The 119,485-nt window shown below is 38.8% G+C and overlaps 12 protein-coding genes across 22 annotated transcripts; 5 read left to right on the top strand and 7 right to left on the bottom strand.

Moving 5' to 3' along the window:
• The first annotated feature begins 13,682 nt into the window (after positions 1-13,682).
• On the top strand, positions 13,683-19,486 carry LOC147332684 (immunoglobulin lambda-1 light chain-like). 4 transcript variants are annotated; one of them, XM_086290651.1, is made up of 4 exons: positions 13,683-13,722; positions 13,815-14,136; positions 18,255-18,289; positions 18,991-19,486. In XM_086290651.1, the coding sequence occupies exons 1-4, from the start codon at positions 13,683-13,685 to the stop codon at positions 19,311-19,313; spliced, it is 720 nt and encodes a 239-aa protein (XP_086146777.1). In that variant the 3' UTR covers positions 19,314-19,486. The 4 variants fall into 4 exon arrangements, with proteins under 4 accessions (XP_086146777.1, XP_086146778.1, XP_086146779.1 ...); XM_086290652.1 differs by lacking the exons at positions 13,683-13,722; positions 13,815-14,136 and adding exons at positions 14,962-15,001; positions 15,079-15,396 and having other exon boundaries at positions 18,251-18,289; XM_086290653.1 differs by lacking the exons at positions 13,683-13,722; positions 13,815-14,136 and adding exons at positions 14,962-15,001; positions 15,079-15,401 and having other exon boundaries at positions 18,256-18,289.
• Positions 19,487-23,039: 3,553 nt separating this feature from the next.
• On the bottom strand, positions 23,040-28,548 carry LOC147332683 (immunoglobulin lambda-1 light chain-like). 5 transcript variants are annotated; one of them, XM_086290649.1, is made up of 4 exons: positions 28,509-28,548; positions 27,476-27,798; positions 24,365-24,398; positions 23,040-23,490 (listed from the first exon to the last, which is right to left on the bottom strand). In XM_086290649.1, exons 1-4 carry the CDS (start codon positions 28,546-28,548, stop codon positions 23,168-23,170), a joined length of 720 nt encoding a protein of 239 aa, XP_086146775.1. In that variant the 3' UTR covers positions 23,040-23,167. The 5 variants fall into 5 exon arrangements, with proteins under 5 accessions (XP_086146775.1, XP_086146772.1, XP_086146774.1 ...); XM_086290646.1 differs by lacking the exon at positions 27,476-27,798 and adding an exon at positions 25,986-26,311; XM_086290648.1 differs by lacking the exons at positions 27,476-27,798; positions 28,509-28,548 and adding exons at positions 25,986-26,311; positions 27,882-27,921.
• A 5,011-nt stretch (positions 28,549-33,559) lies between these two features.
• LOC147332682 (immunoglobulin lambda-1 light chain-like) lies at positions 33,560-38,746 on the bottom strand. The gene is made up of 5 exons (XM_086289362.1): positions 38,275-38,746; positions 37,818-37,999; positions 36,327-36,649; positions 34,779-34,812; positions 33,560-34,010 (listed from the first exon to the last, which is right to left on the bottom strand). The coding sequence occupies exons 2-5, from the start codon at positions 37,864-37,866 to the stop codon at positions 33,688-33,690; spliced, it is 729 nt and encodes a 242-aa protein (XP_086145488.1). The 5' UTR covers positions 37,867-37,999; positions 38,275-38,746; the 3' UTR covers positions 33,560-33,687.
• Positions 38,747-40,850: 2,104 nt separating this feature from the next.
• On the bottom strand, positions 40,851-44,866 carry LOC147332681 (uncharacterized). 3 transcript variants are annotated; one of them, XM_086289359.1, is made up of 5 exons: positions 44,776-44,866; positions 44,438-44,540; positions 44,200-44,329; positions 43,189-43,472; positions 40,851-40,979 (listed from the first exon to the last, which is right to left on the bottom strand). In XM_086289359.1, the coding sequence occupies exons 2-4, from the start codon at positions 44,538-44,540 to the stop codon at positions 43,193-43,195; spliced, it is 513 nt and encodes a 170-aa protein (XP_086145485.1). In that variant the 5' UTR covers positions 44,776-44,866; the 3' UTR covers positions 40,851-40,979; positions 43,189-43,192. The 3 variants fall into 3 exon arrangements, with proteins under 3 accessions (XP_086145485.1, XP_086145484.1, XP_086145487.1); XM_086289358.1 differs by lacking the exon at positions 40,851-40,979 and having other exon boundaries at positions 42,793-43,472; XM_086289361.1 differs by lacking the exon at positions 40,851-40,979 and having other exon boundaries at positions 42,793-43,472; positions 44,200-44,326.
• A 3,806-nt stretch (positions 44,867-48,672) lies between these two features.
• Positions 48,673-51,177, top strand: tspan10 (tetraspanin 10). The gene is made up of 3 exons (XM_086289355.1): positions 48,673-48,853; positions 48,961-49,550; positions 49,687-51,177. Exons 1-3 carry the CDS (start codon positions 48,764-48,766, stop codon positions 49,985-49,987), a joined length of 981 nt encoding a protein of 326 aa, XP_086145481.1. The 5' UTR covers positions 48,673-48,763; the 3' UTR covers positions 49,988-51,177.
• On the bottom strand, positions 51,045-52,997 carry LOC147332679 (retinal cone rhodopsin-sensitive cGMP 3',5'-cyclic phosphodiesterase subunit gamma-like). The gene is made up of 4 exons (XM_086289357.1): positions 52,839-52,997; positions 51,744-51,914; positions 51,616-51,656; positions 51,045-51,466 (listed from the first exon to the last, which is right to left on the bottom strand). Exons 2-4 carry the CDS (start codon positions 51,896-51,898, stop codon positions 51,390-51,392), a joined length of 273 nt encoding a protein of 90 aa, XP_086145483.1. The 5' UTR covers positions 51,899-51,914; positions 52,839-52,997; the 3' UTR covers positions 51,045-51,389.
• Positions 52,998-54,614: 1,617 nt separating this feature from the next.
• On the top strand, positions 54,615-60,978 carry ccdc137 (coiled-coil domain containing 137). Its single transcript, XM_086289356.1, has 6 exons — positions 54,615-54,775; positions 54,978-55,123; positions 55,219-55,426; positions 56,631-56,713; positions 57,881-57,960; positions 58,057-60,978. Exons 1-6 carry the CDS (start codon positions 54,705-54,707, stop codon positions 58,255-58,257), a joined length of 789 nt encoding a protein of 262 aa, XP_086145482.1. The 5' UTR covers positions 54,615-54,704; the 3' UTR covers positions 58,258-60,978.
• A 158-nt stretch (positions 60,979-61,136) lies between these two features.
• LOC147332677 (G protein-coupled receptor family C group 5 member C-like) lies at positions 61,137-66,467 on the bottom strand. 2 transcript variants are annotated; one of them, XM_086289354.1, is made up of 4 exons: positions 65,022-66,467; positions 63,082-64,058; positions 61,588-61,691; positions 61,137-61,507 (listed from the first exon to the last, which is right to left on the bottom strand). In XM_086289354.1, the coding sequence occupies exons 2-4, from the start codon at positions 64,049-64,051 to the stop codon at positions 61,439-61,441; spliced, it is 1,143 nt and encodes a 380-aa protein (XP_086145480.1). In that variant the 5' UTR covers positions 64,052-64,058; positions 65,022-66,467; the 3' UTR covers positions 61,137-61,438. The 2 variants fall into 2 exon arrangements, with proteins under 2 accessions (XP_086145480.1, XP_086145479.1); XM_086289353.1 differs by having other exon boundaries at positions 61,137-61,691.
• Positions 66,468-69,905: 3,438 nt separating this feature from the next.
• On the top strand, positions 69,906-74,145 carry btbd17b (BTB (POZ) domain containing 17b). The gene is made up of 3 exons (XM_086289351.1): positions 69,906-70,191; positions 71,493-71,778; positions 72,079-74,145. Exons 1-3 carry the CDS (start codon positions 70,104-70,106, stop codon positions 73,151-73,153), a joined length of 1,449 nt encoding a protein of 482 aa, XP_086145477.1. The 5' UTR covers positions 69,906-70,103; the 3' UTR covers positions 73,154-74,145.
• Positions 74,146-74,257: 112 nt separating this feature from the next.
• On the top strand, positions 74,258-87,169 carry LOC147332675 (dual specificity mitogen-activated protein kinase kinase 6-like). The gene is made up of 12 exons (XM_086289352.1): positions 74,258-74,599; positions 78,089-78,158; positions 78,292-78,340; positions 78,438-78,551; positions 80,954-81,073; positions 81,172-81,288; positions 82,303-82,354; positions 82,450-82,577; positions 82,840-82,917; positions 84,525-84,664; positions 84,907-84,952; positions 85,218-87,169. The coding sequence occupies exons 1-12, from the start codon at positions 74,581-74,583 to the stop codon at positions 85,293-85,295; spliced, it is 1,011 nt and encodes a 336-aa protein (XP_086145478.1). The 5' UTR covers positions 74,258-74,580; the 3' UTR covers positions 85,296-87,169.
• Positions 87,170-106,138: 18,969 nt separating this feature from the next.
• LOC147332674 (inward rectifier potassium channel 2-like) lies at positions 106,139-111,626 on the bottom strand. Its single transcript, XM_086289350.1, has 2 exons — positions 111,471-111,626; positions 106,139-109,594 (listed from the first exon to the last, which is right to left on the bottom strand). Exon 2 carries the CDS (start codon positions 109,344-109,346, stop codon positions 108,030-108,032), a length of 1,317 nt encoding a protein of 438 aa, XP_086145476.1. The 5' UTR covers positions 109,347-109,594; positions 111,471-111,626; the 3' UTR covers positions 106,139-108,029.
• A 594-nt stretch (positions 111,627-112,220) lies between these two features.
• Positions 112,221-113,619, bottom strand: LOC147332673 (inward rectifier potassium channel 16-like). Its single transcript, XM_086290643.1, has one exon. The coding sequence runs from the start codon at positions 113,503-113,505 to the stop codon at positions 112,366-112,368; it is 1,140 nt and encodes a 379-aa protein (XP_086146769.1). The 5' UTR covers positions 113,506-113,619; the 3' UTR covers positions 112,221-112,365.
• Positions 113,620-119,485: the final 5,866 nt, after the last annotated feature.

Genomic DNA, 119,485 nt, shown 5'->3' with positions numbered 1-119,485 from the left:
CACAACACAATTAAATATAAATTAAAATATGAAAACAAAAAGAAGATGCATATTCTCTGTCATATGGACCTGCATGAATAAACTTTCTGAATCCTTTATCATCTGCAACTGAAAATACTTGTGGATGATTACTATACCTTTCTAATGTGACGTTGTTGTCCCTGCCTCTCTTTCTCTCTCTCCCTCCTGCTCTGTTCCTGTGCTACTGAGTGTAACTACCGCCCCTCCCCCCTCTGCCCAGTGCAAAGCACAAGGCTCGCGTGTGGAGTGAAGTGGAAAAAAATTGCGAGAGAGAGGGTGAGAGAAAGAAAAACAAACCCACGGCTCGCGATAAGGAGCCGGCTCGCGTCGTTCACGTCAAAGACCCGGCTCTAAGAGCCATTTCGTTCGCGACCGACACATCACTAGTAGCGAGCATCAAGATGGGCATGGTCAAAACAACAAACAAAACACTCTAGAAATGAAACAGAACTGACCTACCTATAACGAGAAACCCAAAAGAAAATACTGGCCTCTTACCTGTCTCCCTAACCTAAACAGGAGAAAAAGGTTTTGTCAGGTCACAAATTTTGAAGCCAATATGATAACCTTATCCCACCAACGCTGTGGACGTCTAGCTTTTGAATCCAATTAAAATCAAATCACTCATACTGATTCTCTGGAAAAGAGCAGAACAGACTTAGAACAGAGTTTATTAAACATTGTCATATGAACAGCAGAACAGTGCATTTACAGCAAAAATAACACATAGCAATCAACACAAACAAAAGCAAAGCAACCCCGGGGTGTAGAGCCTTAAAGCACAAACACAAACACATCCAATATTTAGGGACAGTGATCCCCCCCCTCCCATCGTTTGGTATTCTTTCTTCCTTTTTTATTTCTCTTCATCTTCTTTTTGACACTCTTCCACATCCTGATAACAGAGAGATCAAGCAAACTCAGTATAAACCCACCAAGATAAAGTGGTGGGTTTACATTATCTGCAACACATTATGCAGATAATATTTTGTAGTTTTTCTCTGTCAATTTTTGCAAATTTCTCAAAGCAGAATCATCATAACACTTATTATGCAGTTCTGACAAGCAGTTAGGGCATTTTTATGACACAGACCCTGTGCACAGGACACCCCAACAATTAAAACAACAACAACCTTTTCACATTCGCCAAAACATGAATAGTAAGTCAGTCACTTCAATTCTGGGATGAATGAATGTAAATTTTTCACCACCCTATAAAGACAGAGTGATTGAAATATGACTAATATCTAATAATATAATATCTAATATCTAGCAACTCAAAGCTAGCAACTTGTGCTTTTTTTGGTCCAGAGTCTCACACAATTAGTTTATAAACATTGTTCTGTTATTTTTATTGATTGTATTTTTATTTTCATTTAAATTTTCACTTTAAATAAAGAAAGCCCCAGAATACACACACATTATTCATACACAAAGCCTCACATCATCAGCTTTTATTATTATTGTACTGTAGCATATGTCTGATCAAAAACTGTGAAGGTTCTCAGTCATCCAGGTCATCTTCTTTCCAAGCTTCTTAGAATTTGATCAAAAACATGCTAATTGTGAATATGATTTCAAGCCACAGTAAGACAAAATTGAAAAAAAATGAGACTACACAAATTCATTTGGCATTACAGTTCAGTAATTTCACTAACTCGTGCTTAACTAAAATTCAGTCAAAATAAAACAAGACTGCATCAAACTCAGAGTTATGTTCACTGTATGAAATTATCAGTAATTTATATCACTTAATTTAGTTTCTATAAATAAAAGCTGTTTTGCTGAATCTCCTCCTCTTTTACTTCTGCTCCTCTGTGTCTTTATAAGCTTCAGTATCTCTTCTCTTCTCACTACAGCACCTCTCATCTTTCAGCTGGACAGTTTCACCACCTAATATCATCATGTTGGGAACCCTCTGTGCTCTCATCACTGCTCTAACGTGTAAGATTTTCTTCTCATTTATATAACAGTTTGTATATTTTGAGGTAAATCTTTCACTCATTTATTTCTGTGTTTCCTGGCAGATGGTGATGCAGTGATAGTTTTGACCCAGACACCTGCTGTCCACACAGTTTCTCCAGGTCAAGAAGTTGTTCTCAACTGCAACATAGAGAGATATGACAGGAATTATATTAACTGGTATAAGCAAGTTCCTGGAGGGGTTCCTTAGTATGTTCTAAGATTTCTTCATTCTAGCAGCTCACTCAGCTTTGGAACAGGATTCTCCTCAGACAGATTCAACTCTAAATCCTCATCAAACATTGATTACCAGTTCATTATCAAGCGAACAGAGACAGGAGACTCTGCAGTGTATTACTGTCAGACGTGGGATGACTCTGCTTCCGCACCCGTATCACAGTGATTCAGGCTGTGACAAAAACCTCCTCATTATTACTTCGGCTTCTGCTTTCCCTTACAGATTATAGATTCATCAAGAAAATTCTAAAGAAAACGTATGGTGTTATTTTTGTGCCACTATTCTGAGCGCACGTAAATAAAAACGCACCACCTTCAGATAATGTGTTTTTAAATACTGGATTGCTAGTTTTTCCTTCTTAAGTTAAAAGTATCAAAAGGAAAACAATGAAACACATTCACACATTATCAGATAAATCAAAATTCAATTTCTCTCAATCAATTTGGTGCAATTCTCACAGCAGAAAGGTCATTCTGACCAGTCTACATGCTTTGCTCAAAACAGTTAGGGCATTTTTCATAACTCACACTCAACCGTGCAAAAGACAATGTAACTATTTTATATTTGTCAAAACATGAATAGACTGTCAGTCACCTCATCTCTGTGATAAATGATCATTTCCCCAGCCTGAAGACCAATTCATTAAAATGTTTAGTTTTTTGTTTAGTTTTGAGATAGAATAGAATAAACCTTTATTATCCCACAAATGAGAAATGAGGTTTAAATATTTCTGTAAGGAATAGGAACACCTTTTTAGACAGCGCATCTTGAAACTAGAGAATTTACACTCGTTCCATTGGCAGATCTTTTCACTTGTTCCAAGCTTTTGTTCTCTTCCAGACTGACAGAAGCGAGGCTGCCATATTGCGCCATCGGCCCCTCTGGCCAACACCAGTAGGCTGTAGGGTATAGTGTCTTGCCCAAGGACACAGCGACCAGGACAGAGAGCCCAGGGATCGAACCGGCGAACCGGCCTGCACACAGCCTAAACATGACACTTTGAAATATAATTTAAAATAGCCAAATTTAAATATAACCAATCAGAATTTTTTTTATTTATTACTTTTTATTTAGCAAGTTTTAATTTTGATTAAACTGTTTGTTCGTAACAATGAAGGAGATAGCATCTCCGTCAGCTGTCATGATGCAACTGCTGTGACAAATTTTGAGATAATTATATAATTTTTATTTTGCTGCTGAATCTTAATAGTTTATCACAGGGTGGGAATTTCAAGCTGCAAACTGTTTCTGTTTTTAAAAAACTGTTTTTATACATCACATTTTAAACAGGCCCATCTTACTTACAGATATTTAGTTGTTTAATTAGATGATCCCACTGTTGTGCAAAGTTTGACATGTGAGAGAATAACTTACTGTGAAAATGATTTTTTTACAGAGCTAAAGCTGAAATGGCAAACTTTATGTTGCTTCAGAATATGCTAATCTAATTATAGTTTTTAAATACAATACAAGTTAAAAGTATAAAATATAACCAACCATGGAAAAAGAATGGCTATTAACCATTCCAAAATAATAATAAAAAAAACTATATATACAAGACATATTTATTATTGTTATTAATATTAATAACACAGGCAAGCGGAAAAAAGAAAACTCCAAAGCTCCTCCTCCTGTTAGTTGTATTAAATAGTTCCTCCACCATCGCCTCTCCACTCAGTTCTCAGCCCACTCAGACAACATGCTGGTGACTCTCTGTGCTCTCATCACTGCTCTAACATGTAAAGTCTAAAATATATTGAAGAATAGACTTCATGTTACAGTTAAATGTCAGTGTGTTTCTCTTGACTCCATGTCTTTTTGTTGTTTGCAGGTGTGAGTGGTGTGACGGTGCTCACACAGAAACCTCCTGTTTTATCAGTGAGGAAAGGAGAGACAGCCACCATGGACTGTAACCTGGGGACTGTTGATAACTATCCTGCTTATTGGTATAAACAGATTCCAGGAGGAGTTCCTCAGTTTGTGCTGTATTTTCATCATAGCTATAGTTCTCCAACCTATGGCTCTGGGTTCTCTGCTCCAAAATTCACATCCACTCATCAGTCAACAACAGATTATCGTTTGATCATCAACAATGTGGAGGAGGGAGACTCTGCAGTCTATTACTGTAAGACATGGGATGACTCTGCTACCAGTGGGGTATCACAGTGATTCACACTGTGACAAAAACCTCCTCACAGATACTTCTGCTTTTTGATGCTCTTTCACATGCTGAAAAAAAGACACATCCGAGAAACACACTGAAATCCCACCACCTCCAAATACTGTGTTATTTGTTTTGTTTTGTTTTTTTAATTAATTTTAATATTCATCATTGAAAATATGAATAAAGCAAGCAGAGGAATATAGAGATATTATTCAGCCAAAACATGTCAGAAGAGGACTAATACTGTATATAACTAAAAGTTATAAGTAATAGAAATTTAGTAAACACCAGTCTCAGCTCTTAAATAGTGATAACTATACATCAGGCAGAAATAAATATAAGACGAGAAGAAAACGTGTGATGTGTGAGGATAAGGGCATTTGCATTTAAACTACAACTGTTCTGAATTTGTTGAGACTTGTTCTACCTCATGTTCTTAAAAACGTTACTGTTTATTCTTTTCACATAAGTCCTGCTCACATTTCAGCTAGAAAGAGATTGGTGTTAACACCTAAAACTGTCAATAATCAGTTATATAATATTTATTCCCTTTACAACAATAGTTTCGTGAGCAATATGTCATGACAGCCATAAGTGTGTCGGTTGAACATGAGCCAGAAACATTTAATTGATGTTATTTGCATTATAAATGATTTTTTATTCTATGAATGAAAATCATTGTGTTGAATCTCCTCCTCCTTTGGTTTGCCTCTCCTCTGTGTCTTTAAGTGTCAGTATCGCTTCACTTCTCACTACAATCCCACTCACATCTCAGCTGAACAGTAAAGATCATTTACACCTCACACTGACAGCATGCTGTGGATCCTGTGCACTCTCATCACTGCTCTAACATGTAAGATCTTCTGTTTTAGGGTGTATATTTTTGGAGGTAAACTTTTCATTCATGTTTTTGTGTGTGTTTCCTGGCAGATGTTGATGCAGTGATCGTGTTGACCCAAACACCTGCTGTTCACACAGTTTCTCCAGGTCAAGAAGTTGTTCTCAACTGCAACATAGAGAGATATGATGGGAATTATGTTAGATGGTATAAACAAGTTCCTGGAGAGGCTCCTCAGTATGTTCTAAGATTTCTTCATTCTACCAGCTCACTTGAATTTGGAACAGGATTCTCCTCAGACAGATTCAACTCTAAATCCTCATCAAACATTGATTACCAGTTCATTATCAAGCGAGCAGAGACAGGAGACTCTGCAGTGTATTACTGTCAGACATATGACTCTGCTTCTGCGTACGTATCACAGTGATTCAGGCGGTGACAAAAACCTCCTCATTATTACTTCTGCTTTTAGAAACGCTTTCATATGCAGATAATATATATATCCAATGAACTAAGTGTAACCCACTATCTTTAGACTGTGTTTTTAAACACTGGAATGTTGTTGGTGTTTTTTTATTCATTTTAACCTTGATTATTAAAAGTATAAAAAGAAAAGTACTGAAAAATACATCTCATTCACTAACATTGGCCCAAATTATAATATGTAAAAACACATAAACCAAACTATCCAACATACGGTAGTTTATGTTTTTGCAAGTTAATTTTAAATAATAAAAAAATTATAGACTTCTCTCAGCTCTTTCGTGGTTGTAATTGTTTAATTGTTATATTCCAGCTGCAGTAAATGTGACAGTAACCAGATTCTATCTGTCAGAAAGAACGAATCAATAGAAATATACACTGGATTCATCAAAAACACATTTTTAAATGGAGAAGCAAATTCTCATTTTATTTAGAGATGTGTTTATGATGTTTGTCTTAATTGTACACACATTTATATTTAATGTGTACATGTTCTGATTTTGACATGGTTACATATATAAATGTTGATGTTTTTGCTTTTGAAACTGTAATAACAATTCTTTTTAACCTTTCTAGTTGGTTTTCCCTCATTTCCCTCATTAACAAGAAACTTGTGTTGCTGAAGTGTGCCAAGAACAAAGGTGCTGCTAAGAAAGATATCCATCTCTATCTGGGTGTTTAAAATAGTTTAGACAGATTTAGTACCATATAATGAACCTTCATGTTAGACGTTTATAAGCCAGAAAGAAAATCTAGAAAATTGAAGAAAAGAACACTAGAGATTTCATTCTTTTACCTTTTTTCAATAACATTATTTATGTAAGTCAGGTCTTTAAAATATGACCATGAACTAGTAACACTAAGAGTGTGATTTACTACACTAAGTGTAAATACAGTTGAGATTGAAATAACTCCATTATGGATACAGAGAGACTTCACTAAAACATAATTAGGTCATGCATTATTATAATTACACATTAGTAAGCATTAGTAAGGTACTGGTAAAAATATTAGTCATTTACCAGTCAAAAGTTTTAGAACACCCCAATTTTTCCAGGTATTTATTGCAATTTAAGTCACTCAACTCCACTGAATTGCTTGAAATGGTAGTGGTGAACTGCCAGAGGTTAAAAAAAAAAGGTAAGGTTACATCTTATGCCATCAGCTTGCCCTAGGTCACGGTTTCCTTCCACATATAGCTTTGCAAAAATTGCATAAAAAGCGCTTGCAGGAACAAAAACATAATATTCCAGAAACACACTTTGCCGATCCGATCAGCTGTTCGTAACACTTCCTACATTGAAATAAGAACTATCACATGTCCGCCATTACCTGCCTGAAACTGGAAGTGACATCATTTTTGCGGAAAATGTAGTTTTTTACTTGTAGGCCTTATAAGCATATACTGGTGTTTTTAAAAGTCATGTTTGACTTTGCCTCCTTTGTCACTGATTCTGTTCATAATTTTTATGGACAGGATTTCTAGGCGCAGCCAAGTGGCGGAGGGCTTTCACTTCGGTGGCCTTAGAATCTCATCTCTGCTTTTCGTGGATGATGTGGTCCTGTTGGCTTCATCGGGTGAGGGCCTCCAGCTCGCACTGGAACAGTTCGCAGCCGAGTGTGAACCAGCGAGAATGAGGATCAGCACCTCCAAATCTGAGGCCATGGTTCTCAACCGGAAAAGAATGGAGTGCCCACTCCGGGTCGGGGATGAGTTCCTGCCCCAAGTGGAGGAGTTCAAGTATCTCGGGGTCTTGTTAGCGAGTGATGGGAGAAGGGAGCCGGAGATCGACAGATGGATTGGTGCTGCAGCCACAGTGATGCGGTCACTGCACCGGTCCGTCGTGGTGAAGAGGGAGCTGAGTGTAAAAGCGAAGCTCTCAATTTACCGGTCGATCGTCCCTACCCTCACCTATGGCCACGAGCTGTGGGTAGTGACCGAAAGAACGAGATATTTTCAAATCCGATCTGGGTCACTTTCGTATGTGGTACTGAATCCGATACATATCCGATGTTTTAGAAAGCGACTGCTGTTTGAACGGTCAAGTCGCATTAAATCCGCCTTTTACGTCACCGACACAAGACTGAAGCCAATTATCAGCGCCCGAGAATCCAGTGTAGATGTCAGTGAAACTGTTGGGAAGACAACGTAAACATTTTATTTGTACTGTATAATCTGCAGATTCTGACAGAAATCTGCAGCCATCCTTTGAAGCACCGCTCCTCTCTTAAACAGCAATAAGGATCATTATTAGGTTATTTACATTATTATGTAAATAACAAAATAACTTAAAGCAAAAATTGGGAAACGTAAAGTCCGAAGTCTTTATATTAACAGCCATCAGTCAAACAATACTGTTTGTTCTTGGTCTAAACAGAGCGCGTTGTGTGTGACATCTTCTTTTGCGCATGCGGGCCGCTTTGAGCGTTCACACTAGAGCGCGTTTGCTGTCGCATTTTATTTGTAGTGTGAACGAGGAGACAAAAAAAAATCGGATTTGATCAAAAAAAATCGGAATTGAGCATTAAGACCTGCAGTGTGAACGTAGCCTAAGTCACTGTCTTGTTCGATTCCTTCCAGATGCTCACTAATTTGTCCCATCATTTCCCGCAGAATATCTGGAAAATCCCTGCCGCTGCAGCGTGCAAGTTGCTTGAGCTCGCCGAGGTAATCTGCAGGGGTCCTGACTCCTCCTGTGGCTGTGCATTCTGCGGCAAGCGATCTTACACAAAAAGTCAAAGCCGAGTGATTCTTTGACTGATGAGTATATGGGAAAACCGTATTAAGAGCAGTTAACGCAGAACTATCACAATATTCAACGATCAGGTTTTTGTAAAAAACACTATTTGCGTCATCCACGAAAATAACCGTTTTTATACGACCGTATTGTTTCAAATAATCAAGAATTTCCTCATCTTTCTCAGTGTTCGTGGCACCAGAAACAATGACAGAATGTGCAACATTGACCCCACTTTCCTGAATAAACTTCATTTTTTCTTGTCGCGGACCTTATCAAAACCACAGAAAATACTGAATATCAAATTACATCAAATAACACAAAAAAACCCCACTCATTCACCCATCAGGCTCCTGGCTAGCTCGCCACGTGTAACGCTAAGTTATTTAAGGACTAGTTTATGTCAATGGATGAATTTACTGACTGACGCGCAGAAGAAATAGTTCTTTATGGAGCCCAGATGGTGTGAATGATGAGACCAAAAACTGCAATGTCTTGTACCAAAAATATATTGAATAAATAGGGGAAAGGGGAAATGGAACAAAATAATTAACACAACACACAACGTAAATGTCCACAATTAAATAATAAATCAGTGCTGTGATTTTTCTGTGCAAGAGTCCTTTTGCTAAGAGTCCTTTTTTTGGTCCTTTTCTTTTTAAAGTTCACTTTTAAGGTATTCCTCCTTAGGGTCCAGCTTCATACAAGGGGGAAATATGTCCGTAATCCAAAGACGGCTAAGTGGGGGAAAAGAAAGAATGGTCCTACCGGCTCGCCACTTCAATATGAAGAAGATCAATTCAAAGAGGGAAAAAAAAACCTGACCTGTAGGTCAGAAAAATGTCCATTAGCACATCAAGTTCAATTCAGTTTACCGGTAAAAAAAATATGCTCTTCTGCAAGTCTAGGTAACAATGCAAATCATAAATCATCATCAATCAATGTAAAACAGTTAAATCATTAATCATCTTGGCTACGTAGCTTAATCTATACATTCCAGTAGCGTTCGCTACAAACAATACAAAAACAACAATAAAGAAAAACAACTGTCTAACAGACAGCATAGCCGAATTCAAGGCAACACATAACAATAATCTTTCAATCGCACTTTGTTTCAAAGTAAGCCCATTAACATGCTTAAGTAAATAAAAGTGTTCAAAAACAGCGGTTTTTGAACCGGAGTTCTGCTTGCGGTGGGAGCGCTGCCGCACAAAGTCATTTTTTAATCGCGAAAACGATCGGCTGGTTACTGACAACCAAAGGTTGAAAGATATTAAGGACACTTACCGCTGAGTTTAAAGTTTAAAGATGAATTGAGGGGAGAAAACGCTTTGTTTTCCAACACCGTTCTAAATGACATAAGCTCACAGCCACAGCAGGAGTCGAACCCGGAAGTATCCCTCCACAGCCGGTTTTCAGAGTTGCCGCGACGTGGGAGGAGCCAATCAGAAGAGGGACCTCAAATCAGCTGACGTGGGTCATGTGACAGGGAGTAGTTTATATGGGTTACATAAACATAACTTTATTTACTGCCATGGAACACTAAATAGAGTCCAGTTATGAAATGAAATGTGTTACACCCCAAAACACATAAAAAAGGAAAGATAATGCCCCTGCTCTAATTTCCCAAAGAAAGACCAATGCTGCCACAGGGTTGCGCTTTCACAACAACCAGATATTTTGTTAATTTCAAAAGGTAGCAAGCATCAAGATGGGCATGGTCAAAACAACAAGCAAAACACTCTAGAAATGAAACAGAACTGACCTACCTATAACGAGAAACCCAAAAGAAAATACTGGCCTCTTACCTGTCTCCCTAACCTAAACTGGAGAAAAAGGTTTTGTCAGGTTACAAATTTGGAAGCTTTTGAATCCAATTAAAATCAAATCACTCATGCTTATTTTCTGGAAAAGAGCAGAACAGACTTAGAACAGAGTTTATTAAACATTGTCATATGAACAGCAGAACAGTGCATTTACAGCAAAAATAACACATATCAATCAACACAAACAAAAGCAAAGCAACCCCGGGGTGTAGAGCCTTAAAGCACAAACACAAACACATCCAAAAGACAGACAGGAAAGAAGCAGCAGACAAAAGCTACCCAATGCATATTTCACTCATGTTATTTAGGGACAGTGATCCCCCCCTCCCATCGTTGGGTATCCTTTCTTCCTTTTTTATTTTTCTTCATCTTCTTTTTGACACTCTTCCACATCCTGATCACAGAGAGATCAAGCAAACTCAGTATAAACCCACCAAGATAAAGTGGTGGGTTTACATTATCTGCAACACATTATGCAGATAATATTTTGTAGTTTTTCTCTGTCAATTGTTGCAAATTTCTCAAAGCAGAATCATCATAACACTCATTATGCAGTTCTGACAAACAGTTAGGGCATTTTTTATGACACAGACCTGTGCACAGGACACCCCAACAATTAAAAAAAACAACAACAACAACAACAACCTTTTCACATCAGCCAAAACACGAATAGTAAGTCAGTCACTTCAATTCTGGGATGAATGAATGTAAATTTTTCACCACCCTATAAAGACAGAGTCATTGAAATATGACTAATATCTAATAATATAATATCTAACATCTAGCAACTCAAAGCTAGCAACTTATGCTTTTTTTTTGGTCCAGAGTCTCACACAATTAGTTTTTAAACATTGTTCTGTTATTTTTATTGATTGTATTTTTATTTTCATTTAAATTTTCACTTTAAATAAACAAAGCCCCAGAATACACACACATTATTCACACACAAAGCCTCACATCATCAGCTTTTATTATTATTGTACTGTAGCATATGTCTGATCAAAAACTGTGAAGGTTCTCAGTCATCCAGGTCATCTTCTTTCCAAGCTTCTTAGAATTTGATCAAAAACATGCTAATTGTGAATATGATTTCAAGCCACAGTAAGACAAAATTGAAAAAAAATGAGACTACACAAATTCATTTGACATTACAGTTCAGTAATTTCACTAACTCGTGCTTAACTAAAATTCAGTCAAAATAAAACAAGACTGCATCAAACTCAGAGTTATGTTCACTGTATGAAATTATCAGTAATTTATATCACTTAATTTAGTTTCTATAAATAAAAGCTGTTTTGCTGAATCTCCTCCTCTTTTACTTCTGCTCCTCTGTGTCTTTATAAGCTTCAGTATCTCTTCTCTTCTCACTACAGCACCTCTCATCTTTCAGCTGGACAGTTTCACCACCTAATATCATCATGTTGGGAACCCTCTGTGCTCTCATCACTGCTCTAACGTGTAAGATTTTCTTCTCATTTATATAACAGTTTGTATATTTTGAGGTAAATCTTTCACTCATTTATTTCTGTGTTTCCTGGCAGATGTTGATGCAGTGATAGTTTTGACCCAAACACCTGCTGTCCACACAGTTTCTCCAAGTCAAGAAGTTGTTCTCAACTGCAACATAGAGAGATATGACAGGAATTATATTAACTGGTATAAGCAAGTTCCTGGAGGGGTTCCTTAGTATGTTCTAAGATTTCTTCATTCTAGCAGCTCACTCAGCTTTGGAACAGGATTCTCCTCAGACAAATTCAACTCTAAATCCTCATCAAACATTGATTACCAGTTCATTATCAAGCGAACAGAGACAGGAGACTCTGCAGTGTATTACTGTCAGACGTGGGATGACTCTGCTTCCGCACCCGTATCACAGTGATTCAGGCTGTGACAAAAACCTCCTCATTATTACTTCGGCTTCTGCTTTCCCTTACAGATTATAGATTCATCAAGAAAATTCTAAAGAAAACGTATGGTGTTATTTTTGTGCCACTATTCTGAGCGCACGTAAATAAAAACGCACCACCTTCAGATAATGTGTTTTTAAATACTGGATTGCTAGTTTTTCCTTCTTAAGTTAAAAGTATCAAAAGGAAAACAATGAAACACATTCACACATTATCAGATAAATCAAAATTCAATTTCTCTCAATCAATTTGGTGCAATTCTCACAGCAGAAAGGTCATTCTGACCAGTCTACATGCTTTGCTCAAAACAGTTAGGGCATTTTTCATAACTCACACTCAACCGTGCAAAAGACAATGTAACTATTTTATATTTGTCAAAACGTGAATAGTCTGTCAGTCACCTCATCTCTGTGATAAATGATCATTTCCCCAGCCTGAAGACCAATTCATTAAAATGTTTAGTTTTTTGTTTAGTTTTGAGATAGAATAGAATAAACCTTTATTATCCCACAAATGAGAAATGAGGTTTAAATATTTCTGTAAGGAATAGGAACACCTTTTTAGACAGCGCATCTTGAAACTAGAGAATTTACACTCGTTCCATTGGCAGATCTTTTCACTTGTTCCAAGCTTTTGTTCTCTTCCAGACTGACAGAAGCGAGGCTGCCATATTGCGCCATCGGCCCCTCTGGCCAACACCAGTAGGCGGTAGGGTATAGTGTCTTGCCCAAGGACACAGCGACCAGGACAGAGAGCCCAGGGATCGAACCGGCGAACCGGCCTGCACACAGCCTAAACATGACACTTTGAAATATAATTTAAAATAGCCAAATTTAAATATAACCAATCAGAATATTTTTTATTTATTACTTTTTATTTAGCAAGTTTTAATTTTGATTAAACTGTTTGTTCGTAACAATGAAGGAGATAGCATCTCCGTCAGCTGTCATGATGCAACTGCTGTGACAAATTTTGAGATAATTATATAATTTTTATTTTGCTGCTGAATCTTAATAGTTTATCACAGGGTGGGAATTTCAAGCTGCAAACTGTTTCTGTTTTTAAAAAACTGTTTTTATACATCACATTTTAAACAGGCCCATCTTACTTACAGATATTTAGTTGTTTAATTAGATGATCCCACTGTTGTGCAAAGTTTGACATGTGAGAGAATAACTTACTGTGAAAATGATTTTTTTACAGAGCTAAAGCTGAAATTGTAAACTTTATGTTGCTTCAGAATATGCTAATCTAATTATAGTTTTTAAATACAATACAAGTTAAAAGTATAAAATATAACCAACCATGAAAAAAGAATGGCTATTAACCATTCCAAAATAATAATAAAAAAACTATATATACAAGACATATTTATTATTGTTATTAATATTAATAACACAGGCAAGCGGAAAAAAGAAAACTCCAAAGCTCCTCCTCCTGTTAGTTGTATTAAATAGTTCCTCCACCATCGCCTCTCCACTCAGTTCTCAGCCCACACTGACAACATGCTGGTGACTCTCTGTGCTCTCATCACTGCTCTAACATGTAAAGTCTAAAATATATTGAAGAATAGACTTCATGTTACAGTTAAATGTCAGTGTGTTTCTCTTGACTCCATGTCTTTTTGTTGTTTGCAGGTGTGAGTGGTGTGACGGTGCTCACACAGAAACCTCCTGTTTTATCAGTGAGGAAAGGAGAGACAGCCACCATGGACTGTAACCTGGGGACTGTTGATAACACTGTCTATTGGTATAAACAGATTCCAGGAGGAGTTCCTCAGTTTGTGCTGTATTTTCATCATAGCTATAGTTCTCCAACCTATGGCTCTGGGTTCTCTGCTCCAAAATTCACATCCACTCATCAGTCAACAACAGATTATCGTTTGATCATCAACAATGTGGAGGAGGGAGACTCTGCAGTCTATTACTGTCAGACATGGGACGGCTCTGCTAACAGTGGGGTATCACAGTGATTCACACTGTGACAAAAACCTCCTCACAGATACTTCTGCTTTTTGATGCTCTTTCACATGCTGAAAAAAAGACACATCCGAGAAACACACTGAAATCCCACCACCTCCAAATACTGTGTTATTTGTTTTGTTTTGTTTTTTTAATTAATTTTAATATTCATCATTGAAAATATGAATAAAGCAAGCAGAGGAATATAGAGATATTATTCAGCCAAAACATGTCAGAAGAGGACTAATACTGTATATAACTAAAAGTTATCTATAAGTAATAGAAATTTAGTAAACACCAGTCTCAGCTCTTAAATAGTGATAACTATACATCAGGCAGAAATAAATATAAGACGAGAAGAAAACGTGTGATGTGTGAGGATAAGGGCATTTGCATTTAAACTACAACTGTTCTGAATTTGTTGAGACTTGTTCTACCTCATGTTCTTAAAAACGTTACTGTTTATTCTTTTCACATAAGTCCTGCTCACATTTCAGCTAGAAAGAGATTGGTGTTAACACCTAAAACTGTCAATAATCAGTTATATAATATTTATTCCCTTTACAACAATAGTTTCGTGAGCAATATGTCATGACAGCCATAAGTGTGTCGGTTGAACATGAGCCAGAAACATTTAATTGATGTTATTTGCATTATAAATGATTTTTTATTCTATGAATGAAAATCATTGTGTTGAATCTCCTCCTCCTTTGGTTTGCCTCTCCTCTGTGTCTTTAAGTGTCAGTATCGCTTCACTTCTCACTACAATCCCACTCACATCTCAGCTGAACAGTAAAGATCATTTACACCTCACACTGACAGCATGCTGTGGATCCTGTGCACTCTCATCACTGCTCTAACATGTAAGATCTTCTGTTTTAGGGTGTATATTGTTGGAGGTAAACTTTTCATTCATGTTTTTGTGTGTGTTTCCTGGCAGATGTTGATGCAGTGATCGTGTTGACCCAAACACCTGCTGTTCACACAGTTTCTCCAGGTCAAGAAGTTGTTCTCAACTGCAACATAGAGAGATATGATGGGAATTATGTTAGATGGTATAAACAAGTTCCTGGAGAGGCTCCTCAGTATGTTCTAAGATTTCTTCATTCTACCAGCTCACTTGAATTTGGAACAGGATTCTCCTCAGACAGATTCAACTCTAAATCCTCATCAAACATTGATTACCAGTTCATTATCAAGCGAGCAGAGACAGGAGACTCTGCAGTGTATTACTGTCAGACATATGACTCTGCTTCTGCGTACGTATCACAGTGATTCAGGCTGTGACAAAAACCTCCTCATTATTACTTCTGCTTTTAGAAACGCTTTCATATGCAGATAATATATATATCCAATGAACTAAGTGTAACCCACTATCTTTAGACTGTGTTTTTAAACACTGGAATGTTGTTGGTGTTTTTTTATTCATTTTAACCTTGATTATTAAAAGTATAAAAAGAAAAGTACTGAAAAATACATCTCATTCACTAACATTGGCCCAAATTATAATATGTAAAAACACATAAACCAAACTATCCAACATACGGTAGTTTATGTTTTTGCAAGTTAATTTTAAATAATAAAAAAATTATAGACTTCTCTCAGCTCTTTCGTGGTTGTAATTGTTTAATTGTTATATTCCAGCTGCAGTAAATGTGACAGTAACCAGATTCTATCTGTCAGAAAGAACGAATCAATAGAAATATACACTGGATTCATCAAAAACACATTTTTAAATGGAAAAGCAAATTCTCATTTTATTTAGAGATGTGTTTATGATGTTTGTCTTAATTGTACACACATTTATATTTAATGTGTACATGTTCTGATTTTGACATGGTTACATATATAAATGTTGATGTTTTTGCTTTTGAAACTGTAATAACAATTCTTTTTAACCTTTCTAGTTGGTTTTCCCTCATTTCCCTCATTAACAAGAAACTTGTGTTGCTGAAGTGTGCCAAGAACAAAGGTGCTGCTAAGAAAGATATCCATCTCTATCTGGGTGTTTAAAATAGTTTAGACAGATTTAGTACCATATAATGAACCTTCATGTTAGACGTTTATAAGCCAGAAAGAAAATCTAGAAAATTGAAGAAAAGAACACTAGAGATTTCATTCTTTTACCTTTTTTCAATAACATTATTTATGTAAGTCAGGTCTTTAAAATATGACCATGAACTAGTAACACTAAGAGTGTGATTTACTACACTAAGTGTAAATACAGTTGAGATTGAAATAACTCCATTATGGATACAGAGAGACTTCACTAAAACATAATTAGGTCATGCATTATTATAATTACACATTAGTAAGCATTAGTAAGGTACTGGTAAAAATATTAGTCATTTACCAGTCAAAAGTTTTAGAACACCCCAATTTTTCCAGGTATTTATTGCAATTTAAGTCACTCAACTCCACTGAATTGCTTGAAATGGTAGTGGTGAACTGCCAGAGGTTAAAAAAAAAGGTAAGGTTACATCTTATGCCATCAGCTTGCCCTAGGTCACGGTTTCCTTCCACATATAGCTTTGCAAAAATTGCATAAAAAGCGCTTGCAGGAACAAAAACATAATATTCCAGAAACACACTTTGCCGATCCGATCAGCTGTTCGTAACACTTCCTACATTGAAATAAGAACTATCACATGTCCGCCATTACCTGCCTGAAACTGGAAGTGACATCATTTTTGCGGAAAATGTAGTTTTTTACTTGTAGGCCTTATAAGCATATACTGGTGTTTTTAAAAGTCATGTTTGACTTTGCCTCCTTTGTCACTGATTCTGTTCATAATTTTTATGGACAGGATTTCTAGGCGCAGCCAAGTGGCGGAGGGCTTTCACTTCGGTGGCCTTAGAATCTCATCTCTGCTTTTCGTGGATGATGTGGTCCTGTTGGCTTCATCGGGTGAGGGCCTCCAGCTCGCACTGGAACAGTTCGCAGCCGAGTGTGAACCAGCGAGAATGAGGATCAGCACCTCCAAATCTGAGGCCATGGTTCTCAACCGGAAAAGAATGGAGTGCCTGCCCCAAGTGGAGGAGTTCAAGTATCTCGGGGGTCTTGTTAGCGAGTGATGGGAGAAGGGAGCCGGAGATCGACAGATGGATTGGTGCTGCAGCCACAGTGATGCGGTCACTGCACCGGTCCGTCGTGGTGAAGAGGGAGCTGAGTGTAAAAGCGAAGCTCTCAATTTACCGGTCGATCGTCCCTACCCTCACCTATGGCCACGAGCTGTGGGTAGTGACCGAAAGAACGAGATCGCGGATACAAGCGGCAGAAATGAGCTTCCTCCGAAGGGTGGCTGGCCTCTTCCTTAGAGATAGGGTGAGAATTTCAGCCATCCGGGAGGGGCTCAGAGTAGAGCCGCTGCTCCTCCACATCGAAAGGAGCCAGCTGAGGTGGTTCGGGCATCTGACAAGGATGCCTCCTGGGTGCCTCCTGGGGTTGGTGTTCCGGGCATGTCCCACCGGGAGGAGGCTGGAGAGATTATATCTCTCGGCTGGCCAGGGAACGCCTTGGTGTTCCCCCAGATAAGCTGGAGGAGGTGGCTGGGGAGAGGGAGGTTTGGGCTTCTCTGCTGCCCCCACGACCCGACCCCGGATAAAGCGGAAGAAGAGGGATGGATGGATGTTTAACTTCATGCTTTTCTGAATAGTTTCTGGGATGCTTCGAACTCAAATTGCACTGCTGGAAATAGGTTATTTTGATGCATATGCTGTTTTCTTTGCAAATTTGCATTATAGAATTGTTTTTCGTTTTTTCTGCAGTATATAAAAATTGGTGTATCTCAAAAATAAAACTATGGGCTATAACAGTTGTGTTGATGTATAGCAACTTGAAATGCTCCCAAAAATGGCACTACAGCATGTAAAAATATAAAGTAAGCTCTGGCAGACTTGGTTCTATGGTAGGTCTTAAAGGGTTAAGGAATTTTTAATCATTAAAAAGTATATTGGAAAACATTATATCATTGTTGTGAAATATAAGCAGACTGATGAGGCGCATGATATGTTGACAGTGAAAGTTGGCCTAAACAGGATGTTTCAGTTCCTCTCCCCTCATCAGTGACAGTCAGGAGGTTTTTGTACAGCCATGTATACAAACTGAATCACTGTGGTATTCGGACAAGGCACCAAGCTGATTGTGACAAGTAAGTGCTGTTTAAATTGATCCTGAAACATTAGAAGATTTCTGATAGTTTACTGAAAAGTTCTTAATTTAATATTTTTTATTGTTCATAATCCTTTTTTTATATATTTATAGTATCTGATGCAGAGCCAACTCGTATTTTATACGTTAGAAATGATTATGAGTTGTATTAAAATCAAGAAATGTTTTCAATCAATTTAAAAAAAATGTTGTTTACTGAAAAAGTGAAAGATTTTGTCATTCAATCTTGTTATTTTCAAAGCATTTTCATTTTTAAAGAATGCATAAGTCTATGTTGTCTTTTCTCATTAAGAGTTTTACCTAATTTAAACATTAATGTAAAGTACAAAATTTTAAAATATCTAGGTTTAAACCTGTCACCTTTGAAATTGAAAGGAATGACTTGCATTGTATAGCATATGATTGTTGACATATCCTCCAGAATTAAATTAAATTCTCTTTAATGTAAAATTAGGGCTTAATTTAGTTTTGTTTTATTTTTTGACAGTTTTTAAAACCAGTTGGAAATGTGTGATTACCTGTTTATTTATTTGTTTTTTTTACAGAAAAACTGTTTATATTGTTTGATTTTTATGGGATTTATCTTTATTCTGTATTAAATCTTGTTGATTTCACCACTTCTACTTTTATTACTTCAGTTCTATTTTTCCTTAACATCTTTCATCTTTCATATATTTTCAGGCTCCAGCCTCTCTCCTCCTGTCCTGACAGTCTTCCCTCCGTCCAGTGCTGAGCTCCAGTCCGACACAGCTTCTCTGGTCTGTCTGTCCAGTCAGTCTGTGCATTTTGCAGATGTGAGCTGGTTGGCTGGTGGGAGTCCAGTGAGCAGTGGGATCTCTACCAGCACTGCTGTTCAGAGACCAGACCAGACTTACCAAATCAGCAGCTCTCTGACCATCCAGACATCAGACTGGAACATGGATAAGGTTTATACATGTAAAGTGTCTTTGGGCTCACAGACTTCAGAGAAAACCATCAAGAAGTCAGAATGTTCCACTGAATAGTCGAGGATCAGAATTTTAATGCATTTAAATTCAGCTTTTTCACTGTTTGTGCTGTTTGCTTATTGCAAAGCTGATATTTTAGAAATCAGAATAAAGCAAAAGGTTCACATCATTTGTTCATTTGCATTTTCATAAACAGATATTTGCAGTTGTTATGCATTAAATCAATAAAAGCATCGGTTTAAAAATCACTGTTTCCTTGTTCTAAAATAAAAAAAATATTTCACCGTTTCACTGAGGGGCACACAGAGGAAAACGATCCATTTATAAGCACATCATTTTTTTAATGTTTTTCGTTATAAATAAAACATAAAGACATTCTGAAATGCATGCTGTGAGGCATTTGTACACTAGAGAGCATCACTTCATAATTTTACCTGAGTACAGAGAGAAAAAGTGTCACTGGTTTGAAATGTTGGTTCGAGAATTACAGATAAATCTTCACACTCAGTTAGTGATGCGTCAACTCTCAACTCCTCCCTCTCTTCCTGCCTTGTATGCACCTGCAGGTCTCAGCATTTTATTTATAACTACACATGCAAATTAAGATGTACCAGCTCTCTGTCAAATAAAATGGAAGCTGCTTACTGGAAATGTTTTATTACTAAAATTTGGTTATTCAGAAACAGTCAGCTGAATACTCTTTCATTGGTACAAACTTACCTTTATGTATTGATTAAAAAGACTAAAGAAAGTCCATTGCTGTGCTTTTTCTTATCACTTTTTCTTCCTGACCTTTGTGCTGCTGTAACAAGTCAATCTCCCCAGTGTAGTAATAATAAAGCCCATGTCTATTTATATCTGTCTGATTTAACCTATATAACCTGACCCACTGCCATATGCAGGTTTGCTTTGGAAGTTTTTTGACTTTTGACATTTTTGTCATTATTATATGTATTTTTTCAGGACTTTTATGGTTTCTTTTTACTGTTGCATCTTATTGCTTTTCTCTATGTGGGCAATTCAAACACAAAGCTGTTTATTATTTCCTTTTCTTTTAAAAGTCACCATCAACTGTCTTTTAGACGGCACATTAATCCCTTTGGGGGTTTTGTGAGTAAGGACATCCAGCATCAAAGTCTGCCAAGTCTAACGAGCAGAGCTCATTGCTAGGCCACACCTTGTGATTTCAGTAGCAGCCAAAAGCACTGCTGATTTAAAAACAACAAATGCATTCTTTATTTTCTGACATTTGATTTGCTGCATGTCACCAAATGGTTTGGCAATTAAAAAATAAAAGTAAGAAAAGTGCCCCAAAAGTTCTCATTAACTTTAATATCCAAGAATAATCTACAGAAAGCTGAAGCTGAATTTCTGCACTTGTGACATCTCTTGTTAATGAACTTCACAATGCTTGTCAGGGTCCTCGAGCAGTTATGAATTATATTGTGTTATGTATATGTATTTGTTATTCTATGCTTCTGTTCGGTGTTCCACTTATTGTATGTGTCAAGCACCTGCAGGCCTGATGGGTGTGGTCCTGCTAGAGGATTGGCCACACCTGAAGCCCCACACACACCTGCTGCTGATCAGGCTCGTCGGGGGAGCTATTTAAGAGACTGATGGAGCGCTCACTGATGCTGGACCATTGCATGAGACTCCACGTTAGTCATACAGTTTCGGTTTAGTCCTTGAGTGCATGCCTGCTATAGTATTGTGTCCTGCCTCTATTGTTTCCCCCAGAAGAGGTGTGGAGCACCAGACAGCAGCCAGCACGGGGAGTGCTGAGACACGGGAGCGGAGAGCACTAAGACACGGACTTTTCACGGAGGACGCGACACGGGAGTCAGGGGAGAGCACGGGGATTTATTGTTGTTTTTTCCATACACTGTAAATAAACGCACTGTTGCACACAGAGCTCCGCGCCTGGGTCCTCCTTCCCACATCCCCCACAGTCTGCCACACTGTCCGTGACAATGCTTTTTTTTATCTGAAATTTTCTCCTTTGTTTTCTTTTTTTTAACTTTCATTTTCTTTAAACATCATGAGGGAGGACATGGCAAAGAAGTAAGACAAATAGAGGAAATAAATACACAAGCCTATGTATGTGTCGCCCACTTAAAATGCCAATCATCCTCAGCTGTTTTAATCGACTTTGTGTTATAACCTTTTTGTTTCTGAAGGCCTTGGTATAATTTACAGATAATTTTTCCATTAATCAGTTTGCTTCAATCAAACTGTAAGCATTTTGTCTCGTTTTGTTTTCATAGTTTTTAATCATGTTTACCTATAGTTCAAACAGAAGCACCAGAACAAACACACATTATTCACACATTAAACCTCACATCATCACCTTTTAATTCAATTCAGTTTTCATAAAGACTAGAACTTTAAATATAGCACAAGCAGAAAACAATCGAGAGAACTAAAACCATGACTGACACTAAATTAAGGAATATTAACAAAACTCAAAAACACATGAGCACTGTGTTAAAGACCCAGTGCCATGACACTTTTAAAACGAAGAAACCTCCAACAGAACCAGGGTCAGTGAGGGGTGGCCATCTGCTACGACCAGTTGGGGTGAGAGGAGGCAGACAGCAAAAAAGATCAAATTCAATGTGGCGTATAAACACAGAGAGTAAAAAAAGGGGAATGAAGAAAGACATCATAGGAAGCCCTCAGCAACTTAGGTCTATTGAAGCATAACTATTGGAGAATTCAGGGTCACCTGGTCCAGCCCTGATCTTATGCTTTATTGCTTTATCAAAAACAGTTAGCGTGGGTGTCTGTGAATCCAATTTGGAAGCTGGTTCAACAGAAGAGGGGCGTGAAAGCTGAAGGCTCTGCCTCACATTCTACTTTTAAATACACTAGGAACCACAAGTAAGCCTGTAAGCTGTGAGGTCTTTAAAAAAACAGGACTTGAATTGTTTGGACCTTGTATGCAAGTAGAAGTATTTTAAATTTGATTGTGGATTTAACAGGTAAAGCAATATATGAGAAATATGCTCTCTCTCGCTAGCCCTTATCAATACTAATAAATCCATTTTGGATCAGCTGAGGGATTTTCAGGGAGCTTTCAGGGCTGCCTGATAATAATGAATTACAGTAGTCCTTCATAGAAGTAATAAATGCATGAACTGGTTTTTCAGCATCATTCAGACGGCTTCTAATTGTGGAGAAATTGTGTTAATGCAAGAAGGCAGTCCTAAATATTTGTTAGACATACACAACAATGTCTCCTATAGGAAGTAGATCAGGTCAGCTACTAATCAGAAGATTGGTGGTTTGATCCCTGTCTGCTCCAGTCTTAATGCCAAATATCCTTGGGCAAGATACTACTGCCGGCTTTATTTTTGTGTATTAGCCCGGCTTAAAGTCAACAAAAAACATTTTCACAGTATGAGGCCTGTCAAGCAGCGTTTTTATATGAAAATAAATTTACATTTGAGAATGTTTTCAGTCGGAGACAGTCCCCTCTTACTTGACACTTAGAATCTCACCACTTGATTTGCATAAAATTCTAAATACAGACAAGAAGCCTGCAGGTGCATCCTGGAAATAGAGAGAAGGAGGTGTAAAATAGATGATGCCTCACTGACAGTCAAAGAAAATTCAGTTTAATTTAATACTCATCTTTTTTCAAACCTCTTTACTATTGCAGGTAAGTTAAACTAGAACAAGAAATATGACAAAAAGAGGAAATGCAGGATACACATCAATCATTTTGTTACAATATTTTTTTATTATTATTTTGCTGAATAAACATATAGCAAAGGCCAGTAGAGCACATAAATCAAACAGTCACAACAGTAACTGCTCGTATTTTATAACATGAAAATGAACACTAAACAAATGCCAGGAGCATTAAAGAGCCAGATAGATGTTAAATGCTGATTCTGACCCTTCTACTACTCAGTGGGACATTCTGACTTCTTGATGGTTTTCTCTGAAGTCTGTGAGCCCAAAGACACTTTACATGTATAAACCTTATCCATGTTCCAGTCTGATGTCTGGATGGTCAGAGAGCTGCTGATTTGGTAAGTCTGGTCTGGTCTCTGAACAGCAGTGCTGGTAGAGATCCCACTGCTCACTGGACTCCCAGCTGCCAACCAGCTCACATCTGCAAAAGGCACAGACTGACTGGACAGACAGACCAGAGAAGCTGTGTCGGACTGGAGCTCAGCACTGGACGGAGGGAAGACTGTCAGGACAGGAGGAGGGAGGCTGGAGCCTGAAAATACATGAAAGACATTCAGAAACATTGAAATAAATCAATTAAATACTAGAAAAGTTTTTAAGAAAAGAACTGTGTAAGAGACAGCAGTGGATGAATATAATCTATCTGTTATTATAAATGATAACTTATTGTAGCCATGAAAAATATCGCATCTGCTAAATTAGAACTAGTCCTCTATAGCAGCTGAGATTTCATGTACAAACACACAAACAAGAGAACCATTTCAGGTTATGTCCTACAACATCATCATGAAGCAATTTACTATAAAATATAACTAATATCTTCCAGTAAAACTATAAATAAATAGTATCTAAAGCAGTAGAAATGTTACATTTCAAACACATAATAAACATTTACATCAGTCAGTATTTTTTAGTCTGAAACTCTTTAGTGTGAAATGAAACAATACCATCTATGATAAATGTTAAACAGAATACAGTTAGCTCTAAAACTGAACCAGATTAAGGTCAGAATGTTAACTTTAATTTAGTGTTTTGCCTTTTTGAGATTTGACTTTTAGATTAGTTACTACTAATCAAGACTGAATTATTCTCACATTTTGTCTTTAAACAATGTCTCATCAAAGTTCAATAATACTATTGCTTCATAGGAATGACAGAGATAAATATCTGCCTCTAATCACGAAGTTAAAGAATTACATTCAACAGCATTCAAGCATTTCAAGCCTCATCTAAGAGGCTTTTTCAGTTCTGAAGAAACGAATTGAAGAAGAATCTTGTATTTGAAGGCTCATTTAGAATATTAATAATTAATGATTAAAAATCTGAAACATAAGATATCAAAACATAAACACTGAATAATATTAAGAAAATCTCTCCCACTTTATAATCAGTTTCAAAGTACTTACTTGTCACAATCAGCTTGGTGCCTTGTCCGAATACCACAGTGATTCAGTTTGTATACATGGCTGTACAAAAACCTCCTGACTGTCACTGATGAGGGGAGAGGAACTGAAACATCCTGCTGAGGCCAACTTTCACTGTCATCATTATTTTCCCCTCATCAGTCTGCTTATATTTCATAACACATTGAATGACTGAGCTGTTACTTTACTGTCACATTCAAGTTTGTTTTTCTTTTTCCTTTTTATAAGTCCAAATCAGATTGAGATGTGCGCAACGCTGTTTTTGTCATATCTTTAGCCACATCTGCATCACACAGTACATTTGTAACTTGTTATTCATAAGACTACGCTGAAGCAGTGGATAAGATTTATTATCTCACACTTTAACTTTCTGATTTCATTCAGATATAAAATCAATCATGGTTAGATTTTAAAGCTGAAAGTATCATGCTACTGGGTCTGGAAGCCAGCGTGTTGTGTTTTTGATTAGTTTGATTAGTTATACAATTACATAATTTCCCTAGGGATTAATAAAGTATGCTGATTCTGATTAGTTATGTTTTGATTTGTTGGTTTTCATGGTTTTATTCCCATTATTGTTTTCTGCTTATGTTACATTCTTAGTTATAGTCCTTGGGTTTCTGTTACCTTCCCTTCCCCGTGTTCCACCTTTCATGTTTAGTTACTCTTCTCTCTGTGCTCCATGTTCACTTTTCCCTGTCAGCCATGTCTCCTTATCTGTCTGTAAGTCTCCGTGCCTTATTTGTATTTCCTGTTTTACTTTGGCGGTCTTATGTCCTGCGTTCAGTGTTTTCAGTCTTGCTTCCTCCCCGTCTTGTTATGTCAGATTAGTCCACCTGTGTTTCCCTCCTGTTTCCCATTCCCTTGTTACCCCCTGTTATATTTAAACCCTGTGTTGTTGTTGTTGTTTTTTATTGCAGTTGTTGTATCATTACCCTATGTGCTCCCTGTACATTCATTGGTTTCTTGTGATTCATTAATTTGGATCCTTCATTCTGCCTGCCACACAGCCACACATGACAGAAAGGTTCTCAGTGTGTGCCAGTCAAGTAATTTCAGCCATCCTTTATTATTTTGGAATTCTAAGGTAAAAAGAAGATTTGTCAAAACCGTGTAGTGACATCTCATAACTGACTAAATATCACAAAAAAACCCCAAAAGAAACCAAAGAAAAACAAGAATGAATGGTTGTTTGCAAATATGATAACTTAGAAACTGTTGACAGTGAGTATAAAAAGCAAGAGAAATATATAAGTGTTTCCACCTTCAAATTTGAGCATTATAATGTCAGTCACATTATATTACTAGTTTATTCAGATGAGTCTTCAAAACAATAACTATAACTCATATCATCAGTGTTTCTGGTTCATAATCATTTTTCCATGTCTGACATAAAAAATGTTCATATAAAATATATTAGTTAATCATATGGTGGAACATCATTAGTGCAGTCTGATGTTTGTCAATAAAAATAACATTTATTTAATCATACTTTCTTTAGGTGGTGAGTATACACTGTCTTAGTCATCAGTATGTGTAAAAATCTCAAAAAGGAGAAGTAACAGTGAGGAGGTTTTTGTCATGATGTAAATCACTGTGATACGAACTCATCAACAGAGTTGTCATGTGTCTTACAGTGATAGACTGCAGAGTCTCCCTCCTCCACATTGCTGATGATCAAATGATAATCTGTTATTGACTGATGAGTGGATGTAAATTTTGGAGCAGAGAACCCAGAGCCATAGGTTGGAGAACCCCAGCTATGATAAAACCTCAGCACAAGCTGAGGAACCTCTCCTGGAATCTGTTTATACCACCGAGCATTACTGCCAGTAACAGTCCCCAGGTTACAGTCCATGGTGGCTGTCTCTCCTGTCCTCACTGATAGAACAGGAGGTTTCTGTGTCAGCACTGTCACACCACTCACACCTACAAACAACAAGAAGACATGAAGTCAAGAGAAACAAACAGACTAATAAATCTTTCTTGAGGTCTGATTGGACGCATAAGTCCTCTTTACATGTTAATGCAGTGATCAGAGTACAGAGAGTCAGCAGCATGTTGTCGATGTGAGCTGAGAATTGACAATAAAATGTGAAGAAAATGTGCTGGTTGAGCCATTTAATATAACCAGGAGAAGGAGGAGCAGGGAATCTCTCTCTCTCTCTCTCTCTCTCTCTCTCTCTCTCTCTCTCTCTCTCTCTCTCTCTCCCTCTTTCTCTCTCTCTATCTCTTTCTTTCTGGATTGTTTCCTTTATTAAATTCTAATAAATTATCTATCATTTCTGATTTAACTACATATCTTTTTACCACTGCCACTAGATTGAGCCTTCACATTTATCATTCAATGAAATCAAGTAGAGATTTCAGCTTTTGTTTAGTGTGGACCATTCTTTTGTAAAGTTTATATATCTGAAATAAAAGGAAGCTGGTAAAACTCATATAAAAAAGTAATACTGCTATTACTGTGACTATGACTAATGGTAACATTGAAACAGGAGTTTCAGGTGCACTGGAAGACTTTAAACATTGGGGGCTCAGTACAGCGCTGAAATCTTTTGGAGTTTCTCTTAATAACAGCACATTTTTAATTAAAAGGTAATTTATCATATTTTATTGTCAAATTAATATAATTATAGATATATAAAATATCAACCAATATGTACTGCCTAGAGCTTGATGTCACAGAATGATACTGAAATGAACAAACAGTGAAATTTGATTTCTTCTTGTTTGTTACTATTTGTCATTTTAAGCAACAGGAGTAAAACCTTCAGAAAAACAAGTGAAAATGTTGATGAAGTATTCATATGTGAGACAGTATGCTGACAGTACTTAATTCAATTCTTAAATTTTCTGATTCATCAAAACTAATATAAGAGCAATATATGACTGACTTTTTTGTGTGTATTAGTGAATCATATCGTGAAACAACATTATTGTTTTCTGATGTTTGTTAATAAAAACTGATTTCTGTGGGTGGTGAGTGTACACTGAGCTTTCACTTATGTCTTTGTTATCAGTATGTGTAAATCTCAAAAAGCAGAAGTAACAGTGAGGAGGTTTTTGTCATGATGTAAATCACTGTGATACATGCTCTTTGGCAGAGCCGTCCCATGTATGGCAGTAATAGACTGCAGAGTCTCCCTCCTCCACATTGCTGATGATCAAACGATAATCTTTTGTTGACTGATGAGTGGATGTGAATTTTGGAGCAGAGAACCCAGATCCATATTCTGGAGAACTCCAGCTATGATACATCCTCAGCACAAACTGAGGAACTTCTCCTGGAATCTGTTTATACCAACGAGCATCATTAGTACCAGTCCCCAGGTTACAGTTCATGGTGGCTGTCTCTCCTTTCCTCACTGATAGAACAGGAGGTTTCTGTGTCAGCACCGTCACACCACTCACACCTGCAAACGACAAGAAGACATGAAGTCAAGAGAAACACTTTGAAATTAGTATATATGTGTGCAATATAAGTCAAAGTGTTTACATGTTAGAGCAGCGATGAGAGCACAGAGAGTCACCAACATGTTCTCACTGTTTGATGAAAGATAGAATTGCAGCTGTGAAACGGACTGTACTGCTTTTGTTGGATGAAGAGGGGAGGTGCTGGAGGAGCAATTTTATAAAACAACTAACAAGAGGAGGAGCTTCAAAAATGTATATGCAACATTTTTTTGTCTTTACTATATTTATGTCTATTTGTGTTGGTCTCCCGCCTATCAACCCATTACAACATTATTCTTTTTTCTTTCTTTCTTTTTTTAATGACCTTTTTGTTTCCTTTTGTTCATACTCACTCTGACTATATCTATCTGCATGCATCTCTCTGCTTTAGATTAGACATAAAACTTTCCTTTTTGCTAAAGCATATAGTTAGGAGTGGATCAGGTGACCCTGAATACTGCCCTTTTTTATAGTGCAATATATCAAGGCAGCTGGGGGATTCCTATGATTCACTGAGTGTTTCTTCTTCAGTCACCTTTCTCCCTCACTATGTGTCTATACATATATACATGGTGCCAATATGTTTCCAAACAACAAGAAGACACGGAGTCAAGAGAAACACACTGACTGATAATTCTTGCTGTATAATTTGGTGTATAAGACTCTTTACATGTTAGAGCAGTGATCAGAGTACAGAGAGTCACCAGCATGTTGTCAATGTCAGCTGAGATTTTACGGTAAGATAAGAAGAGGAGGTACTGGAGTAGCCATTTAATACAACGAGGAGGAGGAGCTATGGCGCTCTCTCTCTGAATTGTTTCCTTTGTTAAATTCTCTTAAATTTTCTATATTTTCTGATAAATAATGTCAAGTGCTTTTAATATGTATCTTTTTACCACTGCCACTGGTTTGAGTCTTCACATTTATCATCAAATAATATACTGACACTACTACTGATTAATTATACCTGGTGGTAATATTAGTGGTAGCAACACTGGGCTCATCTAACAAACTGAGGTGTAATGTTGTTAAAGGTGAAGGTAATTTAAAAAAAAAGAAGTTCATTCATTATCAGTATTTTTTCACTCCTTATGGAATGACTGGAAATATTTAATGTTTTTCAGAATTCATGAAAGCTGTAGTGTCTAATTCACGTTTTCCTTGTAATATTGAATTACTGTGCTTTATTTACCGAGTCACCCTATCCCAAAGTCTTTCTGTGGAGATTGCTGTTCTAAAGATGAGGAATTTCCCAGAATATACAGAAGAGACAAACTGATGTGCAGCAAAAACCTTTAATTTAAATTATTTCCAAATTATTTCTGCTGATCTACTAGTATTTTCCCGCACAGTCATCTCTGGGGTTTACATAGTCATATGGGCCCAAAAAAAGTAAATATCCAGTAAGTGTCAGTTCTCTGGAATAAAAATGCCTTGTTGATGCCAGAAGTCAAAGGAGACTGCTTCAAGCTGATAGGAAGGTAACAGTAACTCTGTCAACAACTTTTTACAGACAAGATATTCAGAAGAGCATCACTGAAAAGACACACATCAAACCTTGAAGCAAATGAGATACAGCAGCAGGCACTGATCTGGTGTCACTCCTGTCAGTTAACAACAGGAAACTGTGTCTACATCTCACACAGATGATTCATCTGATTCATATTTCCTCTAATAAGCCTCCACAGATCAAAATATAATGAAGCTTTAAGTTAATTTGAAGCAAAACCACAATGCAGTAGTTCACAGTGATTCCTTTATATCAACTACTTATTACCTCAATGCTTTTAAATAAAATCACACTCTTCAGTGGCTGAGACTGATTGGACAATGCCTCCCCCTTGTGGGGAAAATATATTCATTAGTGTGAATGCTTGAAAAGCATTCACAGTATTGTTATTCGAATCTTTATTATTATTAGTGTGAATGCTTGAAAAGCATTCACAGTATTGTTATTCTAATCTTTATTATTATTATTATTATATTTTATTCTGTATTCCGTACGTTTTTTGTAATCCTACTCCTTCAAAACCGTTCAACTTAGAAAAACCATTCAAACACCGTTAGATTCCTATTCTTTTGGACAACACTGCTTCTATTTTTCATATTTTTAACATTTATATTTTTAATTTTATTCAACTTTATTCAACAAAAATTTATAATGTATTTCAATGGGGAGACCCTTCAAATCCTCATTCAACTTACTCATTTTTAAACTCTTACTACTTCCACATACATTGACATAGAGCCACCATTCAAACTTTAAAACGAAGACAAGACATTCAACTATTCAACTTGTATTTATCTTTTCAATATCTATTATACTTTTTCTTCAGTTCCAGTTTAAGTTTCATGATGTTTTTTCACCCGTTTCAGAGTTTATAATGGGTGTGTATGGGACGGAATGTTGGGGCTAGAGTGAGGCAGCTCAACTGCTAGAGTGAGAGGAGCAAAAAAATTAATCTTAAAATCTTTTTTAAAACTGCTGCTGTGTCCGCAGCGTTTGCTCTACAGGTATGATTTTACCCTCAAAACGTAGCCATGGCTGTCCTCTTTCATCCAATGTGTTTACTATTGTCCTAGGTGTTATGGTTCTTTCATAAATGTCACCAATGCACAGCCTCCTCCCTCCAACTCTTCCATAGACTCTAATGTTAAAATGGCTCAGAAGGTTCGTTTGAAAATCAGAAGAGCATGGTGTCTTTCCACTGTCACCACGTCCATATAATAAGCTCCACAGGCATGAAAACTGAGAATTAGGTAGACTAGACATGGCTGTCGCTCACGGTGAAAGAATTTTGTCAGTACGACATGTACTTTTCATTTGGGAACGATTTGTTTCGGCCTGACTTTTCTGTTCATTTTAAGCAGCAAAAGTGAGGTGCATGTCTGTGTCGTGTGTATGGAGCCATTGGGTGCGGTCACTATAGCAACCAGGCTCACACCTGCCTGCTTAACGAGCTCTGCCTGCCACTCTGCCAAGATTAATCTTAAACACTTCTCTTTCAACTGCTGCTGTGTCCACAGTGTTAAAGCCATCATTTTACCCTCAAAACGTCGCCATCGTTGTTCTCTTTCCAACATCTTGTCTTTCAAAGCTCAGACATTTAAACTTTTTAAACTGTGTGGATCCAAGTGGAGGGATCACATTTTAGTCATTCAGTGATTCAAAGAATATGACCTTTTAATATTCTTTCAGATGTTTTCTGACTCTAAATGTTCTTTTCTCATTTCTTAGGTTTTTCTAATTTACAATTAAAACATTTTCAGCTTTTTTCCAACTTCTTCTTCTGTGTAACCTTCAGCTTTTAGCAGTTCAGCACTTTTGTTTTCAGGTTAAATTCGGGTTTTTTTTTAATCTCATTCAAAATTTTTAACTTAAATTCAGTAATTATTTCATTTCAATGCATACATTCAGATTCAAGCATTCACACTGCAGTTTCTTCAGAAAATGCACTTTCTAGTTCTATTTTATTATTATCTATTCCGTACGTTTTTTGAAAGCCTACTCCTTCAAAACCGTTCAACTTAGAAAAACCATTCAAACACCGTTAGATTCCTATTCTTTTGGACAACACTGCTTCTATTTTTCATATTTTTAACATTTATATTTTTAATTTTATTCAACTTTATTCAACAAAAATTTATAATGTATTTCAATGGGGAGACCCTTCAAATCCTCATTCAACTTACTCATTTTTAAACTCTTACTACTTCCACATACATTGACATAGAGCCACCATTCAAACTTTAAAACGAAGACAAGACATTCAACTATTCAACTTGTATTTATCTTTTCAATATCTATTATACTTTTTCTTCAGTTCCAGTTTAAGTTTCATGATGTTTTTTCACCCGTTTCAGAGTTTATAATGGGTGTGTATGGGACGGAATGTTGGGGCTAGAGTGAGGCAGCTCAACTGCTAGAGTGAGAGGAGCAAAAAAATTAATCTTAAAATATTTTTTAAAACTGCTGCTGTGTCCGCAGCGTTTGCTCTACAGGTATGATTTTACCCTCAAAACGTAGCCATCGCTGTCCTCTTTCATCCAATGTGTTTACTATTGTCCTAGGTGTTATGGTTCTTTCGTAAATGTCACCAATGCACAGCCTCCTCCCTCCAACTCTTCCATAGACTCTAATGTTAAAATGGCTCAGAAGGTTCGTTTGAAAATCAGAAGAGCATGGTGTCTTTCCACTGTCACCACGTCCATATAATAAACTCCACAGGCATGAAAACTGAGAATTAGGTAGACTAGACATTGCTGTCACTCACGGTGAAAGAATTTTGTCAATACGACTTTTACTTTTCATTTGGGAACGATTTGTTTCGGCCTGACTTTTCTGTTCATTTTAAGCAGCAAAAGTGAGGCGCATGTCTGTGTACGTGTGTATGGAGCCATTGGGTGCGGTCACTATAGCAACCAGGCTCACACCTGCCTGCTTAACGAGCTCTGCCTGCCACTGTACCAAGATTCATCTTAAACACTTCTCTTTCAACTGCTGCTGTGTCCACAGTGTTACAGCCATCATTTTACCCTCAAATTGTCGCCATTATTGTTCTCTTTCCAACACCGTATATTTCAAAGCTCAGGCATTTAAACTTTTTAAACTGTGTGGATCAAAGTGGAGGGATCACATTTGAGTCATTCAGTGATTCAAAGAATATGACCTTTTAATATTCATTCAGATGTTTTCTGACTCTAAATGTTCTTTTCTCATTTCTTAGGGTTTTCTAATTTACATTTAAAACATTTTCAGTTTTTTTCCAACTCCTTCTTCTGTGTAACCTTCAGCTTTTAGCAGTTCAGCACCTTTGTTTTCAGGTTAAATTCGTTTTTTTTTTTGTTTTTTTTTAATCTCATTCAATATTTTTAACTCAAAATTCAGCAATTAATTCATTTCAGTGCATACATTCAGATTCAAGCATTCACACTGCAGTTTCTTCAGAAAATGCACTTTCTAGTTTTACAATGCTATTTATTTTTTACACATTTACTTTCTTTCTTATTTACTTACCAACTTATTTATTTGACTTTCAGCATCAGTGACTTTAACTTTTGACTCTTATATTATCTGAAAAGTTATTTACCATTTAACATCTTTGAGCCTTTGAGCCTTCACACTGACAAAAAAAAAAAAAAAAATTTATATATATATATTATATAATATATATGGTCTATTATTTTATCATCACAAAGGATTTCTCCTTTTTTGGTAGATGAGCCAGGTTTAAAAGCAACAATGGTTATTTGTAAAATAATGAAAAGGTTTCACGTTTTGTTTTTTTTTCCCAGTCAGGGACAGTCCCCTCTCACTTAGGACTTGATTTGCATAATACTCTAAATTCAGAGAAGAAGCCTCCAGGTGCATCCTGGAAGACAGAGGGGGAGGTGTAGATAGTTTCAGTTACTACTCATTTTGGAGGGGGGGGGGGTTCTTTTCAAACCACTTTTATTGCAGGAAACTTAAACCAGAATGTAAAATATTTATTATCTTTTCAGGCACTCCAATTCTCTATATATGATCAGAGAATTTTTTTACTTTTGTTTTTTGAGGTGGAAGTTTGGAGACTAACATGAAGCTATGATAACCTCCCCACAAGTAAAGAACTTATGGACATGCACACACTAGCACATGGACATACAGAAGAGTTGAGGAAATTCAAACTGGCAGAAGAAGAAAATGCTACATTGCCTCCAATGTTCACTTGCAATATTTTTTATTAACATTTTGCAGAATAAATGCATAGCAAACATTAACTGCTAGTATTTTCTTACATGTACACAGGCACAAAAAAATACCAAAAGGATTGAAGAGCAGACTTTAAATGCTGATTCTGACCCGTCTGCTAGTCAGTGCTACAGGTTGATTTGCTGATGGTTTTCTCTGAAGTCTGTGAGCCCAAAGACACTTTACATGTATAAATCTTATCCATGTTCCAGTCTGATGTCTGGATGGTCAGAGAGCTGCTGATTTGGTAAGTCTGGTCTGGTCTCTGAACAGCAGTGCTGGTAGAGATCCCACTGCTCACTGGACTCCCAGCAGCCAACCAGCTCACATCTGCAAAAGGCACAGACTGACTGGACAGACAGACCAGAGAAGCTGTGTCGGACTGGAGCTCAGCACTGGACGGAGGGAAGACTGTCAGGACAGGAGGAGGGAGGCTGGAGCCTGAAAATACATGAAAACCATTTTAAAAACAACAACAACAACAACAACAACAACAACAATAAAATGAATAAATAAAAACTGGATCAATATAAAGTAATGTATGAAAAAATACTATACTTTAACTCCCAAAATAGCTAAAATAACTTCTCCAAAATACATAAAAGCTATGTCTTACAACATCATCATCAGGCCTGAGATATTGGATGAAGATGATATTTATCCTAAAATAAACAACTCGCATAAAAGACAATGACATCTGCAAAGAAGAAGGAATAGTCATCTAAAGCAGAACAAAAAAATAGATTTTTTTTTAAATCAGAAAATTGTTTTTTTTTCACACAGATGAAAAAATAATACCAGCTATGACAAACTGCAGACAAAATGGGTTTAATTCTAAAACCAAGCAACACTAAGGTTAAGGTCAGATTGTTCAATTATAGTCAGTTTTCCACCTTTGGTCAAATGTTTGTTACTACTGAGAGAACATGGAATAATTTCCAGAAAATATTATTTAAAAAATGTTTTCTGAGAGGCAGATAATACAAACCTTTTTTTAAGAATAATCAAGTTCAATATCTGTGTCTGTGCACTAATGAAGAACTTAAGTCACATTACAAGGTATGATCAACTCTGTAGCTTGCAGACTGCATGAAACAGCAAAAAAAAAGTCTAAAGAAAAATCTAAGTATATGAGAAATGAGAAAATTAGAGAATCTAAGCATAAACACAAAATACCTACTGTTTCATGATCAGTTTAAAAGCACTTACTTGTCACAATCAGCTTGGTGCCTTGTCCGAATACCACAGTGATTCAGTTTGTATACATGGCTGTACAAAAACCTCCTGACTGTCACTGATGAGGGGAGAGGAACTGAAACATCCAATTGAGACCAACTTTCACTGTCAGTGTCACTTCCCCATATATTGTTGATCAAAATGCTAATCTGATGTTGACGGATGAGTACATGTGAATATTGGAGAGGAGAAGCCAAACCCATAAAGAAAAATATAGCTATAATAAAAATACAGCACAAAGTAGGGATGGGACTTGATAAGAATTTAGTGATTTAGTGATTATCAATATTATTTATCAATTCGATTCTTTATTGAGTCTCACTGAATTCTCACTGGCTTTGCTTCTAGAGTCGCCAACATCACTGAAAAGCATATTAAACACATTACATTCATGAAAATTATTTGCACGCTGTGTGGTCAAACATTTGAACTTGTTAGAGGTATTTCCCCTCTTTGCTGTGATCATTGTTGGGTTATTACTCAAAAAAAGTAATGTTTTATACATTACTCATTACTATTCTTAAAGATAATGCACAAATAATGCACATGACTGAATTATTCCCAGTATAAAGTAATTCTCTACACTAGTTACATTACTTTTGCGTTTCTCCATGAAATGGCCTGAAATTCATTGTCTCATAATGGCTAGTGAACAATATAAACCTGAGGCTAGACTGTAGTCCCATACACCAACAGAAATCCATATCCTAAGGAGAACACACACATGATTTTTCTCTTAGTGTTTAGGTGTGAACTCAAAGCCATCAGCATTCGTCACTGTGATTCTAGTTTAGAAACATGAACAGGTAGAAAAGGAGGCTGCAGTCTGACTGCTCATCACTGCTTTTATTACCTGTTGAAGTTTAGAGTCTGGCTGCTGGGCTGGGGTCAGCATTTACACAGCTTTAACCTCAATATTTTAAATGCACAGTACAACAACAAATTAACAAAAAAAAAGTCAAAGTCAAAAAAATGTAATGATTTCAAATGGTTAGAATTTATTTTTAAAATCTGTAGAGTCTCTCAGAATCAGAATCAGAATACTTTATTGATCCCTGGGGGAAATTATTTAACTCTCATTTAGTTTTTTGTCACAGTGTTGATATTCTTCCTTTAAAACAACACATGATATAAAGAGGTGTTCCTAAAAACACACACAACGGAAATATTTGCTTCTATTTTATTTATGTCTGTATGTCTTAATCAGAGCCATCCCATGTCTGACAGAAATACCAAGCATCAGCATTTATGGCTGATGCTTGGCTCTGGGTTCTCTCTGGGGAGAACGTCAACAGAATGTATGCTGTCAAAGTCATGTGGTAATAGAAGGTTAGATAGTTAATCGAATTGAGAGTCCCTTGATTAAAATAAAGTAATTTATTGTTTATTAACACATTATCTGTCGTTAGTGAGTTGGTTTCAAAAAGTTTCAAAAGTGTATTTGTTATCAGGATGTGTGAATCTCAAAAAGCAGAAGTAACAGTGAGGAGGTTTTTGTCATGATGTAAATCACTGTGATACATGCTCTTCGGCAGAGTCATCCCATGTCCGACAGTAATACACTGCAGAGTCTCCCTCCTCCACATTGCTGATGATCAAACGATAATCTGATGTTGACTGATGAGTGGATGTGAATTTTGGAGAGGAGAACCCAGAGCCATAGGTTGGAGATGTATTTCCATGATAAAACCGCAGCACATACTGAGGAACTCCTCCTGGAATCTGTTTATACCACCGAGCAGCACTGTTAGTAACAGTCCCCAGGTTACAGTCCATGGTGGCTGTCTCTCCTTTGCTCACTGATAGCACAGTTTTCTGTGTAACCACTGTCACACCACTCACACCTGCAAACAACAAGAAGACACGGAGTCAAGAGAAACACACTGACATTAGTATATATGTGTGCAATATAAGTCAAAGTGTTTACATGTTAGAGCAGTGATGAGAGCACAGAGAGTCACCAGCATGTTATCGGTGTGAGCTGAGAATGCACTTCTAATTTGTAACTTTAAAGTGGCTGTACTGCTTCTGTAGGATGAAGGGAGGAGGTGCTGAAGGAGCCTTTTAATACGACTAACAGGAGGAGGAGCTTAAACATACATATGTATATTTCTCATCTTGACTTGACTTGGTAATGTGAAGTCTCTTTTTTTTTTAATTTTTACAATCTTTTCATGTCCTTCATGATGATTTTGCAGTGTTTTAACTTGATCCCTTTTCAGAATTTAAAGATAGATTTAAGTTTCTCAACAAGTGATATCAAGTAGATAATTTAAACAAAAATTAAACAGTACCTTAAACAAAAAGTGAGGATTACTTAGTGTAATACTTATAAAAGCTGAAAATAGTTTGATGTTTTTCAGATCTCATGAAAGTTGTTGTGTATCTCAGGTTTTTGTCACAGTATGAGTCACTGTTCATCTTAACTTACAGAGTCATCCCATTTCTGACAGAAATACTTAGCAGAAAGTAGAAATGCCATCTGCCTCCAACCACTAATGTAATCCCATTACATGTTTTGTTCGAGATTTAATGATTTGAGATGAGTAATGTTGGATTTTTTTTAAACTGTAATGTCTCTAATTTAGGGGTTTTTTTCACAGCCTCAATCAATGTGATTCAGCTTCATCAGCACAGCCACCAAATAGCAAACAGAGTCTCCTGCCTCTGCTTGCTTGGTAATAAAGTTGAATAGAGGTGAATCAGTCCAAGGAGAATCTTGTTGTAAAGCTGGATGAGCCGTCAGAATGGTCACATCTCAGAACAAGTGAGGACTCACATCTCCAACTGTGTGCAGCTGGTGAGTTTGTTTGACAGCTCTGTGATCAGTACAAAGTATGAACAAGCAGAAGTATCTGTGAAAAGGTTTATGTCACTGTGTAAATTAGTGAAGCAGCATCCCTTGTGAAGCTGTCCCCTGACAGTAATAGATTGTAGAGTTTCCCTCCTCCACACTGATGATGATAATCTGATTTTGACTGATGAGTTGATGTGAATTTTGAGAGGAGAAACCTGAACAATATTTTTTGAGAACTCCAGTCATGACGAAACTGCAGTACATGCTGATTGTCTCCTCCTGGAATATGTTTATGTCAACGAGCAGACTGGTCAGTTGCAGTCCTCTGGTTGCAGTCCGAGCTGGCTGTCTCTCCTTTTCACACTGATACAACAGGAGGTTTCTGTGTCACTCACACCTGCAAACAACAAGAAGACCTAGAGTCAAGAGAAACAGACAGTTACATCTGTGCATAAGTCTGCAGTGGACATCAGATTCTTTACATGCTAGAACTTTGATGAGAGTGCAGAGAATCACCAGCCAGTTGTCAGTGTTTTCATAGGCTAAAGAGAGAATGAGCTTGAGGTGTCATTTAAGATTACCAAAAGGTGGAGGAGCTGTGGGTAAAGATGATTTTACTCTCTTTTCATCTTGTCTAGCTTTATAAGTAATTGTATCAGCTATATTACCTACTTGCACAGGCATCTACTATTCATTGGGACATTATGACTTCTTGATGGTTCTCACAAGGACACTTCACCCAGTCTGATGTTTGGATGGTCAGACAGACCAGAGAGGCTTTGTTGGACTGGAGCTCAGCACTGCATGGAGGGAAGACTGTCAGGACAGGAAGAGGGAGGCTGAAGTCTGAAAATAGGTCATAATCCAAAAACATACAGAATCAATTCAGTAAAAAACTTAAATATACAGCATAAGACTGAGTCAGTACAGAAATTTATTTCTGAAAAAAAAAAAACAAAGGCTATCCCTGAATATAATTAAAATGTGTACAGATACAATAATGTCATATAATCTCAACAACTTATAGAGGATGGACGTGTCTGATGATTTGTGTTTTTATTGGCAGCTGCTGACAAACAGTCTAAATGACACGTCAAAGAATCTGAAAGCAGAAGTACTTTGTACAGAGGTTTTTGTCACAGTGTAAATCACTGTGATACGCTCTCCTTAGCAGAGTCATCCCATGTGCTACAGTAATACACAGCAGAGTCTCCTGCTTCTGCTCGCTTAATGATAAACTGATAATCAATGTTTGATGAGGCTTTAGAGTTAAATCGGTCTGAGGAGAATCCTGTTCCAAAGTAGGGTGAACTGTGCTCATGATAAAATCTCAGAATATACTGAGGAGTAGAACCAGGGACCTGTTTGTACCAGCTGACATAATAGTTTTCAGGTCTCTGAATGTTGCATTTGAGCAGAACCTCCTGTCCTGGAGAAACTGTGTGGACAGGTGGTGTCTGGGTCAACACTTTTGCAGCATCCACACCTGTCAGAGAAAAAAATTGCAGTAAGTCTGTTTTTAACTCTCAAAGTGCAGTCTATAAAATAAACCAGAAGATTATCTTACATGCTAAAGCAACAATAATAGTAGAGATGGTCCCCAGCATGTTGAAAGTACGGTGTATTCTCTTTGCTGTCCAGCTGAGAGGAAAACTGAGCAATGAAGAGAGGCTGAGACGTTTAATAACTAAGGAGTGGAGGAGGAGGAGTTTCAATACTGAAAACTGTACTATTACAACTCAACTAGAAATTAGGGTTTTACACCAAACTCAAAATTATTTTAAATATCATAAATGTTTACTTTTAGGATAAGTCTACTAAATATGTTTTCAGTTTACAGCAATGTTATTTTTATTTATGAATATATTTAAATGCAGGACATATTTTGTTGGGATTAATCTCCTGTTAAGTTAAATAACAAAGTGTGTGTAGTCAGGTGAATCTATACATTCTATCTGGTTGTTTTATTTGCAAATAAGAAAGTTTTTGTAAGTTTTTGCCACTTCTATTTTCACATAATCTTTGGATCTGTTTAAAAAGCAGGAATACAAAACTGATTTATTGTTGAACATAAACGTTACGTAAAAATAGCTACAACAGCTTAATCCAAGGATCTATATTAGGAGATGTTTTATAGTTATCTAAATTCAGATCAGCCACAAAAAAAATTCTGCTGCTAACTGGATTCTTTAACATTAAAATGCACCTTAAACAGTCATTTCATAGCAGCTCGGACTTTTATGTGTACTAGCCATTTAAAAATTAGGATTAAGTATTAATGGCAACTAAATGTTAAAAAATCAACATTTTTCATATCAAATGTTTGTATGACAACAACAGAGCTGCAAAAGTTATACAGCTGGACATTGTTTACTGCTTCTTATATAATAAATAAAGTTATTCTTGGACAAAACCAAAGCAGTATTCAGTTAATTCCCTGAATTACCAAAGTATAGTGAAATACAACATTTCCAGTCAGGGGCAGTTACATCTCCTTTTAGAAAGACCATAACTCTCTTTTACAACTTTCCTGACGTTATAAATTAGATGCTCAGACCTGCAGGTGCATTCTGGGAAAAAGAGAAGGAGGAGTAGAGAGGTGATGCTTTACTAACAGAGTGTGAAGGTTGCAGGTTTAAAATAAGCATTTTAAACCAGTGACACTCATGCCTTTAACTGTCCCAGGTCTACAAATGTGACACAGCACAACATTTTATTTATTCTAACTACAGTAAAGTTAAATGTCCAGTTAAAGTCATTGAACCCTTTTGTTTTATTTTAACATGTTTGGTAATCAGTAAACAGCAAAATCAATGTGCAAGAAGATTTTAAATACTCATTTTGGTCCTCTGTTATTGAGGAGGATATTCTGATATTCTTGATATTTTTCTCTGAAGTCTGCAAGCCCAAAGACACTTCATATATGTTAACCTTATCTATGATCCAGTTGGATGTCTAGCAGACACATAGTCATTGTTAACAAAATGTCAAAGCCTCTGAAAGCAGAAGTATTCTGTACAGAGGTTTTTGTCACAGTGTAAATCACTGTGATACGTATTCATTAGCAGAGCTGTCCCATGTGCTACAGTAATACACAGCAGAGTCTCCTGCTTCTGCCCGATTAATGATAAACTGATAATCAATGTTTGATGAGGCTTTAGAATTAAATCGGTCTGAGGAGAATCCTGTTCCAAAGTCGGGTGAACTGTGGCTATGATAAAATTTCAGAATATACTGAGGAGTAGAACCAGGGACCTGTTTGTACCAGCTGACATAGCTTTCATCTCTCTGAACATTGCATTTGAGCAGAACCTCGTCTCCTGGAGAAACTGTGTGGACAGGTGGTGTCTGGGTCAACACTTTTGCAGCATCCACACCTGTCAGAGAAAAAAAGAATGTTTAAATTAATTAATATTTAAATAAAGTTTTATGTTTCTAAATACAGACTATAAAATGAACCAGTAGCCGCTCTTACATGCTAGAGCAATAAGAGTACAGAAGGTTCTCAGCATGTTGAAAGTACAGCGTATTCTTTTTACTGTCCAGGTGAGAGGTGAGCTGAACTGAATAATGAAAAGAGACTGAGGACTATATAGAGTAAGCAGAGGAGGAGGGGCTTCAATACTAAAAACTTTTTGATCACAACTCAACTCTAAGAATTTGCATATTTAGATCAAAATCTAACTTATTTCAAATATTGTAAATGTTTGAGTTTTTTTTTACAATAAATCTAAATGTGTTTTCATTTTAGACCTGTTTTATTTTATATATGTATATATTTGAATTCAGGATATGCTGTTGATCCAATTTGTTGGAATTAAGATTCTGTTAACAGCACAATTCTGTCATTGCTATTATTTGTTCTGCTAATCAAGGTGAATACCAAAGGTTGGGTGAATGAAAAACAGTCAAGATGTTTCAGCAGGCAATAAGCAGACATATGTACATCGTTATATAATATCATTAATCACATGGGCAGGGTTTTGAAAGCTAGCATCCTGCTCATATTGCAGGGTATATTCACTGGGCAGCACGGTGGCACAGTGGTTAGCACTGTTGCCATACAGCAAGTTTGCGTGGGTGCTCTGATATCCTCGTGTTGGTGTTGTTCCCAGACCATCATGAAAATGTTGTTCCAGGATCAACATTACAAGTGACCAATCAGAATGTTGTGACGTCATACTTTTGCGACTTCGGGAAAAACCGGCATAAAACAAAAAACTGTACTTAAGCTGCGTGAAACCGCCTCTGTCCGCCGATCAACAGACCCTGACCCTAACCCTAACCGTAACCCTTTAATAAACAGTAAGCAGAATTGATATTGTCCTTGCAACATTGGAATTTCATAAATGCACGAATGGCTTGCCACGCAAAAGAATAACGTCACAACAATGTGATTGGTCACTTGCAATGTTGAACCTGGAACAACATTTTCATGATGGTCTGGGAACAACACCAACACGAGGATATCAGATCATCCGCTCCCACTTCCTCCCACCGTCCAAAGACATGCAGTTAGTGTGAATATGCAAGTGGTTGTCTGTGTCTCTATGTGTTAGCCCTGTGACAGACTGGCCTGTCTAGGGTGTACCCTGCCTCTTGCCCTATGACAGCTGGGATAGGCTCCAGCGACAAGAAAGGAGAAATGGATGGATAGTCACTGTTTTTCTTTTCTTTTTGAACCCCTTTGATAAACATGCTCCTTTGAATATCTGCCCAGTAGTTTATTGGTCAGTCAAATACCACCAGACTTGTGTAAGAGGACGTATGACCACCGATGCGTCTGGCTGTTAGAATTTTGGGGGTATGAACGACCTGTGAATAAGCAAGAACTTTTGACAGGAAACTAAGCTGAGCAGTGTTTGTTGTAGGCCTGTAACTTTTTTTGTATATTTTGCCTCCAGAGTTTGAACATTGTGATCTTCATCTTTATTTTATTGTTTAACAAGTAGTTCTTTGAAGTAATCCTGTAGCTCTGCAGTTCTGTTCTTTCCTGGTTGAAGTGATCAGTGGTTCATAAGTTCTTCTCCGAACGTAGTTACTCCACCTGAAAGTTTCCGTGTTTCAAGAGGTGCCGTATTTTGCATAGCAGCACTGCTACTGTTGCTGTGATTATGAACGATAACACATTGTAAAATACTATCTGTAAAGAAAAATGCTCCAAGTACACTCAAGGAGTTGCACTGAATCTATAATTTAATAAGTATTTGGATAAACAAATCAAATACAAACCAATGGCTTGCAATGCTAATTAAAGTAATAAAAAAATCATAATGAGGTAATATATAACACTCCTTAACTACATGTTTAGCCATTTATTTGACTTTAAGTCCAGCCCGTTGATGCATCCAAAAAACAGCATATAGTGAGGATAATTTGATAAATGCTGCCACCTTGTGGTTTATTGTGATTTTTTAACAGCAGGTGGCTATAGTTTGCTTTAATAAAGTTTAATTAAAGCCATTTTATTTAGCTTTTTTGACCATACTCATCAAAGAAATAGTATAAAACAATCCTCTTCTTCTGAAAAATATATAAACATTTATTTTCAACAAATCTGCATTTATACCAAACAAAAAAGCCCACATGTTTAAGATCTCTGCGGTCCTCTCCTCCTTGCCCTTCTCAGTGTTGGGCTAGTGATTATCCTCCTTTCAGGACCCCTCATCTGTGCACGCAGAGGAGACCTAAGTCCAAAGCTCGGTTGGAGCCTATGTACGGGCCGCTGAGGCAGGGCGTATCTGCCGTCCTTGAGCTCATCCACGAAAGCCTCCATTCTGTCGAGCTTTGTGGTAAACTTTCCCAGCTCATCCTTTAAAGTGTTAAACTGCCGGTAGAGGTCTCCCAGAGCATCTGAAAGAGGTTGGATCCTGGACATAAAAGAGGACATGTGGAAAAGTAAATGGTTTCAGTATCAGAATGACCATTCAAAGAACTTTGGCACTGTAAGTTCATGAAACAGGAACCTTGTTTATTGGCAAAACATAACTAAGAAGAGAACCAAGTCTAATTGGCAGCATAAACAGGAAAGTCACGACATGCTGTTAAGTGGAAACAGCCTCACTGTCGACGGAAAACATCAGGATAGCAGACGTAAAGGTCGGAAGTCCCCTGAAAAAAATGAAAGTGCAAAACATAGCAGAGCTTTGGCCCAGTAGAGATGGGCTGACCTTAGATGTTTACTGGGAAAAGTTCTGGTGAACTGTGATCCTAAGTGTTGCAATCACAGTTCAGAATCTAATCACCAGATGAAATGTTCACTGACTTGGAGTAATGTCTGCCAGAGCATGATGAAACACTCACTATTGTATTTTGGCACAGTAAGTACACTGAGGTCATTTACAAAGCAGAGCTGGCCTCATGTGAACAACAGCAATCATTGATCGCTTTACTGGCACTGACAATTCATGTGCAGCACAGAGCAGATTACATAAGTCTTTATTTCAACAAACCCTGAGGACGAGTCAAATGTTCACTGACATCACCGAGCGTTGTTTTTCCTGGACGTTTGACGTTACTCTTACTTAACATTTAGACTCGTCTGTCTGCTATCATTGCTGTGTACATCCAGTTTAATCAGAAGCTGATATAACTCACCTGTTATATTCAGGAAGGACTGAAGCGTGGTCATTGATCAGCAAGTCTTTCACTTGGGTCAGAATAGCAAATTTCCAGTTGTCCAGCACCTGAGTCAGGTTTGAGCAAGTCTTGGCACTAGTCTGTACTGCTGAACACAGAGTTTAACCGTATAAACAAACAAGTCATTATTCACTCCAAGTTTTAGAAACACAACCTCAGTGGTCAAAGGTCACATTACTAAAAATCATTTTCAGACCTTTAGGTTCCCAGCGTGATGTCTCCTGTTTCGATTTCTGAGCTCCACACGCTGAGATCATGCACAGCATAATGAGAGCCAACTTCATCCTCGTCGTTCTCATCTAACAAACACAATAATATAGGCTGTGGGTGCTGCTGAGGAGCAAGCTCACCGAAAAGTGCTGCCAAGCCACGTTACAAAAATACTAAACAGTCTTTCGGTTGAAGAAAAGCTGATGAGAAATTAGTTCAGTCATAAGTTCATCTTTTCTTCACCTTTTTTAAGCTATAAAAAATTGTTTAGTTTTGTTCCAAAATGAGCAAGAAAGTAAATTTAAATTTGGGTTTTTACGCTACCTTTTTTGCAAAGAAGTGCCAGGGGTCTTCTCAGATCAGAGTACCAGAACAAACTCTCTGTACTGTATGATCCTACAGCAGTGACACACTGAGAAAACATGAGTTGTGCAGAACTCTCTTATAACTCTTTCCCCAAACTCCCGGAGCAATTTCCCCACCTGATCCCATCCACGTCACTGATTCAGGGCGGTGACATCCTCAGTTCTTTTAGCATGTGTGCACACTGCAGCATTCACGTGCACAAAAAACAAAATCTCCCTAAACCCACTCGCACACATATGCGTCCCACTCTTGCATCATCTCTCATATCTTATAGACTGTGCATCTTCTAAAATAACCATAATAGGAGGTCCTGATCATTTCTGATGCCCCATCTCTGCTCCACATGTCTTTTAGGTTGTGTGGGTGGCATGTGACAACTGTGCTCCCCGTAGGCTCCAATCCAGAGAAGGTGTTTGATGTAGAAGTATGGCTCCAGGATAACATTCTTATTGCCTACTGTAATACAATCTGCTCAACATCTGGGCTACGACAAATCCAGCCAGCAACACTTTAACCGTCAAGGGTGATCAAAACCTGGTGAGCTGCACTCACTTAATGCAAATGGGACAATAAAAAACACACATTCAACCATATTAATAGAAAAAAGGAGAATATCCAAAACCATCTCAGAATTAGAAAATGGGTTAGAGTCCCAGATTAACTTTAAAATAGCAATTAAAGAGAAAATTATGCAGCCCTGAAGATATTTCTTAACACCTCAGCTGCCTTAATTTCTAACTTTACTAAGCTACTGTGTGATTTACTGCATTAGTTCACTCAGTCTGATGTGAGCCAACCTTAATAAATCTACATAACTGTGGAAGTGGGTTTAGATTTGATGTGCAGTGATGCAACACATGACATGTAGTTTCATGGCTAAGACGGATTTCATACTCTGGATAGTTTTCCACAGGCAAGTGCACCCAGTCTATAACCTATATAGTCTTCAAACAGCTATTTATCTTTCTACTTCTTCTTCTTCTACTCAAAAACCAGCAGCTTCAGGTCATATGAAAATATTGGACAACATTAGTGCTTTTTTCCTGTCCCAGATTTTTTAAATAAAATTCCAGCTTTGATTTATTTCAGATCAGAGTTCCTCATTCAGTTTGAAAGATGTGCCGCTGGGTATGCTGATGTCTGCAGATGTCTGCAGATAGTTGTGCTGATATATGAGCGGAGGTGCACCCATCACTGCTGAAAAGGAATGTAACAGGGCAGCGCTCCCTGCCATCTGCAACACCTTTACAGACAGTATACAAAACTGTATATGCAGTAGGTGGGATGAACATCACGTCACACGGACCATACATCTTCAGCGCTGACAGGCAGGAACTAAATACTTTTTAAATCTCCATCCTCCCAAAAGATTTAAAAGGAAACAGGAAGATTTGTTTAATAATGACTAGATGACATCCAACTTTTTTTTTCTGCCAACAATCAGTCACGATAAATATATTTTCTTATTTGAACGTAGGCTCATAATTTATAACTAAATGAAAAACCATTTTTTGATAGTGGTTATTTGTCTGCTGACCCTAACAAGCTGGAGTTCATTTTCCCCAGTGAGATTTTCCATGACCTGAGAAACCACAGGGCCAACAGTGAAAGTTGCCTAATGTGCAACGAGGGAAAAACTATTCAGATCTTTTATTTCTTTCTTCATTTTTAAAGTAGGTTTTATGGGATTTAAATTATAGAAATAAAAGTATATAAGACAATATTCTGCTTTTTTTCATCTTTTTGTGCAGCGTCATCAACTATTCAGCAGTGGTACACCTGCTAAATATACATAGCAGCATTAAAATAGTTACCTGTGAAAAAAAAATCGGATTAAAAGGTATCATAAAATGAAAGTAATTAGTTTTAAAATTACTTAATTATTTGCCACCAGTCATCCATCCCAGTAAAAAACTAAAACCTTATCTGATAAATTCCCACAACTTACCCACAAATAATTCTCTAGCAAGTATAAGTGAGCATGTCTATGTTTTGTTTTGTTTTTTATTAATCATATGGATATGGAATCAAATTTATGGAAGGACTAAAGCCAAGCCTTACAAGCCTGGAGTCCATCATCAGTCAGTGCCTGCAGCAGTGCGCAGATCTTCCTTCCATTTCCCTGCAGCTCAGTTCGGCACAGCCAGAGGAAAGAATGAGCACAGTGGACCAGCAGAGCCAGAGAGTGAGATAACCAGGCCTCGCTTTCTCCCTCTGCTTTTTCACTCAGTGTCACATCTGCTCTCTCATGTGCTGCTTGTTATTGACTTTCAGTAGCACATCACTTCATAACGACTTTATCAGAACAACAGAGGATTTTTACTGTGAAATATATCAGGTGTTAAATACAAACAGAAGCTCCACAATGAGAACTGCTGCATTTCTTCGTATTTGTTATAGAAGGTAATCTATGACCATTTCATCTGTGTTTGGGTGGTGTTTCATCTCATTTGACTGATAGCAAAAACCCTGATAAGTCTGAGAGGCAGGGAGTTAATTCGAGGGATTATTTTCAAGGAATAATTTGTAAGCTTTTTAGGTTAACACATTTTAAATTTAACTAAAACTGAATTGACACTTCTACATTTCTTTCACTTTATGTAAAACATGCTCCTGTAATTTCCTCCATTGATTTCATCATATTTTGAAGGCTGATTTTAGCATTCTAGCTGTGGTCATGTTGGTATTTTGGAGCCACGGGTTACTATATTAGGAAGAAAATGTGGAGCACTAAGTAATTTGCTAATGTTGGGATGTTAGAAGCTGTCTTTATACACCTTTTAAGTATAAAGTTCAAACATACATATTTGCTTTTTTAAGTAAGTAAGCACAATCTTCCACAGTGGATTCATATTTCAACCATACAATAGCTACAATAACCTGCCAAAATAATTACACATTTCAAAGACTTTACTCATTTGATGTGTTTTGTGGACTTAAAGAGGTATGTGCATCATTACTAGAGACTGACTTGTTTTTTTTGTGCAGTGTGTGCAACATGATATCATATAGAAATTAACCTGAACACAACTAAGGTCATTCACAAAGGAATGCAAGATGCTGTTTCTGATTAAAAACTGACGAAACATTTTACTCAGTCTTCTAAGAAGTTCTGAATTCCTCTTGGTTAGTAAAGTGTGTTTTATTTTTAATAAATATGACAATTCATTTGCTTTTCTGTTCTTTGTCTGGGATTATTCATGCCATACGTTAGAAGAGTCTCGGTTTTCTGAACTTTTTGTAAACGTTAGAAGAAACTGTCTTGTGCATGATACCTGACTGCATGGCCAACCAGCTCTAACTAGTGACAGATATATTGACAGATATGATATGATTAGTCTCTGTTAATCCCGTGATAAATGTTAAGTTGCATACACAGCAGGAAACCAAATGCACCTGGAAAATCCTCATTATATAAGCACAAAAGCTGGGAATCTATGTAGATTCTGAAACTTAAAACTGGTTTTAGTGGTTGCCCAGCTGCTACAATGTTGTTTCTTTTTTGAGGCCTAAAACATATTTTCCAGGTTTCTGGAAAATTAAAGCAAGGATTTTAAAATATGTCTTCTACTTTCTTCCTTTTGTGGTAATCACCATCAGGAGACATTTTTGTGAGTCTTTGACCCATGGGTCCCACTGTAGGGCAATATATTATCCTTTGCAGGTCCTGCTTTATTGCACATGAGTAGAGTTGAATAAAAAGTAGCTACTTCTATTCGGATGCCCACTTTTGTGTGAGTGTGTGTCTCCGACACGCTGCGATACCCTTTTAATCCCCTCACTGTGACTCTCACATGATGAAGAAATCCCACCCCCGAGGCTAAGCACAGCAATGGTTACTCCAGCTCAGCTCACATGCTTTTCTGTATTGTAGCAAATGATTGCCCTGTGTTACATTTTATCCTGTGTCATTCTGACCAGCTGATGTTTCCCAGTGGTTGACAAGATGAGGAGATTTTTGCCTAGAAAAAGATTCCCTTGGCCATGGCTGAGACGAGATGCTACTCCGAATGAGACCAGTCCACTCTTACCAAAGGTAGGTGTGTCACTGGGTTAGTTTGAGAATACTGTGTTCCTCTGTTCACCTGTAGTTACATTTCTGGGGTGGCTTTAATTTTTTGTGGCATTCTTGTGTGTCTAAAGGCAGGATCTACAAACAATGCTGAGGAGCTTGCCTTGGTCACTACTGATTTTCAAGCAGGGACAAACAGCGGACAGCAACACAACAGTCCCACAGATGCCAGGATAGATCCCTGTTACGGTTATTCTTTCATGGACTATTTCCTAAAATACTTTCTTATCATATGCAATCTGTTGTTCACAGTTCTGGGCCTGTTGCTTCTTGCTCTGGGGGTTTGGGGTCTCATTAGCAAGGAATCCTTTGCTCAGGAGAAGATCAGCAGTATTGGCACTGACCCAATGCTGGTAGTTCTGAGCGTGGGCTTTCTGCTCACTGTGCTGTGCCTGTCAGGCTGCGTGGGTGCCCTAAGAGAGAATCGCTGCTTGCTGAAGCTGTTCTCAGCCACAGTGCTGGTGCTCATCACAGCTCAAGTCATCATCGCCATTGTGGCCCATACTCTACAAGATCAGATTGAAGGTAACTTGCGATCCGGGATGTTAGTTGCCATCGCACGGTACCAAGATGATCTGGATCTGAGGTTCATCACAGACGAGATTCAGTCAAATCTGCAGTGCTGTGGGGCGGACAACTACAGAGACTGGGAGATTAACATGTGAGCAACTTGGAAATCTTTTTTTTTTTACTTTTTTGAAAGTAAATCAAAGCCAGTTGGTCACGATGTAGGAATGTGTTGAAGAAGTTAATGAGCTGTGAAGTTTTTTTATTGGGTTATTTTTCCCTTTCTTCAGATATTACAACTGCTCAGCTCCAGGAGTGCTGGCCTGCGGTGTCCCTGCAACATGCTGCGTGGATCCTCTGGAGAACGGCACCGTGTGGAACTCTCAGTGTGGTGTCGGAGCCCAATTACTGGATGAGTTTACTGCTCAGAGTGTGATCTTCCTGGGAGGTTGTCTGGGGGAAATCTCTCGATGGATCAAGCAGCACGAGGGCCTGATAGGAATAATTGTGACTGTCGTGTTTGGGGTCCAGATTCTGATATTATTTATTACCATACGACTGCTGGAACGCATTAATCGTCATAAAGTATAGCTATAACACGAAGTGACGAATACAGCAATATGCTGGTTGGGGTTTAATGAGTTCTGGCTGTGCTTAAATTCTGGCTTCATTTGTCAATCATTTAAAACAACCTAACCTTAAACACACAGACTGAACTTTTGCAAATGGAAATGAGACATAATTTAAACGAGGAAAGCAAATTCCAACACAAATTATCCACTGAAAATGTTTTACATTTTAAAAATGCTTGAGAGTTTAAGAAAAAAAGAATTTCAGTTAAAAGTTAACTGCAGCTTCGCGATAGCTATCACCTCTTTTGTGTTTAAAAAAAAAACTCCACTTTTCAAGAACATGTACTCACTGGCCACTTCATTAGGTACACTTGTTGAACTGCTCATTAACTGAAATATCGAATCAGTCTGAATATGGAAATGGATTTGAAAGATTTTAACTTCACCAATGTGGGTCAGACCAAGGAAAGTCTTGAAACTGTATCTGTGTGTGTGTTTATGGGACGGTAGTGACACTATCACCAAAATGTTTTCACCACATGTGCCCAAATCCTTCAAAGACACACACCTCCTGATATTTGAAGGATTCTTGAAGGATCTCAAAATGGTGAAACAGTTCAACAGCATAGGAGTGGTTGTAAATGGGTCACCTGGAGAGTAGAGGTCCTGCAGATCAGATCTGCATCTTCATCACAAGCACCTACAATGTAACAAAATAATCAATGAACAAAAATGGAATTCATTTATTCTGAGCTGAGATCAGAATAAATGGAACAGCTCAGAAGAATGATTAGAGTAAGATTGTAAAAGCACCTTTCAGCGACTGACGGTGGACAACCTGCTGCAAATATGTGAAACACATGTGCACGTCCCACACATGCAAGGTTTCCTGCGCTGTTTTGAATGAACTGAACTGAGTTTGCTAAAAGCAAGTTTTGTGTTCTGAGTGTTAACAAATATTGAATAAATAATGATGATTACAGATGGTATTTATGATGGGAATGATGTAATCTCTCATGCGCAGTGTGGGTCAGTAAATAACCGTCAAATAAAAGGACAAAATCAAATGACTGAAATTGTGTTAAAAATGTCAACATTTATTCGAGAGTTTGATTAAATATGATAAAGACAGTGCTGACGATTGTGCAGAAACCAAGCTAACAGAGTTCTAGCTAAAACCACAGACTCAAGCAATGACACGAGAACACATTCGAGATACACGTTTTGTGAACATGGCAGCTTGAGATCGTTATGAAATTAGGTTTACAATATAAAATATATAAGACAAAGAACAGGATTCACAGCATGCAGACGTATAAAGACACCTTTTCAGCCAGTATTAATGATCCAGATTATTGAAACTAAATACTGAAATTCAAAATTTGCCACATTTATTTAAAACAACTTCACAGCGGAGATAATCAGATGATGCCATACTGGGCAAGCTCATGTAGCTCTAGATGGCTGTATGCCTCCCACGGGCAGATTACAGTGATGTCTAAAATGAAAAAAACAAAGAGAAGAAAACAAATCATGAGTTGTTGTTTTTTTTTTTGTTTTTTTGTTTTTGTTTTTTAAAGGAAGAAAAGGTCATGTCATGTGCATGTTTTGGTTATGTAGCCATCTGACTTTTATTTTTTTACTTACCAGTTCCAAGACCTTCCATTCCTGGGATCTCCTCTCCAAAGCTGGTAAAGAAAGAAAATAACAAGCTTTACTGGAGGATATCTGACAAACTTAGATGACTCGTGCGAGGTTATCAGAAAGAGACATACCCAATCACTCCTCTTTTGGGAGGCTTGCTCTTGAACTGCCGCGTGTTCCTCTGTTTGAACTTGGGTGCAGACTTGCGTGGGGAGCCGGGGGCCGTGGCTCTGAGGGGAGCTTTGTTGCCAGTCTTTCCTTCGGATTTGGCCACCTCCAAATTCATGCTTCTGTTGTTTCAACTGTAAAAGTCACTGTCTCATTAAAATGCCCAACAATGAATGAAACAGTTATAAAAATCTTGTGACGTAATTATCCTCATATAAAGACAAGCCATGTGCTCATGTTACTAATCAAATGCTGCGATACCTTCAAGCTTGAAAGCGCCTTCATAATCAGATTACTGTGAGGATGTGCTGAAGTGGCCTCTAGGTTTACACTGACAATAGCTTGAAATGTTTATTTATTTATTTTCACAGTTAAAAAATGGAAAAATAGCAATGCAATTTGTATGTAAATGTGCATAGATGTAACCACATATTTTTAAAAAAACAAAAAACAGATGCAAAGCCGAAAGAGTCCAATAAATATAATGTGCAAATAATGTACAAAACATGACTACATAAACAATAAGTTCTGCTTTTGCCCTGAAAGGTTACACAAATACACACAATGACAACTCTAATCAACAATTTCATAAGTTCAGCTTTTTAATCATTCTTAGAAATTCAGGTCATAGTTAAAGGCGGTCATATATTGTTCGGCGACTCTCATTTGTTGTCCTTCCATTATGCAAAAAAAAAGGTGTGACAGAAAATTAAAAACAATTAAAAAGCACCTCAATGCTTCTTATAATGTCCCTGATATAATCTAGTCTTCCATATGACTGAATTAACACCTCATTAACTGTATTAAAAATATATATTAGGCTGGAAAGACTGAATTTCTATTCTGATTAATTTTACATTGCATATTATTTATTAAATATCTACGTTTTAATTAATAATCTAATACTACATGCCTGGATGGATACAGAAACATACTACCAGGTAAAGTCCAAATAAAGATGGAAACTTTTATATAACAATAATAAACTGCATGTGTTAAAATAAGTCCAAAAAGAGAAAGCGTGTTCAAAAAAGATTTAACCTGTTGTTTCAACTCACCGCTTGTGGTGCTTCTCTTGGTAGTTGATTATGATGGTAGTGTCCAAGAGGTCTGAGTGGCTGTTAAATGCTGTTGCATTAAGTTGCATTAGTGCAGTCCTTTTATACACCACAGACTTAGAGACGATTATGACGCCACCTGCCAACAAACTGATGATTCTATCATCACTTGTACCCAAGCAGATCATTGATGAGGGATTGGCCGACTGGCATTCAGCAGGAGGGGGCAGCAGTTTCCTGTTCCTGAGACTGTCCTGAAGACACACATGCTGATGATTCTGAACGGGAATTATTTGAGTATTTTATCCATAACCTCTTCAGATATGGTCAAATGTAAGCACTGAGTTCTGGAGTTTTCTCAGGATATAGCTAATTATTATCACTGTTTTTCTGTTATGACCAAATATTATGTAACACCTGAAGCCGAGAACTTACTGGCATGAACCGTGACATTCTCCTTTCATCAGCAGTCTCGCAGATTGAGCTGCATTATAGCTGCTAATCCAGCCCAGCCTCCTTCCATCACACAGGTGAACACACCTGCTCCATTCATGTGAAGATTTACTACAGCGTCGTTCTGCAATCTGTACTGCTGATGCATGCTGTTCAGGCACATGTATGGACACTAACTCCTCATGTCACCTGTACAAAAAAGATTCAAATGTCTGAGATTAGTGGATATATTCAATAGAGCAAACCTGTCTAGCTACAGTACACTAAGGAGCCAGCTGTGGTATTTTAATTGAAGGTTGTTTCATTGAAGCTTGTTTATTATGTTCATTATAAGAAACACATGACTTTTTTCCTTTGTATTTTTGTATTTTGTCTAGCTGATCAATCAAATGGTATTTATTTCTGATGAAGAAATGTAGAGTTTACTCTTCACATTGTTTACTGGACAGAGCCACTTATTGATCCGCGTGACTGTTACATGTTATGTGACTGCTGTACAAATGATATGCACGACTTTGTAGATTCAAACCATAAATGATAAAGAGCTTGGTCTAGATCAGGGGTGGGCAGTTAATTTCCCCAAGGGCCCACATTCATCACCTAATTGTAACATCTACTCTTACCAGAGGCAGTTTAATTACAGGACAGTCTGGGTAATGAGCTACCAGAACAATTTTTTAAATTTATTTTTTTTGTAATTTTACACATTTATCGGTTTATTTATATTAATTTAAGCCCAAAAACGTCATGCTGGCAGATTTTTCTTTTATCAAAAGTAGCTACATCTTCATGATGTAGAAAAACTAAGACTAATTGTAGAAATCTCACTTATTTTTCTTATACTGAGATATTGCAGGGATTAAATTTCCATTTAAACTTCTTTACACTGAGAGAGAGGGATATTCACCATTCCCGCCTATTTAAAGACAAAGCGAATTGTCTGAACGACTTTAAATTATTTTGACCTATGTTTTCTACAGTTACTGGATGATGCCCTCTAGCGGTGGCAGGAAGCAGAGTCGTTGAATGGAGTGACCAACGACTGGCTCTGACAGGAAGCGTCTCTTGAGCCAATCAGGTTTGACCAAAGATCGTCTTATGTCTCATGTGTGTCACTCTGCAATAAAATTACTGTACGTCTCATTGATTACAGCGATTTAAAAAATTGACAATACATATTTAATTTGATTAAATCAGTTTGGTTTTTTTTACAAAGCAAGAGTTTCATCACGAATCTCTCAATCTGTTTCAATACGCCAAACTTGCAAATCATGTTTTGGTACCTGAAAAAGAAATGGAGTGAGATGTCTGTGCTCTACTACGTGCCACCGGTAGAGTTTCGGTTGAAGTCTGAGCATAGTGCTCCACGTGTGTTGTTTTGCTTTGTTATGCATTCATGTTAATTATTGTAGCATGGTGAAGAATAAGAAAAATAAAGTGCCCGATTCGGGGAAACAAGCGGGAAAACCTGGACAACGTCAAAGGTACCATAAGGAAGCTAATACGTAATGGAAAATGTGCTAGTTAAGCTAGTTAGCAACAGAAGCTAGCTGATACGGGCTCCAACCCAAGTTGTGAGCGATCAGATTAAACCGGACTTGTTAAAGTTTTAAGTGGGGACTTGTGTCTGCAACTAAACATGTTTGCTTTTTGTTTTTTCCTGTCTGTATTGTGTCCAAATTTCAGTAATGCCAAGCTCCAGAGAGATGGTAAACCCAAGAAAGCCAAAGAGGTGGACCACATTCAACACATCCCCTTCAAACTACGAGAAATAATGAAGGCTAAGGACAGAATGAAAACTGGGTCCCTAAAAGTCAAAAAGCCGAAAAAGGGTATAAAAAAAGTTTATAAATATTCATTTTAGTGTCATGACTGTCGTGTATAACTAATAAAGACTGTGTTGTGTCTTTACCCATCTCACCTGAAGATAAATCAGAGTATTTTCTAGATGGAGACATACCTGTTCCACATTTCAAGAGGGGCAAACGGGAAAGCGTGAAAGCTTACGTGCAGCGGATGGAGCGTGAGACAAAACATGTCATGTTCCTCTCCAAAAACCAAGTAGACAGGAAGCCCGAAATGGATGCAAGCGAACAAGAGAGGCCTGCACACTGCAAATCTGATAAAAAGAAGGAGTGAGTACACTTTACACTACACTTTACACTAAACCCCATCCTTATCTAGTAGGTTTCATGGCATAGCTTGTCTTCACTTATTCTGATTTGTGGCTGGGTTTCTTTTTTAGTGTTGTGGCACTGATATTTTTATATGCGTGACATGGACTGAATAACAGTAAAGTATTGAAATAATGTGTAAATCTCTTATCAAAGTTCTTGATCCACAAACTAATGACATGACGAAAAGCAAACTTTGTAGCTGCTCCATCCATCACCATTTGTGTTGTACAGCAAAAAATCTGCAGTAATCCTCCAGAAGTTTTATTAAAACATGCAGATGAACTGTTAACTTTGCCTGATACCGTGTTTAAATTATACAGCTTACAGAATGCTATATAAAAGGTTATATGAAATGGGCAGCTGTCCTATTTTACAAAGAAGAAATAACTGCACCAAACAGGGGTGAGTTTAAGGCAGGGGTGGGCAACTCCAGGCCTTGAGGGCTGTTCTCCTGCAGGTTTTAGATATCACTTTGAATCAGCTGTGTTGGATCAAGGACACATCTAAAACCTGCAGGACACTGGCCCTCGAGGCCTGGAGTTGCCCACCTATAACACCGTTATAACATCTGTTTTCAGCAGCACAGAAACTTTGCGTGAATGCAGAGGGCAAACTTCAGAATGCTGATTTACCTGATGCTCTTCATTGCAGCAACCACATTCTCCTTTAAAGCCTTACAGACACAAACTCGCTCTTCGCTTGACTTCTTCATACTTAAACAGGCAGACACACGTGCACAAAAACTCATAAACATGAACTACCTCATCCCAGAAATAAAGCTTTGCCAGAGAGTGCTTTAGAGTCTTTACATATTTTTGCATTTAAGAAAATGTTGTTGTTTTTTCCAAAAAATTAAATTTGATCTGACATGTAAATACAGTCAGTGGGTTTATGTTTGTTGTTTTTCTGACAGGTGTTGTGTGCAGCTAAACTTTAAAACACTGCAAGTTCTAAAATGGAAACCAATGAACAGTTCATTTTGAAAGACCTGTGTTTTTTCTCTTTTGAATATTTATTATTGCTCATTAATAAGACAAAAGTATTTCTTATCCAATTAATCGATTGAACAATCAATAGATTACTCGATTACTAAAATAATCGATAACTGCAGCCCGACTGTCAAGTGTTACATTTTTAATGCCTACTGATTTTCTATTGGCAGGTATGGTAAAATGAAGCTACAGAAGCTACAGCAGAAAAAGGTGAACAAACAAGAGGACAAGATGGAAGAACAGATGTTTATAGGTAAGAATGAAGGTTTTACAAGGACATGTGGTGCATTGTTCTTTAGATGGGATCTGTCTTTGACTGTCACTCGGTTTGGTACTAATAGCAAGAGGTAGCATTTACCAGATATTATTTTCAACATTTCTTTGAAAGTCTGGGTCTTTTTGACATATTTAAAACACTAAAGGTCTTCGACACAGCACTTGCTTCAGTAGCATTTCTTTTTTCGTAGTACACCATCTACTAGGTAAACAAGGGTGCAGATGGAGGACATGCTGTGAGATATTCTTTCAGTAAAGCATTTTTTTTTTTTTTTGCAGTACTGTCCTGATCACTTCCCTCTGAGGAAATTTCAAACCTCTATCTGAAGTAATCCCAGATTCAGCTGTTAGAACAAAACAAACATTAAAAATTTGTCAGTCTGAGCCAGAGTAAAACCAAATGACGCAGAACCAAATCACCTCAGTTGTAGTTCCCCGTGAAATTAAAGTAAGGACCCAATTCAAGTATATTAGATGATGTGTTCCTGGTGTAAGCCACAATGGATGCAGTGTTTAATGCCTTCAGTTGACATAAAAATCAACCACAAAGTTACTGTTTATGCTCATCTTTTCTGTTTGTGCCCTTATAAATCTACACTGTTTCCTACACAGAAAGTGGGAAGAGCATTTGCATCTCTGGGGTTTACAGAGACTGGTCGAAAAACAAATATTAGTGTGTGTAGATAGATGGATAGCCTACCTATGTATAATCACATTCTACGCATCCTATGATCGCTCACAAAGCTCTCAAACCGGTTTCTTGAATATGACAATGAGTTCACTGTATTCGCATGGCCTCCACAGTCCTCATAACTCATAATAGACTCATAATGGAACGGGAAATGTTATGGATGTGCAGTCCACAAATCTTCACCAATTGCGCGATGCTGTGATGTTAGTACGCACCAAATTCTCTGTGCCATAAATTAAGGAAGTGCTGAAAGCAAAACGAGTTTAAGCCGTTATTAGGACAGTGTAGCTAATAAAGTGACCAGTGTATAAATCAGGTGTTATGGTTAAAAGTTGTTGGGCTATACAAACATGGAAAATGGCAAGAAGTATTTAATTAAGGCAGCTTAACATGGCAACGGTGAGTGGTCATTAAAAAAATCCCTGTAGTTAAATGATGGCTTTTGTTTCGTAGATGATGTTCCTTTTGGTGAGGTTACAATGGCCCCTCCCTCTTTGAGTGCCAAACCAAGGAAAGCTGAAGTCAAATCTCAGGTAATCACACCGTGCATTGATCACATGATCTCTCATCGAACCATGCAGATGGTTCATAAAATCCTATTTCCTTTTTTTCCCCATTTCATTGTGCAGAAAGCATCAAAGGAGCTGCTCCTAAACTCTCTTCTTGGCCATACTGCAGTCTCCACTACAAAGCCCTCCATGGCCAAACAGAGAATCATGGAGGAGGAGCGGGAACGAGCAGTAGAGGCATACCGTCAGCTGAAGAAACAGAAACAGCAGCAGTATGAAGCTAGGACTGCAAGCATGAGAAAACTCAAAAGCCTTCATTAATGTCGCTTTTCACTCAGCTCATCTGCAGTCAGTGTTCCTGGCAGCAGCAGGGCTGAGCAGTGATCTGTAGAAACTGTCTAAATAAGATGGAGAGCTAGCCACATTTGAGATTAATATCTGGAGGAACTTTATGCATCCATAGGCCACTGTTGGAGGCTCCTGTAGCTCAACAGGTACAGCAGGCTGTTTGCTTTTCATGAAACTGGCAACATACCACTCCCCCACCCACGCTGTCTAAAAGAGGGGGAAAATGTGTAGTATTCAAATGTCTGTGTGTGCAAGGGTGGATGTGGCTCCTTGTGTAAAGCGGTTGGTTGGGAAAACTTTAAGGGCACTGTATAATTCCATTTTATCTTTAGGTACACTAAACAACACTGCCGCTTTCACAACGTTGTTAATTTAAAAGAGTGAACGGCTTTCAAAGTGCTTTGTAACACTGCAGAGTCATTTCCCAAGTCCGATGGAAAATACATGGAGATATTTTGCCTATGCTCATTTATCACCCTTGGAACGCTTGCGTATTTCATCATTTGTATTTACAGTTTTTTCACATTTGCATGTTCAGATAACCAAATTCTGAGGTCGTCCGTCATGTGATGGACAGTAAAATCCATCCATCAGGTTATTTCAAAGTAAAGATGATCCTCTGATTGTTTTTAGTGGTCCCACTAGATGGCACTCCTCTTGTACACAGCCGACATAACTTGCTCATTGTTGGTGCCACATTATATATTGAAGTATTTTATATTGTTGTTAAATGGTTGAGTGGTAATGACTGCATTTTATATAGAAAATGTAAATAACATGTTGAGAGAAACCATGAGGTCATTTATTATTAGATGTTTTTGATTTTTTCCATGCTCCTCAGCAGATGTTTGCTGTTTGTTGTCATATTCCCTGTTTTTTTCCAGAGCATTTGGATAAATCTGGAATTGTCATCCACACTGATGTTCAGAAACACCAGCTGAAAAAACAAATATCCTCATGAGACCTTTTTAGCTGTTCTTGGGTTTTAAAGTCCTTTGCAGCTGCTGTTTTTTGTTTGTACGTCTGTGATAGCCTCTGTCTTGGGATAAATGAGCCATTAGCCTTTTTAAATGTGCAGCATTTATTAGAGCCTGGCACAGCTATTTATATTTGTAATCCTTCGAAGGCTTTACACTCATGAACGAAGCCATTGTTTAAATATTTGCATATGAGACAGACTGCGCATATTCAAATCTTTGTTCAAAAACTTTCAAAGCATGCTATCTAAGGAAAAAAAACCACATTGATAATATAATGCAATAGTGATCAACTGAATAATATGACCAGATGGTGTCAATACTGAATTCTTCTTATCTGGTTCGTGGGTCCAATCACTGCTATTTAATCAGCTTGACTGGTGAAACCCTCAGTCCATGTTTGTCCTCTGATGGTTGTCACAGTGACACGGAAATGTATTAAGTGGGGACAGCTGCTGGTGATTGGGTGCACCGACTCCCTTGAGCTGAGCACATTTGCCATTGGTTATATTCCACCTGTGTGCAGGACAGCTGTTCACATTATCAGAGCTTTACAGCTGTTTTTCACTTAGGATGTTAAGATACTGGGTTTTTTTTACCTTCTTCTTCTTCTTTTAGTTGAATTTACTGACCCCGGAGTTACGTAATATACAAAGCTTCAATCGTGTTAGCGTATTTATATAGTCAAATATTTCAAGTGCAATGTGGCACATTGTGAGTTCTCTGTATTAAATGTTTTACCAACCATCCAAAGGTCCGCTGGGAAGCACGAAATCTAACCAGACTTGAGCAGTTTCATTGGAAATATTCTGCTCTGTTTATGTCCACATGCAGTGTTTCATTTTGGATATCATGCAACGCTTGTTTTTTTCAGCCAGATCAAGAAGGTGATACTGAAGGTTATTACAGAGGAAAACATCATTTGCTTATGTGTTCTGTTGTTCAGTGCTGTCTGATTTCCTGTTAGTGAGCAATTTATCTTCCGATCAAGTACCCATGGCTGCTGACAGTACAGGATGGGAAAGAGTAATTGGGAGAGAGACATTTAAGCCTGCTGCTAGGCAGCCACTGCTGACTGAAGCTTTTAAAGACGTGTGAGTGTGTGTGAGCGAGATAAATTATATTAAAATAATTGTGCTTGTCATGTAGAGAAGACAGACTACCTCTTGTGAGTCAGAGCAGTTGTAGATGAAAATTTTCGCAGCAATACGTACGCAATATTAATCTGTTACCACAGCGATTGATGATTGGATTCAGCAGCATTACAACAACATCAGCTTGACTATCACAGCGGTCTCTCTTGCTGAACTACAAACTCAGGCATCACAGAGCCAACCCCTGGATGTCGTGCTAGGTGCCAGGCCAGGCTTATCAAGCAAACATATGTAAATATTTGAAGCAGTAAACTTAGCAATCCTGCTGACATGATGACACTTCCTCTTTTACCATCCAGTACCTTTCGTTATTAGTTGATTCTTTCTGCAATCCAAAACGCCAGAGAATTTAACTGAAATTTGTAGGGCGACACCTTAGAATTTACACCTTCACATTTATTTCATTCATGGCTAAAAGCCACATTTTTGCATATGATTACATTATTATAGTTACACAAATTTACAACTAAGTATGTTATACTGTGGTGATCATGAACAAATTCTAACGCATACACACACACACATATATGTGAACGTGTTAGAATTTGTTTATATATATGTGTGTATATATATCACCTGTCATATATATATATATATATATATATATATATATATATATATATATATATATATATATATATATATATATACACACAGATGATATATATATACACACAGATGATATATATATATACACAGATGATATATATATATACACATATCTTGTATTTGTTGTATTTCACTATATAATCTTTCCTCTGTAAGCCCAGTGTGGTTTGCATCATTATAATAATGTGTGGTTTTGATGTACATAGAGCAAGCATTGCATAAGCATTAATGGAAACTAAGCAGTCATATACTGAATATTACTGGACTTTCACTCTGTTATTGCTTAAGAGAAAACAGAGATATAAAATATCTGATTCTTGGAGCTCTGAGATGGAAAAGCTCAGTGCAATGTGCTCGGCTTGGGCTGCTAACTTATGATAGTCCTGAAGATGTTTAGGAATCCACTGAGCACGACTAGGAGCTGCAGCTCCCCATATTCAAAGGGCCAGGTGTGGTTCGAAGTATCATTGAGTCTTGGTCCTTCTGTGAAAATACACATATGGATTATTTTCACATGTGATGTCATAAAGACGGGATGTTTCGTGATTAAAAATAGCACTCACCCTTGTCAGACCTTTGGCAATCAAGGCTATTTCAGTGGGCTGGTATAAACAACTTCGTGCCTGACCATTGTAAACCCCATATGGAGACGTTGGATTTGTGGATTCTGTCATAAAAAATGTTATTTTACAGTCATTACTGGATTCATTTTGTTGTCTGTGTGCAATCTGTTGCAAAAACCTAGAGCCACTCCCAATTTTTTAAAATTATTGCGCTTCCAAGGAGCTGCACTTTCTTAAAATTGTCCAAGTGATGTTGAGCATCAGTTGTCCATTCTTTCTGAAGTTTTGTTTTTTTTTAAAAAATAAACAAATTGATGCCCAAAGTGCCTTTAGCCAGAGGTTTTGCATATCTCAGCATGGTATAAGCATATATGTGTATGTGCTTGTATGTAACGAAATTTGCTACATTCAAACTGGCATTGACGTGGATAGAAAAATACAGAATGGGACATTATATATTTCAGTAATATTGTGGTCTGAGCCTCAACATTACTGAAGCAGTTTGGGTTTGGGCCAGAAAAACATTCAAACAAGGTACAAATAAGGTACAGCCACACAGCACTGTTGACAGAACACTGTCCAAGACTGCGGCAAAAGTAAATCCAGTCAGAGTTCGAGAAGTATTTCTGAAGTCTACTTAAAGAAATGACAAGAACGTTTGCCTAAGAGAATCCAGCCTTTGTTAAAGAATAAAGATGGTGATCCAAAACATTCTCCTTCAAACTCGTTAGAACTTTGCTACTTGGCTAACATACTGTCTTGGCATGTATGTTTGTACAGTCATATGAGGTGGCTCAAGACTTAAACCTAAAAACCATTATTAAACCATTATTAACAACTGAAATGGCACAATTTAATACATCTGCTGTTTGAAATTGTACAGTGAAGAGAAGAATCAATATATTCCGCATTACTTGGGAAAATTAGGCACCACACACACCCTAGATATTTCCTAACATTGAAGCAATCTGTACTATGTGCCACATACTTTAAATGATAACAGTATAATGTATCCTGTATTGGTATCGGCTGATACCAGTTGGGGTCCAACAGTTAAACCTGATCATTGATCTCAATATTTAGTGTGTTGAGAATGTAAGGTTTGCGAGCAACAGACTTCATATTGCAATGCAGTGATTCTTCGCAATGGCAATATGCTTTGTGCTGATAATGTGGGTTGTGGATAAATAGGAAAGTGGTATACAAAAACAGCAATTTTCAAAATTACAAAACAGTAAACTGGAGAAGGTGTACTGTAGCCAGTGTGGGTCTTCATTTGCTACACTGATGCATTATGTAATATACCACGCAGTGCTTGTTATCAGTTTGGAATAATCCAAACGTGTCTCAATAAAATTTAGAAATTAATTCCTATTGATTACTTAATTACTACTTAATAAAATGTATTAATTCTAATGATTCTGTACCCACCTAAACAGTATTAAACTGCTGAACTGTGAAGTTAATGGCTGACCATAATGTGTTATGCTGTACCTGGTTCATCCATAGAAAAGGCTTTATTTTCTACGTAGACATGCTGCGGGGTGGGCTGTGGCTCCTTCAGAATGTTGTCGTAAACCAGGCTTCTAGCAGGATAGACTTCTTCCCCATCGGGTTGTTCCTTGTTTGGGTCCTCCTGGGTCAATAAACAGATTTCTGGAATTGCATAGAACAAGAGGAACACCCAGGCATTTGACACCACGGCTATAGCCATAGTCGGATCGTCCCAGCTGGAATTATCAACTGCTCGGTTCCCATAGATGTACATGACAATCCAAGCTATCCAAAGTGCCAAAGTGAGGACTCCTGTGACCAGGATAAAGGCTCCATCTCGGCGCCAGTGCTTTTGCTTGTGTGTTAGTGAGGGCACAGACGTTAGCACCACAGCTGCTATCAGAACTATTACATATATAAGAGCCATCACAAAGTCCCGGCTGACAAAGCTGCAGGCCAGGTCAGGAACACCGAGACCTCTGAGTGGGCTCCTGGCCACAGTAATGACAAGCCACTCGGTGTTGATGATCACCTCGACAAGCCAGAGAGCCAGGGCTCCCAGCCATAACATCCAGCTCCTGGGCCCCTGGCCTCCCCTTTGCAGCAGGGCAAGCCACAGCCCATGCATCACCAGGCAGGCCAGACAGCCTGAGAACAGTACTCCAAACAGGTACCTCCGTGCAGCACAGGTAGTAGAATACTGCTCCACAATAAAGGCAAAACTAAGTCCAAACAGACCCAGTGTGAAAACTAAAATGCTGGCCTGCAGGCCCACCATACCCTTTCTCTTCTTGTCTGTCACAAACGGTAAGCTAGCCATGAGAATGACGAACAAGATAAAGGCAGTCAGCACACCAACAGCAGCAACAGCTTCCACTACGATGCCCCATACTGCTGTCAGGTCACACAGATTATAATATATGGAGCTCACATCACCACCACATCCTTTTGGAGCACTAGTTGGGTCCATCGCTTCACTGCAAAAAAAAGAAACAAAAATAATTTGATTACTTCAACATACATGTTAATGTTGTAGTTACAGATTTCATTAATAACATCCCTGATTATTACAAAACAAACTATTGGTTTAAATTGCAAGTAATATTACTGTAATAGTTTAATATTGCTCACACAGTAATATTACTGTGTGAGCAAGTTAAATGGTGCCATGCATATACAGCTGTGCCATTCCACTGGAGTTTCAATATGAAAATGACCTCATTTCTATTTTATGGAGTTTTAATGTGCCATACTAATTACTGTAAATTCAAATATTCATTCAGGTCTCTAAAGAATCCTGGAATTATGTACTGCATTCCCTGGCTGTAATTACAAAACTGAGTCATTCTACACAGAGCTTTAGTCACCGCTCACTCTATAGCCTCCTAAGACCAGCTAATTAGGAAAAGCAGCATTTCAGCATTTCAGCATTTTACCATGACACCTAATGAGTATTTCCACACAGTATCCCTGTTCCAGTACGCACACAGGTGTCATTCAGGAATCATATGTATTTTAATAGCAGAATGTATAGTTGTAGGTGTACATTTTAAACCAGTTATAATTGAACGGCAACTTAATTATTGTTTATTCTCTTCTTCTGACTGTAACTGTAATATAATAATTAAAGGACACGACATTCAAAAATGAATATGCTTTTTATGCGAACTTTCTGACTGTGAAGATTTCAGATAAAGGTGCCTGTGTGGGATGAGAACATCGTCCTGCTGCTTATTTAATAATTATATTACACCCAGTGAGTTAGCTTAGTTAACTAACCACAAAAACAGGACATGCTGTTTAAAGGACAACAAGTTGTTTATGATTATTTATATAACAGAATCGGAGAGACTTAGAGGGGGAGACAGTTATGATGTTATAAAAATAAAAGACAAACAGGTTCAATCAGGAGTCTTTGCGTAATAACACGAGTCTCTTACCAGGATTGCAATGAGAGCTGTTCCGCTAGCCTCTCCAACAGGTAACAGGTAGATTCAGTCCGATAAAGATTACTGACCTCCGAAAAGGAACTTCCCTTGCACGAACGAGTTGATTTTTTATTGGTGGTAGTAGTTCATCTCCATTTTTACAACACTTCTTGATGATTCGACCAATAATTTCTGTGCGTCAGGTGTTGACTTTTGTTTTGTTTTTTTTCGGGCGGGATCAGAAACGGACCTCCATCGGCCACTCCTCTTTTATTCAGGCATCTTATAGTGACCTCACAGGTAGTCCCAACGAAGTAGTTGCTTCTTTTAGTTGTTATTAATATTCTGTAAAAGTTCTCTAACGACTAACCTCAAACCACCCTGCTCCTTCCCCAGCCTCTGGTATCTACAGCTTCGCATATTCTTTGAGATTAGCACCCGGCCTACTTATTTATTTCAGGCAGCTTACATCCAAACAAAGGGAGCACTCATGTATACAGGCTATGCGAAGTGGTATGACCCATGCAAACACGCCGATCATCGATGACTTTAACAGGTTTTGTAATTAGGTCAATTTTGAGATTGGCCTTGAAATACTCAGCTCCTGCGCATACAGCAGCGTTTACAGTTGCCTATTTTGCGCTCCTATTGTGGAATATAATGACTCACATTCGTATTTTGGTTCAGATGATTAAATCCAATACTGCATATCAAATTTCTGAAATATAGCATTATTATTGCCCAAATGTCTAGGCTACTTTAGAGCAGTTACAGTTACAGGAGGGACTGTATGGTAAGCAGAGCCACCTGGTGGCATCAAGGCTGGGCTGAGTCCTGTGTTTTTCAAACAAATTGGATTACACAACAAAATAGATCTTTCTATTGATCCGTTGTACAGTAGGACATGTCAGTTAAAAAACCATAAGATAAATAAGCACATTAGTGAAGGAATTGATTTTAAGCTTTTAGACTGTCAGTTTTTCAAAAAGCTCTGCTTTATTTTATCTTCCATCAGTAACTTTTCCCCCCATTCCTGAAAGTTATTCAGTGGTGTTTTATGCCATAGTCTGTGTTTTCAAGTGGTTGCAGATCTGACAATTTATAAAACATAAACATGATTTTGGGTCAGGGGGTTAAACATGTTTTCAATGTTGTGTTTCTCTTTGCACTCTTTTTTTAAAAGCAGTCTCTTTCTCCTCTAATTTTAATAAACTACAAAAAAATTTTTTAAAAAGTAATAAAGTTTTTGTTTTTTAATTCAGTGTAATATAAGAGTAAGCGTCTCCTCACTGGCTTCACTGGCAAGTACCAAGGTGGACCTATTGAAGACAAACTATGGAGGACGTAATCGGCTACAATAATCAAAGCAGGAGAAAACTGAAGTCTGCAATAAATGTTCACAATTATTGGTTGACAGTAGAGGTGTGAAGATTTTCAGATAAAAGAAACACAACTGGATGAGCTGTGAAATAAGAAATTAGAATCAGAATACTTTATTAATCCCAAAGGAAATTATATAGTTACAGTAAGTACAGAACAGACTGAACTAAATTAAATAATAAAATACATTTCAAAGTTAAATATAAGAAATAGCTCTAATATATACAAATAGCTCAATTAGAAATATCCAGAATATTATCAAGATTAAATATATATGATTGACATTTTACCCTAAACTGAAAACTATAAAACTTTGCAACTATTGTACTGTGTACTGTGCATTAGATGGAGGAGTTGTACAGGGATGAGTGATTTCTTGTGTTCTTCAGTCTTGCATTTGGGTAATCTCAGCCTCTCACTGAACCTGCTCCTTTGCAAGCATGTCATGGAGTGGATGGGAGGTATTGTCAAGCATTGTCCTTATCTTGGACAACATCCGCCTTTCCGAAATCACCTTAAGGGAGTCCAGCTGTATCTCCACAAAATTCCTGGCCTTGCAGATCAGATTTATTGAGTCAACCTGCCACCTCAGAGAAAATCATGACAAATGTTAAAATACCTCAGCCGCTTCAGAAAATAGAGGTGACTCCATTCCTGTAGAGTGCACTGGCACTTTAACCCTGTCTAGTTTATTATCTATGTGTACTCTGAGGTATTTACAGCCCTCCACACTGTCCACATCGACCCCCTGGATTGAAACAGGGGGTCACAGGTTTCCTGGTCCTCCTAAAGTCCACAATCAATTTTTTTGGTATTGTCACGTTGAACTGCAGATGATTCTGCTCGAACCACATGACAAAAAGGAGTCCACCACAGCCCGGTACTCCATCACATCACCCTGACTAATGCATCCAACCACCGCAGAGTCATCAGAAAACTTCTAAAGATGGCAGGTCTCTATGGTGGCTGAAGTCTCAACAATCCAGGACACAAGGGAGGCATTTATTGCATCGCTGTCAGCTGATCACCCAGGAGGGTTGGCCTGATACTATTGAATGCACTGGAAAAATCGAAAGAGATGATCCTCACAGTACTCACCGGCTCGTCCAGATGGGCATAGACACAATTGGTAGATGATAGTGTCCTCAGTTCCGAGGTGGGGCTGGTAAGCGAACAGAAGCAGATCCTGATATGGTCTGACAATAGGTGGGAGCTGCTCAAGGATAAGTCTTTCCAGGGTTTTCACGACATGGGAAGTCAGTGCCACGGGTCTGTAATGGGGGCCACTGAGACGTGGCATCTTTGGTACAGGAACAGAGCATGACGTCTTCTACAGTAATGGGACCCTCTGCAGACTCAGACTCATCATGAACAGTTTATAAAAGACTGCACAGGCCTTGAGGACATGGGGACTCACCCCATCTGGTCCAGCAGACGTGCCTGAGTGGAGTCATCTCATTTGTCTCTGAATTTGTCTCTATCTGCTTAGACGTAATTCATATTCTTGCTCAGAAATAGTCAACTTTTGTGCATTAAAGCATCTGAAAGTTTTATGCATTTACATTCATTTAACTTTTTTTTTTTTTTGAAAATTCATGACTGTCTTGTTTGAAACCCTGGCTAACTGATGCTTTCCCTCCCTGTTTAGAACAAGGGTAAGGTCATCCAGGGCACCTTGTTAAAGCCGGCTCTGGCATCCAGCCTGTACTTAACTTATTGTTTATACTGCGTGATGGAGCCCCCCATGGTGCATTGATCTCTCAATGGATCTTGTCCCCAGGGGTGCTCTCACAAATCCAGCAGTTTGTCAATCCATCCTTTTGCATTTTGGTCCGCTCAGATTCTTAATAGGAGGTTAGATCGAAGGAGAAAGCAATGTGACCTAAATGAAGGACATGCACTTTTCAGAGCTTTAGGCCTACTTTACTGTGAATTCTGCTTGCATATACCAAGTTCCTGAACTGGTAAACCAAGCGAAACCCAGTTAATACATAAAAATATTCATAATATTTACATGCAACAAAACAGGCTGAGTAGTTGACATAAGTCTCAGTGTGATGTCTATATTTTCTGTCTAAAGCTAAAACAGACTGAGATGATGAGATGCTACCATATATAATCCTGTACCCTGTCTGTATTGTCTTGTCCAGTTTGTTGCAGCAGACCTCATTAGGACACCTCAGCTGCACTGCTCTCCTTTGAGAACATGTCAGGTTATTCATAGAAGTGGCTCAGGTTTGGGTCTCACAGGACATCTCTTCTCCTGCATTTTTATTGCAGCCTGGCAGCCCTCAGCACTTCACCACAACCCAGTTCCATCTGAAATGGCCTCTCTCCTCGTCTTTCCCAAAGTAGGTAGATGGGCATAATTTTTAAAAACACTCATCACATTGTTCTATTTCACTGAATATCGCAACTAATGATCTTGCAATGATCAAAAAACACCCAATCTATATATTTCAAGAATAGTTTAGCAGAGATCTCAGTATTGAAAGACCCATCACTGACAAGCAGTTCAGTACTAGCTGAGTGTTAAATAAAGGTTAATTTAGATGAGAATGCAAACATCTCTTTGAACCCAGGGGACATGATTGAAGGAATTATGTATTGTTGTCATGGTTGCTATCTTACATCAGAACCTACTGAATATAGGTGTACCCCACCTACTCTGTGTTTTTTGTAATTCTCTACTGTCACGTGGTTAGCTCACTTTTGAATCATTATAGCATTTAATATTGATTTTTATAGATGGGAGGTTAGTATGTTCCCTGCAAGCAGCAAACCATTACCTCCATATCTAGCTGGTATTTATACTAGATACTCTCAATAAGTACGCCACACTTTGTGGTGCACTGAGTGCACCTGAAAAGGAAGAAAAGGGAAAAGGTTTTACAAGTACTTAATGATGCACTGGGAAGTCTCATAAAAGCTTATTTTACATGCTCTTTGACGAAGAGCAGAAATTCCAAAGCACATGCAAAAAAAGTCCTGATTGGCACTTGAGTTTGATAGACAAAGCTTGCCTCAAATTGATGCGCAGACCCAGCACCAATGAAATTATCCTCACATTAGTATGATTAACATGCCATCAAAGAAATAATTGCACTCAGCTGAAAAATGGTCTAATAAATGGATTACGAAATTTGATTAACTGCAGTTGGTCACACACATTAGAAACTCAATTACTTTTGACAGATAGTCTCAATGCAACCTGCAGTAATTAACTGATAAATTACACAGCTCTGATTATACTGAACTTAGGTACCATAAAAGAACATTTTCAGCCCAGAGATCTGCTGCAGTTTAAGTGCCATTAAAATGTGAAACTGTGTTGTTATTGATTCTTAATAGTGGCTAACCCCCACTGACTTTAAACTAAAAAACATTAAGCTGAGTCCTTGGCTGGCCCGGTGTTGCAGATCAATGCCATGTAACATCCAAAAGGGAGAAATTCAAAATCAAAGCTGTCGCTATAGCAACGCCCCTGCCAGATTCCACCAATCAATGGAGTCCGTGGGGTTGTGAGATGCGCCGGGGAAAGGCCAGCGTCCTACATAAAGAGTCCAGGACAGGGAACCGGGCATCACACAGGGCAACACACCTTTCTGCACACACATACGACAAAGGCAAAGCAGTGAGAAGAAGAAGGGTTAGGAAGAACGGAAGAGTGGAGAAAAGGACAAAGGAAGAGAAGGAGGGAATAACTAAGAAGATATGGTACGCTCATGTGAACAAGAGATTCCTGCCTGGGTCTGTGTGGGCACCCTGCTACTCTTGATCCACTCTGTCACAGTTAGCGGAGGTAAGATAGCAAATTAAAATCAGTAGTTTGAATTTTGCTACTAAAGAGTCTTCTTGCCTTTACATCTTTTTTTTCCCCACATCCTACACTCTAAGGGAAGCTGTATTGTTCTATTTCAGTCTAGCTTCCCCCATACAGTCATGGGTAGTAGGGCACATCATGAATGTGTGGCTCGTGCCCAGCCTCAGGGCAAAGGAGGGGTATTTATCTGTTCCACTCATCCTGTCCTCATCTGTTTGTGTGCCGGGTGCAGTGAAAGACGGGCAAGTCCATTTGCCACTAGGCTTTGTGCCAGCACAGTAGTACAGCAGAGTACAAGTGCTGAGAGGGAAATCTCCTCTACTCCTTAAAAGAAGGGCTGATTGTGACAAAAGTTATCGAAGGCCACATTATGCTGCTGTTTGATGTGTGTACACAGACTCATTTAATTCTTATTTATTAATGTGTATAAACCAATTCATGTTGATAGCTTTTTTCAAGCTTTAGTAGAAGAGGCACTACTTTTTAAGTTGTCTACTTTTAACTGAATTTCACATTTGTTATTCTTTTTCTAAAGAAATTCTGCAAAAAGATGTAACAGCCATTGTGGGTCTTGGGATTTATATTTTTTAATTGATCACACCATGCCAGAATCATTTGTCAATACACACTCCCATATACTCAGCTGGATCACAGTGCTGGCTGGCTAATTGGAAAAATGTTACTTTGAAGTGGGAGCTCTTGATTGCAGTGGAGAAATAAAGACTGTGATGCATCCCGGGAAGCCAAGTGTGCTCCCCCTTGTGTCTCATTAAACCCCCAGTTAACAGGCCAAGAAGGCTGCTGATGGCTGTGGCAGAGCAGAATGGAATCAGCGACTTCTCATGCTGAGTCTTTCATGTATGATTCTCCAGTATGTGCCACTTGTATTTATGCTCAAGAGGACCCATAGAAGAATCCATCTGCAATGGGGCTGCAAACTCAGGATTCATTTTGGTGCACCTGGTATCTGATGTTGTCTGAGTCAGCCACCTGGCTTGTTGCTCTCGCTCCCTATTAATTGAGAAGAGAGGTAGAGAAGGATGTGCAAGTCTGCTTTTCCCCCCGGCGCATTTTGCCAGTTGTGGTTTAGTCGAAAGAGGTGTGCTATTCCAGTTCTAGATGTGTCAGATATGATTTAACTTGTAAGAAAAAGATAGAGAAAGAATCAATCTGTAATCAGAGATGAATAATACATTTTCTTTAAAAAAAAAAAAAAAAGCTCAAGTGATTGTTGAGTTTCTGAGAAGTGGAAATCATCTTGCACTATTTTTTCCCCACAGCTGCCCTGAAGCATGATGTGGCATTGGATAGTGGAGCCACAGTGCTAAATCATACTATGAATTTAGTGCATCGTATGGAGACCCTGCTGGCCCTGGGAAACGGCAGTGATGTCACTCTCCGTGTGGAGACCATCAACACGGACGAAGTGAAGGTGATCCAGGCACACAGCCTGGTTCTTACCCTGCAGAGTGATGTGTTTGAGGAGCTGCTGCTCAGCCGCAACACCAGCTCTGTGGTTCTGAGGGAGACGCCTGACTGTGCAGCCATCTTTGAGAAGTTTGTCAGGTGAGTGGGACTGTCAGATGCCACGATTTATTGAGACTGATTTGTTACTGGGTCATATCGTTGATGACTAAAAAGATAGACACGTTTCCTATTTTTCCTTTCTTTTCAGATAAGTAAAATGCTCCATCTCCATCTCTATTCTAAAATTACACTTGCTCTTTGAGGCTTGCAGTCTAAAATCAGAGAGTGTGGGCTTTTTTCAGTGACTCAGATGCGTGCAGAAAAAAAGATTCAAAATATAGTATGCCCCACAGAAATGTTCCTTTCTTTTAACAATGCTTTCAAAAAATCTCTTTGCAGGTATCTGTACTGTGGTGATATTTCTCTGCGGCTAGATCAGGCTATTTCTCTACATAAGTTGGCAAGCAAGTACCATGTGTGGGGCTTGCAGGAGGGTTTGACCCAATATATGACTCAACATCTCTCCAGTGATTCACCCACAGGCCACGTGGTTGGTTGGTACAACTATGCTCTACAAATTGGGGACATAACCCTGCGGGACAGCTGTCTGCAGTACCTGTCCTGGAACCTGTCTTCTGTGCTGCAGAGCAGAGAATGGGGCTTCATCAGTGAAGATCTTCTCCTCTCCTTGCTCCAGCGTTCTGACCTCATTCTGCAGAGTGAGCTGGAACTCTACGAGGCACTGGAGGGATGGATTAACCAGAACCAGCCTGTTCGTATGACAGTGGAGAGTGCCCTGAGGGCCGTTCGATATGGCATGATCCACCCTCAGCATCTCTTCCGTCTTCAGAAACATTCCCCCCTCATGGTGAAGTATTATGAGTCAATCCGTGATCTCCTCTATCTAGCTTTCCAATTTCACTCTGCCTCGCCTATCCAGCTTGCCAAGTACTTTGATGTCAACTGCAGTATTTTTACTCCCCGTAACTACCTGTCCTCTGCCTGGGGATCACCTTGGATCATAAACAACCCCACCCGTGATGACCGGAGCTTCAGCTTCCAGACCCAGCTTGGACCCAGTGGCCATGACTCCAGTAAGAGAGTGACATGGAACGCCCTGTTCTCACCTCGGTGGCTCCCGCTCAGTGCCAGGTCAACTTATACCGAACTGGGTGCTATGCAGCCCACCCGCACGGAGGGAGGTCGACCTCGCATCATTGTAACACCAGCCACTTCAAGCCCTGACTTTGCCGGCGTGAGTTTCCAGAAGACGGTGATTGTAATGACAAAGCAGCAGGGAAAAGTGGTGGTCAAGCATGTCTACAACTTCCACCAAAGCACAGAGGAAGCTGGGGATTTTCTGCTGGATGCTGATCTGCAGCGGCGTGCATCCGAATACCTGATTGACAGCTCCCTCTATCTGCACATTGTAATAAAACCTCTCTACCATACCCTTCTTGTTGCCAGGAAGTAAAAACAGGAATTCACTGAGGCCTCATCATCAGTGATCCACCCACACAATCACATGCACATATTCCAAAGTACACTCATATCACAATACATGTGTATGTGTCAGATCTGTGACAATTCCAGTGTTGATTAGTTTGTGCATTTTCTTGTCTTCCAACTAGTAAGAAAAAGATTTGTCTCATAAAATAAAGGACTCAAAATAACAGCTCATAAACTGCTCAGCAGTGATTATTACAGTAATGATGATGGGTTTTTCATGTTTTCATCCATATTGAGAAACAGTGTTACTGTACTGTATTTATCTGTTTTTGTGTGGCAGTTTTCCCCTTAAATGTATTCAATCTATGTGATCTAGTAAGAGAAGCAAGGCTGACATGGTTAGAACAGAGTGATAGTGGCTTCATCAGGGTGTTTAATATGGAGCTACCAGAGAGAAGGAAAATATTAAACCACAGAGAAGATTTCTAGATGTAGTGAAGGACATGCAGAGGGTTGGTGTGGTAGAGGAGGATGCTAGGGAGAAGATGAGATGGAGGTGGATGATCTGCTGTAGTGAGCCCTAACGGGAAAAGGTAAAAGAAAAAGAATACGAAGAATATGTTTTTTAATAGGCCAGTAGACGTTTTCCTTTAAAATAAAAATGTTATTGAGCTTACTTTTATGCATTTTCTCATCCAGTACTCTGTAATGAAACATTTACTACATGGCACCCAATTCCTGTGATATGCTCCTGTTTGGATCTTGCATGCCAAACAGTGGAAACTGAAGTGAAATCCCATTATGAGTGTTCCTTAGAATAATATAGTTGACTTGCAAGACTGTAGAGACTTCTTCTTTTTATTGTTACACTTGAATGTTGCCTATCTTTTAAAGAAAGTCCCTGTGTGATTCTCCTGGAACAAATAAAAAAATCTGTATGAGAAAACACAATTAGAAAAGAAATGTATGTGGTGACTAGTAAGGATTTCCAAAATAAACTTTGATAAACTAAAATTAAGGTAATCTTTTCGTGTGGTTTTTTTTTCCTTGGGGGGAGGGGGGGGTCTTAGATTACCGGGAAATTGCCTGGAAACTACAGTCCTCGTGATGCTTTGCGCGCGGCCGGACGTACGTCATCGGAACCTTCAGCTGTCAGACTTTGGCCACCCTGCAGGTTTTGTTAGCAAACTAACGCGAACTCTGCGACTTTATTTAAAGTTGTGCATTCGTCTGCTAACCGATTTTGGATCTTAAAAGCTGGCGATTGAAGCGCAAAGCTTGCACGAAGACGAGGCGACTCGTTTTTAATCGCTGCTAGCTCTTGCAACACAAGCCAGCGATATACTGAGCGGGTGTAAGAGTAAATGCAGGGAGGGAGGGAGTAAAAAAAAAAAAAAAAAGAAAGGCAAAAGTCTTTGTGCTTCCCTTCCCCCTCATCAAAGCGAAGGGGAAATGTCTCTGTCCAAAGGAGGTAAGTGTCTTTGTTTTGCTCTCTTTAAAAAAATACTTAAGTAAATAAATAGCCGTGCATTTATTGGAAACGCCGACGGGCAGTTTGTGGGGAAGTATTTTAGCTAGCTTTGTATAGGAAATGTAACCTTACCAGGTGGAGAGCTGCATGTATGAGAAGAGGGAAAAGAAGCTAGCCAGCAGGTCTCTTCTTCAGCTTCCTATCGTTATACCCACTCCTGACATCCTGGTATCTCGTGGTAGCGTATTCATCACTAACATATTGAAGGCGCTTCCACTCTATACTTTATGTGATTAGTATTATGGCTAAAAGAATACCACCGCGTCGCTTCGTTTAACTTCCCGTGTTGTGGTTAGCTAACAGCATTTTTTTAAAACAAAAAAGGACTTTCGCCAAACTTGCCTCTCAGCTGGAAATCACAACGCTGCGCTTACCTCCCGTGTTTCTGTAAAGTAGAGCACACTGGGATTACAGGTGTTTATATTTTTAGTACCCCCCTCCTCTCTCCTGACTTATGAATCATCTATTTTTCGTCTCCTTTTGTTTTGGTCAGTCTGTTAGCGCAAAAGGTATTTTTAGCCTCGCGTCCGTGAAAATACCTTTTGTATTTTTTTGTGCGTGTGTTTGTGGAGTTTTCCCCCCTCGCTGTGGAAATTCTTTTCTTTTTAAAGCAGGCGGCGAGGCTAAGCATCCAGGGCCAGTATCACAAACAAAAAAAACACACACCTTGGGAAAAAAAAAGTCAAGGTTCTTCCTCTGCGTCACACAGTGCGTGATGATGATCATACCGATGATGTCAATTTACATCTCAAGTTGACCGCTTGTGTTATTACACTATCGCGTTAGCGTTACCAAGACTGGGAGTGCTCGGTGTTTTTGAGACGGCCGGGTTAGATTGGCTGGGTGCTATTCAGACAGTCTCAGCCTTTGGCCTACTATAGCATGTTTTGACTTGCAGCAGTCTGTTGACAGTTCATTTGCTGCAAGCAGATAGCTGCTACACAGGTTCTGTACTCTTATTACTGCGTGCAAAGCGGGTTGTGGAAGGATTTTTTTCCTTTCTTTTGGCCACTACAAGGAGTTGTACTTTCCCCGGTCAGTGGCGGTGTGGGTCTAAGAGCACTGCATGGCATTGTGGAGGCATGTTTGGAGATTGGGTTCTCTCTAACACACTGATAGGGTTGTGTGGAAGATTATCTGGGCATGAGTCATCATTGTCTTTATATGGACCCACTCTAAGGCTGGAACTTCCTGATGGTGACTCGCTGCACAGCTATTGGCACTTTGATCCCATGCACAATCCAGAAATTCTTGTTCACATTATGTATAGCATTGCTGTTCTCTGGGTATTTTCCACTGAACATCACTGGATTTCTAAGAATTCAATATACTGTTTGTAGTGGTTGACCTGAATGAACATCTTCCTGTGTATGAACAAAAAAAAATAATGCAGAATACGTCTAATAATTGCTTATAAAGCAAGTCTTTAGTGCAGACACTGGCATGGTTCCTTTTATGGTTTACTTCTGAAAAAGGCACAAGTTTCTGGGTAAGCACTAGGATTTTTTCCTCCCTAGAAACACTCTCTATTCAGAGCATTTCTGAGAAAATGTCTGTTTCCATAATTTTTTTTTTTTTTTAATTCCACGTGCAGCTTGATATACTTTGACTGTGTTTATTGTCATGGCACTATTGTGTCCTCTGAGGCTCAGTTTGCAACAGGGACAACAAGCGAGCCAACTGAAATGACCTCATATTTCCCAAAGGGTCCTGACAGTTTTTGAGTGTTTAAGCGGATGTGTCCCGTCTGACTGGCTGTGACTCATATCCCACTGCCCTATGGTTGCTACAGGGTCACACCGCACACCACATGCTGTGTCCCCAAACAGGACGACTACCTGACAGGAGATTATATTCCAAAGCCACTGAAACGTCACTGCACATAACTCCCACATAACTCAAACTACAACATGCACATATATCTTATTGCTTAGGTAGTTTTTCGCCTGCTGCAGGAGGTCATTGTTAAATGCATTCGAAAGCTTAAAATCAGCTTTGGTATTTGAGATCTGTCAGTAATGTTGCCCTAATTTTGTTGCATGGGGACAGGCTTGTCTTATTTGTCAGGTCATCAGAAGACTGTGAGTGCTCGCGCTTTATCCCACGCAGAGGAAATGCAAAATCTATTTTTGACCGAGCATGTGTGAGTAAATCACACTCAATCTCTCCCTACCACATGAGACTACTGTAGTCTGTCCAGACACTGCAGGCTTATTTTAGGGTTGCAGCACAAAATGGATGTGTCTAGGTTTCATTGGTTGGCTATAGAATCGTTGTAGAAAGTTCACTTCCCTTCCAGCTTGAGCTACCAAAGGAGGGGTTTACCCAAACATACTTCCTCCACACTGTAGTGGTGTGACTCAGTCAGCGAAAGCAAGTAACAACGACAGCTAAAAAATCAAAGTTTTCGCCCAATTGTTGCTGTTTTTCCTTTCTAAAACTGAAGGTGACTTACTTGCACATTGAACTAGTTTCTCTGAACTATGGTTAGAACAATTACGTCACATCCTAGTGGGCGAAACTATGGCCTCGCAGTCCCAGCGCACGCAGATAAAAGTAAACAAGGTCTTCTGTTTCTCCTCTCAAGCCTGGAACAAGAGCGAGCATGCTCGACACAAGTGTCAAGAGGAGTCGAAAGCTATTTTCCTGCCCTTGTTGTTCCTCGTAAGCTCGGTAGCTGTGTCATTCTGGCAGAGACTCGCAGCCTCTTGTGGGAAGTCTCAGAGGCTGCTGGTAAACTGTGTTTATGAATGGGTGGCTGTCAGGGAACTAGAAGAGGAACCTCCCACAGCTGCAGAGTTTGGACCATAGTTTGCTCTCCACACAACAAAAAAATGTACAAAGAACTTGAATTTGTTTTTGTAAAGAAAAAAAGGAATGATTGTATTGGTTAAACACGCAAAACACGCCAGGAAGGAAGGCTTGATTCCACTGTACCCCTCACTCCCCCGCTTCATTTGAGTCATCATACCAGTGCTGATTAGTCATTTAGTCCACCTTCTCTCTATGGAAGGGCCTTAGCTTTGGGCACACCTAATCTCCAGTTAGATAACAGGTCATTTGCTTTAGTTTGCGTAAGCGGAAGGCTACAGCAAAGTGATTGACTTTTAAAGTGCTCTTTACTATGAGAACAGAAAAGGAATTAAAAAAAAAACATATCAATAAGCAAATGTGGATTATTAATAAAAAGGCAGTAGTTGAAACGAAGTATTCTGAACCTCAATTTTCATATTTTGTTGTGCAGACGATGGCAGCTTTACACTCAGTGCCAAATAGCCTTTTAAGTTTTGCAAGAAGAGATGAATAATTGCTCCACTGGAAGGACTGCTAATTATACAACTTGTGGTTTCTACTGCATACAGTTTTCTTGATCACCACGTACTGAGATGGCAATGTTTTATTCATTTGTTTTAATGGTTTTGCTTTAAGGGAGGAAGAAAAGCCATGGGCTGAAGCTGGCCAAAGAAGTTTTTGCAACGCCACCACCAGAAGTAACAGCGTAAGGCTATTTTTTAATATTGAGATAGTGAGCCATGCTTCTCAAAGTTGGCTCAAATAGATTGATAAATCTCAGTTACATTACAACTGAGCATAGAATTGCTGTTGCTTATTTATTTCCTGTTTTCCTGCAGGCCCCCTCGAGCTCTTGACTCTATAACTTGTGTCAAAATTGGAGATAAGGTAAAGCTGGCTCTGTGTTCCTCAGAAACATGCAATTCTATTGATTTTTCCTGAGCTAAATACATGCAATGTCACAACTTTTCACTTCTTGGTCTAGAACTTTGTCGTGAAGGCAGATGACTTGGAGCAGATTGAAGAGCTGGGGAGGGGAGCATATGGTGTGGTGGACAAGATGAAACATGTGCCCAGTGGTGTTATCATGGCTGTCAAGGTAGGCTGCAAAGCTACTACTCTGGCTACCTGATTTATCATCTCTGTAAATGCACTGTGTTTTTAAAATGCTAATATAAGTGATAGATGTATCCGGTATATGACCTCAGCTTGTAAACACTTGGAGCCTTCCAACTCAGTGACTCAATGTTTGAGGGGCAATGTAGATATAAGGAGCGCCATGGACAATTTGATTTAAGCTATACCTGCCCGAGTTCATGCATTTATTACAGATTTCTCCCATATTGGCTTCCCTTCATTGGCTCCTTGTTAAATCAAGAATTGAATTTGATATCCTTTTCCTTAGGTCTTGAATAATCAGGCCGTGTCATATCTTAAAGACCTCATAGTATCATGTTACCCCAACAGAGCACTTTGCTTTGAGACTGCAGGCTTACTTTTCTAAAAGTAGAATGGGAGGCAGAGCTTTCAGCTATCTGGCCCCTCTCCTATGGATCCAGCTCCCAGTTTGGATTCGGGAGATGGACACGCTCTCTATTTTTAAGGTTGGAGTTAAAACTTTCCTTTTTGATAAAGCTTATAATTAGGTCTTGATCAAGTGACCCTTAACCACCCCTTATGTATGCTGCTATAGAGTCAGCCTGCTGCAGGACTTCATGTGATGTACTGAGCACTTCTCCACTTACCTGTGTTTATGCACCATTGCAGCATGCCATTGCAGTTTTGTCTTCTGGCTCCCTGAGTTTGGGTTTTGTCCCATCTCTTTTTCCCTCATCCTCCAACCAGTCACAGTCAATGGCTACCCCTCCCTGTGCCTGGTTCTTCTGAAGGTTTCATCCTGTTAAAAGGGACATTTTCCTTATCACCATTTCAGAGTGCTTGCTTGTAGCGAGTCTTGTTGGGATTTTCTGTCAGACACTGTTGGGTCTGTACCTTAATGTAGAGATGGACCGATCCGATATTACGTATCGGTATCGGTCCGATACTGACCTAAATTACTGGATCGGATATTGGAGAAAAATAAAAAATTTAATCCGATCCATTAAATATCACGAAAGCACCTCACAAAACTTGCAACACGCCGTAACTCACCTCAGAACGTTAGCACGTCGGAGCAGTATGCATCACGTGATAGAGCGGCTGTGGCATGCGGGACCTGTCGTGGTCTGGATAGCATGTGGAGCTTCGCTAGCAACCCGGCATTTCATCTCCGACAAAGTTATCCCCGAGAGAAGTAAAGCAAGTGTGTAAGTCCATCTCTGAATGTTTGTAAAGCATTCCTGCGTTAAGCTTACCAAACGATATATGGAGCGACTGCTTCTTCTGGCTGCTACTTCAATCATGAAACTGCTTAACGATCAGCTGATCGGCTTTTCTGTCGCGAGTCCGTCTCTCTGGTTTGTTTTTGGCCCACTTTGCACCAGAAAGAGGAAACCATCGGCTGAACAACAGCAGCACGTTTAAGCTTGATAAGCTGTTGTTAGAATTTATTTATTATTACTTTCTACTCGAGGATCTTTTTCTACGTAGCTGACGGCTGGTAACTGTGCAGGGGCGGATCTAGCAAAGTTTAGCCGGGGGGGCCGATAGGGCATGAACAGGGAAAAGGGGGCACAAAGACATACTTTTCTTTCTTATTCTCATTTAAAATGTCTAGCTTTTAATAAATAATTATCTGACACCCAAAGTTTTAATTTGATGTAAAATGAATAGAAGTCCATTACTGTATATAGTGACTATTAAGTCTAATATATATACCCTAGTAAGCTATAGTACTTTTTCCTTTGGGAAGGTACCATCTGTGCAGTCTGCAATTTTGTTGAAGAAAGATGTTGAATCTATTTAATATTTCTTGAAAAATAATTGATTTCTGTGCATTTTTTTTCACACTGCAACAAATTAAGGTTGATTACGTTGATTAAGCATCATGAGGTGGAGTGTGAGGGGTGGTTCCCTATTTTTTATTTATTTATTTTTGTTGTTGCTGGGAGTTGGAACCCTATTAGTTAGGTTGCTTAATATTTACGCTAAGTACTCTTTAAAATACCAGAATAGGGAGGATGGTGTAGGTTTAAGTTTATTAGATTGATCAGTATTGCTGAACTATGAAATATTTTTTTTTGCATATAGGTATAACAGAATAGCTTTAGGGTAGTTGTTGTTTTAAACTTGAGTATGAACTTATACAAAATGCAGCAAGATATTTAAAAAAAAAAAACAGTTTTGTTGATTAAAAAACATTATATCGGATTCATATCGGTATCGGCAGATATCCAAATTTATGATATCGGTATCGGTATCGGACATAAAAAAGTGGTATCGTGCCATCTCTACCTTAATGTAAAGCACCTTTAGGTGACTGTTGTGGAGCCTTGGCACTATGTAAATAAAGCTAAATTGAATGGTGCTGAAACTGCAAATCTATGATATTTGTGTCACCAGAGGATCCGTGCCACAGTCAACACTCTGGAGCAGAAGAGGCTGCTGATGGACCTGGACATTTCCATGAGGACCGTGGACTGCTTCTTCACTGTGACTTTCTATGGCGCCCTATTCAGAGAGGTGAAGCTAGTGTTTAAACGTCATTCGTGTATGACTGTGCTGTGCACTGTGTGTTTCTCACCTTATTAATGGTCGATCATCTTCTTGGGTTTTTTTAGGGTGATGTTTGGATCTGCATGGAACTGATGGACACATCTTTGGATAAGTTCTATAAGAAAGTTATTGAGAAGGGCAGAACTATTCCCGAGGACATCTTGGGCAAGATCACGGTAGCAGTAAGTCACGTCCTCGACATTTTAAAGCCAGTATCACTAAGATTAGGTGGATGCACATGTGCATGCAAATACTCTAAAGGAGTAGCTCACTTTCCTTTTCTCTAGAACAAATGCTTACTTTCTTTTTAAGAGGAAGATAAGTAGAATGACAGTTTGTGGTTTTGCTGGTGAACAGCAGCTGGGCGTAGAGACTTTCTAGAATCTTGCCACACGTTGAGGTCGCCAGTCAGGCAGAGCTACAGTTTGACATGCTCAGTATGGATGCTCTGATAAGCGTTTGTCAGAACATTCTCACAAGTCCCTCCAGTTCTGCAAACATTTTACATTTCTGCATGTGTACAATTTGGAAAAAAATCGTAACTTTGATGTGTGCAAAACCCCAAAAATACAACAGTAAGAAAATGGTTTAAACAGCAAATTTGAATTTGTGTTTTTTGCAGAGCATAAGCCTCGTTTGATTGCTGTGAAGCCTTTAAAAAAAAAAAAAAAACCGAGAAGTTTAAGAGTGATAAAGTTTATGCAAAGCACAGTGTTGCATTGAAAATAGATATGATTATGTGGTGGAAATCACTGCACGGGCTATGCAAGACTTCAGGAAGCTTTTAAAAAGACTCATGAGAAACTTTGTTGAATTATGAAAACAAACACAATAAACGTGGCACTGAACTGTTACATTATTGTGACATTATTGTTTTTAGAACTACACAATTTGGTCTCTTTGTTTCCACAACACACACACACACACAGACCAAACACTACCATTAAAAGTTATGCAGCACAGTGGGAGAATGCACAACTTTTTTTCAAACTTGTTTGCATCAAATTGTAAATGAGCATAACGCAACCTCCTGTTTGTAAATTTTCCATATCAGATATGTTTTATGTTCAAATAAATGTTAGGTATGAATCATTTGAAAATCACCATATCCTTTTGCCCTAGCATAACACATAATATATATATATATATATATATATATATATTCTTTTTCTGAAATTTTGTTATTTATTCTACAGATTGTAAAGGCATTAGAACATCTGCACCGTAACCTGTCAGTGATACACAGAGGTAATCAAAAGATCAAATCACAAATGTACAGATTTTTCTCATCATTTTTAGTCTTGTATGTGCTCTCTTACACTCTTAACTATGTTTCTCACCAGATGTAAAGCCCTCCAATGTTTTGATCAACACCTTGGGCCAAGTGAAGATGTGCGACTTTGGCATTAGTGGCCACCTGGTGGATTCAGTGGCTAAAACGATGGATGCAGGCTGCAAGCCCTACATGGCGGTGAGTGAGGACTGTCAGAGCCTCTGCTGCCCAACAGTCTAAGCTTTCAGACATCCTCCCTGAAATGTCAGCTCACAAAACCAGAGCATTATTTGAAATAGTCTTGAAAGTTTTCCTATTTTGGATACTTCAGAATGTTCAATGATTCTAATTCATGTCTGACTTTGAGATTCATTTTTTAAATTCGTTTATTAAAAAAAAATAGAAAAGTAATGATCAAATATTTGTACCACTTATCTGTTCTTAATGTTTTCTTTTTCAGCCTGAGCGGATCAACCCTGACCTCAACCAGAAAGGCTACAGTGTCAAGTCGGACATATGGAGCCTCGGTATCACAATGGTGAGCGGAGCTGTACATGGAAATTTGAATCTTTTCTACCTGCACGCAAAGAAATGTTTTCAAAAAGTAGTGCTGCCTCGTAGCATCCACTGACTTACCTTTTTACTCGCATGCGGATAAAACCACTTTTAAAGGTTGCAAACCGTCCTTTTTCTGTTAGATGATGAATGCTTTTATGTGCTCTGCTGCTTCGACTTTATTTTGGATCCACACCAGTCACACAGATGGCAACCACCACACTCACAATGTTGGTTCAGTTTTATGTAATCATCTGTCCATTGTCCTGTCAATCAGAGCAGTTAATATGTCACAAAAATAAAATGATAAACTCAATTTTCTTGTCAGAAATCATGAGAACGAATATGCAAACAATGGCAGGCTTCCTCGGGTTGATTTGTGTAACTAACCATTTGGTGAGATACAATGCTACCAGCTAATGCTAAGTCATGGTGACCGTTACGCTTTTGATAACCGAGCCACATGGATTCCATTTCATTCGGCTGATAATAGTAGTTCATGGTGGTTTCAATTAATATATAAAATGGCTTACAGATTGCTAGAACTTTTATTAACTCGTTTTTACTTTCACTCCTAAATCTGATTGCTCTGACATGAAGGATGCATCTCAGGCTTCTCAGTAAAAATTGGTCTAATTCAAGACAAATGCTGATTAAATTTTTTTTAAATCAATTTTTTATGTTGCATGAAACCATTTTTTAATTTTTCAGCAAAGTGCTGGAAACATTCCTCTGAGAATTTTGTTCGTCTTGACATGTTGGCGTCACAGTTATTGCAGATTTGCCAGCTCTGCATCCTTGAAATGAATCTCCCGTTCCGCCACGCACCAAACATGCTCTGTTGGATTGAGACTCGGTGACTGTGGAAGCCATTTGTCCTGTTCAACCACCAACTTGAGATGGTTTTAGCTTTGTGACATGTCAAGTTATTCTGCTGGAAGAAGCATCAGAAGATCATAACAGGATAAAAATGGTCAGCAGCAATACTCTGGTGGTTTGTGGCATTTTAATGCTGCTCAGTTGATTCAAAGGGATCCAGTGCAACACTTTTAGGATCCTCCAAATTCTGACCCTACCATCGAATGATGAAGTAGAAATCTTCTATTGCTCAATTTTGGTGTGCCTGTGTGAATTGTACCCTAAGTTCCCTGTTCTTAACTGACAGGAGTGGCCTCCACTATGGTCTTATGCTTGCTGGATTTTTTTTTTTTTTTTTTTTTTTTTTTGTTCCATAGATCGGGAGTGTTTTCTTAAATACTCAAACCAGCCTGTCTGGCACCAACAGCCATGTCCATCCAGTTCTGATGCTTGGTTTGAAGTGTTTACGTGCCTGAATGCACCGATGCCATGTGATTGGCTGATTAGATATTTGTATTGGTGAGCAATTGAACAGGTGTACATAATGAAGTGGCCAGTGAGCGTAATAAAAGTTTCCAATTGTGCAAAATTCAAATTCTGTAGAAAGACATTTTGCAAAATGTGCTGAGTTTCTGCAAACATGAAAGTAAACCAGTACATGTAACATGTAATCATGAAGTTGAGCTGTAATGAGTACAGTATTTGTTGAATTCTCCTTTCTTTTCTTCCTAGATTGAACTGGCCATTTTGAAATTTCCCTACGAGTCATGGGGAACTCCCTTCCAACAGCTCAAACAGGTGGTGGATGAACCTTCTCCACAGTTGCCTGCTGACCGTTTCTCCCCAGAGTTTGTAGATTTCATCTCTCAGTGGTGAGTTTCACCTTAGATGGCAATCATTACCTTGTGCTTTAAAAAAAAAAAAACAGGAAGTAAACACTGAGATCCAGCAGGGGTCAGTGTTTGCCGTTTGTTTAATGAAAGAGGTGGAGGAGAGTGTTTCTGTGTGTAACAGGACATGAGACCATGCTCACACATTTTAGTGCTTCTTTTGTATAGTTTTTGTATAAAATTGTTATTATTTTTCTCACTTTTGCATTTCTTTTGTTTTACAGCTTAAGAAAGAAGCCCAATGAACGACCGGCTTATACAGAATTGATGGTTAGTTGTTTGTAAATATTTGATCACTTTCTCAAAAATTCTAAACACCTGTCATGTAACAAGCAGTTTTGCCGCCATTAGCATTCCTGCCATGAAGATCAGTGTCTCATTCTTTTTTTTGTCCACAAGAGGGCAGCCTTGTTCTTTTAACCCAACAAACCTGTTAAATTATGTGCATTTAACATGTAAATAACAAGAGAGCTGTAAGTAGAATGTTTTCCTGCCATTCTGAAACATTATGTATTTTCTATTTATATGTATGCAGAAACATCCATTTTTCACCCTGCATGACTCCAAAGAGACAGACGTGGCCAGTTTCGTCAAGGTCATCCTGGATGACTGATGTGGTCACTCCAGGCTCCGCCTCATCGGGGATAGGCGGGACCTCTCAGCAAACGAACCTATGGCCTACCTTTTTGTGAAAACTCACTGGAATGACAGACTCATGCACCCACACACAACAAAGGGGGTGACCCAAAGACTGACAGCAGCCCAACAGCACTGGAGTTGGACAGCAGTGGTGATATGAACTTGTACGGTCAACTGGAGAGGTTTTAATTCACTCTTCCCAAGCTTCCTGTGTGAGCAGTTATGCAGTACGACAAATATGAACTCACCCCAATTTGTTGTTCTTATCTTGTTCAGTCCCCCTCCAAAAAATCCTTATTTTAACTCTTTCTCTAAAGCAGACAGAGCCAGCCTTTATTTGTTTGTGACATATTTTATGCATACTTTCAATTATATCTGCAAAACCATCAGTTAATGTGTATGCTGTTCTTGTACTGAAAGCTATATTTGCATATCCGTTTGTATCCGTTTCAATACTGTAGCTCATTGAAAAGTGTGAATTTTACCACACTAGGGCCTTACTGGTCAGCTCGGATCAGGTCTGACCTGGTTGCTGCCCACGTGTGATTGATCAGTGCAGGGGCTCCAGTTGTTGCGGGCCAGGCTGTGTGGGAGGCTCCGGAGCTGAGACAAAACGCAAGAAATGTCAAAGGTCATATTCTGGATAAGTCGAGTCGCACAGATCTGATCCATGCAGTGGGCCCCTCCCCGCATTGTGTTTTTTTTTTTGGGTATTACAGAGTTGGCTCCTGTGCTGCCATTGTTACTGCCTGGTGGTGTTCAGGGGTTTGCCTAATCAAGCTCACAGCTTCGTCTTCTATGTGCCATTTTGCAAATCGTTCTCATGACTTATTGCATTAAATAATTTGTGTTCTTTTTTGCATTTGTTCTTTCCTGTGTTTTGTTTTGTTCCCCCCCCCCCTCAACCACCCTTTTAACCCCACCCCCTCCTCGTCTCAGTTCCTTCTTATCTTATTGATTCTGGTTGTTTTTGTTTTAGAGATCTTTTTATGCCTTACACAGGCAGTATGTTAGGGAAATAATTTATGTTTGGAAGATGTAAATATCTTTGCTTTGTTTTTTCTTTATAAATGTAAGATGACACTGTCCCAACCTGTCCCGGTGTAGATGAATGGTAGAGTGGTTGGATTAGTTTGTTTTAATGCAGTGTGACACGCATGCACACAAAACTCACAGGGCAAGCTGACTGGGCCAGGACTGATGTGCTCCACCATTCAGGTTTCTGCGCTCTCCTATCAGTACTCAAAGATGACACCCCCCCCTTGTTCCCCCCTCCCCCTGGTCATCTTCATGAGTACTGGACCAAGATCCTAATTTTTTTATTATTTTTTTTAAGTCCATGGTGGGCAGCCATCATTGTTTCTCTCAGACCATCCTATGCAGAGCTCCATGTGCACACAGCAAGAGGCCCTTGTTATGTGGCAGTTTCCCCACCCCCAAGTGTTAAGAGACTGAGATGGTGATGGTATTGATGGTGGCGATAACTGCCGGGCCTCAGTTCATGGCTAGTACTCGCTGCCCCTCTGGTTTACACTGTAGTGCTACCTTTTAAGTCAGTGAATTAGGAGTATTTATGATTGTGAATAAGGGAAAAGCTAGCAACACCACAAAGAAGCTGCTGTGGGGTTTTTTTTTTCTTCTTTCGTTTTTTTTTTTCGGCCTTCTTTGCATGGCCATTCCCTTGGTGTGTAAAAGTGAGCTTTTACGCTGATCACAATGAGAATGGAACACTTGCTCTACCTCTTATTCCTTCACTCTATTTGCCACCTCTTCACTGGGTGGGAATGACAAACTTGAACTACGGACAGACAAAAAAAATTAATAAATAAATGCTTTATTGTTCAGTAACTAACTTTCATGTCATTATTCCTGCATGTGTACCAATAAAACCTTCCAAGGGTAATGCAGGCATTACGGTACAGCTCTGAAGTTTAAAGTTAGAAAGTTGTTTGGAGTGACATTTAATCAAACAGTGTGTCAAAGATGGACACGGACTACAACTTTTTGCCTTAAACTTAAATTCCATACAATTGCCATCAGTGAGCGACTGGTTTACAAAACACAAGATTCTTTATCTACAAGGAAAATGCTGCTCACTTGATTGGCGATGTCAAGCATTTAACGAGTTTAAGGTTTCACTCGGTAATTTAAAGTAATGGAAAAGCAAAAGTTGTCCATTTGTAAATTTGGTCTTGGCTAAAGTCAAGGCTTCAAAAAGAGTCCAGTCAAGAGTTTTGTTGGGTTTTTGTTTGTTTTCCAGTATTGTCTCTTTGTAGATCTGTCTTCCAGTACACTGTACACTTTAATTGGCCTGTATGATCCACAAGCATCTAAATTTTTACTTGCATGTTAGTAAGAATTCCACTTTAGACACTTGTTTGTGCAGCCATGCACTCTTGCATGAATAAAGAAGCCGACTGATGCAATTGTCACCAAGACGTCCGTCCTGCACTTTATGCTGTAAAGTGCAGGATATAATTTAATTGAGGCGAGAGACACAACTGCATACATCTATTGTTAAGTGTTGCTCAGAGGAAAAAATTGCCTGTGGCAGTAACACCACAGTTACTGCTTGTGTAAACGTCCTTATGTAATTACACTGATGTGAATGCACATTTTTGGGAAGGCAGTGACCCTTAATGGGTGCGTGATGAACAGGATTCCTTCATTTTGTAGACTCTTTCTGATTGCTTTAAAAGAAAAAAAACACGAGTGTCAACAGTGCAGTTCAACAAAAGCTTACTTTGAGCAGCCTATTCTGCCTCTAGTGTGTCAGGCAGAGGCCTATGATTTCACGCCAGGACGAGAAAACTCAATGCCAGTAGACTGCAGGCAGTGGTCCAGTGTTGTGCAGTAGAGGGGGATTGTCAGCCAAGCTAAAGACGCGCTTTTTAAGAAAGTACTCTTTTGATGATGGCTTACATAATGCTACACAAAAGATTGTCGTGTGAAGGGGGAAAACAGCTAACATCTGCTTGAATTGGTGTCCGAGCTCAGCCTAAAGTGCACTGTGATGGAGAAGTTAAGATGCCAAAACAGGTTATGACATAATCCTAACTTATAGGCATTAATTAGGAAAAAGCTATGGTTTTTATTTTTAATAGTCCACCTCATTCTGGATATTTCTGCTGTGGTTTCAAGTGACTATCGCATATTTCTGACTATCTTAGCACGTCATCAATCAGCAGGCAGATGTTGGGGTCTGTGTTGATATTCTTTTTTCTGTTCAACCTTTACTATCTCATTTCAAATTCTCAGATAGGTCTCATTTAACAAATAAGCACTAGTGGATTAAACTTATGCCTATTTTTTGCCTGGTGTAGTAAAGTTTGGGAACTCTTGCTGTTGCCCCAAGGGTCCCGCAGATGGACAGAAGAGTGCCAGACAAGACAAAGTATGTGCACTCCATTTTGGAACTGTTTTCTTAATCTTATGCCAGATCTCACGATCTCCTGACCTGCCTGCATCCTTCAGATCGAAGTTCGAGTGGAATGTTTTTTTTCCAAGCCATTAAACAACTCATTAGTGTGTCTCACGTACGCATACTCTTACACATACAATCACGGCATCCACTGATAACTCTGTTTGCTAATTATCATAATTAGTCGGTGTAATGAAAACTGTGAGAAAGCTCGGCGTCGAGCCACTCTGAATCGGTAGCCTTCTCTTTCTCTACTCCTTGCCAGGGAAAATGTGGCCATTATCGTGCCCTTTGAGGGCAGATGCACAAGAAGCAGATGACATGGTGTATGTTTCCCTTTGACGGGCATAACACAGCGTGGCCTGTGGTGGGAAGTTAGAATAGGGTCATTTTACTGAGACTGGTGAAAGAACTTTTATGGAACTAGATCTTCCTAAGCCCTGGGCTGACATCACAATCTTATGCAATGTTTTGTACTGTAGATGCATACAACTCACACTGAGAGTCTGGGAGGTGTAAAGAATGGGTTACAAAGTGGTGACTGTTGACATCAAAGAGGAACATGGCCAGTTAACTTGCCTCAGGAAATACAAATATATACATATATATATGTATATGTGTATATATATATGTATATATTTGTAGGTATAACCTCCATGAGAGACATACCAGATGCCATCTTTGAAATGAGCCAAACATTACATCACAAAGCAGTTGGCAACCTTTTTTCATGTAGAAAGAAACTTTTTATATCGTAAGAAAGAGTCCGCTCGCTGAAAAACCTTTTGTTGCACATTAGCTTTTTTAAATCTCCAAAGTTCAGATGGAAATTGTTTTCTCAGTCCTTTAATCCTTAAGGCTTACTGGAAAACATACCTAAAAGAGTAGGTACTCATTGAGAAAACAAACACGGGTCTGTCAGTGTTACATTTTGTATTGAATATAATACAGTTTATGCAATAATAAGAAGCCATGCAACAAATGTTACTCAACTGATATCTGCTGGATGCTTCATTTCCATACTGCAAATCTTTTCTGTGAACTCCGGATTATACTAGTAAAAAATATATGAACGAATACAGTTTAAAAAGTAACGTTTTCCTTTATAAATGTAACACAGTGAAAGTATAAAACAGAATAAAATATAAAAGTAAAAAAAAAGGATTACAGTATTTTACCTTAGTAAAACATTCAAGAAGCTTATTTTCACCACTGAAAAGTATATGAAAGTTATAGATCATTTAAGCATGACGAGAGGGCTGAAACAACTCCTGCAAAATAATCACCATGTTTACATGCAAACATGTTGGTGTGCAGCGCCACATTGCTGGATGTAAACTGTCTCCTTTCTGTTAAAAGCCTTGAGGGGAGTTCTGTGCTCTCTGGTTTCAAAGGATTGGGTGACAAAGCAGACGCTAGGCCATAAATAAATCTTCTGCAGAAAAATGTCTCAGAGGGCATTGCACAGGACGAGGCAATTACATAATTACACTTTGGTGAGATCTTTTGGGACCAAAAACAGCCAGTGGCTTGGGAATGTCTGCTGCTGTACCTTTTTTTTTTTTCCAGCTTTTCAGGCTTGCATGATTACAGAAGCAGCATGGCCCGATTACCCTCCCACCTGGCCTTTTTGACACTCATGATACGAGTTGGTTTCATTATTTCCCCAATCAATGTTGTTATTTTGCATTAAAAGTGCCAAAAAATAACTGCTAGCAGCTGTGAATGTAATGATACTCACCACTTTTGCTATTGTCTTTTGAGTTAATAATAGCTGTTATTTCCCATTTTTTGTGTTAATTACTCGCACTTTTCAATAAATCACAGCTTTGTAGTGGATGTACAATATTTGTCAGCAACATCGGTTTAGTTGTTCAAGCCAGCCATTTACTTGGGAGAAGCTTAATCCATTAAGGCATGTAGACGAGGTCAAGGGTACCTGAATGGGGAAAAAAGGTTATTTTAAGCTACAATGATGATGAAGGGTGAGCCCTTTCAGAAACTACTGATCTACTGGGATTTCAGTGCGCAATCATCTGTGGGATTTTCAGAAAACTGCCCAAATAGAAAAACAAAAATGCGGTTAGCGGTGGTTCTGTGATCTGATGAGCATAAACAATCCGGTCATTAAGTGATGACTTGACGAATCCTACTTCCGGGCCTAAAGTAGTCTGCGTTTAATATGGCTTTTGTGTTGTTAACATGTTTAATGTTTTGTATTTTCTTCTATTTAATCTCAAAAAGCTCTAAGACAGTCAGTGATCACTGTTGACCTCCCTCGGCTTTTATTACCGCTAATCATTTATTTAAGCTCAGTTTTTAAAACCTTAGGATGTAACTACAGCCCAGCCCATGCAGCAGTATATGAATGACTAACCTCGTATTGTGGATGGATTATCTTAGTTGTTCTCCTGGCTGAAGTTTGGTCCTTTTACAGCATCCTGCCATGCGATTACATTTGTTCCTGACCACCGAGAACACTCACGTTAACTTTTATCGAGTGAAAAAAAAGTTAGCTTGTTTATATTATGCTAACATAGCTGTGTCGCTAGCGGTCACGTAGCACATCGTTATATACCAGCTAGCCCAACTTCAGTAACCCTACAAACGTCACTGCTGTTTAGTTTTCTGTCTATATTTATGTTGAAAGTGATAACAGAGCTGTACGTTTTAATTTGTTTCCAAAACCCTGCAGTCATGACATGCTATATTGTATTTAGATAGAAGCTAGCGAGCTAACTTCCTGCTAACTTCTGACTCCGTTAAATATCATAAATTCCGTTTTCATGGATGCCTGGATGTTAAGCTCAATTGTTACACCTGGTAGAGCAGAACGCTGATCATTTTATTAAAGATGAAAGACTTTAGACAGTTTTTCAACTCTCAGTAATGCCATAGTGATCATTTGATATATGGACCTGCAGCGGAGTTTAGACCCAGACACAGCTAGTGACGTCAGACTTAACGACCGGATTGGAAAATTCAATTCAATTCAATTCAATTTTATTTATATAGCGCCAAATCACAACATAAGTCGCCTCAAGGCGCTTCATAGATACAGAGAAAAACCCAACAATCATATGACCCCCTATGAGCAAGCACTTTGGCAACAGTGGGAAGGAAAAACTCCCTTTTAACAGGAAGAAACCTCCGGCAGAACCAGGCTCAGGGAGGGGCGGCCATCTGCTGCGACTGGTTGGGGTGAGAGAAGGAAGACAGGATAAAAGACATGCTGTGGAAGAGAGACAGAGGTTAATAACAGATATGATTCAATGCAGAGAGGTCTGTTAATACATAGTGAGTGAGAAAGGTGACTGGAAAGGAAAAACTCAATGCATCATGGGAATCCCCCGGCAGCCTATGTCTATTGCAGCATAACTAAGGGAGGATTCAGGGTCACCTGGTCCAGCCCTAACTATATGCTTTAGCAAAAAGGAAAGTTTTAAGCCTAATCTTGAAAGTAGAGATAGTGTTTGTCTCCTGAATCTAAACTGGAAGCTGGTTCCACAGAAGAGGGGCCTGAAAACTGAAGGCTCTCCCTCCCATTCTACTTTTAAATACTCTAGGAACAACAAGTAGGCCTGCAGAGCGAGAGCGAAGTGCTCTAATAGGGTGATATGGTACTACAAGGTCATTAAGATAAGATGGGGCCTGATTATTTAAGACCTTGTATGTGAGCAGCAGGATTTTGAATTCAATTCTGGATTTAACAGGAAGCCAATGAAGGGAAGCCAAAACAGGAGAAATATGCTCTCTCTTTCTAGTCCCTGTCAGTACTCTTGCTGTAGCATTTTGGATTAGCTGAAGGCTTTTCAGTGAGTTTTTTGGACATCCTGATAATAATGAATTACAGTAGTCCAGCCTGGAAGTAATAAATGCATGAACTAGTTTTTCAGCGTCACTCTGAGACAGGATATTTCTAATTTTAGAGATGTTGCGCAAATGGAAGAACGCAGTCTTACATATTTGTTTAATATGTGCATTGAAGGACATGTTCTGGTCAAAAATGACTCCAAGGTTCCTCACAGCGTTACTGGAGGCCAAGGTAATGCCATCCAGAGTAAGAATCTTGTTAGATACCATATTTCTAGGCTTTTCAGGGCCGAGTACAATAACCTCAGTTTTATCTGAATTAAGAAGCAGAAAGTTAGCGGCCATCCAGGTCTTTATGTCTTTAAGACAGTCCTGCAGTTTAACTAATTGGTGTGTGTTATCTGGCTTCATGGACAGATAGAGCTGGGTGTCATCTGCATAGCAGTGAAAATGTATGCTATGTCTTCTAATGATACTGCCTAAGGGAAGCATGTATAATGTAAACAGAATTGGTCCTAGCACTGAGGACTGAGAATCCGTCCTGCAACCATCAACAATGCCAACAACTACTGTATCAGAAATTCAAGCTGATGCTGCTGGTGCAGTGGTGTGGGTTTTTTTGGCACACTTCGTCATCAGCTGAGCATCATTTAAATTCCACAGTATTGATGTTAACCATGTCTAACCTTGACCAAAGTGTCATCTTTTATTGGCGACCCTGAGTAGGATAACATGCCATGTCACACAGCTCATTTTATCTCGGCCTGTTTTCTTGACGACAGAACGAGATCACTTTACTCACTTGGCCTCCACAACCAAAGATGTGATGTTGTTAGGGTACCTTCGGGTGGTGTTCAAATCAAATCAAATCAAATCACTTTTTATTGTCACATCACATGTGCAGGCACACTGGCACAGCACATGCGAGTGAAATTCTTGTGTGCGAGCCCCACAAGCGATATTTAGCAAACCTCGTGGGCCTTTGCGTGGTTGGTAATCCATCCTCGGATACAGCTTTAGCATGCTATCAGGTGCAAGGTCATGGTGCTGCATATCAAATGTAAGGGCTAATTGAATTAAACATTGAATAGAAGCATTACACTATGAACAGCAACTGTGTTAGAGAGATTTTCTCGACCTCTTGACAGAATGATTTGCTTCAAATGGATATCCCGAAAAAAAACTTCAGAGTTGTTCCAAGCTAAACCCACTGGAAATCAACTATCTAGTATTACACTACATTAACAAGCAGCTTAACCTTACTTTGTCCCAAAACATACTTCAGGTGCATGTTAGTACTTCTGTCTTGTGCTGAAGGTGATACCTCAACAGATTAGCGATTTGATAGTGGGGCCTGGATTAAAGCATGTTGTAATTAAACGCTGATGCACCGATGGCAAGCATCCATCCTAAACAACATGGCCAAAGCAAAGTCTGAGAGGAGATGTGTGTGTCTCGGTGCTGCTTCCTGTGTGCAGAATGAAGTGCGTGTGTAAATAAGCAGAGCGCATATTAAAGCAAATATTTGTCATCAGTACTCCTCATGAAAAAGAGATGACAGTGTATTTAATCAAACTGGCAAATGGGTTCTGTGTACTTTCAGATGCCCATCTAATGAGTGGTAAAGGTTTCTACAATCAAATTTCAGCTCCAATGTTTGTGCTAGTTTATGGTTTCAGTAAAATGGATCCACTGCAAAGACCCAAAGCAGGTGAGTGTGACGTACGAGTTTCGATTGCTTAGAATTCTAACCCTCGCTCAGTTATGTTTAGTCAAGTCATCATGCAATGATTCCTCCACCATATAAAGTATGAAACATTAGTAGAGACCATAATTATATCAGTAATAGCCCTTTGCTAAGATGATGGATTGCACTGCTGAGGGAACCAGGAGGGTGTGTTGTTTACTGCATGATTGGGAACATTTGGACTATTTTAAAACTCGGGACAGCAGAAGAAGGTGAAATTTAATATCTTCACAATCACTGCTGGAGCAGAAGTGCTGTGAACTGATGTCAACAAGTTGAACAGCTGCAGCGAGACAAGGCAGCCTCTCCTGTCAAACCACAGCTGAAGGCAGAGCCCTCACCATCCAAATCTGGAATAATAACCTCACTGATGAATATTTATTCCAGCCCAGGTCAATTAATTTGTTGCTTGCACGCTGCAACTTCAGCCAGACCTAAAGGAGGAGACAAGGGCTTTTTTGACCCCTCATCACCCATTTGCCTGATTACGTAAATGCGTTTCAATGTTTCCATTGATGACCTCCAGCATTACTGACAAGCAACTATTGATCTACCAGTTGTGTTTTGGTAGGCATCTGCGCAAATGAGCAGAATGGTAACACCCATCAAACTGCTAGAATATTCCTGAATGAAATGAAGAATGCTTACGAGTTTTCTGTGCCAAGCCTGTTACCTGCAAACACACACGCACACAAACCGGCACACGTAACTCAACAGTTACGTGTGCCGGCTTGTGTGGTCCTAGTATTGTGGTCCTGTGCAGTGTCTCATACGTGGTCCATCCATACAGATTTACAGTGTTTGCATAATATAAAATGTACTTTTAACAGGTCTGTAAAGATAAACTCCCATTCTGGAAAACAAAAGCAGTAAAAACTGGATCTAGTGATTCGCAAATATCATAAAGTATTTAAAGTGAGACATTTTCAGTATTTCATGAAAATTGTTAGCTCATTTTGAATTTGGTAGCAGCAACATATTTCAAAAGATCTGGGACAAAGCCCATGTTTAGCACTGTGTAGCATCCACTGTTCTTTTAATAACAGTCAGTAAAGATTTAGGAACTGAGGAGACCAGTTGCTGGACTTTGGGGAGGAAATGCTCTCCCATTCTCATCTGGTATAAGATTCTATAGATTCTAGCTTGGCCTTTCCTGAAAAAGACCGTCCCTCTTTTCTTTAGCCTGGAGGATGTTGTGTCATTGTTTTTCCAATAGGAAACAATAAAACTGGAACTCATGTGCAGTGTCTAATATTGACACAATGTGATTCTAAAACACCACTTAAGCACCTAAAAACTCCTCAAGCATCTCCCCCACATCCTCGATCTCTTCCTGGAACCTTTAAATAGTGTTCTGGCCCAGGGGAGGACAAAGGAGAAAACAGGCGAGTGTGTACGTGTGCTACACCCAGGAATTGACTTTGCACTAAAATTAGTGCACAGATACATTTACACACACTAAATGACCACATGGTGACCCATTGCATTCCTGTTGCTAATCCTTATCTTACAGGATCTGTCAACTATACACTAAATAGCTGCTCAAGCTGGGAGACAGGTCCAAAGTGGTAGCTAAAGAGAAAAAGTGCCTAGAAAAATGTATATTATCTAAAACAGAATACATTCCCAGTGCATCAGTGCCATTGCACCAATATACCAAGATTAGTCAGTAACTGATTCATAAATAGTACAGTGATTAACTGAGATTATCTGCAGATTCGTTTCTACTTATTCAGTGTTGCCAGTCTAGTTTGAATGAAAACATATTCTGAGTCACCATCTCTTCTTTGACTGGCAACCTTTAAGCACTGAGAAGTGAGGGAACCAGCAGCTAAAGTTTTGAAAGCCAAACATTTTTCCATGCTTGCAGTTTGCCTCTGTTTTAGTTTTAAAATTGCATGAAAGGCCTTGGTTGTAGGGAGGCCACTGTAGCCTTCACTGAACAAGGGTAATCCCTGCCCATCTTTATTTCTGAAAGACTCAGCCTCCCTATGGTCTGTTTATGCCAAATCATATTAGAAGAATCCTTTAATTGTCCCACAAGGGGAAATTTGGGTGTAACAGCAGCAAGAAATACACATATACAAACAAACAGTGCACAAGACACAGAACAGAAACATACACAATTTTTACATATTTGCATACCTACCTTTAGATATTCCATCGCGTATTTCTCCTGCTTATCTCCTGCTGCCTCTATTTGATGTAAAACGAGCAAAACATGCAATGTCATATTTTTACTTAAATATGGAGTTTCAGTAATTCGTAAATTAATGTTTTGCTTTTGTTTTTTTTAACCTTTTTGCACAGAATCCCAAAGTGAGATGCTTTTCATCGTGAGTACCTCTCTGCCTCTCTGTGCCTGTTCATGCAGTATAACCAGGATGGAAAAAAACACCATCAATCATAGTGCATACGTAAACCTCGTTTCATCAGCTCACGATCATCTTTCATCTTCAAAACGCCACTGTGAAAAGTGGAAACGCTTTCTTTCCAGTGCTATGAGTTTCTTTCAGGAGCAGGGCCAGTCAGCTGATCCAGCTCCAGTGGCCCTGCTAGATCCAGTGATTGCATCAATATCCCTTAACACACCCCATTCACTTTCCCCCCCCCCCTCTTCTTTTAATTAGCGATGGAAAGTAATCGTCTCTCACGAAAGGGATGATGTATTGTTTTTAAAATAGACTTGGCAAAGCAGTTGACTTTTGTCCAGATTATTTCAAAGTCTGCCAAAATTTAAATGACACAAATAATCCTGGCTTCTGGGAAAAAGGATGATGGCGTATGTGCTGCGTCTCCTTTTCAAAGTAATCTTTCAGTTGACAAAAGAGTGTGCCACATGCACATTCACATGGGGTCACAGCATTGCAAGTACATCATTTTCACTTAAATTCTGGCAAGGCACTTCCTTTTTTCCCGTTCCCTTTTGCTCGTATAACTCTTGCTGTCTTGAGATCAGAAGGCTGACTTTTCCTTGGTCTTTGTGCTGATTCCAAGGTGCCAAGGTAAGTGACAAGGAAAGTAAAGAGATCAGGGCACGACGTTGATTACCTAGCCCACAGGTGTAAAGCTGATCCCTCTCTCTGGCACAAGGATGTCCTTAAGTGGTGCGCTGCTCCTCTTCTGTTACCCGTTACTCTCTTTGGACAGAAAACTTGCCCTGTTTTCAGTGCTCTACTTGAGCAGAGATACAGTAGCTTCTGTTACTCTTGTGGCTCTTTTACATCACATTAATTAGACTGCACTGGATAGCCAGTACCTACTTTGTTACCCTGCTATGCAACACATTACTTAGTTTGCCAGAGGAGCGATGATGTATCATTATCATATGTATCACTTGTCAAACTACAGGTACTGGATTCGTGATATATTGTGTATTTGCTTTTAAAGCGACAAAGCTGATAATATTAAATGTTACATTATTATTTTTGATAATTTACTGTAAAGGACACAAGTGTTATCATGTCGACCTTGGCCTGCTCTTCCCCTTTCACTCTTTCCCCTCTAGAGTTCCTAATCAGGGGATCACGTGTCACCTCATGCCGAGCTTTTTTCTGCATTGTTTTCCTTTGGGGCGACCTGCTTAAATCAAGCATAAACTACCTCTGTAATCTCAGGACAGGCAGGGCCGAAGAGAAAATTGTGCTGTGACGTAAGAAATAATCTTCTTGTTTGGAGAAATTGCAGCCCGAGCATAATGAGGAAATTGCTTTGTGTGTGTGTGTGTATTTTGGTCTGTATTATTTACTTATTTTTTAATGGGGAAGCTTTTTGCTTACTTAAATATGCATTTAATATGTTAACTATTTTTAGAGTCTTTGTTTGCTTCCCTTCAATTTCTTTCAGTTATATTTTATTATGATACTAGAAATTCAGTGTATGCATGTATAAAATCCATGATCACTGTAACACACTGGGAACATTGGCGACCCTTTCGCTGTTTGTATACTTTGGGTCTCACACAGCAGTGGGAAACATTAGCGTCCCACAACCGGATAGCAGAAAGGCCACTACTGCAGTAAACATCCACTTGTAAAGTCTGAAGCCTAAAAGATAATCTCACCTAGAAAAGAAAGAAGATGATATCGACCATCTGCTTAGTCTGGAGGGGATTTCATTGGCCTGCTGCAGCTGAGTCGAGTCATGGGGATGATTAGGCCTCCCTGGTGTCTCATTCCACTGGGTGCCAGGTTCAGTGTCACCACTGATTGGATCCTCTAATCTTGTTCTACGTGAATTAAATTTAAAGCAAGGAAGAAGATGACCGCATTCACTTTGGGTCTGCTCCACATCTCTGTGATGGTGTGTCGCTGCGACTCCTGCTTCGCCTCTTCCATGATTAACAGGTATAGTATCAGACAAACCGTTTTTATCTGACATTAACAGATATCCAAGGTTATCTGAGTTCAAACAATGCAGCGAGTAACCACAGCAGCACAGTGAATATATAAGTTAAATATGAGTTTTGACTGACAACAGGCTAATTAACCCTAATTGATGCAGTGAGTTGCTTCTCCTTTTTTTTTTTTAAATAACCCTATAAGAAGACATATCCTAAAGAGGTTGCTGAAACTATTAAAAATGGGGTAAGAACATGTTATTAAAATCTGGCTGGACCCTCAAGGAAGAAATGTGGTAGAAAGAAAAATCTTGAAATCAAATCAGAAAAAAACAAAAACAAGAGTAGAAGTCACAACTGTTTGAGAACATTTCTACATGCACAATATAGAAGAGAACTTATCAGCTAGGCTAATCAAGAAAAAAAGGCTTCACGTTGCTGGAAAACATAAAGATTGAAATGGAGTGATGGAAAATGGTCATGTGGTCTGATGAGTCCAGATTTACTCCTTTAGAGAGTGATGATGTATCAGGGTAAGAGGAGAGGCAGATGAAGTGGTGTGCCCATCACTCCTTGGTGAGTACTCAACAAGCCTGTGGGGGCAGTGCTATTATTCAGGGTTGTGTCAGTTGGTCAGGTTTAGGTTCAGCAATATTATGTGCTCGAAAAATGAGGTGGGGTCATTAGCACATTTTCTATAAACACTATAAATAAAGTGAATATACTCAAGGACCATTTTTTTATCCATCCGCGGATTTTTGTTTGATGATGTTTGAGTGATGATAATAAAAGGTCACCGCTGCACAGAATAGTTTTCAATACGCATATTTTGTGCTCTAAGTTTTTAACAATACTGGATTAATAGCAACGTCTAATTGCCAAGCAGATGTCGAAAAGAATCACTGATTACATTTGCAGAAATATTCTAACATGTACAATCTTAGAACTTGAATATCTGTTTTTGTTAATCATAATTTTCATTTTGGCTCTACAGAATTCATCCTCTGCGAAACAGAGAAGACCGAATATTTACTCTAAATTTATTGGCTGTTTATACAGTATTTGTTACCTTGCCACACTTTGGGTTTGGTGAGGAACAGCTCCCAAGCTAATTCTATAAAAATAATACAAAAAGGCAAATATAGTAAAGTGTTGCGGGCCTCATTGCAAATCAGATAAAAGCAGTTACACGAAGCGCAGCAACAGCAGGAGCAGCAGAGATCTACCGGGGAGCAAAGGTTCAGCCACGAAGCCTGTCACATGAGCTCTAAAAATAATTGAACATGTCATACTATCATCATCTTCTTTTAGAGTTAATTTTAAAATTCTTATGTTTGTTTTTAAATGTCTACACAGTCTTGCCCCGCCTTACCTCTCTGAGCTTCTTCATCCCCACATACCCTGTCGGTCTCTCAGGTCAGCTGACCAGCTGCTCCTGGAGGTACCGAGATCCAGGAGGAAGCTCAGAGGGGACAGGGCCTTCTCTATTGTGGCTCCAAAATTATGGAATAATTTGCCCATGCATGTTAGAGAGGCCCCTTCACTGTCCACTTTTAAATCACGTCTTAAAACCCACTTTTATTCCTTGGCTTTTAACCTCAGTGAGACTTAGTTTCTTTTTTAATGCAGTAGTTATTTAATTAATGATTTCACTCTTCTTTTATTTGTTTTTTATTTATATCTCATGTAATTTTATTTTACAGTTCCAATGTACAGCACTTTGTGTCAGCTGTGGTTGTTTTAAAGTGCTTTATAAATAAAGTTGATGATGATGATGATGATCATCATCATCATCTATTCGGGATGCCGAACAAACAACAAGAGTTTGATTCCAAGTTTATTATGTGTCTCTGTTTGCCCCGCAGAGGGTTCCATACTGGAGCTGACGTCGCTTGTTGCCCAGATATCGTTATGGTAACCCTGGCTGTTGGCTCTTTTAGGTGTGGAAGCTGTTTTGTCCTGAGGGAGCTGCTGTGCCACACATTCAGCGGAAAGAAAACAGCGCACCATTCACAAAAACAGATTTACAACACTGAATGAGCAGTTTTGTTCTTTGAACATGGAGCCAGCTGGTGCGCTTCTTAAAGAAACAGGCTTGTGGTCGAACTGGGTGCCAGCGAATACAGCGAAGGATCATCTCTATCATAATTTTCAAACTCTGGAATTGTATTTATTTTGTGAAAACATCATCGAGAAGATTTGAATAAGTAAATAAGAAAATATTTAGTCTTACGGCCAGCACAATTTGGTCGGATATTGGTTGACATAAATAAACAATGCCCTGTTTGACACTTAGGCCTGCAGTTGGCTGTGCTCTGTATATGAATGTACAAGAGTCGCTGGCTGACAAGACCGGTTTAATGTTGACCTTTATCACTCAAGGGCTGGACACAGTTGAGAGGAATCCATCACTCCTCAGCTGTCACCATAAACAAACCCTTCTCAAGTATCCAGTTCCATTTAAATTATCCTTCAATGAAATCACAAGTTTTATTTTCCTTTATTGTTTTCCAGACTTCACTAACCAAGTTTAAGGGGAGACCGGATACTTTTGCAGGCATGACAAAACAGGAGAATGACATAAAACGGGCAAATCAGACATTTAAGGAGACAGAGATACACAAAACAGTGATGACTACCTGCACCTGTTAATCCTATAATGTATCACTTCCACCTCAGGACGAGTAGCTCATTTGAGCTGCAAGTAGATGCTGGGGATGCTGAAATGGAAGCGTGCAGTATATACGGAGGACAGGAAGGCTGCATGTTAGCTATTGCTTCTTATTTTCTGAAGCAACTGTATTATAGGTTAAAATAAATAAACAAGTAAAAAGTGTGATACCGCACACAGCCAAGTCCTCTAAGTACAAAGTGCTACTGGTTATGAGCCAACAATGACCATAAAGTTGGGATCACTTTTGTTTCCTGGCTCTGGCTGTCTCTGTCAAGGTCAGAGGAGCCAGAGCCAGAAGATCAGAGGCATTAATAGACAAGCATTTACTGAGATATGACATATAGGATTGCAAGCCCGTGCATGCACCGTGCCTAAATGACAATGTTTGCAAAACAAAATTTGCATGAAATGAGAACGCAAAGTGGGAACAACAATAAACTGACAGCATGTAAATGTGACTACTGCAATCTGCTGAATGCAGTTTTTGTTGCTGCTTGTGTGACCGGACACACCCACTGTGAATAAATATACATATTGTCTTTCACCGGGCTCGGGGAATGGAAAAAGCCTGAATCCCATCCAACATATTGTACCTGCTGGATTCTCCTATTCCTCCCCTGAGTGTCATGAGACACTCAGCTGTCAAAGATGAGGCCAAAATGAGTGTCAGTGTGCTGTGTGTATGTATGTGTTTGTGCAAATGTGTAAGGTTATTGTAGCTGAAACGACATTAAAAATTAGCAAGGATTACTTGAAATTTGATACAGCATAATCCTGTTACGCATGCCAATGTAACGTGAAATCGTTTTTAAATTTTTCTTGGTAGGCAAAACAATGAAACTTGAGTAACAACTGAAAAAACACAAAGGGGGCAAAATCAAGTTGAAATCGCCCAGGCTGATAAAATGAAACCAATAAATAAATTAGCCAGAAACTTCTTTAAACACTCAACAGCAGAAGATTTTGACAAGTGTGTTGAGTGTTGGCCGTGTTAGTTAAACACATTTATCTGTGATCTGGCACTCTATTGCTTTTTAAAATGAACTGTAAAACTGTGTGGCTCCAACAGAAAATGCCAAACTGATTGTATCGCGTAATCTCAGATGCTACAATTACTGGCTCTGCGCTAAATGCTCATATCAATGTGCTAACAACTATCATGCTAACATGTTTTAATGCTAAATACCGCTTACATCAGTTTTTTGGCTATGAAGGTCTTTATATACTGTATATACGTAAAATCTGTGCAAATATTTCCTGCTTTAAAAAGAATGATTGGACTCTTCTTATTGCAGCTATTCATATTTCATATTTTTCAGATAAACAGATCAGCCTAATCAAGCCAATGCATTTGGCAACAAGTGTGTTGGCACAGTGGCAAAACTGGCATTGGTATAAATACAAATAGTAAAATAATACTATTTTACCGAGTACACATGGATGATGCTGCTCCACGTCTGAAATAATTTGTCATTTGTGGCCACTGCTCTGACAACAAGAGCTCAAACTGCTGCAATGACATCCTATAATAAGTGCGAAAGCAGTCATCATACAACTAACACTCCTGGATCAAACCATGAAATTCTCTTTAGAATCAGATGAACAACAGAATCTCAGTTTTTTCCTCTTCTTGTTTCAGGACCAGCTCATCATTGCTTGATGTTGACTATTTTGTACAGTGCATTTTTAAAGGACAAATTTACTGCAGAAATGCAACGCACTGTGTTGTACATGTTATACGACAAGTTCAGATTAGAAAAATTCTAAACTTTGCTTTGTTTTTTTTTTCAGTGTTCTGTGTGTAATGGCCTGTAAATCTATAGAATAAAAATCTATGTGTGAATATAAATCACACATAGAGACAAAAAAATTGATTCTCTTCTATATAATGCTAGATTCTGAGTGCTTGTGTAAGAGTTAATCCCATTACCAGTCACGTGCTTCCGCACTGTTCAGATTGCATTTCTTTTATTTACATGGGTTAGCATTTCTGCTGCAGCAGTGTCCTTACATGAGAAATATGGCAACATGATCATTTTTGGTGTGGCAATTTAAATGCAGCAGGTGAGTATCAGTATTTTTTGCCCCATTGTCAGTCACCCTACCGCCATCATCGACTGACAGTCAGCAGGCCTCCATTGCACTGCCAGATCTACCGAGAAAACTTATGTAATTGCCATGTCATCAGAATTATATAATTACCTAATTTAATCCTGATGCACTCACAGAACACCATTATGGTGTCATGGTGTCTTTCCCCCCTATTTACACTAAAGATCAAGGATTTATAAAAGGCTAATTTATGATTGAATTACTGAATTTTGTGGCATTCCCCGTCTTCTTATGTGACAGCAATATATCACAGACTTTCTATGAGGTTTACATATACTTGCCATTAGTTATATTATTGCAAAATCCAAGGCCCAAACCACTGTTTAGTATATCCAAAATGCCGATGCTGTCTCTTAATCCCAATTTCAGAGGTTTGTTTAGTAAAAGGTGTAGTTTAACAGTTATTCATAACTGGCAGTATGGCTCCACTCTATGGCCTGGCTCAACTATGCTCATACTTTAAAAAAAGCGTAAAGTAGGGAGATCAGATTCAAGACCAACTGTACAAAATGGAGCAGGCAAGTCAGACACATCTTTGAAAACTCCTAGGATTGAAGTGGGGTGCATGCCCTATATTAGATTTGCCAAAATGATGCATAGAAGGATGTAAGATGAACCATGAACTGACATGAGGTGGCATTTAGATCAGCTGATCTATCAGGAAAAACAAGTGGCTTGCTTGAGCTAAACTAGCGTTTGATGTGACTGTAACAGAGATGTCTTAGCTGTTAGATGACCAGAAACAATAAGCCAAAACAAGTGACACAGATCGGCTCAAATCAAACTGCTAGAACTCATGATTCAAGGTTAACCCAGTGAAAACAAAGAGACCGGAGTCATTTAATCAGGCAAACGCACACATGTCACTGTCTTGGATTTTCACAATTTGTTTTCACAATAAAGAGGAAACTCCTCTGTAATCCCCCCCTCTTTTTTTAAATCTGATTTACAGCATTAATCTTGTTGCCGCCTAATGACCTCACCAGGACACTTAGGACGTTAATTCAGGGCAAATACACTGTTACAGCTATTTATAAAGTGACAAGCTGCGGATGTGGCCCACATAAGATGAGGCTCGGATAGTTTTTCTGATATAATTCCCTCCTAGATGTGACCAACTTTCCAGACTACAGACAGTCTTCCTCTTGAGCAATAAATATGACTGTGTTTTTAATACATTTTAAAATTATGACCATAAACTTTAAGCAAGCGATGGCCATTGAGATAATCCAGGGACATTTCTGCCTTTACAGACTTGACAGGAGGTCATATCTTAATGTGTTATTTATGTTCAGGTCTGAAACATGGAGTATGTCAGAGGGTTTTTTTTGTTCAAATTGCTGCAACTGCTACCATATTTAACATGAACCCATAAGCTATACTGTATGTTCTTTCGCGTGTTGGTTGACTCTGCTGGTTAATTGTTTATGTTTACATTCACCCTTCTACTCTGAAGGTCAGATTGATCAGTCTATTGCTAATAAGCCAGTTCAAGGGAATTCGCCAGAGAGACGTCATCAGAAGCATTGACAGGAGCTCTCAGGCCGGCGCTGGCTGTCGATTTCTTGCAAATAGGGCACGCAGCATGGACTAAACAGTCACCATCCACCATCCGCATCCAGTGAAATTTCTTTGTGATCATAGCAAAAGTTTAGAGATGATACTGGTGAAATTAAGAAGATATTTTTAGAAGGAAGCTACAAATATGGACTCGGCTTTATAGGATTTTACAGCTAATAAGAATTAAAATTAATTTTTTGCCTTTCTTTGACAACAAGATTGATTTTTACAGAAAATTGTAATTGTTGAACTAAAATTAATTTGCTATGAAGGAAAAAGGGATAACCCTCAATTTTATTCCAAACTCCAGCTTTGTGGCATTTTGATTGGCTAATGTGGAAAAAGCCCAGAGGCTTGGGACACTTCCTATGCAGAAACAAATCAAATCGGCCCACTGCCTCCCAGCGGATGTGCGAGATCAATCTGTTGCATTCAGCATGGATGAGACTAGGATCAGTCTGTGCTGTGGATGGAAAATAGCTAAATTTGCAGATAGCCGTGTCAACCTGCAAAACAGAAGTTCAGCTATTACTCAGCTACATTGATCAGATCTGTGGCTTAATAGTATTTTGTGCATGTAAATGCGGAATTAGAGGCATTGCATGGTGCATATCCTCTGCATATTGCATCTAGAATATTGGTTTGTTACGCAATTTGTTTTACTGAGCAGCACATATATCATTTCAACTGAAGCATCTAAGAGAATATGAGAGCATCTCCATTCAAAATAAAGTCTTAGCAAAGGATTTGAGTAGCAGAGCTACGCATTCTGATATTATACTGTTACATATCAACACTTTCCCTTGAGACATTGTACACCGCAGAATTTATTTCCCACAGTTTACGGAAAAAGGCAGAGAAAAGTGAAGTCGAAATTCTTTCCATTGTGTCATTAAAAATTATATCCAGTTAAGCCACCTGCCACTGTGGGCTTTCACAGAAGTGGAGTGGATCAGTTTGTTGAAATACAGAAATTGATGGCGTTAGCTTTGACAGCTGGAAATTTGGGTCACAGCACCACACAGCTCTTTATAAAGTTTTGCTGGGAAAAGCGACAGAGCAGGATGGATAGTTAGTCAGATCACAAGATCATGCAGACACAATATCTCCATGATGCGGAGTTTACAATTAATGCATCAACTTCACAATGATTTCATTTTATTAATTTTTTTATTGAAAAAAGGACAAACTGTTTTCAACAACTGCAATATCAGAATACAGTATTTGCATTATAATTTACAAAAGATTAAAAAAAAAATCAGTTCAGTCTGTGGTTTGTGCAGGAAGGTGGGAAGACCCTGGTAGAAAAATAAAAATCTAAGACAGGAGAAGTGCCCATGTGAGATTTCCTTACCAAAAAAGCATTACAGTGTTCTGGCATCCACTGACATTATCCACGCTCGAATGTGTCATAATAACTCCTAGAGTAATAGGTAAAGCTTAATGTTACGTAAGACTGAAGTCAAGCCCTCTCCATCCGGCCAGGATTTCTGATTGTAAGTGAATTATTAGTCCTGATCTTTCATAAGACAAAGCAGGGGTCCATTCAGAAATGACAAATAACTTCACAAGACCCACAGTAAGGAAGCTAAAAGGTTAAAAAATTCCAAATTCTGCAAATCTCCCAAGTTGCCAAGAACACTGATGTTAAAATAACATGTTAAAAAGCTATTCAAATAATTCAGTGTTTCAAAAGCCAAGCTCTGTTAGATGAGGATCAGTTCAAGTTTCCAATTAACTAACAGATGTGTTACAGTTGCCTCTTATTAATATGTGCACATCTGGCTTTTAGGGAAATAACCTAGTTTCTGCTCTTACTGGGAGGAAAAATCTCAAATGAGGAAGAAAGTGCACTAAAGCTTTGGAAAACACACCGACAAGAGTCATGCTTGTCTATAGCTAGAAATAAAACTATAGGCTGCATCGGCAAACTTCAAAACGCTTTAAAACACAAATAATACATTTTGGCTTCTAGATTTCTGTCTGACATACAATATGTAACTTAGCAGCAGCTGTCATCAACATTCATAGCCTTGGCTAAAGGTTGAGCTTCCTGTCACTTTCCACCACTGAACAGTATTGCACATTACAACACAGAGACCTGTAAGAAGTGGCAGTATATTGCACAATGAATCACATCTTAATGCTACTCCTTCTGCTTTACATCTAATGCATTGTGTGCGTAGTCGAAGCCAAACCACCTGAGTGCCTCTACTGGGACTAAAACTTCTGTTAAGGCACACATTGCAAGAGATGCTCTATAGACAAGATGATAGGTTGAGGACAGCAGTGTACTTATGCCCGTAATCTGTGCAAGACATAATTTTAATCCTCAATCGAGCTTTCAGACCAACACATTGAAGAATACTGCAAATAAACTTCGCTAAGAGACCAGCTCATTAACAAATGATACCTTGTTTATTTAATGGTGGTTGAACTTGTAAAAATGTTATAGCCTGTTAAACAAAAATGTTGTCATTAAATGTATGATTAGAAATTTATAGGTTTGGGTTGTTGCTGCAAAGAATGATGAAAACATGTGATTCAAATAATTCCTTGTTTTTTATATATGTATAAAATTACATATATATAAAATTAGTCTAGCTAATCACACCTTGTGACATTTATTCCACAAGGATGAGGTATTACACCATAGATGAACCCCATGCAAAAAGTGCAAACTACGAATATGCAATTGATTAAATAGGCAAATTTAGTCATTAAATGAACTGACTATTCTAGTAAAATGTTTTACGGTGGATAATATTCTGCATTGTGCACGAAAACAAACTGCACAGTGTGTATTAGCGAAGGCATCGTTCCCATTTTATTCCTCTGACACCATGCAACCAGTTAATCTCTCACCACTTTCACCATACACAACACATTTGTCTGTACGTGTTGTTTCATGTGAGAGCTTCTGCATACTGAGAAGTTCATACTCAAATTGCAGGGTTTATTTGCCCTGTATTTTCAAACACAGCAATAGAGACCCAAGTCATACGAAGCTTCACGTACCCTGTGACAGTTTTTAACCTGGGTTCATATTTCTGATTCTACCGTCAAAGGCCTTGACTCTAAAGGCAAAGAGTCAAGGTTGCATTCAGAGTCTAACACCTCATCTGTGTTTCTGTCCTCAAGTGCGCAAACCTCAACACCCCTCATTACCATGTTTTCCTCCACCTCAAACTCCTCCTCCATTTCAACTTTTTCAAGAGCCACTTCATTCTCATAACAAAAGGAGTTCCTCAAGCTAGAGGCAGTGGACTTCTTCTCAGCCAGTTCCCTGGCACTACAGCTGGGTGTGCTGGGCACCTCATAGGTGTTGTCAAAGCGAGAATAGTCCACTTTATAGTAGTTCTTTTCTTCAAAGAGCACTGGCTCAAAGCGGTGGCCCCAGAGGATCTCACTGGCAATATAGGAGCTCCGACACTGAGTAGTCATGGCTGTGGCCTCGACCATGCCCTCGAGGATCACCACTATCTCAAACTCTGATGTTTCCAACTCCTGCTTGCTCAGCTCATAAAATGGGCTGTCCTCATCAATTTCATGAACAATGGTAATTGGAGAAACCAAGAAAATTCGGTCAATGCCACTGTCAAAGCCTACGTCAATGTCTACCTGATCCAGAGGGATGAACTCTCCCTCGGCAGTGGTACGGGACTTGAGGAGTTGGGCCCTTACGTGGGCCTCCACCAGGTGACTCTTCCTCAGGTTTCCCACCCGCCACATCAGGCAAAGCTTGCCGTCCCTCATGGCCACTGTAGCATAGTGACTGAACACCAACGTCTCATTCCTCTTTTTGGGCTTTGCCATCTTGGCCATGACGGCACCGATGATAAAAGCATCAATGATGCAACCTACGATGCTTTGGAAGACGACCATAAAAACAGCAATGGGGCATTCCTCCGTCACATAGCGATAACCGTAGCCAATTGTGGTTTGTGTCTCCACTGAGAACAAAAAAGCAGCAGTAAAACTGTCCACGTTGGAAACACACATCTGCGTCTCATTCTCCAAGTCCCCATAAGAGAGAGCCACCAACCAAAAGACAAAGCCAAAAAACAGCCATGACAGCAGGAAAGAAAGGCAGAATATGACCAGCATCCAGCGCCAGCGAATGTCCACGCAGGTGGTGAAGATATCTGCCAGGTAACGCTGGCCTTTCTCGCTCATATTGATAAACTGCACATTGCAGTGGCCATCCTTCCTGACGAAGCGGCTCTGGTGGTGGTGCTGCGTATGCCCCTTGTTGACGTTGCCATTGCCGTAGCCATTTGGCATGGCAATATTCGCTAGCTTCATGCCATCTTCCTCAGAGGACACAATGCTGTAACGGTGGCCTCTCACACTCCCCATAGTTTCCTCTTGGGAGGGCTGGGCCGATTCTGCTTTGGAAAACAGTCTAAGTTTTTGGTAGAAGCGTTGGAGAAACAGTTTTAAATGATCTTGAGGACAAACTTGTGCAGAAAATGTGGGAAACAGGATTCAGTCCTGTGAGGGACGGGGGAGACTAGGTCTGTGCTTCTCTGCCAGTGATGAGCACTGTTGGTGAGGGCTGGTCACTCTTCTTTGATGCCTGGCTTGGACCTCATTAGTAAAGTGGGCTGTGGAAATTATAGACAGAGAGACAACATAGATCAGCACAGCTAGGTGTGTGGTAGCTGTTAAATAAATAATGCAGTGCACATCTAAAGTTAATAGCACAATTCTAGTATACTCTCAGAAAATGCATAAACTGAGCAGTCAGAAAGCACAGTCAACAGATTAGGTAAATTAGCAGTAATAGAAGGAAAGCATTAGACACCTGGCAAAGTAGGAAATTATGTTTACACTGCTTAATATAAGTATTAATTAGGGCGGGCCCTTCCTTGGGGAACGGAGTCAAATTATAGATCAAGTTCATGTTAATCTAGTAAATCTCTTAAAGAAAAATACATTACAAGCTGCAGCTCTGGACAGACATAACAGAATCATATGTTGCATGCATGTAAAAACCTATAGCACATTCACAAGCTATTACATGTCATTACTGAGCGAATACAGAGTCGCCCTGAACCACAATTAATGAAGCAGTAGCCTTGCTTTATATGTAATAGAACAACAAGGACAGCTAAATTAGAAAAGCTATTGACTTGATGTGTGTGGCATGAGAGGTCCATTAAAATACAACACCACAGGCTACAAAAGGTTATGGACAGCCAGACACGCTCTGGTGGTGCCAAAATAAATCACTGCTCCACTTTTAAAACTCATTATCTCATCAGAGATTCACATCTGAAGGGCATAAATGAAGTCCAGAGCCCTTTTCAGTGAATATTCTGATTGTTCTTAACTCTGAAATTGTAGCTCGTTAAAAAAAACAACAACAACAAAGCTCTTCGATAGTCATTCAAGTCATTTAAATTGTTTTGGATATTGTCAAAGGTCACATGGGATAAGATTTGCTGGACGTGGTTTCCCTGCATCATCTCTGTTTTCTCAACTTATTATGATGTCATTGTGGGGTCAACTTGAAACAGCAACAGGCCACTCATAATATGAGGCACCATTTACACAGAGCAAAGCATGCCAAAACATTATGTTTAATAGGTTTCAAGGTTTCAATGTATTTTACTTGGTATTTTCAGGAAATTTAAACCATGCTTGTTCCAAGTTTTAAATGTTTTATCTTATTTTGTTTTCTCCCATACACTTGCAAGGAGTCTTATACAAGCAATTATACTGGTGTATTGTGGGACACAAACTCAAACACTTGGATGGAGTCTCCAGCTTTGCAAGTCCTGATAAACCTGCACTGAGTGCATTGCAAGCTTCCTTCCTTATTGCACAGTTAGCTTTTATCTGCTCAGTATCACATCACTTATTACAGCAGGTTGTTTCATGGTGACAGAAAAGGCTTCCAAAGGCTGCACAACCTGGGATTGTTTGTTTTGCATGTGTTCTCATTTAGAGCTAACAGCTGAGGCAGATGGAAACTGGTTACATAAAGGTGGTCTATTTTTCATCACACAAATCGATATATATATATATATATATATATATATATATATATATATATATATATATATATATATATATACACATACATACATACATACATACATATATGTATGTGTATATATACATATATATAGATATAGATATACATATGTATGTATGCTGTATGTTATTTCCTTTTTTATTAGACAGTTAACAACATGTTTATCACGCGCCAACTACAGAGTTAAGAGTTTAGTTCAAATCAAAGACAATCCTTGCAGAACATCCAGTTCACATCCTGCAGTCTCTGAAACCACACTGCAACAACAATAATATTGTTGCAGAAAGTGGTATTACTTTCTGATCAAAACTTTTTATTCCTTAAAAACCGTGAAAAGTCATTTTTCACGTTTTTAACATCAACACGCACATTCAACTACTCCCAATGTCCCCACATCCATAACTACACAGAACATTCCCACAACACATGTTTTTACCTACCTGTTAGTCCTTGGCTGCAAATAGGATCGTTTCTTGTCGCAGTAAGTTCCATATGTGCGCCAGATATGCGCACTTTGCCCTTTTTTAAATCTCGACGTTCTGTTAGTATTTTTTTCTGGCTTCTCGTGTGGAGCTGTAAATTCTGCCATAACCCTCTCCAGCAATACTAGAGAAGATATTTGTGGTTGAAAAGACAGACTATAAAAAAACACGTGCGCATATCCCCGCCCCTGTGGCAGTGACAACCAATGGAAAGCTGCAGCGCCTGTTTAAGGTTTCTAGTCCAAAAAGAGGTTATATCGTTCTTATTTATTTATAGTTTATTTATTAATGTACTTTTTGGCAGACTGGGACACTCAGTGTACATCACTTTTAAAACTTCACGGTGAAACTGGAACCAAGCAACAAACATGCATGACGCTGGTCACAGGAATACAATGTAGGTAAGGTGGTAAGGTAAGGTGTTTGTTAATCGGTGTTTAAGTCTAAAGTAAATAAAGTGACTGTGCGAGAACGATATGACTGTATCTCTGACCTGCACAAAAATCTCTAGGACTGCAGGAATATTGAGTGGGTGAACACAAGGGGGAGGTAAAGAGCTACAAAGGTAATTACATACACAGGACTCAAAGTAGTTTTTATGACTGGTACTATTTTTATCATGCAATTAGAAATAAAACCCATTTTAAAATGACCAAAGAGAAGATTTTTCCAGTTTATTTCACTTACACTTTCATTTTACATGGCAGAAGCAAACATGAATTTCTGAATGCTGTATTATATGATTTTACATTGGCTATAAACATATTTACAAAAGCTCACCTTATCACATAATCTTTATGGGAACAGTGAAAGTTGCATTTTAATTTCATTTTGATTTCTTTTGTCATTTCATCTACAAAAATGTTTGCAGGATCATCTCCTCATTGATGTTAAGATTCACCTGAGCAATGTGTCTGTTTCTCTTCCCTATTGGTATAAGTGTGGTGCCATCTGCAGGACGTCCCCTCCTGTTGTATTCCTCTGCACTGAGGAAAGGCACCGGCACCCATGTGGTCACATGAAAAAGACTGAAGTCCACCTTGTAGTGTTTCTTGCCCATTTTCAGCACGTCCTGGAAACGCTGGCCCCAGCGGATGTCTGCTGATGTGTAGGAAGCACGTGTTTGGTGGAGTATTCCTGTGGAGTCCCCTGTGTAGGTGAAAGAAACTACCAGCTCAAAGCGATTGTCCCGCAGGTTATCAGGACCCATGTTGTACAGGGGACTGCCAGGCTCTAGCTTGTGAATAATAGTGGTAGGTGTGGCGAGGACAATCTCCCGTTCCTCTATATCTAAGTCCTGGTAAGTGATTACAAGTGACCCCACTGGCTGTTTTACATAGCGGATTAACTGGACCCTGACGACCCCCTCCAGGATGTGATTACCTCTGAAGTCCCCGAGGCGCCATGACAGACACAGAACCCTGTCTCGTAAGTTGACCACCGCGCATCTGCTGAAACCCACCGTCTGGGCTCTCTTACGAGCAGATGCCATCTTAGCTACAACAACGCCAATGACAACTGTGTCAAGAAGACAGCTAAACACAGTTTGAATCGTCACCACAATGATAGCTACAATAGAGTTTTCGGTTACATGCCTGTAGCCGTAACCAATAGTCGCCCCGGTCTCCATTGAGAACAAAAATGCCCCAGTGAAGTCGCGCACATTTGAAACACAGAGATCGTCATCTGCATTATCACTGTCTCCATTTACATGGGCAATTAACCAATAACACAGACCAAAAAGAAGCCAAGACACAATATTATTAAGGGAGAAAATAAGGAACATCATTCTCCAGCGGATCTCTACAAGACTGGTGAAGATGTCGATCCAATATGTGGTCCAGTCTCCAGGGGCCTGTTGAAACATCACAGGGAATTTGCCATCTTTTTGCATGTAGCGGAGACTCTTTTCCTTCTTTGCATTTTGCCTGCCCAGCGTGTGGACTGTGGTGCAGCAGGTATCAATGACCTGCTCACTTCTTTCTGTGCTCATCTTGATTAAATCTAAAGTTCAGTCTCCTGCAGAAAGACAGAGATGACATGAAAATGCAGACTAAAATATCAAGTTTTTAGTTTACCTTGAATAACGTGTCATGTATTCATTCACTCATTACATGTGACTAAAATGTAGATGCAGACTCAAAACCTTCATGTTTTAGCAGCCACGGTCACTCTGTGCCTTTGGCTATTAGCAGAAAATGAGCAGGTGTGAAAAAATAGACCTCGTGATCACCTGCTTCTTGTTGGCTGATGATTAACTAAAAAGTTCCATTACAAAGCTTTCAATAAGCACTTATATGGCCACATTATAAAAAAGTGCAATTGTGAATAGGAATTTTTCTTTTCAGTTCTGTTAAATTACCAGCACTGAAAATAAGCCAGTTAATAAATCTACAGTTAGGCATAAAAAAATAGCGCTGTGGTCGCCCCTGGTCAGACTCATTAGTACAGATATGTGAAAAAAATTAATAAATCAGTCATCGTTCAGGGAATGATCAAACCACAAGCCGAGCATTGTAACTTGCACGCACACATTAATGTTTAAGTTTAGCCATCAATTGCATAGAAAGAGTTATATAAGACATTAAGAGAGGTCAGATATAATCCAGGTCCAAAACCATTTTTATCATATTGATACCAAATTGTTATTAGGGCAATTACACAGACTTATGTAAGCACGGCATGTTCCTCTGTTATATTGTAAGTATGCCATTTTCTTCCTCTTATGTTGTTTTTGTCTTGGACAAAACACCAGCTTTGTTTTACGGTAAAAAGAACAAACATGTATGTTTCTACCAGTGGAAAAAAAAGCCCAAAAAACAGTTACCAGGCAGATCTATGTCAATTTCATGGCATTTCAACAAGCTTCCATAAACACTAGTTTTCTGATCCTATTGTACTTAACCGTTATTTAAGTAAGAAGAATATTGCATTAACTTAGTTGGATCAATTTTTTTTTCAATTTCAATTTTCAACTGTTAATGATCAGAATTGTTAGATGTTACGCAGTGTGTATTTTTTTTATCCTGTCAAGCTTAATATTCTGTTTGAGTGCCTGACATAATTCTTTCATAATGATACGTCCTTTACTGTATTGTTTGTGCATTTTTCTTTACTTTAACACATTTTGCTTGCTAAATTACTCACTGTTACAGACTTTGTTGCTTTATATAGATTAGGCCCCGACCATCCAACAAGATTAACTCAAGCTATGGGAAAACCTATTTTCCTCAGTGAAAAACCTCTTTTTAATCACTTCGGCTAATCTCTTTAGTTTTGAATTTTAGCCAAGTTTGCTGTCTTCCAGATGTGACAATGGCCAGCAGGGAGCAGTGACCAGTGTTTTGATAACAGAGTGCAAATTGCAGGATGGAGGTGGACCCCTGCCTGGTGGCTTGGATCTCCGACTACCTCACCGACAGACCACAGTACGTCAGGCTGAAGGACATCACGTCTGACACAGTGGTCAGCAGCACAGGAGCACCACAGGGAACTGTGCTGTCCCCTCTTCTCTTCACCCTGTACACCTCTGACTGCTGCTACAACTCTGAATTATGCCACATTCAGAAGTTTGCAGATGACACGGCCATCATGGGGTGTATCTGGGATGATCAGGAAGAGGAGTACAGAAGTCTGGTGAGGAACTTTGTCGCATGGAGTCACACAAACCACCTGCAACTCAACACCTCAAAGACTAAGGAACTGGTTGTGGACTTCGGGAGGTCTAGAGCAGGTCCACTGCCGGTTCAGATAGAGGGGGAGGAGGTGGAGGTGGTCAACAAGTACAAGTACCTCGGGCTGTGGGTGGACAATAAACTGGACTGGTCATGCAACACAGAGCACCTGTATAAAAAAGCCCAAAGCCGACTGTACTTCCTCAGGAGGCTGAGGTCTTTTAACATCTGCAGGAAGCTCCTGAGGATGTTTTACCAGTCGGTGGTTGCTTGAGTACTTTTCTATGCTGTGGTGTGCTGGGGGAGCAGCACAGCAAAGAGGGACTCATCCAGGCTGGAGAAACTGATCAGGAGGGCTAGCTCTGTGGTCGGCATGAAGCTGGACACTCTGGTGACAGTGGCAGAGAAAAGGACACTAAAGAAACTGATGGACATTATGGACAATGCCAGGCATCCTCTGCACACGGCCATTAACAACCAGAAGAGTCTGTTCAGTGACAGGTTGCTTCTCCCAAAGACAAGAACTAACAGACTTAAAAACTCCTTTGTCCCACACGCCATCAGACTGTTTAACTCCTCTCTGGAGGGGAGAGGGAGGGGAAACAGGAGGACAAAGGAGGGAACAACTAAGCTGTAGTGCCTCTTCACCTCACTGTGCAATACCTTTTGTGCAATACTTTTGTAAATAGTCAACGGTGCAATAGACTCAATACTTGAAATGTGCAATTCACTTGTATTTTTATTTTTATTCCTATTTATTCTATTTATCCCCTTCGTATATTTTATTTATATTGTCTCTGTATTTATATATATGTGTGTGTGTATAACTCTGTAACTTCTGTCGGTGCTGTGCTTTTTTGGAAATCGAATTTCCCAGAGGAACCCACCCGAGGGATTAATAAAGTTCTATCTTATCTTATCTTATCTTATCTTAAATGACTTCTGAGAAATTAAAGTCATAAAAAGTTAAGGCCAGCTACTGTAACTTTTCACTCGAATCCTAAGAACTTAAGTCTCGGTTTGTCTCGGTTAATTAAGCAAAAATCTTGACCTTAGTGCAGTGTAGTTATTAATCTGTGTTTGTTATCGAAAGGGTAAATAATTACTCACCAACAACCTCTAACAGTTTTCACCTCCAAATGTTACCTCAGATGTCAAACTTTAATCACACCTACTTCTTTTAGTAACACATAAAATAAGGCAAAGCCAAGACGGTTTTATCACTTTTTGTCTGCAGCACACACGCCTACTTCGGGTGTTATTGATATCATAAATGACACCTGACAATCAAAGGCACCGCTTTAAGCTTGTTACCAGTTTTGTTCTTCAGGATCTTAGTCACAGATCAATAAGCTATGTCCTTCCAGTGAGTGTTTTTATTACTTATTTGAATGAGCTGCGTGCTGTTGTTTATCTGCTCTCGAGATAAATGGCTACTCAATAGGTCTAATCTTACATCTCCTGTGGTTTAATTATGAAACCAAATAATGTTAATGTTTGTACAGTTGTGTCAATCAACATCATCTTCAAATCAGTGTTCATGACAGTTTAATAAATGTCAGCCCAAAAGATGAACTGTCTTATTTCTACTTTTTACTAAGTCTTCCATGGAAAACTATGTCAAGGTGATGTCTGCATTTTGGTATATGTTAAATTAATGCACAGAAAAAAACAGGAAAACAAGTGCAAAGGTATTTGGATTACAAGTAGGGGAATGCTAGACTCATATTTGCTGCAACAATCAGTCTGTTCCCTGAATGTCAAATGACAAGGACAGTCAGGTCTAAGAAAACTGAGACCACTCCCACCCTCGAGGAATTCTACAAGACAGTTGAAATGACACAGATCCAGTATGCTGTTAAGTCATTGCAGTTTACAATGTATATATCACTATCGCTTGTTTTTAAATGTCTTTCCAAATTAGTTCCTTGTTTTTAGAGTAATAATAATAATAAAAGATTATTTAGGATCCACTTATTATAACTGAATGTCTCTTTTGTTTTCTGTGAGTTTTGTGAGCTTTACTTTTATAAACGTAGCCTCTTGTCTTTTAAATATTATCAATTATTAAGTAAAAGAAACTATGCACTTTTTTTCTATTAGCGTTTTTTTTGTAGCTCACAAAGTTAATTCTTTTATTAGAAAATATGATCATTCGATTAAAAACGCTGTCTTACACATTAGGTACCCCTTTAATAAACCCATTGCAAAGCACAAACATGTTCAACTTACTTGCAGAGTAGATCAGAGTACGTCAGGTGTCACAAGTCCATCAATTCCACCAAGCATAAGACGATGTGTTGCTCAAGTTGTGGTAACCTTCACATTTAGTTGGCTGCAAAGTGTGACATTGTAGGGGGCCGGCCTGGTCCTGAGGCAAAGTCCCATTTTTTTGCGATATCACTGCTAGCATGTCTCCTTGAACCCTTATTGGATACAAGAATTTATGACCTATGGAATATTTTAGAAGTTCCTTACGACAAAGCCTTAAAGCCTTTTCATGTTAAAATTCTGTGCTTTATTAGAAAAGAAGTTAACCTTTGCTCAGTCATGTAAAGGCTTTGTCATTGGCACACAGATTTTCTTTGTCTCAATTGTCCCCAATTTAGCTCTGATAAGACAAGGAAGATCACAGGTGAACCGAAAGTACACACTACGTTTCAAACCACTTTTACTGCAGTCATAAGAGCAAATTTAGCTGCAACAAGGTCAGCAACAGCAAAACAAACTTCTTGTGCTTTCAAAAATAGAACATGATCGTCCCTCCATTTCAAAACCTGCCTGATTCACGAAGCTGGTTTTCTAAAGTAATGTGTGAAGACAGAGATAAGAGACATTCCTCTGAGAGATAACCTGGAAGGGAAGTTCATCAGTGTGTCACTTGCAAGCAGCAGCTTTATATTGAATAAGTGAAAACAGACAGGAAATAGTATATCTATTTAACTACATGACTGATAACACAAAAATATGAAGGTTACACAAGGGTGTATTGATTGGTTTATTGATTTATTTACAGTTTCTCCCTCCACACTGTGCAGGGCCATACATGTCTTTATAGGCCTGTATGGCCCTGCACAGTGTGGAGGGAGAAACTGTAAATAAATAAGAGGTAAAAGTAAAAATGTAAACTAGTTAAAAGAAGATTTTGATCAGATAACCAATAAAATAAGCTCATACTGACTGTCAATTCAATTCATGTTTTTTAATACAGTGCCAAAATCACAACAACAGTCTCCTCAAGGTGCTCTATATTGTAAGGTAGACCCTACAATAATACATACTGAGAAAAACACGACAATCATATGACCCCCTATGGTGACAGTGGGAAGGAAAAACTCACTTTTAACAGGAAGAAACCTCCAGCAGAACCAGGCTCGGGGAGGGGCGGGGCCATCTGCCACGACCAGGTGGGGTGAGAGAAGGAAGACTGGACAAAAGACATACTGTGGAAGACAGCCAGAGATTAATAACAAGTAGGATTCAATATATTCAATATTGAATACATAATTCAATGTCTGCAAGGCTACACATTATGACATACCTGAATTAAGATTAGAATTAAAGGGCCATGCAAGTGATGGGCCAAGATTAATTCACTTTATTTTCAAGACTATTAGAAAGCATGTAGACCAGGGGTCCCCAATCCCAGTCCACGAGGGCCGGTGTCCCTGCAGGTTTTAGATCTCATCCTGGGTCAACACACCTGAATCAAATGATTAGGTCATTACCAGGCCTTTGGAGAACTTCAAGACATGTTGAGGAACTAATTTATCCATTTAAATCAGCTGTGATGGATCAAGGACGCATCTAAAACCTGCAGGGACAACGGGACTCATGGACTGGGATTGGGGACCACTGATGTAGACTATGTGTCTGTGACTGAAAGGTATGTGACTGCTATGGATTAGGAGTGATGCTGTAGTGATCCACCACGAAAAAGTGGTAAGGAAACAATCAGATTAAAGACAATCTACAGAGTTTTTAAGAGAAAGCTTTGATTAAAAAAGAAGATGGTGTTTTGAGCTGGAAAAAGAGGCAAGAAGGGTTTAATTTAAGAGATGTTGTTAAATCATGTGTCAAGCATGCAAGGAGTTAAATGTACAGTAGCACATGCTTTCCAGCACATAAAATATTACTGAGGCCAAATTTGTTTTTTTGTTTGTTTTTTTTTTTAGAAATTTTAGTTTACTGGAACTATTATAACTATTTTCTTTATATTACAACTATGTAATCCAAATGCATATTAATTCAAATTTTCATTAACATAATATGACATAATTGCTGTACAATTCGAAATTT

The sequence above is a fragment of the Aulonocara sp. 'chitande type north' Nkhata Bay genome, linkage group LG4 (genome assembly GCF_057382095.1).
Source record: "Aulonocara sp. 'chitande type north' Nkhata Bay isolate Kocher_YH1m ecotype deep benthic linkage group LG4, A_spYH_male_GT1.1, whole genome shotgun sequence".
NCBI lineage: Eukaryota > Metazoa > Chordata > Actinopteri > Cichliformes > Cichlidae > Aulonocara > Aulonocara sp. 'chitande type north' Nkhata Bay.
This window is presented reverse-complemented; position numbering and strand designations above follow the sequence as displayed.

What these genes read in the sequence shown, in the direction of transcription:
- LOC147332684 (XM_086290650.1), top strand. Translation starts at nt 14,962, where the DNA reads ATGCTGTGGATCCTGTGCACTCTCATCACTGCTCTAACAT. An exon ending in TCTGCGTACGTATCACAGTG is followed by an intron (nt 15,413 to 18,254) that starts ATTCAGGCTGTG and finishes CTGAATCACTGT; the next exon opens with GGTATTCGGACAAGGCACCA. An exon ending in CACCAAGCTGATTGTGACAA is followed by an intron (nt 18,290 to 18,990) that starts GTAAGTGCTGTT and finishes ATATATTTTCAG; the next exon opens with GCTCCAGCCTCTCTCCTCCT.
- LOC147332683 (XM_086290646.1), bottom strand. Translation starts at nt 28,548, where the DNA reads ATGCTGGTGACTCTCTGTACTCTGATCACTGCTCTAACAT. An exon ending in TCTGATCACTGCTCTAACAT is followed by an intron (nt 26,312 to 28,508) that starts GTAAAGAGTCTT and finishes TGTTGTTTGTAG; the next exon opens with GTGTGAGTGGTGTGACAGTG. An exon ending in CACCAAGCTGATTGTGACAA is followed by an intron (nt 23,491 to 24,364) that starts GTAAGTACTTTG and finishes ATGTATTTTCAG; the next exon opens with GCTCCAGCCTCCCTCCTCCT.
- LOC147332682 (XM_086289362.1), bottom strand. Translation starts at nt 37,866, where the DNA reads ATGTACTGCAGTTTCGTCATGACTGGAGTTCTCAAAAAATATTGTTCA. An exon ending in TCTCAAAAAATATTGTTCAG is followed by an intron (nt 36,650 to 37,817) that starts GTTTCTCCTCTC and finishes TGTTGTTTGCAG; the next exon opens with GTGTGAGTGGTGTGACAGTG. An exon ending in ATGACTCTGCCGAAGAGCAT is followed by an intron (nt 34,813 to 36,326) that starts GTATCACAGTGA and finishes TGAATCACTGTG; the next exon opens with GTATTCGGACAAGGCACCAA.
- LOC147332681 (XM_086289359.1), bottom strand. Translation starts at nt 44,540, where the DNA reads ATGAGAACGACGAGGATGAAGTTGGCTCTCATTATGCTGTGCATGATC. An exon ending in ATCACGCTGGGAACCTAAAG is followed by an intron (nt 44,330 to 44,437) that starts GTCTGAAAATGA and finishes CTCTGTGTTCAG; the next exon opens with CAGTACAGACTAGTGCCAAG. An exon ending in GTCCTTCCTGAATATAACAG is followed by an intron (nt 43,473 to 44,199) that starts GTGAGTTATATC and finishes TTTTATGTCCAG; the next exon opens with GATCCAACCTCTTTCAGATG.
- tspan10 (XM_086289355.1), top strand. Translation starts at nt 48,764, where the DNA reads ATGAGGAGATTTTTGCCTAGAAAAAGATTCCCTTGGCCATGGCTGAGA. An exon ending in CCAGTCCACTCTTACCAAAG is followed by an intron (nt 48,854 to 48,960) that starts GTAGGTGTGTCA and finishes GTGTGTCTAAAG; the next exon opens with GCAGGATCTACAAACAATGC. An exon ending in AGAGACTGGGAGATTAACAT is followed by an intron (nt 49,551 to 49,686) that starts GTGAGCAACTTG and finishes CCCTTTCTTCAG; the next exon opens with ATATTACAACTGCTCAGCTC.
- LOC147332679 (XM_086289357.1), bottom strand. Translation starts at nt 51,898, where the DNA reads ATGAATTTGGAGGTGGCCAAATCCGAAGGAAAGACTGGCAACAAAGCT. An exon ending in CCCAAAAGAGGAGTGATTGG is followed by an intron (nt 51,657 to 51,743) that starts GTATGTCTCTTT and finishes TTTCTTTACCAG; the next exon opens with CTTTGGAGAGGAGATCCCAG. An exon ending in AATGGAAGGTCTTGGAACTG is followed by an intron (nt 51,467 to 51,615) that starts GTAAGTAAAAAA and finishes TTTTCATTTTAG; the next exon opens with ACATCACTGTAATCTGCCCG.
- ccdc137 (XM_086289356.1), top strand. Translation starts at nt 54,705, where the DNA reads ATGGTGAAGAATAAGAAAAATAAAGTGCCCGATTCGGGGAAACAAGCG. An exon ending in AAACCTGGACAACGTCAAAG is followed by an intron (nt 54,776 to 54,977) that starts GTACCATAAGGA and finishes TCCAAATTTCAG; the next exon opens with TAATGCCAAGCTCCAGAGAG. An exon ending in AAATCTGATAAAAAGAAGGA is followed by an intron (nt 55,427 to 56,630) that starts GTGAGTACACTT and finishes TTCTATTGGCAG; the next exon opens with GTATGGTAAAATGAAGCTAC.
- LOC147332677 (XM_086289353.1), bottom strand. Translation starts at nt 64,051, where the DNA reads ATGGACCCAACTAGTGCTCCAAAAGGATGTGGTGGTGATGTGAGCTCC. An exon ending in CTTTTCTATGGATGAACCAG is followed by an intron (nt 61,692 to 63,081) that starts GTACAGCATAAC and finishes TTTTTATGACAG; the next exon opens with AATCCACAAATCCAACGTCT.
- btbd17b (XM_086289351.1), top strand. Translation starts at nt 70,104, where the DNA reads ATGGTACGCTCATGTGAACAAGAGATTCCTGCCTGGGTCTGTGTGGGC. An exon ending in CTCTGTCACAGTTAGCGGAG is followed by an intron (nt 70,192 to 71,492) that starts GTAAGATAGCAA and finishes TTTTCCCCACAG; the next exon opens with CTGCCCTGAAGCATGATGTG. An exon ending in ATCTTTGAGAAGTTTGTCAG is followed by an intron (nt 71,779 to 72,078) that starts GTGAGTGGGACT and finishes ATCTCTTTGCAG; the next exon opens with GTATCTGTACTGTGGTGATA.
- LOC147332675 (XM_086289352.1), top strand. An exon ending in CCACCACCAGAAGTAACAGC is followed by an intron (nt 78,159 to 78,291) that starts GTAAGGCTATTT and finishes GTTTTCCTGCAG; the next exon opens with GCCCCCTCGAGCTCTTGACT. An exon ending in ATGGCGCCCTATTCAGAGAG is followed by an intron (nt 81,074 to 81,171) that starts GTGAAGCTAGTG and finishes GGGTTTTTTTAG; the next exon opens with GGTGATGTTTGGATCTGCAT.
- LOC147332674 (XM_086289350.1), bottom strand. Translation starts at nt 109,346, where the DNA reads ATGGGGAGTGTGAGAGGCCACCGTTACAGCATTGTGTCCTCTGAGGAA.
- LOC147332673 (XM_086290643.1), bottom strand. Translation starts at nt 113,505, where the DNA reads ATGAGCACAGAAAGAAGTGAGCAGGTCATTGATACCTGCTGCACCACA.